The 123899-nt window shown below is 38.0% G+C and overlaps 2 protein-coding genes across 2 annotated transcripts; one reads left to right on the top strand and one right to left on the bottom strand.

The window, feature by feature from the left end:
* Positions 1-1811: 1811 nt before the first annotated feature.
* On the top strand, positions 1812-109234 carry veph1 (ventricular zone expressed PH domain-containing 1; the record flags this gene model as incomplete). The annotated part of the gene is made up of 13 exons (XM_081372552.1): positions 1812-1949; positions 16041-16256; positions 20877-21051; positions 45988-46151; positions 48755-48964; positions 64628-64845; positions 66533-66748; positions 72366-72712; positions 74976-75115; positions 78769-78903; positions 91242-91359; positions 105818-105954; positions 108509-109234. The coding sequence occupies 13 exons, from the start codon at positions 1812-1814 to the stop codon at positions 108743-108745; spliced, it is 2451 nt and encodes an 816-aa protein (XP_081228678.1). The 3' UTR covers positions 108746-109234.
* Positions 33922-38774, bottom strand: ptx3a (pentraxin 3, long a). The gene is made up of 3 exons (XM_081372553.1): positions 38498-38774; positions 36909-37493; positions 33922-35258 (listed from the first exon to the last, which is right to left on the bottom strand). The coding sequence occupies exons 1-3, from the start codon at positions 38646-38648 to the stop codon at positions 34627-34629; spliced, it is 1368 nt and encodes a 455-aa protein (XP_081228679.1). The 5' UTR covers positions 38649-38774; the 3' UTR covers positions 33922-34626.
* Positions 109235-123899: the final 14665 nt, after the last annotated feature.

Consider the following 123899-nt stretch of genomic DNA (forward strand, 5'->3'; position numbering starts at 1 on the left):
AACCATATTCGCATTAAACTATGTGGTGTTTGCCGATTTTAATCGCAATAAACAGGCATGTAAACACGTTAATCGCATTATTACCGCTCTGACCAAAGTGTGCAATACAATACAGATTGTTTCACACAGTAGTGTGCACTATGCAGTAGTGATAGCATGCACTTTCAACAATTGCTGAAAGAGAATTAATTCAACCAAAGTCAATGGCCAAGTGCCCAACTTAAGGGCTTCAACAACCTTTGTACATGTACCATATGAAAGAAATAAAGCCAAACTGGTTTGTAATAAGTGAATATGGTAATGCTGTTTTCGGAGTTGTTTTATCATCCTCTGGTGAGATATTGATTGTATTTGCAGTTGATTTAATCTAAGGCTGTGTGGCTGTAATTCAGTTGTAGTTGTTGTGTCCCTCTTGTCTTCAGTGATTCTGCTTGTTAAACCAGCAACCAGCATCCCATGCTGGGGACCAGCAGCATACAAAACATACCTTATGCTGGTGACCAGCAATGCTGGATTTTTCAGCAGGGTTACATTATGGTACTCAGAATAACTTGCAGTATAACTGAGATTATCTGGCTGATTATAATGACCGATCAAACTACTTCACTATTCAAAGGCTCTTCCTCAGACATGACCAAACTTATTATTTCTTGCAGTGATTTTTGTCTGCATGTTCAAGAGTTTGACTAAAAGTGTGACATTTTACACTTTAATGAATGATGGAGTCCTGCAGGTAGGTTTAACACATCACAGATTAACAGAGGTTTAGCTTCACTCCACATGAATTCCGAAGGCAACACTGGCAGAATTGTTTTCTGAAAGAAAAAAAAAAAAAAAAAAAAAAAAACCTAACAGGAAGCTTGACAGCCTGGAATTCCACCCAGGTTCACTTTAGACTGAGGAATAAGCCATTTTTTTACTCATGCAAAATATCTTGTGAAATAATGAATATTAAAATCCTGACTTTATTTATTTACCTTGATGTCTTGTCTATTCTGTAATATGCTGTTTTTCCCTGTGGAAAGCAAAAGGAGAAATTTCAAGGTGGCCTTCAAGGGGCCATATGGAGAATTCAGAAACCCTTGTTGTTAATGACACTGGTGGCCATTTAAGTGAACTGCAGCCAGCTAATTATTGCTCATGACGCGAGCCATCATCAACCAAAACAGTAATGCAATGTACAAGAGACTGAATGTGATGCACCGGCTTCATGATCATAATAACTAGCTTGACTTTTGAAAATGACTTGGTTAACATAGCATACTGATAGACACAGACACCTACACACTACCAGATTATACCAAGACAATTTTACAGTTGTTTACTATTGCACTATTGTATATTTTCCATGTCATATGTTGTACTACGACCGAGAAACCTTGGGAATCAAATACCCTTCCATATTTGACTCTAGTTCCCCCCCCCCCCCCCGATGTCGTTTTGCCAGATGGTATTCACTAGATAACTTTTTTTATTTTATTTTTGTGTTGGAATCTGTGTTGTGCTGGGAGCCAGCCGTATGTTGATGTGAGTTTAAATGCAATGGTGTCTTTTTCTTGTGTTGCCTCTCACTCCCTCTTTTCCTTCTTGTCTCCTTTTTCCCCCTTAATTTATCTTCCTCGTAGTTGACTTCTTTCTTTCTATCATTTTTCTTCTCTACAACTTTCCCTTTGTCTTCATTCTCAGGTTGTTGGTGTTGCTCTGATGCATATGCACTAGACGCTTCCCCTGACACTTCCAAGAGCATGTCAAGTCATTGTGGCAACACAGGGCAGCAGGGGCAGCTTGCCCAAGCTTGAGCCTGTCCTAGAATGCACCAGCTGTTCCGTCTAGTGTTGGGACAGAGAGACCTGTCCCGTGCAGGAGACCTCTTCTCTCTGGATGACAGCGAGATTGAAGACTGTCTGTCGCAAGCCCTGGAGGAAATCAAAGTCATATCCTGCTCTCCAGTGAGTACACTGACCTCAAATAGCAAATAGCCTTCTTAGATGTTTAAAATGGTCATATCATTTTTTTGTACCAAACATTTGAATTATTGTAGTTTGTTCATAATTGTTTTTATGTGATAATTGTCTATTTTGTTTTCCAAAGTTTACATTATATTGTTACAGGTTCCTGCTGTGCCACTCACATAGTTTTCCAGAAAATTATATATATGGAAACGATCACATATAGAAATTGCTTGGAAAAACAGTACTGAAAATAAGAAACATAAACCAAACAAGACAGAGAAGGGAAAAGCCATTATTTTAGAAGACATAAAAAGAAAAGAAAAAAAAAAACCTCCAAAGCCACTTAAACTCCAATTGGACCTTTGCAAAAAAAAAAAAAAAAAAAAAAAAAAATAATATATATATATATATATATATATATATATATATATATATATATATATATATATATATATATATATATATATATATATGTATATATGTATGTGTATATATGTATATATATTCGCAAGCACACGAGAAACTATTGCATGCTCATAAGAAACTATCACTATTACTGTGTGAGTCTGTCATGTTTTGTTTCGGGTTTTGGTTCACATTTGTTTTCATGTCTTTTATTTTGTAGTTTTCATAGTCATGGTTCCTGTTTGTTATGTGATTTCCTTTATCCCATCATGTGATCCTGTCTTGTGCTTCCCTAGTCTCTTGAGTCATATTCTTCCCTAGTCTCTTGGTTCCCTTGTCTGTGTGTCACGTTCTCATTAGTTCATTGTTCATTGCTTTCAGGTGTGTCTTGTTAAGTCATTAGTCTTTGGCTACATCCGAAATCGCATACTTCCCTACTATATAGTAGTGATGGCAATTTCAAAACACTGCTTCATGAAGCTTCGAAAACTTTACTAATCTTTTGTTTCAAATCAATGGAGCGGAGTGTGTATCAAACTGAGTCAGGTGATTTCAGTAAACAAGGCTTCATTACGTCTTAACTGTTTTGAAACGTTTCGAAACACTTCGAAATTTTAGTGGTTCACCGCTGGGGGCGGTGAGGAATCACTGAGAACCAATGAACAGTGGATTTTACCTGATCTCTGATCAGTTTTATACATTTATAGACGTTTTAATTAGACATTAATATAACATTAATATAATTAAAATGAATAAGGGTAGTTAATAGTCTCATATTGGCCTGTTTAGCTGAGCCATTTATAGAACAAACAAAACAAACCCTGACAATTGATAAAAGAACATATAGACATTTGATTAGATAATTGCATTTGAAAGATTTTACTTTTAATAAAAAATGCAATAGATTTGTAAAAGGGGATTGTTTATGTATGTTTGGCTCAGCTTTTTGTTGCATTTACACTGAAACATTTATAAATATTGTGTCGAGGCTTCGAAACAATCTGACTCAGTGTTCCACAAAGCCTCGATCTGCCCACCACTACCTATATAGTAGGCGAAAAACAAAAATATGTCTAAATTCACAGTACTCATAAAAGAGTAGGCAAAAGTATCGGATGAGCTACTTCTTCCTGCGAGATTCTGAAGTGTGCTGCGATGTACACTTTACTATCCCATGAGGCCATAAGAGAGGATTTATGAATGGCAGTAAAGTGATGCAGCTGACGCTGGTAGGTCACATGGTAATGACATCATGGCGAATGTAGTAGTCCAGATTGCATTCATGATACACACACTCATAGTGCCTTTCCAATACCCACAATTGCGGTCTTGGCCACTTGAGAGCGTGTGCACGCGACAGGAATTAAGTGCGCAAGACTGTCCCATGTTTAAAAAATTCCAAAGCGTAATGCCCTGAATACACACTAAACGTAGCCTGGCAAGCCAGACCTACATCAAGATGTTAGGTCTGGCAACTCACCACAGACACGGCTCAATCCGAGGGGCGGGATAAACGGCTGTCTTTCAAATTCCCTCTGCACGCAATAGGACAGCGCTTCAACCAACCAGAGCGTTTTCCCAACAGCGGAGCTAACATTAGTTGATAGATTCAACTTTTGAATTGGCCGGCAAAACTACGAACACATCTTCCTTTTTTAAGAATGACTTAAGTGCCGTTCTTTGCTCTTTTCTCTAAGAAAAACTTAACTCCAAGAAAAACTTAACTCCAAGAAAAACTTAACTCCAAGTCGCAGCCAAAGCCGATTTGAAAGACTGTTCTCCAGCAGCAGCAGCAGCCATTCTTTGTTTTCAAGTAGCAGGGAACCGTCGCAACTCTGTCGTCATTATGTTAAGCCCGCCCTGCCTACTCTATACACGATGTGATTGGCCTGACCCAATTTAGGTTTTTCAACTCCGAAAGTCAACGGAGAGTTGCTAGACTACCCTGGCTGCAAAATAAATTTTGCTGCCGCTAGGGTGCGTCTAGATTTCTAGGCTACACTAAACGTACACTATCTTAAATACCACATTGGAGCGGCATTCGAGGCTAAGCGTATCCCATCGTGCATTAGGTTCGGGAAATCGCGTGCCCCAAAATCGCGAGATAGCGAGGAAAACATTCCACTGTAACTTAAATTAATTCGATATTACATGTAATTTGGTAGTAAAACAATTTTTTAAAGTGTAATTTTATTGGTGCAAAGATGAGTAGGCTATGTGTATTTTGTGCAACATTTGCAACTGCTTTTTATCACTTAATTAGAAGCACCATAATTTTAAATTGAGTCTTCTGTTACATACTGACTGTCACGGATACATCAGCGTCAGCGTCAGCCCTCTACACTCTGCCCACTCGTTCAGCTTCCCCCGAGTTCTGATCACCTGCACCTGTCATCAACACCTGTCGCCAATCTCCTGTCACTTCACTCACTGTTTAAATACACCACCAGTTCCCTCATTCAGTTGTCAGGTCTCGTTGATTCAACATCGACATTCTGACTCACTCAAACTGAGACGAAGACATAACCACTTACCTGCTTCGTATACTCGCCTGCATCTTCGGATTGCTCAGCCTGTCCACCGGATCTTCAGTCTTCATCTGCCCACCTGCTTCAGCCCATCTGACTTCTTCCGTTCTACCTTCAACTAACCACCTGTAACAGATAAGAGACTTTGTCAGATCAACTTTCATCCATTGACTCATTACAATATTACCACTACTCGTCTACTTACTTGCCGTGACTGTTCCTCAGTGCTTAATAAACACCATTGCAAACTTTACCTGTTTGTGTTGTTCTGATTCCTGACACTGACCAGACATTTATAAGTTTATTTTAATATGCATTAAATATTTAAATGCATATAGCATATTATTGAAAATAAAATAAAAAGCAGTCTTTGTTTATTTTGTATTTTGTTCATGTTTTATTTGAAATTAACTGCACATGGGTTCTCACTTTAACTTGCCTTCAGTGGACATTCGTTTCACAGTCTTTTTTTATGGACCATTGAACTTGGCAAATAGGATAATGCACACAGCCATATTGCGCCATCAGCCTGTTTCACGGCGCAGTTTCTCGCCATCATAAAGGATGCGTTAAAGCGGACATAAGGCTGTGATAGAGATATACTGCCCTAACGAAAGGCAAATTAAAAAATATATATATTTTTTTTAATTCATGCACAACTCTCGTTTACTTCATAGTAAATTGGCTGTGGCGCACAGGGGAAATATTATATAGTTTATATAGTATATATAAACAGGAAATTATAACTCGTGAGCAAACATTACATTTCCTGTGCACACATGAAAAGTTTCTTATGTGCACGGAAAAAAGTTTCTCATCTGCACTGTATAGTCCATCCGAAAATCTGTAAAAAATGTTTTTTTTTTTTTTTGCAAAGGGCCGTTTAGGGGCTCCGTAATAAACCATCTGTTAATTTTGCGCACAAGATGAAAGCCTGGAATTAAAATATTAAAAAGGTAATTGAAGAAATATTTAGTTAAACTAAAATAAATTCATTTGTTGTTATTGTGAAAATAACTATAAAAGTACATTCACCTTTGAAAATTCATTTGACTGTAATGCAAAAAACTTACTTACTGTAATGATTCAATCTGGTCAAAGATAAAACAGCAAATTCTACCATGATGTACTGTACACTTACACAAGTGTACATTACGGTTAATTTAAATTATCCAAAATGAACACTCGACAAGCGTTTGTAATTTTACTATTCTTCTGTAAAATAAATTAGTAGTATTATTAAATACTCATTTTTAATTTATTTTTTTAATTATTTTACACTTCAATAGTATTTAAATGATGACGATGATACTATTACTACTATTATTTATTATTATTGTATTGTCATATTGACTGAGGGAAAAAACTGTTTTCCTTTGTTTTTGTCCTTAGCCGTTTACAGGGCCTGGTTGATGGTATGCTTTTAAAGTGAAGTTAGAGAGCATATGGCATGTTTTAGTTGATCACTGACCCTGTCAGCACTGCATATCTGAATAATTTGAATAAGGTGACCCCTCATTTCCTCAGTGTTTTTTAAAATTAAAATGAGTAAAAAGTAAAATGACTTCTAAAGGAATGTTAGTGTCAATAAGTGTGCTAAAGCCAGTTCTTCTTGCCTTATTGGGCTTCTGTGTTCTGGCTGGCTTTTGTAAACAGATTTGGGCTCATCCAGCGTCTCAGGGGTAGCCTTCTCTCGTTCTCTCTTCATCACATTCTCTCTTCTCTTGTATTTCTCTCTCCAGGGCCTACACTGTCCTCCTTTCCACAGTCACGTGCACAACATTATCATTCCAAACATGCCACACCACAAAGATCCAAACTTTCTTGCTTAATGATACCTTATGTTTTCAGAAATCTAAATATGATGCTGTTTGCATTTAAATACTGTTTCACACAATTAGTATACAAACTGTAGCTTAATAGTCAGTGCATGAATGTCAATCAAACCATAATGTTTTAAATATTACATAATAGAATAGATAGTGTCAGCGAGGGGTTGCAAAAAGGAGTAAGTTTTGTGATCCTATGAGCCTGGAAATGGTCTGATCACCTGCTCAGTCACATGATTGTCTGCTGTAAATAAAATGTCATATGCTTGAAATGATAAGAATAAATTCATATTTCATTTAATAATTGTCACAGATAAACAGGAGAAGGAACACAGGTATCGTTGAGCAGGAACTTTATTAAATGGGTTGAAGATCGAATGAACAGCAGACAATCAGGAGTAATTTGGAGACAGGTTGCAGATAGTCACACTTAACTCATGGATCTTTCTCTCTTTTGCAGGTTGATGATGAAGCACACGGATGAGTTGGGGAACTTCGTCCAGGGAAGCATGTAGCAGGAAGAAGGTGAGCAAGAAGGTAAGTAGGAGTCAGGCATAAGTGTTCTCAAGTGGAGATCGACTAGACAGGAGTGAGGGAGTGTGGCTGGTGAGTATGTGTAGAGGAGGTAATCAAGTGGTGACTTGTGTGACTGGTTAGAATTTGGGTGATTGGAGCTGAAGGACCTGGTGCTGAGGACATGTTGGTGGAATCCATGACAGAACCCCCCTCCACGAGCAGCTCCTGATAACCAGGCACGGCGGCGAGGACGGCCCCTGCCCCGAGGTGCTGGGTGTTCTGAATGGGCAGTGTCCAATTTGGTGAAAGAGTAGGATCCAGTATATCATCATGTGGGACCCATGTGGGAATCCTGAATGGAGTGGACGGTGTAAATGTGGTTGTCGTCTGCTTCTATGGGAGGAGGAGGTATTTCATCAGCACCAGGCCATGTGTAGGAAGGGAGAAGAGATGTATGTGAGGTTTAAGAAGTGACACATGGAAGGTAGGAGCAATCTTATATTCAGAAGGTAGGTTTAAATGATACGTGACGTCATTGGTTTGCCGGTGAAGGGTCCAATGAATCGGGGACAGCTTGCTGGAAGGCAGCCAGAGACAGATGTCCCTGGTAGAGAGCCAGACCTTCTGCCCTGGATGGTACATGGGTGTTGCTGCTCTTGCATCGGCCTGGCTCTTACGCATGTGTCCGTGCTGCCCTCTGAAGGTAGATGTGAGTTGAGTCCCACACCCTCTCGTTCTCCTGGAACCAGTAGTTCACAGCTGGAATGTCTGATGGCTCACCTGACGGGGGAAACGGGCAGTTGATAGCCGAGTATACACTGGAAGGGAGTAAGCCCGGTGGTGGTCTGACGAAGTGATTTCTGTGCATATTTGGCCCATGGTAGGAAACGGTTTTCAGCTGTGTTGGTGGTCGTGGCAGTATGACCGAAGGTAATATCCGATTTCCTGGATCATGCGCTCTGTTCGGCCATTTGTTTTAGGGTGATATCCTGAAGACAAGCTTACCGACACACCAAGAAGATGGAAGAAGGCTTTCCACACACATGAAGTAAACTGTTACCAACTAACCAACATGATGTCTTCTGGCAGTCCTTAGTTACGAAACACATGGTGAAATAATGCCTCTGCAGTCTCCAGAGCGGATGGTAAACCCTTAAATGGGATGAGCTTACAGGCCTTAAAGAAACGGTCAACTACAACCAGGATGCAGGTATTGGTGTCAGAAGGAGGAAGTCAGTGACGATGCCAAGGTGAGACCAGTGTCTATTGGGAATCGGAAATTGTTGCAGCTTGCCTTCTGGAAGGTGTCTCGTGGGTTCTGGAAACAGCGCATGTGGAACAGTCTCTGACCAATCGTTATGCATTCTGGGTCAGAGCGAGAGTGTTTGCTGGTAACCTGGATTCCCTGATCCCGGAGACGAGTCCATGAGGGTAACACGTAAAGTTGATGGTAGATACTTGCAGCCCTCAGGTGGCTGTAGCGAAAGGGGAAGTCAGGATCAGGATGTTTAAGGATGGGAGCGGTACAAAAGGCATTCTTCAGCTGTTGGAAGGCGCTGGTGGCCGCTGGATTCCAGTATAGAGACTTGGGCCAGTTTCGGAGAAGTGTGGTTAATGGTGCAGCGATTTGACTAAAATTGGCTACAAACTTTTAATAGATATGGACAAATCCTAGGAAGCTTTCAAATTCCTCAACGGTGGTGGGTTGTGGCCAGTCCTTAACGGCAGTGACTTTCCCCTGGTCCATCTGAATGTTTGATCCATCAATGATGTAACCAAGGAATTGGATGGACGGATGATGGAATTCACACTTTTCCAATTTCAGGTAAAGATGGTACTCCCTGAGTCGTTAAAGGACCTGCGCAACGTGTCTGCGGTGTTCAGCCAGATTCCGAGAGTACATTAGAATATTATTGATGTAGATGATAATGAATTGCTGGAGCATGTCTCGGAACAACTCATCCATGAAAGCCTGGAACACAGACGGTGAGTTAGCCAGCCTGTACGGCATAATTCGGAACTCATAGTGGCCTGACGGTGTTAAGAAGGCGGTCTTCCATCCATCATCTTTCCTAATTTGGATAAGATTATTGGCGCTGTGCAGGTCCAGCTTGGAAAAGATGCGGGCGCCTCTCAGTTGTTCCGGGGTTGAGTATAGCAGTACTTGATGATTGATCATTGAGAGCCTTGTAGTCAATGCATGGCCGCAAGCCTCCATTCTTTTTGGCCATGTAAAAGAAGCAGCTCAAAGTGGCAGGAGAGGTAGATGGTTGAAATAATCCTTGTTCCAGGGCTTATTTGATGTATTGATCCATGACCTTTTGCTCCGGGATCGACAGAGGATAGATTTTTCCTTTGGGCATGGTGGCTTTAGGTACCAGCTCGATTGCGATGAGTTGGAAGTTTAGTGGCCAGCTACTTGATGAAAACATCCTGGAACTCCCCATTGTCCTCTGGAAAACAAACCATGGTGGATACATCCAAGCTTTCGATGGTGATGGAATTCACGGAGATGGAGTCTTTGGAAGGTATGAACGGAGATCATTTTCTGCATTGTGGTTGCATCTCAAACTGAAGGGAATACTGTAGTCTTTCAGTTATGGTCTGGTCTTCTGTCACAGATAAACAGGAGAAGGAACACATGTATCGTTGAGCAGGAACTTTATTAAACAGGTAGAGGATTGAATGAACAGCAAACAGTCAGGTAAGCGAGACAGGTTGTAGACAATCAGATTTAGCTCACGGATCTTTCTCTCTTTTGCAGGTTATGATGGAGCACACAGATGGGGAACTTTGGTCCAGGGAAGTGTGCAGCTGGAAGAAGGTGAGCAAGCAGGTAAGTAGGAGTCAGGCATGAGCGTTCTCATGTGGAGATTGATAAGACCGGACAACAGGTGAGTGTGGCTGGTGAGTATTTGTAGGGGAGGTAATCAAGTGATGACAGGTGCGACTGGTTAGAATTCGTGTGAGAGCTGAAGGACCTGGTGCTGAGATGGAATCCATGACAATAATAGGAAAATAATGTATTATTATTATTATTATTATTATTATTATTATTATTATTATTATTATTATTATTATTTGATTATTTAAAATCTCCTGTTTAAAAATAGTAAGATAGATTATTATATCTGCCCTGCATTTGATCTCAAAATTAATATCATTTTTAATATATGTGGAAATTATTGGAAATAAGTTAATGCAGACTCTTAATTACATGAGGTAAACATAAGCTGTTCCAGCATTTCAGTAATAAAAGTGTACACCTTTAAAATGCATGCAAATAACCTGAAACGCAACAGTTATTGTAAAGAGAGATGTGGATTTGGACGCCAATTAAATGACCACACAACCTTAGTGTTTGTCAAAAAACAGTAGGTAATTTGGTCGAGGATTTCTACGCGGTGGGAGAAAAACACTGACATTCTGGATTCGGACGGCAATAAAATCACTGACTAGCCCCTATAAATGTTGAAAATACCTTACGTCCGAGTATCAACGAGTAGTTGATACTTCCTGTTGTCGAATGCGCATGCGTCGCGTCTGAACGCGTTGTTGTCTTTGGAGCTCTATCGATTTGATTTATAATTCTTGATTTTACTCTTTAAACTTACTTACAACAAACATTTTCTACTTTTCCTCACTGAGAAGCACTACTGCTCAAACCTCATAGTTACAACGCGGACTGTTGAGCAGACGTGTCTCAAGCCTGTTAGTGATTCTACGCTGGATACTCTTATAGGTTACTCCCGGGGATCACGGCTGAACGCGTCTTCTCAACACTCACTTACAAACATTTTTCACCTATCGTGCGTCTACTCTACACCGGTACCACTTAAAAGACGGATTATATCTAAGACGCCTGTCAGAAATTAGTATTAATTGATAGCATCACTGGTAGTGTCGTTGCTAACTTACTGTCCATCTGTTAAAATGGCGAATATATCAGATGCAAGTAGTCTACCTTTTGGTGCAGGTGAGGACACATTTGAGCTGCACGCGGTACAGTCTGAGCTGGAAGCTGTTGAGAAACAGATCCACGACCTTTTAGTGAGACAGGCCGAGCTGAGAGACCGGCGTTTAGCTCTTGAAACATCACGCGCTGATGCTCACAAATCAGAGATTAATGTTACTAACCGGCTGACTCCGACCTCGTCTACTCCGTGCGTTACTCGGCATCGGTTCCGAGCGCCAAGGTCGCGATCAGCCATGGTCTCGTTCACTCCGGCTCCAACACGCCACCACGAAGCCTGGATATTTCCGCAGTGGAAGACGCGAGTCAGGTCTAGACCAAGACCCTCTCCGACCCTCCCGGTTTTCGAGTTATCCACACAAAACCGCTTCTCCGCTCTTCGCGAAACAGAACGCGATGCTGTGATCATCGGTGATTCCATTGTTCGGCACGTCCATGCTATATCAGGTAAAAATAAGGTGCACAGTCACTGCTTTCCTGGTGCTCGTGTTTCTGAAATCGCTGCTCGCGTTCCCGAGATTCTGAACGATAACGAGTGCGTCGGAACTGTGGTCCTGCACGCGGGAGTGAACGATATCAGGCTGCGCCAGACGGAGGTTCTGAAGAAAGACTTCAGGAATCTGATCGATACGGTACGCAGCACATCGCCTGATATAACGATCATTGTGTCAGGACCGCTTCCCACGTACCGTCTAGGACATGACAAGTTTAGTAGATTATTCGCGCTAAATGAATGGTTAACGTCATGGTGCAATGAGCAGAAACTGCTCTTTGTAAATAATTGGAATCTGTTTTGGGAGCGTCCTAGGCTATACCGTGCTGATGGCTTACACCCAAACAGATTCGGATCGGATCTTCTGTCAGATAACATCTCCAAAACGTTAAATACCTTTTGACTAGTAACCAAAAGTCCAAATCATAGTCTCTGCTGCACCAAATTAACTGATATAAATACTAGTGTAGAACATTGCATAGAAACTGTGTCTATTCCTCGTTTAGTGCGATCAAATAATAAATCTACTGCAGGATCTAGGAAAAATCTAATTGTTATTAAAACAGAAAATGTTGCTATTAGTAAACAAAAACAATTTCTAAAGCTAGGTCTTTTAAACATTAGATCACTCACACCTAAGGCAGTTATTGTAAATGAAATAGTCACAGATAATAGCATAGATGTACTTTGCCTTACTGAAACCTGGCTTAAACCAAATGATTATTTCGGTCTAAATGAGTCTACTCCATCAGGATACTCCTATAAGCACGAGCCCCGTCTGATTGGTCGTGGCGGCGGTATTGCAACTATCTATAGAGATATTCTCAATGTTACTCAGAAAACGGGTTATAAGTTTATTTCATTTGAAGTACTTGTACTAAATGTTACGCTCTTAGATGATAGAAAAACATCCCTATTATCTTTAGCCTTGGCTACCGTATATAGACCACCAGGGCCTTACGCTGATTTCCTAAAAGAATTTGCAAATTTTCTCTCAGATCTATTGGTCAATGTCGATAAAATATTAATTGTTGGAGATTTTAACATACACGTAGATAATCAAAATGATACGTTAGGGGCTGCGTTTATAGACTTATTAAACTCCTTTGGGGTTAAGCAAAACGTTACCGGACCGACTCATCGTTTTAATCATACACTCGATTTAATTATATCACATGGAACCGATCCAACCGATATAGATATCATTCCGCAAAGTGATGATGTAACTGACCATTACATGGTAACTTGCATATTACGTACCCCGGTAATATATCATGCTGCGCCGCGCTATCGATTAGGCAGAACAATCCTTCCATCCACCATAGATAATTTTTCAAATTGCTTAACGGATCTGTCTCAGCTGCTGCCTGAACCTAAACAAACAGATGAACTAGACGAACTAACCAGCACTATGAGCACCGTTCTCTCTGGAAAATGGGATATTGTTGCACCTATGAGACTAAAAAAGGTCAGAGAGAAAATTAAAGCACCATGGTACAACAATACTACTCGTGTTCTAAAGAGAGAAACCCGTAATTTAGAGCGTAAATGGAAACAAACTAATTTAGAGGTTTTTAGAATCGCTTGGAAAGACAGTACGTCACGCTATAAAAAGGCCCTAAAAGCGGCCAGGGCTGAGCATCTCCGCAAACTAATAGAAAATAACCAAAACAATCCTAGGTTCTTATTTAACACCGTGGCTAGACTAACAAATAAACAAGCGTCACCTGAACAAAATATTCCGTTACAGTTTAGTAGTAATGATTTCATGAATTTTTTCACTGAGAAAATAGAAAACATCAGATCCACAATTGTAAACGTTCAATCTTCAATCGCGCCTTATAATTCAGCCTCGATTATCACCCCGCAAGAACAATTACAGTGCTTTACAACTATAGAACAAAAAGAGTTAAATAAATTTATCATTTCCTCTAAAACAACAACATGTTTATTAGATCCCATACCAACTAAACTATTGAAAGAAGTGTTACCTATAGTGGAAGAGCCTCTCCTCAATATTATTAACTCGTCTTTATCTTTAGGTCATGTTCCAAGAACATTTAAATTGGCAGTTATAAAACCACTAATTAAGAAACCACAATTAGACCCAAATAACCTAGCAAATTATAGACCCATTTCAAATCTTCCTTTTATGTCCAAAATATTAGAAAAAGTTGTGTCTGCCCAACTGGGCTCTTTCTTGCAAGAAAATGACACCTATGAAAAGTTTCAGTCTGGGTTCAGGCCGCATCATAGCACTGAAACTGCGCTCGTTAAAATCACAAATGATTTACTCTTAGCTTCTGACCAAGGCTGTATCTCAATACTAGTTTTACTTGATCTTAGTGCTGCGTTCGATACTATAGATCACACAATACTCTTAGATCGGCTACAAAACTATACCGGTGTTCAAGGACAAGCATTAAGCTGGTTCAGATCATACCTATCTGACCGCTACCATTTTGTCTATTTAAACGGAGAAAAATCGATCATAACTCCAGTAAACTATGGAGTGCCGCAAGGATCTGTGTTAGGCCCTCTATTATTCTCAATATATATGCTGCCACTTGGAAATATTATAAGGAAACATGGAATTAGTTTCCATTGTTATGCTGATGACACTCAACTATATATTTCATCACGGCCGGATGAAAACGCTAAATTATCCAAATTGACAGAGTGTGTTAAAGATATAAAAGATTGGATGACGCACAATTTTCTTTTATTAAATCCAGATAAGACAGAGGTAATACTTATCGGTTCAAAAAACCGCCCACAAAACCTCCTTCAATACAACTTTAACATAGTAGGGTGTCCTGTTACTTTATCCTCTACAGTAAAAGACCTGGGTGTTATATTAGATTGTAACTTGTCTTTTGAAAATCATATTTCATATGTTACAAAAACAGCCTTTTTTCACCTTAGAAATATTGCTAAATTACGTAACATGCTATCTGTTTCTGATGCAGAAAAGCTAGTTCATGCATTCATGACCTCGAGACTAGATTACTGTAATGCTTTATTAGCTGGTTGTCCTGCATCCTCAATAAACAAGCTACAGTTAGTCCAAAATGCCGCCGCTAGAGTTCTTACTAGATCAAGAAAGTTTGACCATATAACACCAATTTTATCATCACTACATTGGTTACCTATAAAGTTCCGTATTAATTACAAGGTATTGCTACTGACTTATAAAGCCCTAAACGGCTTAGCTCCAGTTTATTTAACGGATCTTCTATCGCCCTATAATCCATCGCGCTCTTTAAGATCACTAAATTTGAGGCTTCTGGTCATACCTAGGATATCCAGATCCACCAAAGGAGGGAGAGTATTTTCACATTTAGCACCAAAACTCTGGAATAGCCTTCCTGATACTGTTCGTTGCTCAGATTCGCTCTCCCAGTTTAAAACTAGATTAAAGACGCATCTCTTCAGCCAGGCATTCATATAATATTTTAATCTTACAGTTAAATCCGGTCTCTACTTCATAAACGCCAGAGGAGAACTGGCCCCCGACTGAGCCTGGGTTCTCCCAAGGTTTTTTTTCTCCATTAGGTCACCTAATGGAGTTTTTCGGTTCCTTGCCACTGTTGCCTTTGGCTTGCTCAGTTGGGGATACTTAATTTGATTAATCGATTCAACAGTGCTATTGATCTGCATTACCAAACGTGGATGTTTTACACCAGAACATACACTGATGTACTATTTTATTTAATACTGTGAAGCTGCTTTGATACAATCTGTATTGTGAAAAGCGCTATATAAATAAAGTTGACTTGACTTGACTTGACGTCCCTTTGAGAAACAATTACCGTGTGAATAGTGCTTAAGGACTAAATGAGATGATTAACAAGACACAGGTGTGACACATAATGGCAAATCAAAAACCATGGCAACAAAAGAGCATGAACAAAGAAAACACAGGAAACTGAACTGAGAACATTGCAAAACTAACTCAAAATCCAACTCAAGCAAAACAAAGACCAGACGTGTCAAGAAGACCTTTTCACTGGATTCTGAAATAAATCAAATACTTCAGAAATGGAGAAAACTTTTTATTTGATAATGTAAAAACTTTGATCTTATTGTGTATCGTAGCACTTGCTCCTTCAAATTCTTTCAAATGCTCCTTCGCATTTGAAAATGACGTACCACCTACACACTAAACTCTACCCTAACTAAACCTAACTGATAGTGGTAACAAAAGCAAACGTGAGATAAAAGCATACTTGCTGAAGCAACTAGGCAATTTTATCTTGATTCTACAAGTCTTTGAACTCTTTTTTTGGATGTAACAGAGCCTTAAATGCACACTCTTTCATTCAGTTATGTGATTTGTTGCAGGACTACCTGACCAATGACAATGACCAGGCGGTGGTGGAAATCTGCATTACTCGCATCACTACAGCGATCAGGGAGACAGGCTCGATTGAGAGGCATGGAGCAGCTCTTGTGTCCTTATGGGAGTCATGTCTTGAACATAACCTCCAGCCGCAGGGCAAAGATGAAGACACACCTCATGCCAAGATTGCCTCCGACATCACCAGCTGCATCTTGCAGGTGAGAGTAACGCTTAAGTGCTAAAACACACTAATGATTTCTGTACATTTATAAACATAACAGCATATTATTCTCAGCAATAGTAAACATTCTTCCAGTAACATTAATAGGGCCCTATTTTAATGATCTGAAACGCAAGTATCAAGCGCAAAACGCAAGTAACTTTGTGGGCGGATCTAAAATTGTTTGGTCTGAAGTAGCTTCATTATTCATAGGTGTGGTTTGGGTGTAACGTGAAATAAACCAATCAGAGCGACATCTCACATTCCCTTTAAGAGCAGGCACGCTTGTTCTATGGCGGATTTCTATTTGCATCAGTTACACAAATTTTGTCATGTTATGTTTAAATAAGTTTCATAGGAAAAAAGGTAATGCAGGGTCCAAAGATGAGACGGCAGGTTTTAAAGTTGAGACACTCACACACAGATATATAATGCATATTTTAAAAACTTTTTTGTATAAAATGTATATTTATTTGCAGCAGTTATGTTAACAACAATAATAAGAAATTTCTGTCGTAAAAACAGCTATACAGCTGATGGACACCATGCTGTGTTTTCATGGGAACATCCCAGGTGAAAATAATGAGGAAATTAAATTGTCTTCATCAATTGGTTCCAAACGGCTACATAATGGCCATAAGTCAGAAGTCCCCAATTCAAGTGCTCTGCCCTTCGAAGGGAGTAGGGCACAGGGATGCAGTAAGGATGTCCCAGCCGGGTTCGTCACTTATTGGGGTCCCCTGGAAACATTTGCGTTGTGTTCTGTGCTATTTGCAGCACGTTTCTGTATTTGGTTGTGTTGTGAGTATTTGGAGCACTCTTGTGTTGTAAAACTGATGAAGATGGCCACCGTATATGTAACTACCATGTAAGTTTCAAAACAGTCAATCTACAGACAAATGCACACAGCCTGCGTTGTTCAGTCGATGGATGTCAGGAAACTACATCATTGCACAGGCTTCCGAACAATATTAATATAAAAGACCAGTGGCTAATGCTTATTTATTTGGAAATACCACAGTAATTTAGTTCGACCTTAACAGTCTGTTCTGCACATTTCACAAGTGACTGCTTCGTCAATCAGGCACAGTTCAATGCCGGTTTTTCAAAGAAGCTACTCCTCAAAGATGCTGCAGTCCCTACATTGTTGGGTCCGACCTCAAATTCGCAACCCGTAAATAAACTTCTAACACATTTTATGCAACAGATATGCAACACTAAAATGTTGCTAAGTTGATGCTGGCATGTTGTTTTGTACAGTCTATGGTTGCCACAAGCTTTGATAGAATATCTGTTGGAAACAAGACAAAATACGTTGTCTGTAACTTAGGAAAACAAACATCAACTATAATTGTTGGTGTCTGTTGTTTTTATTGAGTTAAAGACGGTGAGATTGAGTTCACTCAGTACTTGCATGGGTAACGTTATTTCAAAAGTCTGAGTTTACCCTAGTTACCTGTGGTTCTCCTGGCCATGCGTCACTCAGAAAACAACAGGCCAATCAGAAGAGAGGCTCATGAATATTAATTAGACAGGCCAACATCGACCTGTTCTTAGCAGAGCTCCTGAGAAAAGGAGCTGTAAAAATATATTGAGATGGTTTTTGGTACTTATACCGCAAATTCTTAAGGATCAAAATCTAAAATAAAACTCCAGAAAGGTGTACAATATGGGACCTTTAAAGTGAAGTATTTACTCTCGCTGGATGCCACCATGGCTGAGTCAGAAAGCTGAAAAAGTTAAGTAGGCAACATCCAAATCCTTTGATCACATTTTGTCTCCTGAGATACCTTCGTCTGATCAATTTTTGAAGGCTGCATAGATGTATCCTTTGCTGCCTATGATTTTGCTCATTCCGTGTGTTTGATTCTTAGCTTTCAATCACACATCCGCATATATCGACAAAATCAGAGTTATGGATTTCATAGTTTCCATGTTCAAAATTTTAGGGATGTGCCTGAAGCCGAATTCTGAATTGAAAAAGGAAAAACATAAGGAGATAACAGATTCTACGGAGACCTTAAAGGGACATGGAAAAATATGAGATGAGAGGCAAAAATATATTTCAATGCTTTTGCGATCTCTCGCAATTATATAGTTGGGTAATTATATTGTATATAATTTTTGGGCATCATGGAGCTGGTATCAATAGGCGGCATATTGAAATTGTAACACTTTAGATTAGGGTCCAATTCTCACTATTAACTAACTATTAACTACAACTTTTGCCTCAATGAACTCCTAATTACTGCTTATTAATAGTTACTAATGTAGTTGTTAAGTTTAGGTATTTGGTAGGATTAAGGGATGTAGATTATGGTCATGAATAATAAGGCATTAATATGTGCATCTTTATAAGTACTAATAAACAGCCAATATCCTAGTAATATGCATGCTAATAAGCAACTAATTAATAGTGAGAATTGGACCCTAAACTAAAGTGTTACCTAAATTTCTTTTAAAAAAAGGCTTGCTTTTTACTTTCACTTTTGAATTTGCGTTCATGCATACTCTGTGTATAGGGAATGGCGGTAATGACCACACATTTTAAAAGATAAGATATTGTTCAGTGACGCTCAGAAAGCATTATTCATTTTCCATGCCTTTCCGAATTCGGAATTTGGCTTCAGACACATCCCTTATTCAAGTTCCATCACACTTCAGACTTTCCCAACTGATTGTAATGCAGTATGACAAAAGCTATAATTGCTTGCAGATTTTCTGCTTTGTTTGATATTTTGTAATCTGACCAATGTCATTCATAGATCAGATTCCCAATTTTTTTCTCTTCTATGGGTGTTACCGCTACACTGTGTTCCAAATTATTATGCAAGTTACATATCAGTAGGATATCAATACAATAAACATTTAGATTTTAGTTTTTCAAAGAAAGTGTTTTTGTCAATATATTTTTTTAGATAACTGAAATCGATCTAATCTATTATATTTAAAAAATAAATAAATAACAATAATCTACCTTTTTACACAATACTTTGTCTTATATTACCTTGGTATTGAATTAAAAAGAGCTAGTGCCACTAGGGTGTTTCTATTTCAGCTGCCGTAGGAATGATAATAAATTCATCATCATTCTCTCTTTTTTGGAAAGTTGTGGAAATGCTGCATTTTTTTCTTTGGCTATTGGAGCAAATGAAAACTCATTCACCACCATAGACGTTTACCCAACTATGATAAACTTCTGCTTCCGAGAACCCTGGAAATGTGAAAGGGTCCATATTTAAACCAGCTTTGTCAGTTATGAAGCAATAATAACATTCTCAGGGAGTCAAGTGGCATGTCTTAAAATGGAACTGACACGCCTGACAACAGCAATTAGCCTGCTAATTAATTAGCTGCTCCTTAATATTTGCTTCACTGTCTCATTCTCACATCCTCTCTCTCTCTCTCTCTCTCTCTCTCTCTCTCTCTCTCACACACACAACTTTCCCTCTTGTTTTTGTATTTGTCTCTTACACACACACACACACACACACACACACACACACACACACACACACACACACACACACATGCATGCATTCACTTACATAATGAGCCGCATATGAATCTTAGAGAAGGGCTTAGAGAGAGGCTGAGCTAGAGTGATGCATTCTGGGTAGTGGTAGAGATCAGTATTCATTAGAGAACTGCAGCTTGAACGGTCTTATGCCTGATTTCTTCAGAACTATTTGTGGAAAGGCTCTTTGATCTGAGCAGCAGTCACATATTCAAGTGGGTGTTTTATAATTAGCTTGGGTTCTTTGGAAGTTATTTGCCCTTTGTCATGCTTTTTAAAGTTTTATTTCCGATATTTAAGGACCTTTTCCCTTCAGGCAAGAAGATGAATGGCCATCTTTTTTACAGTGAAGGGGAAAAAAATCTCTTAATTTGCTCCAGAAGAAATTAAATTCATATTCATAGCATGCAGTAACTAGATGTTAAATTATGATACTAGATAAATTAAATAATTAACTAATTATAGCATTCAAACTAGTGAAATTTAAACATAATGAATCTTATTATTTTATTTTGACCAAATGTATCAAATTGTGGTGTGGTAGTGTAAAACTTAATCCTTCATAATAAAATAACTTCCCATTTCATTCGATGAATCACTTATCCATCAGATGTTTCATCTTTTTCAACCTGACCATGTTCACATCATCTTCTCTAGGGGGCAGCAGAACATTTAACATAACCTACTTTCTGTGGCAGGCTGCAGTTTGATCTTTTGAAATGTTTACTGCTGCCTTTCAAGCCTTATATAGTATCTCTTATTATTAAATTATTAGAATCTCTTATTTTTAAAGAGATACCTTATATAGTATCTTTTATTTATTTAATTAACTAAGCAGCCAGCTAACCCTTATGTGATAATTCTCTGAATCTATTAAAGTCTTTATTGATTGATCTTGGCATACGATATTTGGAATTAACACATGCTGATACATTGATTTTTACTTAATTAAATGAAGCGTCTAATTGAGCTTTTCAATACAGTCTGCGGTGTGGAACGTTCTTTAAAATGGGTTGTATAGGTCATAACTGGTAAACCGTATAAAATTAATCTGTGACCTGAGATTCAGGTCTAAATTTGAGTTGATTTTTTCCCCCCCAGAATTACAACAGGCCTCCAGTGATGGTGTTAGCGGTCCCTGTGGCGGTGCGGTTCTTGCAGCAAGGGAACCAAGAGCTGAGTAGAAACATGTCCAGCTACTTGTCATTGGCTGCCATTGCAAAAGCTGAACTCCTGGCCCAACACACTGAGGCCATCACCTGCAGCGTGCTGACAGGTAGGGGTCAGACACAGGGTCCTGGGGGTGGGAGGGTTCACGGTAGGGTCATGGTGAAGTTACCATGTGCCACATGATACTGGATCAACATCCCCGTTGGTCCTGGAACAACATTCTTAAAAAATCATTGAGATCCCTGTCCTCTTTACATGAGTTTAAATTTAAACTAAAGTTTTATCTTTTTGACCGGGCATTTCACTAAATCTCAATTATGGTTTTATTACATTATGTGTTAATGGTTTATTTTGCTCCTTTTTTCATGTTTCCTGGACTTTTACCTTGTAAATCACAATGGTCAACTTCTGTTGTGTTTATTTGTGCTATATAAATAAAAAAAAATAAAAATAAAAAAAAAAGGTTTTAGGCAGAGTACAAAGGAACTTAACAGTCACATTGTGTCCTAACCAGATACGGTGTGTGTTTGGGCATTTTCACACTGGCATATTTTCTTCATTAGTTCCATTAGTTTAGGCATATATAAACTCAGCATTCGCGCTTGAATCTGCGAAAAGGAAATCGGTCTGAGATCGCCTGATCGCGATAACAAACTCTTGAGCAGCTTGCTTGTAGTGAGAAAGCAATATGACATAATGGACCATCGAACCAGGCTGTATCACAATGTCAAGTAATTACATATGTTATGTGAAAAGCAGGTGTGTTTGGTTTGCTAATGCTTCTCAAAATGGTCGCACACCGGACGAAAAGCGCAGCGCCGCGTCTAGGACAACTCACAGGTATCACACACCGGACGCGCCCATTCTATTGTCAGCTTGTGGTCAACAATATTTTTATGTTTAAGGTGGTGCTGTCAAATCAGTTAATCGCAATTAATCGCATCTAACAATATATATACTGTATACTGTATATACAGTCGTGCCCAGAATTAATCATACCCCTGGTAAATATGATCAAAAATGGCTGTAAAAAATAAATCTGCATCGTTTATCCTTTTGATCTTTCATTCAAAATTTGGCAATATCCTAACCTTTCATTGAAGTAAAAGAATAGAAAGTGGGGGGGAAATCACATTATAAAATAAATGTTTTTCTCCAAAACATGTTGGCCACAATTATTCAAAACCCTTTTATTAAATACCTTTTTGCCATCTCCTTTTGCCGAGATACCAGCTCTGAGTCTTCTCCTATAATGCCTGATGAGTTTGGAGAATAACTGACAAGAGTTCAGAGACCATTCCTCTATGTAGAATCTCTCCAGATCCTTCAGATTCCCGGATCCATGTTGGTGCTTCTTCTCTTCAGTTCTGACCACTCAGCAGTTCAGGGGACTGGGACGGTCATGACAGAAGCTTCATTTTGTTCTCCCTAACACATTTTCTCCCAAACAATGCAGATTTATTTTTTTACAGCCATTTTTGACCATATTTACCAAGGGTATGATTAATTCTGGGCACAACTGTATATATATATACTGTGTATATATATATATACACACATACACATACACACACACACACACACACACACACACACACACACACACACATATATATTATATAATATTATTATGTAATAATAATAATAATAATAATTATTATTATTATATAATTATAAAAAAAATATATTATATAAACAAACATTTTAATTTTAACACGTTGATTTCTATTAGTGTACGCACACAACGATGCCAGTCAGCGTCTGTCAGTCGCACCCAGCTTGGACTCAGGGCGCTATTCAAAATCTTGCCACACCACTGAGTGCCACTAACAGTTTTCTATTAAATCACTAAATGTAAAGGAATTGTATTTGTCCCAATTCCTCATATATGTAGTACATACTGATACATTTAGTTTTAAATTCATAATTTTACAGCTTGAATAAAGTCTAAACATACGTAGGAAAAATGTATAGGCCTAATAAATGTAGCCCTTTCTAATCTTTCATTTTGCTCTGTTGTGCCATTTTTTTCCCATACACTAACCTGAGTGCGAAAGTATATATGTATGCCTGTCGTGATTACATTCAGTGTTGTGTGCCTTCACCTATTGGAGGTACAGGTCACAACACACTTTAGAGTTATTTCAATAGCATGATGTAGTGTAGCAATAACTAAAAGGACGACTAAAAACTCAATGAAGTAGGGCTATACCCTGAATTATATGCCATAAATCTGAGAATCTTTAAAGACAAAATACTGAAATCAGCGTGGAGGAAGATTGCTGATGTTACTGGATTTTCTCGTGAGATTCTCAATTATCGTACACCCTGAGGTAAAATGTTCAGTTAACTGATGATAGCAACGATGGTATTTATAATGTCCTTAAACGTAATATTGTTGACCACACACTGACAATAGAATGTGTGCGTCCGGTGTGCGATAGCTGTGAGTTGTCCTAGATGCGGCGCTGTGCTAATCGTCCAGTGTGCGACCGCCTTAAGACTGGAGTAATTAATTGTTAGGGTTATGGCCGTGTTTGTTTGACAAGAATATTGTTCCAGGACCAACAACAGATGTTGATCCAGGAACATGTCCTAGTTGGCAAAGTCATCGTCACCGTGTGCTGTTTTTGATTACGCAATAGAAAACAATGGTGAGTCATGGAAGGTATAAAACCATCATATCCCCCATGATTCAGTGCTTTCCAGGCCCTGCACCTCATGGCCTTTGTTTTAATTAGCGAAGCAGTCCCTTTTTGCCTTTAATAGAATATTCACACACACACAGACCAATGACTGTGTAGTTTCCACAGCACTAATGTGCCAACCACGACATCGGTGTAGTGTAGATGGCGTGTGGTCTTCCTGGCCCACAGTGTGTGGTTATGGTTTCTGGTCTCAAAACCACACAGTTTAATGGGTCATTTGAGACATCCACAATGAAGCAAACTTTATTACAATCATTGTTCTTCTAAATTGACATGTTATTTCAATGCTTTTTGAATTAAAGATTTGCATTTTTTTTTTTTTTTGAGTTGGTCCGTGAAATGAGGAATGGATGGTAAATTTGACCTAGTGTTTGTGCCAAAATACACTCACATCTCAGCTGTTCAAACATCCACTCACACAAATTGTTGTCCATCGAAGAAGATAAAGATCTGATTGGTGTGGGTCTACTGATTGTGTTGAAACACTGTCATTAAGGAAGGGTCAGTCTGGGAGATCTTTGGCCAGGGCCATCAGAGGCAAAGAACAAACATGGCTTCATTAGGGAATTACATTGACCTAAACTCATTGTCATATAATTTTCAGCCAAAGGACAACAGTATTGTAAATGCCTTCTAACTGAGCCACATAATAAATACTGAAAGATTTTAAAAAGTTATGTTTTGTTGGTATAGCTTGATCATGTTAGAGATAAGGATATAAACTGGATAAAAATTTAATGTTTTGTACATTACTTATGGTTGAATAATTAAAATTGCACTGTAGGACAGCTACAAGCTAAAGGCCCTCTAAAAAGAAACTTCAGGATGTAATTTTTTTGTTTTGGATGTAGTGGATAACATGGCACATTTGGCTATATTTGTCAGCTTCTTTTGGCCAGAAAATGCCCATTTAGACCTCCCAAACATTGGCTTAATTATTATTTTTTTCTTTCACATAAGCCTTCATATCAGCCTGGTAGCTTGTAACACACACTTTCAGATGTTGTGATAATTTTTTTGTGAGCATGGCATTGAAACCCATCCTGTCAGACTCTAGAGTAGGGAGTGACTCCCTCAGCATTTTTCCTTGACTTCCTGGTTCTGTCTCTTTACCCCACATTATGAAAACAGTTACCAAAGATCTCCGATATTTTTTTGTTTGACAAATGAAACATTATCCTTCCAGTGGATATCCACCCAGTCATGCCACAGTGGTTTATGGAGAGGTCCCTCATTCTACTTTCTACATTCTACTTTTAACATTCTGCTTCTTGCCAACACAAAAAAACATTGCCTCAGCTAAAGAAGGACCCTCTTGGGCTTTAATTTGTATTATTCAACTGTTGATGGGGGTTTGAGATCTAAATGAAGTGTATTGTCTTAAAACTGGGCTTGCTGCTTGACCATCATGTCTGTCCAAGAACTGGTTGCGTAACTCTCAATTGTGAAACTGTCATGACAATTCCCAGTCAACAGTTGCCCAAGTTTTTGAGCCTGAGGTATTGTCAAAAATTGACTGACCACTGCAGTGAGGCAGTTTGCATTGATATGCTTAGGTTTCCATATGCCCTATGCATTGTGTAAATTGTCAGGACTCAGGTGATTACATCTTGTACCATCGCAGCACTCTAGTGGGCTGAGTGGGAAGAGAAAGCCGATACACGAGTTAGCAGCACCTCTGGGTTGAATCCAACCTGCACGAGAGATAGAAAACAGAGCATTTACCTTACTCACCCTTTCTTTAAAGTAACATGACAGCACAGGACAACCTACATTTCTAGATTTCCTTGCCGTAATTTGACATGACTCATTATGATACTTGGTTTAACTTACATTAATAGTCAGTTATGGGTCTTCATTTCCAGTATAAGCATATTAAGTTTTGTGGTTTCTCCATGTGCCATGCATTATAGCAGAGCAACTACAGAGGCCCAGCTAACAGGATTATTAGAACTTAATAGCTCAGCATCGTCCTTCCTCAAGCCTCCCATTGGGGTCTGTCTCTTAATCAGTCTCCTTTCATTAACACCACCCTGGTCCTACTTGCCTCTGGTTCACAGAGAACCGATAACGTGCAACCTATTCCCAGTCCATGAAGCAGGAAGTGGGGTGAGGTAATAGGGTTCAGGTTAGGTTTTGTGGGGTACCTTTGAGGGGTTCTAAACGCTGAACACTGCAAAAGGGAGGGTAGAGCAATGATTCATAGAAACAACTACTTCATTGGTACAGCGATTAGATTACAATTTCATGGTCTGTTTAGTGCTCAGGCTGTGTCCGAAATCGCACACTCTCTTGAGTAGGTTCTTATTTTGAATAAGTAATTACTTCACGACCACTAAAAAAGTATGTTCTATATAGTATGTGTAGTATGACTGTTTTACATTTTGTATTACATTTGCCATGTTGGCCTTACCACGTGACCTACTAGCGTCATCAAATACACACTTCAGAATCTTGCCTGAAAGAAGTAGGTCATCTGGGTACTTTTTACTTACTCTTTGATGAGTACTTTGAATTCGGACATACTACTTTTGTTGCATACTGTTTTTCGCCTACTATATTGTAGGGAAGTATGCGATTATGGATGCAGCCAAACATTTAAAAGTAAAAGTAAGGAACACCATGACCAGCTTGACTTCAGCATTGACTTGTTGGCTACCATCATGAATTTCCACACTGATCAGGGCTGGTAATTACTTGGCTGTACTGGTGTACTAGTTTAGTCATGTGGTTCACAAGAAATACTTCTGTCGTCCTAATTGACCAAGGTAATGTTGCTATAGTTAAGCAAGTTTAGTAGGCTTGTTGTGGCATGCTGGTCTTTTCAGCAGGACAGGCAACTGCTTGTACAATCATTTAGTCTCTTTAAAAAAAATTTGATGAGCTGTGTAGATGTCTCACCGTGAGCTCTTGTGTTTCCTTATTATGTAGCTGCCTCAACACAGGGGTTTCATGTTAAAGTCATGTCGGAGGTACGATGTGAGTGTTTGTAGTGGTCTGGAGTGTGTTAGAGGCACAGCTCCCCTGGTGTGTACAGTCACTACAGGAGCAGGAAAGCCAGAGTTAGAAAAGAGCATCTTTAAAACATTAAAGGTTTTGAATGGCTCACAAATTCCCTCTAGCAATGCTCATTATTAGTAATATCCTTTCAAGAATGCATTCTCCCTACCACCATCTGGATCCACTAATCAGTCTGTGGCCTGAGTGTTTTTGCTAAGCCAATGATTTGTTCCTCTTTTACACTGACCCGTGACCAGTGTCATCCAGATCTTTGGTTATGTTGCGTGTTATAAATGTAAAATACCAGACACTCCGTGTGGCCCATGCTGTTTTCTCATGTTTTCAATTAACTGATTACTTGAATACTCTACACTTAATGTACATGACTCATGATCACAAAGGTTCATATTCATTATCAAAATGTATTTAATTGCTCTGTTTCTGAAATAACTTGCCTTTTTTGCCAATGTCGTAAAGGTTGTTGTGTGTCTGTGTGTTTTTCTTTTAATATAATGTTTATCTCAGTGTAGAAGTAAAATAGGTTTTGAATTTTATTTAAAGTTGACATTAACTAATACAGTCGCTTCTATTAGATTCTGTAAGTTTTTTACCTTAAAAAAATGAGGCAAACCACACAAGAGATATTGAAACGTATCGAGCAGATTCACTGGCCCTGTTTCAAATGCTGTGTTAAGGTGTGGTCACATTACCAAAATTTCAACAATATTTTGCTGGCAAAATATCCCCATTTTCGAATGTCAATAGTGTAGCGAACACAGTGCAGACATAAGTAACATTCAGGCGAAACAGTTGTTGTTGGTCAACGCAGGTCAATCCACGTGACCAACTTAAATCCATTGCATATTCTACGTATTGAAATCTTTCTTCAAGAATTTGAAATTTCAGACGACATGAATTCCTAATGAAATGTCTGGATTGCACCCACAAAAATTTGCCTAACAACAGTAAATGTGAATATACCTTTAAACTGTTGTGGTTCTTATCCAAGTCCCAATTTTAATTAAAGAATGATTCAGCAAATTGGATATGGGATGATAAAACATCGAGTCATGATATATGTATGACACTTTACAGTTAACCCAGCAAACAAAAATATGTTTTGCTAGCATTGTTTTTAGACAGCGCCCAAATACTACATTAAGTTCTCTTTCACTCTTCTAATTCACACAAAAGGATATTAAAATGGCGGTTATGTTTTAAATTAACATAAACAGATAAGAAATAAAACACGTGTACCAGTATATTGGATCCATGCATCTTTTAAAGTGAAAGCAGCCTAATATTCCTGCTGTGCTAATGTCTGTGTTTTAATGTTAATCAAACAGTAAGTGAAAAAAAATCGCTCGCTACTCTTGACTAAATAACTTTTGTAACTTTAATAAGGATTAATGTATGTATATACAGTGTATATATATATATATATATATAGAGAGAGAGAGAGAGAGAGAGAGAGAGAGAGAGAGAGAGAGAGAGAGAGAGAGAGAGAGAGAGAGATACATTTAAGAAATATGAAGATAAATTTTTAGCTCTGACTAAGTTTAGATCGTAATTTTGGCCACCCCTGAAATGGGTCATACCCTTAAGATTACCTGAGCAGTTGAATTAAAGGGGTGGTTGATTGCTATTTCACTTTTTTCATTTTAAATACTGTGTAATGTTGCTGTTGGTGCATGAACAGTATCTGCAAAGTTGCTGCGCTTAAAGTTCAACATAAGCGGAGATATTGTCTTTTAAAAATCAGGAAGTTTAATGCCTACAAAAACGTCTCGAATGGGACTACAACGAGATACTTCCCGGGTTTTATACGTAACTAACCCATACATTTACATCCACCCTCCCTCCGGAACATGTTCTGCTGTCGAAGAGGAGGAGTTATAGTGGAGAGCTGTAGCTGTCAGGTCTTCTGTGTTCAGGCTTCCTACAGACGCTGTAGTTCGTCAACAATGGTTAAAATTTAAGTTTGGTTATGTTCCTGACAATTACAATCGTAGTTTAGCTCTCTGTGCTGCACATTTTACGGAAGACAGCTTCCAGAATCTACACGAGTTCAATGCCGGATTCAACAAGAAACTATTACTACAACATGAAGCAGTTACAGCTTTAAAACCAGAGGCCACAACCTGCAAGTAAGGTTTAATCATTTTAAATGTATTTGCCTGTATAATTTAAGACGTAATGTTTTAGTTTTATCAAGGATGTAAAAAAATGCCAGCGCTGGCTTTAGTATATGACAAAGGCGTACAAACATTTTGGACCCGAATTTGTAATATGTACAAATTTTGTAAACGTATTTTCCATGTATACTTTATGACGTAATTTTTTGATTTGATCAAGAACGCAAACCAATGCCAAAGCTGTTTGTTTATAGTAGCTAGTTAGTTCGATGCTATTTTGTGTGTATAAGACAAACGTGTACAAACTTCAAAAAATTATCGCAACAGCAAACTTCAGCTGCTGTTATCACATGTACACCTAAAGAAAACGACAAACTGAGTAAACTAAGCTTTGTGAATAGTTAAACGGTTGTTCATTCTATCAATAAAACAATATCTTTAAAAAACGGTATTACTCAGTCATGTATTCAGTTATATTAAATGTTTAATCAGGGGGAAAGCGTATCTCAAAAGCTAACAAACAGCAGTAGCATTTTCAAGTAACAGCGTATGGGAATTCTTTGAGAGAATAATAATAAAATAAAATAAATTACCATTCAGAAACGTTTAGTAAGAGCCGTGTTTGCGGAGGTTCTGCTTGACTCTCTTCATCACCGCTCTCTGGGTCTGATTCTGGCTCAAACTGATGAGGCAATATTGACACCATTACATTTGACCGGGTCCGGAGCACATGCAACTGTCGCCCGTAAAGGTAATGGGCGTGAAGATTCCGGACGCAGTTTAGCCAATTACAACACACCGGCCGAACTAACCAATCTGAGCTCATTGCCTCTTTCTGAGGGAGTGGTTTCATAGACTCAGGAAGTCAACCGGTCGTTCAAATGACAGAGGAGGAAGCGGCTTACAATAAAGGTGAAATTTATGAAAAATAAGGCGTTTTTTAACAAACGAAACACGAAGACATGTTATATTGCAGCCCATAAACACAATCAAGCAAAGAAAAAAGGCAGTAAACCACCCCTTTAAATACACTATAAAACCACGCTCATTCAGGGACACGCATTTATTTCACAGACAAAGAACAGAATATGTTTAAAATGCCAGTTGTGCTGTAAGAGAAGAGGACGGTTTAGTTGATCACAGTTCAGCAAGCCCTCTTTAATGTTGTTAAACTGTAATTAAGCAAAGTTTCTGTCAATCAATTGCATGTGAAATTCGCTGTATTAGTAGGTGTGTTTGTGTGTGTATATAAATATGCTCATACCCCCCCTAACTCTCTGACTCACCTGAATGCCATTGTGTATTTTCCACTTGGCCTAGACCTACCTGAAAGGCACTGTTTATTATGACCGCCGCTAGCGTAGCTAGCGAAAGCGGTCATATAGGGATTGTCAAAGTTTTTTTTTTTTTTTTTTCCCGTCACCTTACTGAATTTTTCGTCAACGATACCAGGGACACCGAAACACCGGGGAACATGAAATTTGGTGAGCATGTAGCCCCACTAGACTTCTAAGGAAAAATTTCGTTTGGTCCCCGGGGGCCACTCCCCCCCCGCGCTGGGGCCCCTGTAAATTTTTCGTCAACGATACCAGGGACACCGAAGCACCGGGGAACATGAAATTTGGTGGGCATGTAGCCCCACTAGACTTCTAAGGAAAAATTTCGTTTGGTCCCCGGGGGCCACTCCCCCCCCGCGCTGGGCCCCCCCAAACCCAAAAAATGCAGTTTTTCCTAAATAACTACCTGAACCGTGGCACCGAGGATGAAGAAATTTTTATGGTATGTTGGTCTACTAGACTTTTACAGAAAAATTTCGTTTGGTCCCCGGGGGCCACTTCCCCCCCCCGCGCTGGGGCCCCCGTAAATTTTTCGTCAACGATACCAGGGACACCGAAGCACCGAGGAACATGAAATTTGGTGGGCATGTAGCCCCACTAGACTTCTAAGGAAAAATTTCGTTTGGTCCCCGGGGGCCACTCCCCCCCCGCGCTGGGCCCCCCCAAACCCAAAAAAATGCAGTTTTTCCTAAATAACTACCTGAACCGTGGCACCGAGGATGAAGAAATTTTTATGGTATGTTGGTCTACTAGACTTTTACAGAAAAATTTCGTTTGGTCCCCGGGGGCCGCTGGGGTCCCCGTAAATTTTTCGTCAACGATACCAGGGACACCGAAGCACCGGGGAACATGAAATTTGGTGGGCATGTAGCCCCACTAGACTTCTAAGGAAAAATTTAGTTTGGTCCCCGGGGGCCACTCCCCCCCCCCGCGCTGGGCCCCCCCAAACCCCAAAAAATGCAGTTTTTCCTAAATAACTACCTGAACCGTGGCACCGAGGATGAAGAAATTTTTATGGTATGTTGGTCTACTAGACTTTTACGGAAAAATTTCATTTGGTCCCCGGGGGCCACTTCCCCCCCCGCGCTGGGGCCCCCGTAAATTTTTCGTCAACGATACCAGGGACACCGAAGCACCGGGGAACATGAAATTTGGTGGGCATGTAGCCCCACTAGACTTCTAAGGAAAAATTTCGTTTGGTCCCCGGGGGCCACTCCCCCCCCCCCCGCGCTGGGCCCCCCCAAACCCAAAACAATGCAGTTTTTCCTAAATAACTACCTGAACCGTGGCACCGAGGATGAAGAAATTTTTATGGTATGTTGGTCTACTAGACTTTTACAGAAAAATTTCGTTTGGTCCCCGGGGGCCACTTCCCCCCCGCGCTGGGGCCCCCGTAAATTTTTCGTCAACGATACCAGGAACACCGAAGCACCGGGGAACATGAAATTTGGTGGGCATGTAGCCCCACTAGACTTCTAAGGAAAAATTTCGTTTGGTCCCCGGGGGCCACTCCCCCCCCGCGCTGGGCCCCCCCAAACCCAAAAAAATTCAGTTTTTCCTAAATAACTACCTGAACCGTGGCACCGAGGATGAAGAAATTTTTATGGTATGTTGGTCTACTAGACTTTTACAGAAAAATTTCGTTTGGTCCCCGGGGGCCACTTCCCCCCCCCCCCCCCCCCCCGCGCTGGGGCCCCCGTAAATTTTTCGTCAACGATACCAGGGACACCGAAGCACCGGGGAACATGAAATTTGGTGGGCATGTAGCCCCACTAGACTTCTAAGGAAAAATTTAGTTTGGTCCCCGGGGGCCACTCCCCCCCCCGCGCTGGGCCCCCCCAAACCCCAAAAAATGCAGTTTTTCCTAAATAACTACCTGAACCGTGGCACCGAGGATGAAGAAATTTTTATGGTATGTTGGTCTACTAGACTTTTACGGAAAAATTTCATTTGGTCCCCGGGGGCCACTTCCCCCCCCGCGCTGGGGCCCCCGTAAATTTTTCGTCAACGATACCAGGGACACCGAAGCACCGGGGAACATGAAATTTGGTGGGCATGTAGCCCCACTAGACTTCTAAGGAAAAATTTCGTTTGGTCCCCGGGGGCCACTTCCCCCCCCCGCGCTGGGGCCCCCGTAAATTTTTCGTCAACGATACCAGGGACACCGAAGCACCGGGGAACATGAAATTTGGTGGGCATTTAGCCCCACTAGACTTCTAAGGAAAAATTTCGTTTGGTCCCGGGGGCCACTCCCCCCCCGGGCTGGGCCCCCCAAACCCAGAAAAATGCAGTTTTTCCTAAATAACTACCTGAACCGTGGCACCGAGGATGAAGAAATTTTTATGGAATGTTGGTCTACTAGACTTTTAGGGAAAAATTTCGTTTGGTCCCCGGGGGCCACTTCCCCCCCCCCCGCGCTGGGGCCCCCGTAAATTTTTTGTCAACGATACCAGGGACACTGAAGCACCGGGGAACATGAAATTTGGTGGGCATGTAGCCCCACTAGACTTCTAAGGAAAAATTTCGTTTGGTCCCCGGGGGCCACTCCCCCCCCGCGCTGGGCCCCCCCAAACCCAAAAAAATGCAGTTTTTCCTAAATAACTACCTGAACCGTGGCAACGAGGATGAAGAAATTTTTATGGTATGTTGCTCTTAAGGGCCCACATCAACCTAGCCCATAATCACTCATTTGTGATTTGCGCCCCTCCCATAAAAAATGAAAATGCAATATTATTCTGCTTTAATCGCCCCTATCTTCAGTGGAGATGTTCAGAACTGCACCATATTTCATGTGTATGATTAACTTGACATCCTCTGGGGGTATCCTCTGCTAAGTTTTGTAGAATTTCATCCATGGGGGGGTATAAAATAAATTCATTTATGTGCACATTTAGTGACTGTACACTCATCGGCCTGTAGATGGTGCTGTTGAGCGAAGGGTTGCTGGTTTAGGATGATACTGTCACACACACACATGCAGGAATACAAAGAAACGCAAGCATGCACACACACTGACATCCACACGCACAGACACACACCCATACACACACATACAAATCCACATGCACAGACACACACACACAAACACACACGTGCACACATGTACGCACACATACATACACGCACAGACACACACACAGACACACACACACACACACAGACACACACATACACAAACACACACACACATACACACACACACACACACACACACACACACACACACACACAGACAGACATGCACATACTATTACTTTTTTTAGGTATATACATAAACACGCAATACAGCCAAATTACTCCACGTCATTTATTTTTGTGGAAAGCCAGTGCAGGCCTGAGCGGCGGTCATATTTTGTACCGCGATGCGGTACATCTAGTTTCATATGCATCTTTGTTCTGTTGTATTTATGTATTTATGTTGGCCTGTTGAATATTAAATGGATCTAATCTATGTTCAATAGAAATTATTTGATGATGCAGCAATCAACTTGCTAGTATACCTTTTAATGCATGCGTTTTTGAACTTTGCTTGATCAAAACACTATTTTAATAACAACAGTATAAAAAAGAAAGCAAATGACAAATATCAGTATCTGAATCGGCCAATAGTTGTTTGTTAAAATCGGTATCAGTATCAGCCAAAAAATAATATGTCAGTGCATCCCTAGTTCTGAGAATGTTCCATGTTAGCTGGGTATGTTCTATTAACCTTCTTTCATTCTTTCATTCACTTTCATTCACCTCTTGATCACTTTTTCATTCAACTGGTCCAAGATGACAATGTTTTTTTATTGTTGTCATTTTTAGTTTTGAATTTTTATTATGGTTTGTTTCTCCCGACCCTCAGAAAAATATTTATATACATTATACATTCAACTTTGCCTCTTAACAAAAAACAATTTACATTATAATACATTTAAGCACATCAGCAGAAACAAAAATTAAGTCACAATTTGTAAACATTTTCCACAGTTCCATCATCAAAACATAGCAACCACCTTGTGTTAAAACGACAAACCAAAGGCAAAAAAGTTATTCATTAGCAGAAATCATATAACAATGTTTCGAAATAGCCATATTTAACAGATTCTATAAAAAATGCATACGAAAAATAACAATGGACAGAAGGATTAAAAATTAAGTCAAATCTTAATGTAAACATTACCAATCAAGATAAATAGTTTGGTGATACATAATATATTTGTAAAAATTCCTTCCACTTTGTATTAATTGAAAACATTCTTTTAAAACAGAACATTTTTGTAAAAATATATAATCATAAGTGATGATGTCCCTCCAATGGCAGCAGTTTACCTATTTTAACTTGCTTGACTACAGCCTGTTCACCCTACAATTTCCCTATGAAGGAACATTTTCCACACATCTGAAAAGGAGGAAAATTACTGTTGTGTGTAGGTGTAGCGAAGCAGGTCTTAATATGTGATTGTAGGAGCTCAGCTGATTGGTATACAGGGCTCATGTGGTTAAGACAGTAGAGAAATTAGTATATTAGCTTGACACCCCCTTTTGGCTCAATGTCAGACACGCCCCATGCCACCACATTACCACGGATACCACAACCACTCCCATCCAGCCGTGCCTGCTGAGATATTTCCTTTGAATCCAAAACATGGTCCCACATGTTCACTCCGGTCATCTTCCCTGTGAAGGCTTGCTCAGCATCAAATGTGTCTGGCTTACTAAAATGCCTGAAGTGACGTCCATACTCTTGCCCCAATAGTATGCTTCCTTTGCTACGTAGCTCATGACCCTCAGCCACTCCGGGAGAGCTTGCAACTTGTTGACCATTCACCCACAACGTGGCCAAGCCCTGTTGTGAGCTCCAGACTGCACAAATGTGCACCCACTGACCCTCTTGTACTGCTCCTGAAGCTTCCACCAAATGGGCTTCACCATTGACTGTAAAAAAGACACTCTGTCCATTCAACACCAGCTGGAGTTCGTAGGCATTGCCAGTTGTGCTGTAAGTGAAGAGGACGGTTTTGTTGAGCACCTGAGTTGGCTTCACCCACAGGCAAATGGTGACGGCATTGGCCTGGAAGGTTTTCTTGGCTGATACTTCAACATGAGCTGTAGATGAACGTGTGGGGAAGAGCAGCCCAGTGTCACAGCCTGGAGAGAAAGAAGGATTAGTGTTAACAAAATGTAATCACCCCCTGTTGGAAAGAACATAATTAGTCTGTAGGGATGTCTGTCCCCCTATATTTCAGAGGGAGAACCATTGCACCACTCCACCCATCACTAGGTGCGTATGATTGCATTGTAGAAAACTTTAGTTTATTTTCTATGGATAACCTTCACATAGTCAAACTCTTTCAAGGAGGGTTCATCACAAAGTATGAACTTTTTTTAATTAAAAGGTCAGTATTTTGTGATGTAATCTTCAGTGCATTCTTTTTATTCTTATAGGGGTCCTCGGAGTAATGGTTTTTATTGTATTATTACAATTATTATTTTAACATTTAGTCATTGTGGATCCTGTCCAGTTTTTGCTCCCACTAACCCTTTCTCAAGAGAGCGACAGAGATCAAGAGACATATTCCTTATTCCTTGTGCTATTAATATTTATTCACTACTGAATGTGATGAGAATTGGTCTGGTAGAACCTAACTAGGATCTTCTTTGTGCAGTTGTGTTTTGTAAGCGTGTGTGAGTTTTATACGGATAGACAGTTGTGTGCACAATTAACTTGCATAACTATTAAGAGGATCTACAACTAGAAGAAGCTTAATTACAGTGGAAGGCTTGTAAAACAGTCATAAAAGAAATTGAAGGGTCTCTGGTTATGGGTTTGGTAATGAGATTTTCTCTGCTATGGGTGATTGCTTTGCTATGACAGGCTATGGCTCTCCTTTCCTACCGTAGCTTACAGTATTTTCATTACATTTGTCTTGGGTTTCCTGCTTTGGGAGGATGGAGGGAGGCTAAGTCATTCTCTGAAGTCTCATCTGGTTCTGTTTTCCCTCTTGGACACTTTGGTGTGGTCGCCCTGTGTAGCTGTTAATAATTATTCCTCCCTCTGTCTGCCATTTACTCTACCTCTACAAAGCTATTTAATGCAGAAGGCATGGGCATTCGCAGATTAAATCTTTTTTTGCTTAAGTTGACTAGAAACTGTATCCGGCTTACTGACAAGGTGAAAGCGGACTTGATGCGGTCAAAGCTTGTTTCTCAACTCTGTAGGAGCTTGGGGAAAGTCGTACGGGGTTAAACATTTATTAGATTTTGGGGGATATCAGCCTCCTACCTTAGGTCTGCTCAGGGGGTCGTATGAGTTGACGTGTTTTGTGTTTGTGTTAGTCAGCTAAGTTGGCTAGTGGTTTGAAAGTAGCATGTGGTTTGCATAAATCACAGATTTACAGCTCAAAATGTACAGCACCAAAGCAGAATTGTCACCTTGGCGGTCTGTTTTAGTCCTATCCAGACTGAGCTTAAAAGATTAACTCACATAAAGCAACATACTTCCAAAGGGGGTTGAAATTGGTGCATGATGTTTTGTTGTTCAAAACCTGTAACATAAATCTACATGTGCGTTTTACCCTTCCCTAACACAATGTGTTCTTTAATCTGAGCCATGGGATAGCATTTATTGCACATAGTTAAACACTTTGAGGCATCGTTTAAAGGACACATGTTTGAATCTGGTTTGGAGACATTTCTTTATCCCACTTTGCCTCTCATCTACCCATTTTTTGCTATACTTGCCTCTCAATAAAGTGGCAAATGGACTGCTTTTGCTTGTTACAACATAGACTGTCTCACCTGATGGAAGCATGTTTGCAAAGGTTGACCTGGTGTAAAGAGTCAGCTGTTCCCGGATGGTTTGCAGCTCGCTGGAGATAGTTGCCAGAGTCTTTTCCAGCCTACCTCCATATAATCCCTCTGTCTCTGTCACTTCTTGCATGAGATGTCGGGCATGGATGCTCTTGGCTTGCGAGGCCATACCTCCTCCCTCCCATTTCACGCAGCCGTTCTCCAGTCGCTCCAGCCGTGCAGCCTGGTTTACACTGCCAGCCAGTAGCTGCTGCAGGGCCGTATCATGCCGTGCGTACTGATCAGCTGAGACCTCTCGCACACGGTCCAGTGCATTCTGCAATCGCGTCTCTGTTTGAGTCCCAGCCCGTCGAACCAAGTTCTCAACTGCAGATGCACAAGAGCCGCCGTACTGGGCCACAAACTGTAACATCTCTCCTCTCAGACTCTGCAGCTCAACCTTGATGATATCATCTGTATACTGCAGGAGCATGTTCTCTTTCATTTGGGAATTTTCCAGCATTGTGAAGAGCTTATCCCACTTAGTAAAAGCTGGACCTTTGCAGGGTTCAGGGGAAGGTGTGGGGGTACCCTCTAAGAGAGAAATCAAGGGAAAGAGAGGAACGCAGAAAAATTGATCTTACATTACATGATTTTTATATGTACTCAAGGTGACACCATTTGTTGAGTTTGAAGGGTTAGCAGCGAAGAGTGCGACATGGTCCTGCTAACTCTGAGAATGTTAACTTTAGTAATGAAATGTTGCATCTAAAGCAGTCATAGTTGACTTAGCTACCTTTTTACTTAGTTCTGGAAAACTCAAAATAAAATAGTGCCAAAAGGGTATGACCCATATAGACAAATTATTAATTGAAACTCAACCAAAGAATATCTTTTCCATGTTCTACAACAATGGGATGAGCCTAACAAACAGCAATCCAAAATCTTCACATGAAATCGACACGTTTCTTCACATGATTAAAAATGATTGTGAAGGCACTAACACATTCATTTTCTTCAAAACATAGCAAACTTAAGAAAAATCCACAAACCTAAGAAAATGATCAGCTCTTTTGATTTAAATTTAACTTAATACGTATATCTAAATCTATACAGTATGTATATATGACTATCAAACATACACACATTTTTTGTTTCTCGGGTAAATCTGGTTAATAAATCAGCTTCTCTCTCTCTTTCTATGTTTTCTCTCTTTCTCTTTCCTCCATCGTTTGCTGTCGCCAGAGACAAAATAGTATACTCCAAAGACATACTAGTTGAAAACAACAATCAACACACAATCGTAGTATAACCTCTTCCACAAATAAAACTGTAATTTATATGATGTCATAACACAACACATGCATTCTGTTACGCTACCACAAATATTCCCACATTCACAAATGTCTAAACACATCCCAGTGAGTTTCTTTTTCCCTGCTAATAAAACTCCTTTTTGACATGTCCACACACTCACTCTGATAGTGGAACTCCTTTAATCCTGTTTATTTATCCTGTCAGCACGTACATGTCTCCTTAACTTACAGCTGATACTACTGATCACAGTGGAATATTTTTTATTTCTGTCAGTTACTCACCTTCCATTGGGTCCTCCTCAGTTATCTCGTTTAAATAATTGGGTCCAAAGCCCACATCGATTTCATCGTCATAATTCTCAGGTACTGCCATGGACAATGAAGCCACCAGACACATGGCCTGGAGGAATGTCCACATGGACATGCTAGCCATGTGAGAATAAGAACAAGACTTGGTGTTTGTGTATAATGTCTCTTCCTCTCTCTGTTGGTCCTTCTTGTTAGATGCTTAGCATTCGGTTGGCTGGACTCCTGCTTGTTTGGTGAACTGCAGCTGAAAGGCAACTGAGCCTGATAGAGGAGCTCTGTGGTCTATATAAACATTGTGCTCAGAGAGAGCGAGAAAGAGGGGTGGGGGAGAGAGAGAGAGAGTTGCGTAGCTTCAGTGAGAAATTCTTCGTTGGAGGTAGTATGGGAAGTCAAATTGTTGTACTGCTCCTGCAACTCAGGCAGAGAGAGAGAGAGAGAGAGTTTGGGGGAGGATGTTGGGTAATGAGGTATAAGTTGAGGCAAGTAAAGGAAACCTGGAAATACCAGTGAATTTTAGAAAAAGTGGCCTGGAAAGGTCATGGGGAATTTTTGTAATGAATGTACATTTTCTCCAGTAACACATATGTAACACCCTATTCCTTAATATAATTTTTCCTTAAAACCACTAACACTAATCTAACACAGTCTAAATCTTAAATCCAACCCTTAGCTTTAACCTTGACCCTTAACGTCTGTTATAAATACTGCCCGTGTTCCTTCATCTAACTTGGATCTTAACCCTCAGCCCTAACCCCTATTCATACACTCAGTCCCTAATTTAGTAGTAACTTTCATTTTCAGGTTTTCCATCAATTTTTCATTTTCAATGAGAGTGGTCAATTTATGGCAAAGTCAGGGCAGCCAGCATCAGAAACGCAACTAGTACAGTGACCAGGCGACCAGTGATTACACTGGTTACACTGGTACACGATTCTGCACTACTTCCGGATAACTGAAGTGCATTTAGTACAAAATTAGTTGTAGCAATTTAGCAGACTTTAAATATACCAATTTAGTATACTAAAAGTACAATTGCAGGGTATTTATATTAAGTGCATAAATATGTAAATGTATTTGTAGAATAATGTATTTCAAATACATTTTGGTATATTTATTTTTCACTAGGGTAAAATTGATGTAAATGTGATTTGATTCCAAGCTTCCACTCCTTTACCTAGTCCCAACTCCTTTTCTCCAGTCCAAAACAAAACTTGGATCCGGTTCTGAATTAGGATTTGCTGATTAGGATCCACTGTTCAGAAACCTAACTCCAAAATCTGATCCAAAAGTTGATTGGATTGTTTTTTCAAGTATATCTGCAAACCACATGATAAACCACAAAAAACATTTCCTTAATGCCCATGTTCTCTTATTTTATCTTATTACCGAATAATGTGCTTTACTTATTCAAATATTAATTATCTAATTCTGTTTGTACTGGGTAACTTCTGGGGCTGGTGCAGGATTTATATATTTAATGTGCAGGACATTATGGAAACAGAAGGGTCCCATGACATTCACCCTTTGGAAAGTTGACATTTAATATGTCTGCAACTCAAAATGCCAAACTCCAGCGGATGGATTTTTCTGCTTATGTCAGCTATGTTTATGACAGCATGAGCATGCCAACAAGTCTTTTCAGATTGTGAGCTTTACACAAGTCATCAGTCCATTTGCAGTCAGAATTATCTTAACACGTTCTCTGTTCAGCATAATTGTTTTAACTGATGAAGATCCCACCCCACAGTCTCCCAGAAAAGTAGCGTGTGTTCCCTGCTGAGGATGTATATTACTTGTTGCAAAAATTACAGAGGCGTATCTGAATGTGAACTCAGAGCAGGGTAACGGGACAGTACAAATGTGAATGACTGGTCTCGTTGTCTAAAGGGAACACAGTGGAAGGTCAGTCAGCCTTGGCTAATGTCGTCAATCTGCCACCTTGGAATGAAAAGTGCTGATGATGAAATTTCAGTAGCACCTACACCATAATTGACGGCAAAGCTCAGACAATGAGGTCCTCTTAACTAGATTTTAATTGTGCATTATATTGCATGACAACCTCACACCCAGGGCCGTGCACAGACATTTTAAGGGGCAGTGGCCTAAACCAAAAAAGGGGCACTATTTTTGGGGGGGTTGGCACACTACAAAGTGTAAAAAAAAAATCGGCCCTGGCATTTTGTTCCAGACTAGCCCACTATATGATCATAAACTCCAATTCCTTAAAACTACTAATGCCATGTTATGAGTCAGTATAGGAACGAGTGAGAGTTAACAGATGAAATAAGTAAAAATTTGACATTTATTAATACAGCGATGAATCCTAAAACAAGCAATAAGCTGCACTGGCATATAAATACCATTGTTTCTTACAGGATTTTTGGTAAAACTGCGGTGGGTGGACCTCGGGTCCTCTAGGGGGGTTGGGGGGCATGCCCCCCCGTAAGAAAATTTTGTGCATTTTAATGTTAAATTCATCAATCTGGTGCACTTTGAGAGTTCAAAATTAAAAGCTCCAACCCATATTCAATGTGCAATTTAAACGAAAATTTCAAAACTCTTTTAGTTACAGTGTCTATTTACATTACACCTATAATAGTTATAATATTAATCACATGACAGTAATAGCCATATTTTGTAAAACAATAAAGGAAACTTTCATAATTAGTTTTGTACCAATTTCTATACTTGGGCCTTTGATCTACGTGTTTCATGGACTGGTCTGTCAGAAGAAAAAAAAAAACCTAACGTTGACTTTTTCTGATGCATACACTGGCACAAACCCAGCACAGCCAATTAAGCAAAACAAAACGAATGGGCCGCCGATGTACAAATTTTATGGGCCGTGAAAAAGAAAAATAATGTATGAGTATGAGATGTATCGGCCCAAAAAGCACGTCGGCCCACCTGGAAAGTGTGCGGTATGTCCGATGGCCAGTCCAGCCCTGGTTGTACAAGTTGTTAGCACTCGTGAACTGTCGTATACTGTGAGTGATGCTGCGGAGCGAGCGGGAAAACCTGGAGCGGATTAGCGGAATCAGCGAAATGCTTTGAGCGGAGCGGTGGGGGGTGGGGAAGAGGGGCACCTCAGTCGATGAGGGCAGAGGGGCAGTGGCTCTAGCCACCGGGCCACCCCCCTGTGCACGGCCCTGCTCACACCTACACCCGAAGTGGGCTGAGCAGGAAGGAAATATTAAAATGAACACCTGGATATTTATTGAGTCCATCTGATTTAAATAGGGTGACCAGACATCTTTTTCCCTGGGACATTCCCATATTTCAGCTCCATTTTTAGTGTCCCGACTTATTATGAAAATATTATGTTTTGTCCCATATCTCTTCTTTCCTAAATTGTGTTTGCTTGGTGATCATAAAAGCGAGTATCAGTATCAGAGTGTAGACGAGATCAAGTCAGACGCGAGAATGTCAAAGAATTTAACGAAGACCTTCAAAATGAGTTTATCAATTATTATGCACAGTAAGTTGTGAGAAAAGAACTCAATGTGGTATCATGCTGAATGACACACACCAGAAGCGCTCTCTCAGACAGCGCGCAATCCTGAATTCAGTTCTCTTTGTGCCTAAATGACATTTGGTCTTAAAGTGACAGCAGCCTAAAATAACTGTCTGTGTCATTAATGTTAATCAAACAATGAAAGGTGTTAAATAAATGTATTCATATTCAATTAACCTACTATACCTGAAAAACGTCGTTTAATTTGTATCGCTATCGTATTTGTTCTATTGTTTGTAATGTTCTTCTTTCTTCTTCGTTTTTACATAACAAATGTAAAATAACTTTGATGTATATTGTTATCATGAAATACAGTTTCTCATATGAAATTTTTTTTTATCATATTGTCCACCCCTAGTGGATGCTGCTTAAGTGTGTTACACATAGTTTGATTGAATTTTTGGTTAAGCGAAGTTGTGATAGATACTTTCAGTGTGTGTGTGTGTGTGTGTGTGTGTGTGTGTGTGTGTGTGTGTGTGTGTGTGTGTGTGTGTGTGTTGGTAGGTGGGTGTCTGTCCATCCCATCCTGTATTCTACCATGAGAAATCTGGTCAACCAAGATTTAAAGGACTATTTCAGGCTAGATCAAATCTAAGTAATGCATTCAGGGCTCGACAGTAAGGACTGCCCGATGGAGCGTGAACGACTCCTGGGACAGTAGATGGAACTGTCACTTGCCTGAGTGCTGGTGGGCCAGTGCTGCATCGTCACAAAAGTTTATAATTTGCACGTGTTTATCATTTGCAAGCTTTGCCTATTGAAATATTTTAAAAAGTGCAAGAAGAAGCATTTGGTACTCGCTGTTTGAGAAGTTCTGTTTCACGTTTTCTTGCGCTTGAACGTCTTTTGCGTCTGTAGATTTCTCCTAAATTCAACTAAAGTTGGCGTTCTAAATCAACATGCTGCTCCACTCACTGTCTGCACCCTGTCATCACATAACCGTTGGAAAGCTCTCTCTCTCTCTCGCCTGTACAATGTTGTCGGATCCAAATATGGTAATTTCCTTTTTTATCAGCAACCAATTGTGAAAGTACAATGGGGCATTTAACTCTAAGAGCGAAATCTCATTGGCTGATGTCAATTTCCGACAACGTGATTCCGTTTGTGTGTGTTTTTGACTATTTTTGACTGAGGTTCTGTTCAGTTGAAGGCCATAAATGATGTGTTATAAGTTTTGATGTGTTTTAGGTGGTTTGCATTGTTGTTGCTAATGATTTGATAAGATATTGTGTCGGTAAATAGTTGTATCCACTAAAAAAGTATGAATTTTTACAATGCAAATTTTTAAAGGCCGTTTTCTCAAAATGTTTTTTTCCTCATACTCTGAGCCAGAAATCTCCACCTCAGCTGCACTTACATACACCAAACTTTCCAGTTGTATTCCTATCTATATTCTTAAAGATTTTACAGAGGGGTTTGTTCATATATCATTCAGATTCTTATTTATACATCATTTTATACCTAAAAACAGGGCGAAAATTGATTTTTTTATGGCTGTTGACAGTTTTTTCTGATTAATGGAGTGATAAAAAGAGATATCCTGAGATATCCCTTAAATATTCTAAAAACTTGTAATACAAAAGATATTTGTCTTAATGTCAGTAATCAACTGGGGAAGTTTCATGCTGATATCTATTAGTTTTATCAATGTTTTTTTCCTATTCACCTGGGGTGTCTCCCCTTAAGTGAACGTAAACAGTTGAGAAATAAAACGTGTGTGTAAGGACAGGTCCAAATGTGTTTTAAATAAACAACAAGACAAAGGGAAAAAAATCGCTTGTGGCTCTTGACTGAATAGCTTTTGTAACTTTAAAAATGATTAATCTATATTTAATTAATACAGTGAAGACTATGCAGTTTTATTTAACAGTTGTTTACTTTATTCAATATCAGTACCTGAAAACAATAGCTAGGCCAATCGAAAGCCCCTTGGTTTATTGTTAACATTGAATATAACTTTATTGAACCACTGAATGTAACTTAGCCTACACATGGTTGATAAACAATCATATTACTTCAGTCATATGCTAACACGTGTAGTGTTTGAAAATATTGGTTACACTTTCCAATTAGTTTCTTTTTAAAGAGTCTTTAAAATGTTTTATTTCTATGTAGGTAAATGTTGTTTAATGTTATGTATTGTTAGATTAGTGCTTTAAAATGAAAATTCTGGAACATGTGAAAGTCAAACTCAAAAATCTATTAAAAAAATATATCCTGTCACTGTTAGTGATAGTTCCAGTGATAGTTATGGAAATAAAACAAACCATGTTTGACTTTCTTATTATTTAATTTATATGCAATATTCCCATGCTGGTGACCAGCAATGCTGGATTTTTCAGAAGGGTATATATGCAACTAATTTAGGCAACATAGAAACTGTATTACTTGGGAACCCTAATGTTATTTCTATTTTGCCACAGAAATGACATTAGGGTTTTGCATGAGGGGGTTGAAATGTCTCCTAAAAATTTAAAGATACCTTCTGCCAAAGCACCTGGCAAAGATTAAATTACTTATCACATGTGGTCTTTGGAATTGAATGAAAGATTGTTAGTATTTCCTGTTAACTGTCTAAGGCCAATAACATTTCCCCACTTGTCTTATTATGGAATGTTATGTTTAACACTAATCCTTCATTAACACCACCCACTGTTTGTAGAAACAGGTGGGCAGGTCTTCTGCAAGCCTAAATGTCCTACCTGAGCCAGGGGAAACATCTCCTTTACAGAATTATGTCTGTTAACTTACCGCCCTGACTTAGATGGCTTGCCAGAGCTCAAACTTGAACTTAAAACTTGAAAGGTTTTTTTTTCTTCCACAGAAACAGTTACGTCAAAGTGATATCCTCATGGCCGATGCTCCGACATGTAGAACAGCTGCGCTTCAGGCGACCCGAGTTTGAGTTCCAGCTAATGCAATTTCCCGATCTTGTCCCCCCCATCTCTCTTTCACTTCGCTTCCTGTCTACCTTCTACTGTACTATATAATAAAGGAAGAAAAAAAGTTGCACATTTAGTTTTACTTAATAATTCCACTGCACACAAATCTTATTTGTTTTTCAAATTGAATTTTTAGTACTTACTGACTGTAGTGGTGAAATGTGTCACACGTTTGTCATAACTGCCATACTTCCGAGGTTACTAAGTGGTGCTTGAAACACGCAGCAGCATCAAATATCTAATTCAGTCATTAAACTCTAGATGTTGCAAGCTAATAATTACTTTATATGCAGTCTGCAAGCAATCATGCCAGTACCACTTGGCAAGCTGATTGACCTCTACTGATTCTGCAGCCAATGAGATTGCTTGCTCAACATTTAAATAGTCTGACTCAGTGTTTTCTGTAAACTAGTGTTAGTTCCTCTGAAACCCTCCACCTCCCCCAGCTCCACTTTCCTATATCTGTTTGTCTGTTCATGCTGCAGCAGCAAATCTCACATGCTCACAGCAAAGTGTCTTTCTGTCTAATGGAAGTAGCAAGTCCATACTTGCTCTGCAGCAGCATGTGTAGCAGATCTAGTCTGCCAAGAACAAATACATTAACATTGAAAAATATCAAGAGATTGATTACATTGGCATGTTAACGATTGATTCATTACAATGCCAAAAACTTCAGTTACAAATACTCAGAGAGAAAAACATTGTTAGATTTATGATGTTAACTGTGGAAACGTGCCATCACAGTCTGAAAACGCTCCAATAGTTCTTCAAGAAAAGGGCTCAGAAAATGAATCCACTCTCACTCATTTTGCATGAGAAATGTCATGTACATTTCCACAACAGTCCAATTTGTTCCTTAGTTGGAGGTTGTTCATCTTGGGTTTTTTTGTTGTTGTTTTTTTACATTTTTTGTGTGTACATAAGTGGCATTTTGGCATAGATTATGGCTACCATGGTAATTTTCATAAGGGAAGTGTGCTGTATTGATTGATTGTTGGTTTGAATAGGTAATGCCATGCTGTTGAGGGTGCTGCCATCCGTATATCCACAACGACCAGGGCCAATCCATCAACATATCCGTGAGCTGACGGCGATGATGTCCCAGCTGGACCAGGGCGGCAGACACCACCTGCTCAGACTACTGCAGATGATTTCTGACCTTCACCCCCTGGTAAGTGAGGAGAGGTTGATGAGTGAGTGAAATAATGAAAGTGGTATTTGGGGATGAATTCTGGTCAAGGCGATTTATTCTGAGTAACAGAAAAAAGAATTTAAAGGTCACCAAGGGAGTGGAGGGGTGGGTACACAAATGAGTACAGAGTGAGTTATTTAGCATTAATTTTAAAGCAGACAGCTGCAGCACAAGGTCAAACACTGTAAAACAGTTTGATGGTTGACGCATCTGCCGATACCATAGGAGCCGCCAAACGGATGGGGAAATATAAGAAAACGCATCATAACCCGATAACCCCCACGACTCTCAGTGAAGACACATTTTACAGGAAAAGAGGAAACCACAGTTTTGGCAGAAACAGAACAAGTCACATTTCACATTTTACATCTGGCAGATAGCAGATGTACGCAGTTAGAAGTAAAGAATGCAGTAGTCATGAGGTGTTCATTTTGCATTGGGTAACTAGCACATGCATATCAATCAGCTCATCAGTGGAAATACTCACATTAACACATTGTGTGCTTTCAATAGTGGTGAGATTAGGAAAGACTACAGTATGTGACAGTATCTTGTTATTGGTCATTCTTTTGTCATTTCCATTTGTGTTCATTTACAGAAACAGGAAATGGGAAATCAGTGGAAACTGGTTCTACAGTACTTTCAATTATTCATATTATCATTTCTCAAGCCCAAAGTCCAAAGTCCAGGGCCATAACCATCATAGACACTGAGGAAAAAGGTCAAGGTCAACCCAATATTAAGATTAGTTGTCAACAAAAATGTAATTTTCAATGGATGGTTAATAAACTTTTATCACTAATTAGAAGTATATGGTTACAGCCTTACGAAGAATCAAAATATATCTATTGTTACTAACCCTAAAACAGTTCATTAAACTTTGTGCCTGTACAATGATGAGGCTAGGAATGAATAATGAACTGCTGATAAAGGCTAGAACAATTATTGTTCACTTGGGGAAAAGCTTTCGCCTTTAATTCAAAAGGTTTTTGATATCATGAAAAACATGAATTCAGTCTAGTGTGTCTAAAGTTATGCATGTGATTCTCAGGAAGGGGTGCCGTTTGTTTCAAAGATGTACTATCTGCTTACTGAAGACTTATTCATATTTTGTAGTGAAATATAAGTTTGTGACATTGTAATGTTTAATCAAAATGTCATAACCAATCATTTAGTCTTCCTAAACCCTAGCCTTGCAAGCTCATGTTCATCTGCCATCAAAATCTAATCAACAACAGATTCATAGAACCAAGTCTCCATTCTACATTTTTCTTTGTTAATAATCCATTACACTCAGATGAATGTCACAATACTATATATCCAGGTATTCACTTTTACCATGACTATAGAAGTCTGCCAGCTGGAACAAGTACTTACCAGCATAGACTAGCATATAAATGTATAATAGTTTTTCTGTTTAAATTGATGGATAAAAAGCAAAAAAAAAAAACAGGTGTCAATAACTCAAAATCAATAACTTTCCATCTATTGTAAATCAGAAATCATTTCAAAGAGGGGTTTCCCCAGGCCCCAGACCACCAGAGTCCTGCAAGGGTCCTGTTTGGTAAACCCGCCCCCACCCCCGCTCCGTTCCTGCAGTACTTAACAGAACACCCGACCCGTTATCCGACAGCAGCACTAATTTGAGAGATAAGATTAGAACGTGCATCCGTCGTGTTAACAATACAAAACTTTCGGCCACTGCTGGTAGTTTATATAGAGATTTGGAAGCAAATAGGATTAATTAAGATTAGTCAGTGTTTTTTACATCCTGGCAGAGGCTGGGAATCCTGCTTCTCATAGGACGTCCTGTCTGCTGTCCTCCCTGTCCCACCAGATCCTCTTTATCTCCTCTCCACCACTGCCAGTTCAAAGGTTTCCTAAAGAACAATGAGAGGATTAAGCAAATCCTTGCTAAAAGGGTATCGTTAGATCAATTTCATTCTGGAGAAAAGAGCTCATGTGACTCATATGCCTCTGGTCATCACTACAGTTTGTAAGACATGACACAAGATGTCAACCAACACACAAGATTTTACTGATGATCTGTATTTCTTTTGTGAGTCACTTTTTAAAGGTCATCACTGCTTTGTTCTAACAGACGTTAATAAATCTTGAAAAACTCTCCATAGTGGGAGGATGATTACAAGTTTCCTTCTGCTCTACATTTTTTTTTTCTCTGTTACTATCTCCATCAATTTTTTTCCACAAGCTCATATAGGAACCAGGGACTCTGGTTAATGGGTGGGCGGCACTGAACTCAACCAACCAGAGTGTAGTGGTTCTTTGCGCTGCACGATTAGAACCATAAGGGACCTCTGATGAAAGAACTGTTCAGACCAAATGAGTGTGTTTGTGGTGAATTTACAATTTTTATTTTTTTTTACATCCCCACTGTGAAGGATCCAGATAGCCTGTCCCTGTGTGCTTCCAAGAACAGCAGAGAACAAACTTTTCCACCTTATGCTTCTCCTTCCGTCCTATTTCTTCGGCCCGTTGTCATGCTTTACGCTTTTTGTCGAATATAAAAAAGGTCTTACGCTTTAACCCTTCTGAATAATCTTGTCTTTTTGTCTCCTCAGGTTTTGTCATCTTTGGTACCATCGTTCATTGGTTACCTCAGTGACAATGATCTCAGCGACCCTGCCCTGGGTGTGTTGGTTAACGTGGCTCAGGCAAGCCCTGTCTCTCTCGCTCCCTACCTGTCTACACTGAGAAATGTGGGTCAGAAGAACCCTTGGTTGTTGGGACACATCGCTAAGATCCATGGGACAGTGGGTCTGACTAGTGAGGTGGGTATTTATGTGTTCATGCATTAAAAACTTGTTCTTCTGTCAGAATGCTCCTAGATTCCTAGACTGACTGAGTGTTTGAAAATTAGACATGCGTGACATTGACCTGCTGTGTCAAAAAGCATTTACATTTTTTTTGTATCAGGGCATTAAAAATTCAGTAGTTTTGATTTGTCATTCAGTAATTTAAAATATAAAAAAGGTCAATTTTTTAATTTTAATTTTAATTTGTCACTTAAAGCGCCATTCAGTAGTTCTTTAGCCAGCATTAGCATTGTTGTTATTTGTCTACTTTAAGTGCAGATACCACAATGGCGTCATCTCTGAGGTTTTTGTAAATCACACTTATAGTGGGCTACACCATGGGATTTAAATTTTTTAGATGCCATGGACCCCCTGAAATCAAGGGAGGGACCCCCATCCTGAAATTTATAAGGCAGTTATATAAGTTTAAAGACCCATTTAATATTCAGAATATTATTAGAACATTCAGAACAAGTCTTTGTGAATAACAATCAAGAAGCATATGCCAGTACATGTTATCTTTAAGCCTTTGAAATAATAGCTTCTTATATTCTCTTTATCTTACCTTTAAAATCAGAGGTGGAAAGTAACTAATTACAAATACTTTCGTTACAGTACTTGAGTAGGTTTTTCGATTTTTTCTACTTTCTTGAGTATAATTAAATAGAATAAAAATAAAGTATTCAACTTCGCTACATTTATTTTTCACCAAAAGTACAAAGTACTTTGACAAATGTGCCGATGGAGCAACAGGGCAAGCTTACATTTGACAGACACTTTTAAAACTACTGCGGTGGAGCCCTGCTCTTCAGCCAATCACAGACAGGTCTGATGCGCTTCAGCCAATAATAGGCTGGTCTGACTCGGGTGCAAAACCAATAAAAACTTCCAGTTCGGCTCGGGGGCGGGACTTCAAACCGCGCTTTGACATTCAATCACTGGCGCTCGTGTATTGAATCAGTATCGTTTCAATATTTTAGTGAATGTAAGTGAGATATTCTCATTTTCTGATTTAAATTTTTTTAATTACGCCAACTCCTGAAATGGGTCATCCCATTGATAATACCAGAGCACTGAGCAGTTGAAGTAAATGGCTCATAACATGGATGCAGTTATTGCATGGATGGAGCAAAAATAACACACAGTTCAATTGAATGGTAAAGCTCGCCCTCTTTAACAATACAAAACTAAATGTACAAAGCAAACTTTGTACAAAGCTAAAAAAAAAAACCTCAATAACAGTGAAATAAGATCGCATGATTTATCTGTCAATAAGCTGTAGGTAAAAGTGTAGTTCATAACTATAACTATAGCAGTAGTGGGCTCCCAGCACATTTTCGGTTGGACGAAAAAAAGAGCATTTCATTTAACAAGTTAACCGTACCCCACTTATTTTTTTTATTTTTATTTTTACTGGCACTTTTTTATTTATAATGTTGTAAATCTCTCTTTTTTTATCGGACCTCTCACTTAACCTTCTTTGCTTTCAATTATGAAATGATTCAAATGAAAACATTCAAATGATCTTACCTGGACTTACTTTTCAAAATTAGTAATAAAACAATTGATCTTGATAACAGGGAAAGCTAGTATGTTTGCTTAGCATACCGTCAAACACTACAGTTTATGAGTTTAATATGTTTTGCTCCAAAATCACAAAACTTGTCCGTCGTGTTTGAAATTACTTCTGTGGTTTCATGTTGCTTCTTAACACAGAGTGACAATATATTATTTTATTAAATTTTATCATACAGGCTATGTTGATTAGCATTGTATTAAAGGGTTAGTTCACCCAAAAATGAAAATTAGCCCATGATTTATTCACCCTCAAGTCCTCCTAGGTGTATATGACATTCTTCTTTCAGACGAATACAGTCAGAGTTATATTAAAAAATGCCCTGGCTCTTCCAAGCTTTATAATGGCAGTGAATGGCTGTAAAAAATTGAAAATCCCAAAAAGTGCATCCATTCAGGATAAAAAAAATACTCCATATGGCTCCAGTGGGTTAGTAAAGGCCTTTACTAACCCACGCGAAGCCATGGGTTTTTGTAAGAGAGATACCCATATTTATAACTTTATAATCTAAAATAACTAGCTTCCGGCAGACGACTGTACACATACTACGCAAATTGACCTGCGCCACAAGAGTAACCCGTGACACATGTATGACGTAGGATGTTGGAGTATCGTAAGACGCCTCTCGCAGTTTAAACAAATAGGGCTGTGCAACAAACTGAAGCTCCTCTTCTATTATATAGAAATCCTCCAACATTTCTCTTTAAAATTGCTAATTCACGACTAGGGTTTTGTTTTGCTCTTACTTCTGAGCTTCCACGTTTGTCATTACGTTGTGCGTCGGGTCAGGGGTTACTCTTCCACCGTAAATCGATGCGGACGGCCGTCTGAGAGAAGCTGGTGATTATAGTTTATAAAGTTTTAAACATGGGCGTTTTCCTTACACGAACGCATGGCTTCACTACAGAAGGCCTTTATTAACTGGAGTACTTTATTAACTTTGGAGTAAAAGTGGAGCACTTTTATCATGGATGGATGCACTTTTTTTGACTTAAAATTTTCTCCAGCCATTCACTGCCATTATAAAGCTTGGAAGAGCCAGGACATTTTGTAATATAACTCCGATTGTATTAATCTGAAAGAAGAATGTCATATACACCTAGGATGACTTGAGGGTGAATAAATCATGGGCTAATTTTCCTTTTTTGGTGAACTATCCCTTTAAAGACCTGAGATAGCTTGATGAACACAGATATCATCTGTCAAAACGTCTCTATTTGCATGTTATTATATCCATAAAAAGCATTTCCTGAAACGTCATAAGTTTAACACTCCTATGAATCTCACTTGTGGACTTTCTGCGCAAGGGATGACTCAGTACTGGGCTTCCAATATGAATGGAACAGATATGACATGAGTGTTTAGCGCTCCATATCGCTATCATCTCCCCATTTTGGGTAAAAGTAGAAAAATAATACTAAAGTACTTTGTAACGTAGTTACTTGAGCAGTTTTTAAGCAAACTACTTATTTACTCTTACTTGATTCATGTTATTTTTCAGTACTTCTACTTGTACTCAAGTAAATTATTTCTTAACTAGCAATATTAACAATACTTTTACTTAAGTAAAATTTATTTAGTACTCTTTCCACCACTGTTTAAAATGCACTGTTGCATATCACATACCACTGGTAGGACTTTTTCTTCTCACATAATAAAATGGTAATTACTGTGTGATTTATTGTTGAAGGCAGTGAATGTTACAGAAGTGGTGCTTTGATGTCTCTAATGTTGTTGATTTATGGGTGAATGTAGAAAAAGGGAGGAGTTGAAGCACGCTAAAACTGCTGCTAAAATCTTTATTAGACATTAGACACTTCACATTTCTCTTGGAGTTGAAACAGCCATGCTGCACATTTTCTCCTGTTTTTTTTTTTTTTTTATGGGGGATTCAGAGCAGATCTGGGCAGGATTATGGTTATTGTAGTAGGCGATGAAGAGTTAAGTTGGATGAGGAACGTGAGTTGTATCACTCATCGGCCGTGTCTGTGTGTGTGTATGTACATGTGTGGATCTCCGGTTTCTTTGTGTTAGTATATTGGCACCCTGGACTGTTTGTTCCAGCGTGTTTTGTATCATTATTAGAGGTATTCTATTATGTTAGGGAAATCAGGAGAGCGGAAAATGGTCTTTGCTCTTTTTGGTCCGTTGTTTTAGTACAAACACCCGTTTTCACTAGACTTCCTCTTTTATCTTTTTAGCTTTTATCTTTCTCTCTTTGATTCTGTCTGTTCGCCTCTCCCTCTAATTGTCTTTATTTCCACATTTTTCACAATAAATGTAATTAATAAAACATTTTGTTGTTGTTTTTGATTATAATATTTTAATACATCAACCTTTTATGGCTCATATACTGTAGTATGATATAGTGAGAATATGGAGCTCATTCTCAAGGAGGAAAAAAATACCTCACATTAATTCAGAGGCTCAAACTGAGCAAAACAGCAATTTGGTCCAGTTGTTGATATTTATATGGGCAAAAAATGTTGTCTATGAAAAAAAGTAAACCCAAGTTCCTTCAATCAGTAAGTGTTCATCTTGAAATCACCAGCACTCTGGCATTGTGTTGGTGACTTTTGCCAACTCACATTTTCTTCAAAACCTCTAAAACGTATTTCATCTTCTTTAGTTCTACAACACTTCTCCAACCCCCAACTTTGTCTTATGCTTTTGTTCTTCTTTCAGTAACTACAGTATTTGTTAGCAGTAATTTAGTCACTAATGGCTCTGCTCACTTTTTTGTGCCATCCTCTCTTTCGTGTTAATTGAGTAGAATGGAAGTGTTGACAAAGTTCTGGATGTGTCAGCATCACTAAGCTTAGCTCAGGTCCAGTTCCAGAATTAAATCACTCAAGGTGCTTCTGAAATTAGTGAGGATGCTCTAGTAAAGTGCAGATGTAATGTGTAAGCAACGGCTCCACCTCAACAAGAATAGCAATGTACAGTGAGATATTTACAATTACAAGTCATTACTTTTAGAAATAATTGGAATTAAAAAAAAAAAATATATGAAAATGTGAATATTTTTCTATAAAACTATTAACTGCATTTACATAGCTTAATGTGTCTCTATTTTGACATATTTTTGTCCTGTGCTGTGGTTATCATGATGTCAAACATTGCAATTTAGAGAGTGAGTCCAGCATTAATATGTAGATGTCACTTCCGAAACTTTGCAGCGGGTAATTGGCCGTCAGTCCCTTCCTACTCTTGGTGGGCCACTGTCCTTCAGAGTTCAGCTCCAACCCCAATTAAACACGCCTGATCCAGTTAATCAAGGTTTTAGGCATACTAGAATCTTCCAGGCAGGTGTGTTGAGTCAAGTTGGAGCTAAACTCAGCAGGACAGTGGCCATCCAAGACCGAGTTTGGACAACTTTTATTCAAACACTGAAAGAAAGCTTGCAAAGACCGCTCCCTTTATAATCACTGCAATCTGACAAAGTTCCATTATAATCAATGAAGTTGTCTACACTGCACAATGAATCTCTTACTTATATCGTGTCTACCCTTTGTGAATGAGAGGATTCGCAAGCATGCAGAACTTAGTGAACCAAAACTTCAGCGTTTTGACCAGTGAGTGGATTCTGACTAAATTAAACGCCTCTGATTGGCCATTGTGTTCAGGAGATCAATAAACATGTCCGTGATTGGCTACATTGCTCACCGCTGCAAAAACACTCCTGCTCTTGCTCAAGCACCGATGTAGAACCGGGCCTGGCTTAGCTCATCCTTGTGATGAAGTTCCAAACCTGCTTGCTGTACCGAGAGATAAGGAAACACATTTTAGCACTTTAGCACATCGCTAGTTCAGAGAGAGAGCGCTCTTGCATTCTTTCTTTCATTCTCTATCAGTTTGGTAAACCAATACCTGCAGCGTACTTGGTCGTTTCGCAATGTTACCCAATGTGTTTGCTTTGGAGGTGGACCACGGTGTGACCAGTTGTGATCAGGGCCATGTGGAGATGACATGGCACAAGCTGAAGGAGGTTTGATCCAGTTACTTTCTGAGTGGACCTACTCAGAGGTCCCATATGCCCTTGCAGCAAAACAATCAAGGAAATATGGCACTTTTACTTATGTACAACCATGATGTAGCTCTGAAAGTATGAAATAAACTTCCAAAACCAATCGTAAACCTTAGTTTAGTACCGTCTAAATATACCCATCACAGCATTTATAGCACAGCATTTATAGTCATCTATATAAGTATAGTTTTCTAGTTAGGTCTGTTGAGGAATTGACCAATGTTTTACTGAACTGGCTTCATGTGGCGGGCTTCCCTGTGTTCAGAAAGAGTGACAGTGTTGGCTTGTTAAAAAGTCACATGGATAAGTGCCAAATTGCTGAAAAAGTTTATTCCTTTCATATTTGTGGAGGGGCAATTAGGGGAGACAGAAAAAAATAGACAAAAAAAGGGTTTACCACGGTTTTAGAAAATTGTCACTGAAACATGAGCTACAGAACAAAAGCACGTGCACACACACGTGCTCAACCACCATAGAGGAGGTCAGACCATTGTTGGATGGTACATCTCAGATGATTGCCTAAAACTGTCCAAATTGCTCCTTTCCCCCCTGCGTAGCACCACATGCTGCTCCTAAACAGTACTGATAATGATTTTTTTATTTTTTTTTTGCACATTACTGTGGGCTGCCTGGAAATGGGGAATAATTATAGTGTCACAATACTAAAATAAATGTAATCATTCTGAAATATGCTTTATTTATTATGCATTTTTTCTTTTCTTTTCCTTTCAGGGTAAAATGTGACCCAGACATTGCTTGACTTTTTTTTTTTGTAAGATTCACCTAAACCCGACACCTATGGTATATTAATATGGTGGTCAGTGTGATATTGCCATCTGATACCAGCACTGTATCATGTACAGATACAGTACTTAAAGTAAGGGGCATTATGTACTTTATTTGTTGTTCTGAATACTTTCAAAACAACTTTTAAATACTTTTGAATACTTCCCCACCAAACATTTTTTTTAAGGATTAATTTAATCAGATTTCTTCCTGGCCCTCATTCTCATTTCCTTTTGTTGATGGGTGACACATCTTTTTAACCCACATAAATAACAGAAAACATGTAAGGATTGGCCCTGCGGCTACAAAATACATGTGTTGTTTTTTGAGGCAACTCATAATAAAATCCTTAACAAACTTTAGCGACAGGTTTAGCTGTTTACTTTTCAAAGTGTTGATTAATTGTAATGATGTAAACTATATTAAAGAATCATGATGCATATTTTGTCGTGGGGTGAATTATGAAAAAGTACAAAAAATTGCAATTAAAAAATGTAATATGTAAATATAAATATATAATAAACGTAATACAATAAATATGATAAATGATAAATATAATATAAGCAAGCTGGGACGCTGAAATTTGGTTGGTCATTTTAAATTAGAGAAAAAAAATTCTGGTAACATGACTGAATAATTCATATTGAAGAATGCTGTCAACAAATATATTTATGTCAATATTAAGAAACTGAAATTAAATTTAAAATTTAAAGTATTTATTTGACTTCCCAACATGCTGTGAAAATGCAGTAATGGGGTTGTAATTACGCAATTAATTGGATAACACTTTATTTTAATTTGTCCTTGTTGCACGTTACATGCATTTACTATAGTAAATTAGGCATAATTAGATGCAATTCACCCTAAACCAAACCCTAATCCTACCCTAACCCTAATGTATGTACATGTAGTTAATAAATATTACTCAGTACTAAAAATAAAGTGTAACCAAAATGAGTTGGGTATGGACAGCACTCTTATTCCATGAATGGTATGTGTCTTATATAACAGGTAAATTCTGTTGGAATAATTGGCAACTTTGTTACAATGGTGTGCGTGTCATTCTCTTGGTTCTGTATAAGGTCCAACTTGCAAGCTTGGCTCTTGTTCATGCTCTCAGCATAATCCTTTTGGGAATTTTCCTAGAACTGAGAGATGTTTACCCCAGTCTGAATGATGAAACTGGGCTGCTAGTCTGTGTGCGGACCACAGTGTGGGGCATCAAATGAATGTTTCTGAACAATGCATGATTTTGCCAGTGCCAGTAAATGGCACAATTGTCAGCTTTGATTTGGCTTTGCACGTTTTGCCCAACTGTGATATTTTTAACATCTGTTTACCTTCTAATGATTTAAGAACAAGTAGATTATTTGCAATCATGACTCAGGCATAGTCACCAAGAGTGTTTTTTAACGTGTTACTGCAGCTTCCAAAAACAGTTTGTCAGATAATTGTTTGGAATTTTTCCTAGAAGCTATTCAAACTGGAAAGCAGATTTAATGTTACAGAACATCTTATAAAGGTGATTTAAAACAAAAAAAGACAATAGGGGTGTAAAAGTTCTTGGTAAAAAAAAAATCTAACGTACATTTCTCCACCCATGGTTCGGCATGCTCTGCGCTCAATCTCAAATCTGACGGCGCATATATAATATGGTTTGTTGAAAATAACACGTAAAACAGACAGACAGAGTTCCGTTAATGTATGTTTCTGTCGATGGATACACATTCTGGCTTCCCAATGTTACAACAGCGATGATAAAAAAAAAATGTGGACAAAACTTTTCCACTTTGTTCAATGCAAGTGTTGTATGCTCGAATGTGACAGTCCGAATACGACAGTCATTTATGCTGTCATCACCCGGGTGTTGATAGCACGCGAGCGCAGGTGAGACCTGAATAGCACACGTTGCTATCTGTGTTTTAACTAAACTCATTTAAGCCTTGCCGATTTAAACATTAGAGAGCCAGAAGACTCGAATGAGACCTAAACCTGTGTCTCTGACAGCACCCAAATATTGAGTCCTCTTTCAAGTCTTACACTTCAACGTAAAAATTCACACAAAAATGATGTCAACATGCCCGTCTTGATGAGTATCCTAGCAAACATAGTTGGTTACATCTTAAGCGAACGTAAACGATCGAGAAAGACAACTCATGTGTACAGTACCAATATATTAGATCTGTGCATCAGGTCTTAAAGTGACAGTAGGCTAATATTCCTGCTGTCTGTGTTTTTAATGTTAGTCAAACAAAAAAGACAAGGCAATTACTCACTTCTCTTGACTTTTGTAACTTTAATAAGGTTTAATCTTTAATTTAGACATTCAAATATGCAATGTTATTTTACATTTGATTATTACATTTCTGTTCCTAAAACTAATGTTAGGCCTACCTGAGAAACCTAAAAAGCACAGTTTATTTTATTTATATCTTTTCTCTATTTTATTTATTTGTGCTGTTGCTTGTAGTTAGATTATTTGTTCTTATTTTCTTCATTTTTATTTGACAGTAGTTTTTTTTTCCTTGAACATAGCACATATCGAACCGTACCAATGCAGTAACACTAAAACCGTGATTCAAACCGAACCATGAGTAATTTGAACCGTTACACCCCTAATAGACACTATGAGTACTGTAACACCATGTCTGTTTTGGAGCTCGACAGCCCCAGTCCCTTTTTATTGTCATTATATAAAAAGGGTAGCACTTTATTTGACAGTCCTGTAAAATAAATGATGTACTTATTACAGTAATTACAATAAATGAGTAATATCTAGGTACCTAACCTAACTCCTAAACCTAACCTTAAACCCTGTAGTTACCTTAAATAACCCAGTTTCTCCTTAGGTAGGTACACTGTAAGTACACTGTAAGTACATTTACGTACACATACACGCCCCAGGTTGTTGTTCTAATTAGTTCAGTTTAGTTCAGCTGACTCTTAACTGAGTCAAACAGAGGAACAAATCAATCTCTGTAATTCACAATCTAAAAGCCTTAGTCTGGAAATTACAGAACAGTGCTGAGGCAGATCTCCTCGCCCTCCATCACTCACCCTGCCCTCCTTAGACAAGCATTATTTCCTGTTGTTTTAAAACAAAACTAGGTATGTTTACATCAAAGTCCTCTTCAGGCAAGTCATTTCACTTGCCATCATTGAAACGCCTCTCGGCAGCTATTTCAGTCGTGCAAGTGCAGCTCCTGTCTCTTTGAATGGGGAAACATTAAATTCTCCAAAACTGTTCTCTAAGCTTGCGATTAAATTTCATATTTGAAATCACCAATGAAATCTGACATCAACCGTCCCATAAATTTTGTTTAAAATGCTCAACTCATTACAAAAAAAACTGCATTCCGGCTGGAGCAGCCAAAGCTCATGCGCAGTCTTAAGCACACGTCTCAGAACACTGACTGTTTCTATAGCAAAAGTGACGCAATAACTTTATCAATTGGTGATTGGCTCTTTTACTTAGAAGGCGGGACTTATTCCACCATATTGCTCGTTGTACTTTCCCCCATTCATAGTAATACGAGTCTTTGGTTTACTTGCATTGATTTTCGTCAGTCAGAATTAGTCCAGTCCGATTTCAGACTTGAAATGCTATTTCATGCATACTGAGTTTTTTACACTGTTAAAGAGTTGGATTCCCATGTTAAACATGGACAAAGTTTCAAAAATTAAATTGTACGTTTGAAGGAGTATTTCTGTGGCAAAAATACTCCTTCCGGTTTGTCACAAGTTTCGGAAAGTTTTTTTTCGAGTATGGGCCTGTGTGACGTCAGATGGGGCGGAATTTCCTTATACGGGTCCTAAGGGCACTTCTCACTCGCGGGCGCGCGCGCACCCGTAGACCAGAGCGAGAGAGCGAAAGCAGTACGCCCAGCAAAGCGCTGTGCTCAGCTTTAGGGAAGTCAGTGTCACCAAAGAAGTGGGTTTTTGGTTGCCAGGGCAAGACAACCCTGCACAGATTCACAAAGAACCCAGCGTTAAGGGACCAGTGGATGGAGTTTGTTTTTCCAGAGCATCAACGGAGTTGTGCAAGTGTTCTTGTTTGTTCCCTGCATTTCGACGATGATTGTTTTATAAACAAGGCCCAGTTCAACGCCGGATTTGCAGATCGTCTAATGCTTAAGGATGGAGCAGTCCCAACGATAAAGGTTCACGGTCGTGCGTTGGAACCGCAGGTGGTGAGTAAAACTGCTTCAAATGTCTGTGTGTTGTTAGCTATCGGCGGCGCGTCAGCACAGCAAGTAAACAGTGAACAGCGCTCGTGATTCTTTAGCTCCGCCCACACGGCACGCCTCCAGCCACTCGTTTTTTTTTCCGGAAAGACTCGGTACAGCCTATCTTTCTTTGATAAATATAATAAAACTAAAGACTTTTTGGAGATATGAAGGATGCAATACTACTCTATAGGTACTCAAGATTAACATGAGATTGACTGAAACTGAGTGTTTCACCCCCCCTTTAATACTTCTACTTCTACTTTCCTTCTGATCTACGTTTTTAACAGCAAAAACGCATTCTGTGTGAACCAGCATAATACCCAGTTGGGGTGTCAAAAGTACTGCTTTGGTACCAAATCAATACTGCAATAAAAATGCAACATTATCAATCTTTCTATAGTATTATTAGTTGACCGACAGAAGGCTGTCTGTCTGGCAGTCGGCTGCTTTCAGATGCAGCATGCGTACTGTATTTGTGTACGTGAACTCACTAGGTTTTAGAACATAGCCATTAATTCTGTTTTGCTCAAATTTCAGTCCAGTTAAACTTAAAAGAGTGTGAGGTATTTTCACATGAAATTTGGCTAATGGCTTTAGCACAATAATTTTGAATGAAAGTGATCTCATTAGGCCAAACATAAATTTGTGGTGGTGGTAAGCAAAGATTACAGTAAAATGAAGTGTGTTGGCTTATTGAGTCAGAGCTCAGCCCGATGTCTACGGGACAGAATTGGCTGGCCAAGGCTTTTCTTGGCACTCTTGACTTGATCTCTGGTCCAAAGCTCGTATCAGATTTAAACACAACCAGATGTTTGCGTATGCACTCAACCTGTAAAATTCGCATGCGTATGCCAAAAATCGGAATCCCTCATTCTGTTTGAATAGAAACTGCACCTCATCATTTACTTCCTTTTTATTGTTACAGGCTAAATCTTGTCTGTCTGTGTTTTCTCTGTCCTAATATCATAACTTTACTGTTGAAATTGTAAATTTTGTGTTTGAGTTTAGGATACTAGAAGGATTTTTAAAGGCCCTATGTAAAGATAATGTAAAGAATGACCAAGAATATATTTTTGAAGATGTGCCTCTAAGGCTGCGTTCAGACAGCAGGCAAATGTGGCCCAAGTCTTATTTTTGTTTTTGTTCATATGTGTTTTTTGCCATGACAGTGTGAACGGCACAAACCACATGGAATCTGATCTTTTAGGGCCACTTTCATATGTGGTCCTAAATCTGATTCAGGTCAGATGTTTTGTAATACGACCTCTGTCTGAACGGTCAGAATTCATGTGACTTTTATGTCACATTTATGTCACATTTTTAGTTAAATGTTCTCCGTGTTTACTTCCTTGTGACAGCGTGTGGACTGATGTCCTTTTATCGTTCTTTTGCGCATGTGCACATGATCGGTTCACACTGGAATCTTATATTGGCCACATTTAAAACAACAATGTGAACAGCTATTCAAAACAAAACGGATCTGAGCAATAAATTGCACGCGGTGTGAACATAGCCTATAGATTCAATGAAAAGGTCCCTTTTGCATGTAAAATGAGTAACAGCGATTAAAGGAATTAAAGCAAAATTGTACTTCTGATTAAATGACCACAACACACCATTAAAACAGCACTGTTTTATTGTGGAGAGCTCATACACTACAATCAACACCTAATGTTTTTCCGGTTACACTGTTTTTGTTTTGTATGTAAATGCCTTTATTGGCACGTTGGCTTATTATTATAGTTAGACAGCCACTATCACATAACAGCAGGCCAACTTGCGTCATACTGATAATTATTTAAGTGACTCAAGAGCAAGCATATAGGCGTGCTTTGGTTTTCCATTGATATAGCAGCCAACATGAATAATAAATAATTACCACTGTCTTACCTAATTCAGCAAAATCCAACTCTCGAACCTGACATCATACAGTACGGTCATATACTGTACTGTAGTCACCACCACCAGAGCGGCAGGGATATTATCTAGTGGAGAGAATTGTGCAGGGGAATTGTTTGGTTTGCTGGTTTTATTTTGACCAAGTCAAGTTCACTGCAGACTAGTTTAGAGTTGATTGAGATTGACACACAAGTCAATGATGTGACAATTTTTTGTCTGTTTTATTCAGGGTCATTATAGTTAACTTAAAAAAAATCATTATCTGAAATAAAATAAACATTAATTGAAATAAAAGATAAAAAACTATTATTTATTTATTTATTTATTTTAATAATCATATTTTAATGTATTTTAATTTACTAAAATAACTAAAACAAAAATGAATAAAAACTATATGGGAGTAATTAAAAACAACATATTGTAAATGACAAAAGCACAAAATTACTAAAAATTAAAAATTAAAAAAATTAAAATAAAAAAATAAATAAAACAGCCAGGCTGTCACGTTTAGTTGTGGGTTTTGTTTCATGTTCATGTCTTTTATTTTGAAGTTTTGTTCCTGGTTTCTTGTCATGTGACTTCTTTGCCCTCATGTGATCATGTTCTGTGCTTCCCCAGTCTTATGCGTCAGGTTCTGATTGGTTCCCTTGTTTCATGATCTTATTGGTTCTTTGTTTAAGGTCTAGCTTTCTATAACAAACTCACTGAAGGCGAGTATAAAGATCCCATGTGCAGTTTATTTAAATCCTATTGTGAACAGATACAAAATGACTTAGCTTTACTTGATAAACTAAACTTGAACATGAACATGAAACATAAAACTCACCAACAGAGGTTACAGGGAACAAAGCTAGACAAGAGACAATGGAAACGTATACGGTGGCAGAGAGAGCTCAACGCGCTGTGACTGAAGAAAACACATGCAAATAGAAAAAACACCCACGAATGAAGAAAACATCTTCATCAGTTTTACGACACACGTGTGCTCCAAATATTCACAACACAACCAAATACAGAAACGCGCTGCAAATAGCACAGACCACAACGGAAATGTTTCCAGGGGACCCCAATAAGTGACGAACCCGGCTGGGACGTGCTTATTGCTCAGTGTATACTTTTTATTTTATTTATTTTTTTACGCAAAACATACAGAGATGACATGTTTATGACATACAACTTTGTATACAATATAAAAAATGTATTAGAGTTATCAAAGTACTGAAAACTAAAAAGTATGGTTATGTTGTGAACTTTTGCAGCGCGTTTCTATTTGCATGTGTTATACACATGGACTAAACAACAAGAATAACCTGAACCCAGTGAAACAATAAAAACATGACACATGAAACAAATAAGACTAGGGAAGCACAATACATGATTACATGAGTGCAAGGAAGTCCCATGACAAGAAACCAGGAACAAAAACTTCAAAATAAAAGACATGAAACTTACAGGCGCAGCGAATCTATAAGCGGCGTAACTCGTAACAAAACAAAAGAGTGAGAAATAAAACATAAGAAATAAATGAAACAGTGTTTACAATACACAACCAACAATGAACAGACAGAACTGAGGGCAATGCATACAAAGCAAACTAATGAACTAAACAAGGAACAGGTGAATGAAATCAATGAAACAATAAGTAACCATGACAACAAATGAAAACATGCTTAGTAACCAAGACAACGAAAAGGGAACATGTGAATAATGAGAAACAAACTTAAAGTCCATGAAAACTAAACAAAAAACAAAACTGAACGTGACAGACATAGTATCTCTGTGATACTAAAAAAAAAAAAACCCACTGGTTTTATTTATTTATTCGTTCATTTTTGGTTGCCCGATCTTTATCTGTCGTCACATTCAGTACAGAATTAATTCAGAATTTGTTGTGCTTGTTCATGCCCAATGAGCTAAAAAAAATCATTTATTTTCCCATGGCACTGTACATTTAAGAGCATTTTATTACAGTGTAGACAAATGCAGATGTTCAAAAACTGTTAATGGGTCCAAACATAATGTTTAATGATTTGTTTACCCTTATGTGTAATGGACAAACTGTTTCTTAAGACCCACTGTTCTGTCATAATGGAGCTAGATCAGTCTGTATATTAATATCAGAAGCTGTTTTTGACTTTTCACATCCTGATTCTGACACATTCGTACTACATCATTATATACAAATCTTTTGTTTTCAAATGGGAATTCAATTGCTGATGCCAATGACAATTTATTGTCTCCCCCTTTCAGTTTGATTTAGTTTTTGCTTTGAGTCACATGTTCTGAATCAGATCCACATATTAGTTTAAAATAGGAATGAAAAATAGTGTTTAGATGTGCTTACAGCCACAGCCAGACTCACACCCATTGTGCAAGACGTAATGTAGTCCCTGTTGTGCACGTTTCTTAAAAATCCATCATCATGATGGTATTTTACTCTATTTCTGAACCTTTCTTGATATTTTAAAATATTGTTTATTGCGCTACATGTCCTGTATTGTGGCCAATCGTTTTGTCACAGTTTTCTTGTTTTATATGCAACTTTTTATCTGTTGTTTATCTCAAATGTACAATGGTGGATGGTATACTTTGTACCTGGTAATCATTCAGTATGATCTCTGTATCATTTTACTATAGTACGTTTTTGAAATGGTTAAAAATAATCTTCATTATATCATCAATAAGTGATCAACATCGGCAACAATAAGATAACAGCTTACTAGTTAATGTCCATAGTTTAAAATGAATGGTCATTGAGAAGTCATTATAATTTGCTGATTCTGTGCTCAATAGTTCTTATTTTTACTATTCTTCTATTATTATTCATCTTATTATAAATGTTTTATATCTGTTGTGCTGCTACATTTATTTTTCTTCTCAGGATTCATTCTCAGGATTCAACAGCATTTGTTTGAAATCTTTTGTAACATTATAAATGTCTTTACTGTCAGTTTTGATGCATTCTGGTTAAATTAAAGTAAAAAAAAAAAAAAAAACTTTTGAACAGTATCTTACACATTCATATATTATTATTTGTCTTATTGAACACTGTTTGGTTGCCACTCAACTTGGATTTTTGATTTTAAATTACAATCCGTTTTACATGTACTTCTCATGTACAGGTCCAGGCCCGCGGGGCGCTGCAGTATCTGGTGTCTCTGTTAGCGAGTATGGAGCACAGCGCCCATCACACACTACTGCTGGAAATCCGCTGCCTGACCGATCGCTACACCTCCATCCTGGGCGGCGGAGGAAAAGACATCTACCGCATGAGCAACAGTTTCACCGCCATCGCTCGACTGCTGGGACGCAAGCTGGAGGCTGATAGTAAACTGAGCAGGTACACACACACACACACACTTGCTTTGATTTCCTGAATAGCCTTGACATGTTCCAGAATTCGTTTTTGAAACCACACGGCTGATTCGTTTTATTGCTGTAATTGACATTTTATTATGATGGAGTAACTTCTGTTTTAAAGCTCCTTAATCCACAGACCTTTGTCTGCTTGTCAACACTCGCCATTGCAAAATTCTTCAGATAATCAGCGTTTTGGCAGTTTCACTGCTTAAAGAACGATGAGGTAAAGAGTTGTACTTCAGATTGAAGCATTTTGTCCATTTCTCTTTTTCATATCTGCTCTCTTGAGGAAAAATTAGCTGCGAAAGATTAATGACCGAGAAAGATACATTTACAGAATGAAATATGGCATAAAGGTATTTTGTAAATAAAATGGACAGGATAGAAAATCCTTTCTCTACTTTTCCTAGTCTTTCTCCCTGTGTTCTTGCTTATCTACTTTTTGAAAGGATTTTAAAATCTTGATTTATCTGAAAATTACCTTTAGAACTAGAACTATAGAAGTAGTTTTTATTGCATATACTGTATGTGTCTTTCCAGTCTAGTTTAACTAGTTATACCTACCTATCAATTTAAGTGTGTTCTGATTGTTCAATGACGTAAGTCTGCAGTTCGATATTTTTGTTTAATGACACTAAACTGCATTCACTCAGTGTTTAGACTACATTAAATTGAAAAATGTAATCTAGCAAGAAAAGTCAATAAGAGGTCTCTATTTAGATTCAGACTCAAACACAGTCTGTTGTGGCTTGTTTATCAGACTGAGCTGTGTTAAAGTAAATATAATGTACACCAGTTCACATTTGGTCACATTTTTTAAGGGCTATATTTCTAAGTAACTTCTTTCTGAGATTGTTTGTGTACATTTTTTGCTGTATGTTTAAAATACCAGGATGATGTGCGTTTTTGTTACAATAGAGTATACTGTATCCCCTTTCACACAGAGCGTTGATCCCAGAAAATTGCCATAGAATTGCTAGAGTGCCTTCTGAGTGAACACAAACACGTCCCACGTCAATCTTGAGATGGGGACCTAGTAACATTGCTGGGATCAGCCCCGGAACACACCCTGTGTGAGCAAAAGGCAGTACCAATGCCGTAAGGGGTGTATTGTCACAATGATGTAGTTTCGTGGGACCCTTTGACCGGGGGTTTTAAATGTAGATTAACGTTCAGGTTGCACCTTAAAAAGAGGAACGTTTGTTCGTCAAGGACGAAAAAATGTCTGCAAAAACGTCACATCCTGATGGCATGTGTCTTTATAGGATCTTTACAGGATGTGTGTGAACGCACAAACAGATTCCAGAAAATCACTGGCAGTGTGAATGAACCAAAATCAAATGATCCCGGGACAAATCCTGGGACACATTATCAGTGTATTTTCTGGGATCTCTGTGTGAAAGGGGCTTGTGTGAGATTCCGTTTCCAATATAATGAGCCATAGCTTCATCTTCAAAGGAACTGACTGCATATCGACTGCAATTTGTCTTTCTTATTTTTTAAAGTTTAGGCATTTTACACGATATTGAGTAAAAAGGTCATTTTTACATTATTGTAATGTACCTTGCGAATGAGCATGTGACGACAATCTAATTTTTAAGTATACTGTACATGCTGTGCAGTATACAGTAAGCAGTGCAGTAGTGTTCTTTATCTTTGTGCATCAGAGGGGAGGAGAAGGTGCAGGATTTGTCCAGGCCGTGTGAAGCCAAGTCTAGTTCTGAGAACCAGCGTCTGCAGGTGAAGATCCAGGCTTTTGATCAGAAGATGGGAGATGAGGAGGAGGTGGAGTCTGAGAGAGAGGACGCGTCTCCTGGTCCTCAGAGATGCCACAGTCTGGGTCAGGCAGCGCGAGACGAGCGCAGAGAGATAAGGTTCAACAGGTGGGCAATACAATGAAAATATAAGTTCAAAATGATTGAAATTTATATTATTACAGTTTCATTCTGCTTTCTTAAGATGGGTTTAAAGTCATGAGCTTAATTACATTTTATGCTATTGACAGTCATGGTTTTATTTTTCTCTTCAGTTTTATACATCTAACTATAAATGTGGGTAGAAAAAAATAGTGTCAGCTTAATAAAAGTAAATATTTCCCAGATATTGTTTTACATATTGCACCTATACTGTATAGACGTGTATTTTATACATGAGAATGTATTGTTGACTTGGGGGATGATAATACTGTATTTGGGGGCCCGTGGCATCAAAAAAGTTTGAAAACCCCTGTGTGTGAACAACACTCGTTTACAAATTAATTATTATAATATCAGATCCTTTATATATAAAAGTTTTAGGGTGTGTTAGGGACCAAATGAACCAAGTGAACCAAACTACAAGTGTGAAAACACACCCTTAAAGTTAATCAGAATCAAAATTGGTCATATTTACTTTCTTAATTGAATTCTTGCAGTGTTTTCATTTCAAATAAATCAAATTTAACAACTTGTTTTCCCTTTGAATCAGCTTTCCTTTTTTGCTGATGTCACAAATCCCTCTTGCTTTTCAATACCTCCCTTCTAACCACTTCTTGTATGCCTCTTTTCAGGATCAGATCAGTTCCAGATGGATAAAAAAAAAATTATTTAATGTTGACAGGTACAGAAGAACAAGCAAACAATTTAATTAAATTATAAAAGCTATGGAAAAGGCAGGAAAATGGTCATGAAAAACTTATTTAAGCTGTGTTTACAATTGGCAGGTTTGGTTTGATTAAGACAAACTCTGGTATGATTGCTCTTTCAGTGCGGTTCATTTGAATAAGTGTGAACGCTGCCATTCGAAACCCTGGTATGCACCAAACAGGCGGGCCGAGAACCACCTCTTCAGGGGTCTCAGTACTCTTCCAAACAATTTCTGGTGCGATTCAACTAAAATATGAATGCAGCACGGACTAACTATCTAAACGAACTAAAAACAGGACGTGATGTCACAAGATGCGACCCTTAAAAGGAGAGAATGCTCAAACACAGCTGGTTCTTCCCTTCATAGGAGTTACGTTGCCCATCACAGTTTGGTACAGGCGTCTGAACTATTGTCTCCTTGCTGCAGATCTTTGTTTTTATTCAATTCAATTCAATTCAATTCAAATTTATTTGTATAGCGCTTTTCACAATACATATTGTTTCAAAGCAGCTTTACAGAAAGTGCATTTCAGAAATGTACATAGAAAAATACAGTTAGTTAATCACGTATTGATTTAGGGCATAAACATATCACCAGCGTCGAGTCGTCTCTTCACAGGCGCCGAGTCGTCTCTGCACGGGTGTTGAAGAATCTGTAGTTTCCATGAGAGGCTGGATACAAACTGGAGCTGACGATCTGTATTTACCTCGGGACTAGCGTCCCGAGATAATAACAGAAAAGCATATGGGAAATAATTAGCGTAGCTGCTGTTCGCAATATTAATGCATTCAATCTGATTCAACTGTAGTATAAAAGGTAAGTATTATGTGAATGCTTGGCTAAAGAGATGCGTCTTTAATCTAGTTTTAAACTGGGACAGCGAGTCTGAGCCTCGAACAATATCAGGAAGGCCATTCCAGAGTTTAGGAGCTAAATGTGAAAACGACCTCCCTCCTTTAGTGGACTTAGATATCCTAGGAATGACCAGAAGCCTCGAATTTAGTGATCTTAAAGAGCGCAATGGATTGTAGGGCGATAGAAGATCCGTTAAATACACGGGAGCTAAACCATTTAGGGCTTTATAAGTCAGTAGCAGTACCTTGTAATTAATACGGAACTTTATAGGTAACCAATGTAGAGACGACAGAATTGGTGTTATATGATCATATTTTCTTGATCTAGTAAGAACTCTAGCGGCTGCATTTTGAGCTAACTGTAGCTTGTTTATTGAGGATGCAGGACAACCAGCTAATAAAGCATTACAGTAATCTAGTCTCGAGGTCATGAATGCATGAACTAACTTTTCAGCATCAGAAACAGATAGCATGTTACGTAGCTTAGCAATGTTTCTAAGGTGGAAAAGGGCTGTTCTTGTAACATATGAAATATGATTTTCAAAAGACAAGTTGCGGTCTAATATAACACCCAGGTCTTTTACTGTAGAGGATAAAGTAACAGGACACCCTTCTAAATTAAAGTTGTATTGTAAGAGATTTTGTGGGCAGTTTTTTGGACTAATAAGTAATACCTCCGTTTTATCTGAATTTAATAGCAGAAAATTACATGTCATCCAGTATTTTATATCTTTAACACACTCTGTTAATTTAGATAATTTATTGTTTTCATCTGGTCGTGATGAAATATATAATTGAGTGTCATCAGCATAACAGTGGAAATTAATTCCATGTTTTCTTATAATATTACCAAGTGGTAGCATATATATTGAGAATAGCAGAGGGCCTAGCACAGATCCTTGCGGTACACCATAGTTTACTGACGTTATCTTCGATTTTTCACCATTTACGCAGACAAAATGGTAACGGTCTGATAAGTACGATCTAAACCAGTTTAATGCCTGTCCCTGAACACCAGTGTAGTTTTGTAGTCGGTCTAAGAGTATTTTGTGATCTATAGTGTCGAACGCAGCACTAAGATCAAGTAAAACTAGTATTGAGATAAAGCCTTGGTCAGAAGCTAAAAGTAAATCATTTGTAATTTTAACGAGCGCAGTTTCTGTGCTATGGTGTGGCCTGAATCCAGACTGAAACTTTTCATAGATATCATTTTCTTGCAAGAAAGAGCACAGTTGAGCGGACACAACTTTTTCTAGTATTTTAGACATAAAAGGTAGATTTGAAATGGGTCTATAATTTGCTAGATTATTATGATCTAATTGTGGTTTCTTAATGAGAGGTTTTATAACTTGTAACTCCTCCTTTCTTTGAAAGATGTTACTCTGAGGAGGTTCAACAGAATTCTGACATGTACTGATAAAAATCACTCTTCACAAACCAAATGATCATTTGCTTATATTATTTTATTCACCAGTGCTTAATAAATGTGTCAAAAAAGACAATAGAAACAAAGTCAGAGATCTTGGAGGTCTTTGTCTCCTCAACAAAGAGTCAATGAGATGAAGAAAACTTATCTCTTGGCATGTCTTGTCTTGGATAAGGTGTGTGACGATGATGAAGTGCTGAAGATGTAATGAGTTTCAGATCCCCAAAGTTATTTGAGAGCGATGCAAAGATTGAGTGCGATGCAATGATAGCAATCCTATAATCCTCCATACGAGAAAAGATCGTTTGAAATGCAGATGCTTAGTGCATAGCTGTCCTCAGTGCCACATAGCTGACCATGTGCAAAGCCATTCACAAAAGCACATGTGGTAAATGAAAAGTCCTTTCTAGAAAGAAATCAAATAACTAATATCAGTGATCTCAAACAAACACAACATCAAAAATAAACCAAACCATACTCACAGTTGAGCAGAAACTCAAAGAGTTCTCAACACAGGACTTAGGATGAGAAAGAAGGTAGCACAAGATCAATCCTGAGATTTCCCTCTACCAAACGAACTGTCTTACTCTATGGTGTCAGTGTTTATATACCCAGTTACCTCCAGGCAATAGCGCCCTCTAACTGTTCCTGTTGTTACTGCCCGTGACTCCAATACATTACAACCAGGTCTTAACAAAAATACTTGAACAAAAATACAAAAAGTACAGAATTACAAAAAGTAACGTTTGTCCGTTACAAACTGCCAACTTGAATATTCTTGGAACATAACCTAAGGATATAGACGAGTTAATAATATTGAGGAGAGGCTCTTCCACTACAGGTAACACTTGTTTCAGTAGTTTAGTTGGTACTGGATCTAATAAACACGTTGTTGGTTTAGATGCAATGATAAGTTTATTTAGCTCTTCCTTTCCTATAGTTGCAAAGCGCTGTAATTGTTCTTGCGGGGTGATAATTGAGGCTGAATCATAAGACACCATTAAAGATTGTACATTTACAATTGTGTTTCTGATGCTTTCTATTTTCTCAGTGAAGAAATTCATAAAATCATTACTACTAAACTTTAACTGAATATTTTGCTCCGGTAATGTCTGTTTATTTGTTAGTCTAGCGACGGTGTTAAATAAAAACCTAGGATTATTTTGGTTGTTTTCTATTAGTTTGCGGAGATGCTCAGCCCTGGCCACTTTTAGGGCCTTTTTATAACGTGACATACTGTCTTTCCATGCGATTCTAAAGACCTCTAAGTTGGTTTGTTTCCATTTACGCTCTAAATTACGAGTTTCTCTCTTTAGAACATGCGTAGCACTGTTGTACCATGGTGCTTTACTTTTCTCTCTAACCTTTTTTAATCTAATTGGTGCAACGATGTCTAATGTACTAGAGAAAATGATGCTCATAGTGCTAGTCATTTCCTCTAGTTCATCTGTTTGTTTGGGTTCACTGAGCAGCTGAGATAGATCAGGTAAGCTATTTGAGAAATTATCTATAGTTGTTGGAAGGATTGTTCTGCCTGGTCGATAACGTGGCGCAACATGACAAATCTCAGCGGTACGTAATATGCAAGTGACCATGTAATGGTCAGTGACTTCATCACTTTGCGGTATAATATCTATATCGGTTGGATTGGTTCCATGTGATATAATTAAATCGAGTGTATGATTAAGACGATGAGTGGGACCAGTTACGTTTTGCTTGACCCCAAAGGAGTTTAATAAATCTGTAAACGCAGTCCCTAACGCATCATTTGAATTATCTACGTGTATGTTAAAATCTCCAACAATTAATGCTTTATCGACATTGACCAAAAGATCTGAGAGAAAGTCTGCAAACTCTTTTAGGAAATCAGCGTAAGGCCCAGGCGGTCTCTATACAGTAGCCAAGGCTAAAGATAATAGGGATTTCTTTCTTACATCTAAGAGAGTAACATTTAGTACAAGTACTTCAAACAAATTAAACCTGTGACCTGTTTTCTGAGTAACAGTAAGAATATCTTTATAGATTATAGCAACACCGCCGCCACGACCAATCAGACGGGGTTCATGCTTATAGGAGTATCCTGATGGAGTAGACTCATTAAGTAGACTCATAAAAATTAATTTTCTCTTTTTATGTGCAAAAGAGAAATACCTGGCACTGTTTAGACCCCTTAACACTTTGAAGGGTTCTCATATGGTAAAAATACCATCATATGTACACACATACAACAAGCACATTTAGCCCAGCACACAACATTGTTTTGGATGTTCGGTAAGTTCCGTCACAAAATATACATAATAAAAGCTGTTTTAAAAAAAATGTATATTTGGTGTTAAAAATGACAGTGTGGATGCTAAGCGAACCAGGACTAAATGTGTTTTCTTTTTTGGTCTGGACCAAAAGAACCAAGAGAACCAAAATACAAGTGTAAGCACACCCTAAGACATAAGTGGGCTTCAGGGAAATACTATAAAACTGCAAAAAAAATATATGTTCTTCATAGTCTATTATAGTATGGTCCTTTTTAACTCACAAAAAAAAGTGAAGTGACTCTGAGTTTTTGTATTTTGAGTTGTGCTGTTCTCTCATGTTCAGGTCAAAGAGTCTGGCTCTTCACGCTGTACGCACACAATCCGTTAACTCTGACAGCAGTCCAGAGGGAGAGGGGTTGGTGGATCTGAGCACAGAACTCAATGTCTGTGAGGCCAGTCCCAGCCCAGAGACTGGTCCTGTCCCCTCAACCCTGCAGGAGAACCACAAAGATCCCACAAAAAATCAACCTGACACCTCTCCAAACAGTGAGGGGCAAAAGGTGGAGGTTGGAGACCCCCGGGAGGGAGATCGACTCTGGGTCCACCTGAGAGACAACATGAAGGAAATCAAAACCTTCTGTGCCGAAATGATCAAACTAATCCCCATACCTGAGCACTGTGTCATTGAAGGTAAACCGTCATATCTAAGAACTATCCACACAGAAACATGTTCAAAAATACCTCACATTCAAGTGTAATGCAGCAGGACAACTCTCTTCTACAACTCACTCTCTTTTAGAAATTACTTATTATTGGAGGCAAAATAGATGTGAATGATTATTCAAGATTGAATTTCATGTCAGCTGCTAATTCTTGTTTTTTGCTGGTTTAGCAACATGAAGAGAACACTTTCCTTGCATATTTTTAGATATGTTAGAAATGTAAACACCAATTACACACTGGGATTGCATGCTGAGTGGTCTAACCTCTTTAGTCAGTTCCCCACTGTTATGGTTATGTTAGCACCAGATACTGCTCTTCACATGCCCAGAAATTTTGTTTGAAATACACATTATCCACATATGAGCTAATTTTTTTCATTAGATTGCAGAGTTTAGTACATGATATTGTTTTTGTACCCTATATTTATATTTGGATGCCAAATTGCACTAAAATTAGCATAAATTGCTCGATAGAAGCTGTTCCATTGTTTGAGTCAATGGCCAAAACATGATTTATAATATTAGCTATGACATTGGCTATTGACCATAATGTAGAACTAACATTTTCTGTAGAGAAAGTTGTCCTTGCCTTGGCAAAACTCTCTGCCACAATAGTTAAGCAATATCACATGAGCAAGAGTGCTGTTTTTTCCGAGCACGATTCCAAATGTGATATTGATTTTATTACACAGGTTAATATTAAATTGGTTCAATTTTAGACACGCTTTTGTCTGTTTTGATATGTTTTGCCAAAGAAAATAGTTCCAAACAAAACTGAATCTGCGTTTTTGAATGAATCGTATGAGTGAAGGATTAATGAATCAGCTGTTTGACTCAATGACTCACTCATTAAGACAGTGACTTACCGCCACTTAATTTCATAACAATCCCGTCAGGAATTCATAAGTCCAGTTGCTTTACAAGCACACCTCTCCTCAATAAGCTGATTTGATGTATCATCTTCACTAGCACATTGCTTGATGAGTTATGCGCTGAAGTTAAGTTAATTAGGTTCAATTCTTTGTTCAAATCCATGAGTATGAACAATAGTAATAGTGATGCTTGCCTTTTCAAACACCACTAATCATCAGCTATCTGTTCATTAAGTGTAATACGCTACAATTAAGCTGTGGGTGGCAGACCCCACAAGCAAAGGGTTGCTTGGCAAAGCGATTTTAACATCTCCCCTGCACTCCCCGGGTCTCTGCCTCACCTTCACATTACTCAACAGCTCTCCCACTGAGAAACAGTAAGATAATGGATCAGTCGGAGACCTGCTGAACTTGCGGGATACACGTGAGTTCGTTTATGTGTGTCAGTTTGAGGGATTCAGTGCAGTCATACTTAACAGATCATGGAAAATAGCTAATGTCAGAAAGTGATTTTGTGAAAGATTTGTTGAGCAGTGTCCTATTATTGGCAGACATCACTAGATAGATCTCTTGTTTTTTACTCTAGTCCTTTTAGCAATTAGTCTCCCTTTTGAAGCGCACAACTATAGCATTCGAATTTGACAGTGAAGAAGCATTTCATTGGTTGGACCCACTGAACAAACATGCCTCTTCGCTACATGAGAAGGTTTTTTGAGTCTTAAGCAGAAGAATGAGAATATATCAAGATGATATACATTTTAGCATCATTATTTTCTGTAAAGCTGCTTTGAAGAAAATTGTGTATTATGAAAAGTGCTATACACATACATTTTACGGGACATAAAGACGTTATTGAAACTTTACTTTAAGCACAATTTATTCATTATTAATGAAGTATTTTTGGCCTTTTTATATAGTTTGACAAGTTATGCTTTAGATCTGCTTTATTGTGGATAAAATGCTTATGATGATTGAACAAAACTGTTGAGTGAAGAATTCAGTGACTTAATCATAAGACGACATTCACTGGTTGCCACCTACTGGTATAGTAATGTTTGAGTCAATAAGAGGAATTAACATCACCACCATATAGCCCAAAATATAGTTTTTATTTTATAAAAATATTGGTGCTTGAGCCATGTCAAAAAAGACAATGTGAACTAAAGCAGTTATTCTGAAAGAGCTGTTTCAGAAACACATCTGGAGAATCAAGGGACTTTAATACCAAACACTATTGTATTACAAGATGGAGCAGTTTATTTTAGGATATTATGTGGTTTTGGGAAGTAGGTCACATTTTTGATGAAGGAATTCATAAGCAATTCATGCTCCTGTGCTTATGTGTGTGTTATACTCCAGACTCCCATCGTGGCTGTGTGGCTAAGCTGTCATTCTCCTGTCCACTGAAAGGACACTACTGCCTCTATGGAAAGTCCTGTTTCTCCCTGTGTAGCTGCCAGCCACACCTCTGGATCCAAATCATGCTTCTGGCACTGCAGGTAACAGTCAGACATGTTGTTTTTGTGGCAAGATGTGTGGGGATGTGTGAGTGTGTTTATCTATATTTGTGAGGGCCAGATGTTCTCACTTAGATAATGAAATATCATGACAACCATTTTATGTGTCCTCACTTCATTAAAAGGCTGATAAATAGGCCAAATCGGGTTCATATTAAAATCTAGTGATCTGCAGAGGTTTCTGTGAGGGTTCTGTTTAAGGGTAGGGGTTAGGTTTGAAAATTATCACTAACCTGATATGAAAACAATGGAAGTCTATGAGATGTTTAGACTAATATAAACAAATGTGTTTGTGTATGTGTCAATGTATCATTGAGGGGAATAAATAACAGTTGTAAATATTATTTGTGGTAGTTGGTAGGCAATTGCTGAGCGGTTAGCAACAGTAAGTCAGCTTTGAAAGCATGAGATCCCACCCTCCCTTCAGAGCGTCTCCAAAGCAACACCCCCTTTAAAACATGAATGCACACAGCAGAGTCTGCAAAGCATCACGAGAGACAAAGTTAAATTACCTCATGTCTCAAACCATATAACATTACAATAATAATCAACGTAAACAACTTACAGAGCTCTTACTTGTACCACCTGACTGCTGCAGATTAATTTCTGCATTGATAGTGTTGTCATAGAAACGCATAAATTGTAGTCTGAGGACGTGAACAGCTCTGGGTAGAACGTCACGGGTTACAACATAGTGTGAAGCAGCATAAGCTTGTTGTTTTGGTTTAGGAGTTTCTGTAAAAGGCTGCTGCTGTTTATTTGCGGCGCTCGGTAACTGTCTGTCTACAACTAAGCATAGCTTTAACGTGCTGATGACGTGTGATTTCGGCGCGAGCAGGGTGTGCGGAAGTATGGAAATGCATATGTTGACAGGCAGGTAGGACATCGTATCATTGCATTTGGACCGAATTTAAATATGTAGACTAGGCTGGGAAAACCCAGACAACTTCCGGCAAATTTAGATTTGCTCTGCAAGTAGTCTGGCAAAGAGCTCATTCAAGCCGATTTCTAATCCGTCAAAATCGCGGCACCAATCAGAAACGTTGAGGCGGGCTTTACACAATGACGATCGCTCTGATTGGTTTTAGGTCTATCCAATTGCGCCCAGAGGCATTTGAGCGACGGCCGTTGGTGAAGCCACCAACTTTTAAATGCTTTATTATATTCAAATTGCAAACACATGAGGACAGTCTCCATGAAAGACCCACTGGCAGATGAACATGCTACTACATTTCTCTCCGAAACGGTAGGAAATTAGATTTAATAGAGGATTTTAACTGTGACAAGATGATTGACGGGGCAGTTTACGTGACAGGATGCACGCGACAGATCCGTCTGATAAAGATGACGAAGTAGTATGTCCCAAAGCTTGCCTACTTTTTTCCTACACATTCAAAAGTAAATACCTTTTCTTCACAAAAAGAGTACATACTTTGATGGCGTAGTGTAAGTTAGGCGAATTGGGACGCAGCATATGGCTTTACACGATGACGATCGCTCTGATTGGTTTTAGGTCTGTCCAATTGCGCCCAGAGGCATTTGAGCGACGTCCGTTGGTGACGCCCCTTTGGAAATGAGTTATTAATGAAGCTTTGCCAGACCATAACTACTGAGAATGGTCTGGTTTTAACCAGGCTATATGTAGACCACTTCTATTATTGATTGCTATTAGGATGTGAAGAGAGATTCAACCAGTATAACAAAAAGTGTTAATAAAACGAATTGCCGACCCTACCTCTAAACTGCATTGATTGACGTTGCAACCATAGCAATGGACAGGGCAAAACAGATCTGTAAGTTGATATACAGTAGAGTGACTATAGTTTAACTACTTTCAAATTAAACTATTTTTGTAAATTTACAAAATGAGCCTGCTATTTACCAGGGTGTTGCTGTGCGGTTGTTTCTAGGTGGTTTCTAGGCAGTTGGTTGAGGGTTATTCAATTTAAAGGGCACCTATTATGCCCCTTTTTACAAGATGTAATATTGGTCTTGGGTGTCCCCAGAATGTATTTGTGAAGTTTCAGCACAAAATTCCCCGCAGTTAATTTATTATAACCATTTGAAAATGTCATTTTTGGGGCCTGTTTTAAAAAGAACTGTTTTGGTGTGTACCACCTTAAATGTAAATGAGCTGCATATCCCCGCCCTGCTGCTGGACCCAGATGATGAAGAGAGTCCGGCACAGAATAAACACGAATGAGAATGGAGTAAACGTCTCGGAATGGTTATATGATACATTTATGTACTTGTAGAGTTTTAATCGCGTCCCCTTTGCAATTATGGATGTGCAACACACACACGAATTGTGATAACTTTCGCGCAGTTTTTTTAAACTAACTTACACACACGCTTATGTGGCAAATATGAGAAGATGGCTAACGTTACAGAACCAGAAAACAAATGCTGCAACGAGATAGACGTTTATATACTGTCTATGGAGATAGAGGTATTCATTTTACATTTGTTATTGCTGCAAAAAATAATATATGTGACATAAAACTGTCTGACGTTGTTTGTTGAGACATCCTATGACGATGACAATAAATAGCTTTAGATGCATTTGTTGTTGAACTGGCTGACATCGATTGAAATGACTATTTGCTCAAAAATAATAAAATACACTTACTTCTTCTGGAGGTGACGTTGGATCGCGAACAGTAGGCAACGATCCACACTTGAGGAACTTGACCTTTGACCCACACTTGACCTTAACTTTGACCCTCGTTCACTAAACAGTCAGTCAGAAAATGATTCTTGTATTTAGGAAGTTTAAGTGGCGCCTTTTCTAAATAAATAAAATCCATCCGCTGCGTTTTCAGTGGCTCTGATGTAAGTTAAGACTAGTATGTCCATTCTTACATCCCACAACAGAACACCTACACTTCTTAGGAGACATTACCGGCTGTCGTTGAAACAATGGCGATGGTGTACAGAACAGATCACCGAGGGCGGGGTCTATGCCAAAACCAGACTGTCAATCAAACACGTTGGTGGGGCTTAGCGCAATTCTACGTCACAGTGAGAGCAATCTTAGAACAGGGCGTTCTGAGACAGTGCTTGTGATTTATTGAGATTGTAAAAAAACTACTGGGTGGATTTTTATCATTCTAGGGTGGTTTTGCTCACACACTGCCAACACACATTTATGTTCAAACACCATGTAAAAGTGAATTTTGCATAATAGGTGCCCTTTAATTCACATTTATTTGTATAGCGCTTTTCACAATACACATCATTTCAAAGCAGCTATACAGAAAATGCATGAGTCGATCAATTTAGAGCGATCTGTTTTCAGAGGTAACTGTCTAAGTTATGTATTTCAGAAATGTACATATACAAAATCACAGTTAGCGTATTAATTTAAACAATGTAATAATTTAATGCAGAAAAAAATTAGCTTGTTTACTTGTTTGTTAACAAATGATTATGACATTTTATGATGGATGTTATGATGGATTCTAGGGTGTTCTTGGTGTGGGACAAGTTACATATGTAGATGTTTAATACTTTGGCTTAGAGGTTAATCTTATCTTACCATAAGCAGCAGCAAATGTAATGCTTGCCTTTACAAACCTCTAATTATGAGTAGCGTGAATCTTGGCAAGCTAGCAGTGTCTCTTGTCTGTGTGCAGAGTAAAGTGAGCGAGGCGTTGTGCTGTCAGGACGAGTGTGTACAGCAGCTGAGGAAACTCTGGGAGAAAACACAGCTGACGGGAGCACACAGCTTTGAGCTGGCCATGACCCAGACAACTGTTCCTCACAAGAAGGTAAAGTCTCTACCGTGTCTCTTTCTCTGTCTGTCTGTCATTCACACAAACACACACTCATATGAACCAACATGTATCCACTCAGTCAGCACCTCCCTCTACCTGAGAAATGAAGCTAGATTTGACTTCACACTCCAGCCCATCTGCTTTTAACCCACCCATGATGTTTCAAGGGGATTGTTCACTTCAAAAAAAGACAAAATGGTACCATCAAAGTGGTCCACACAACTCATGTGCTATATTCCAAGTATGGATGTCAATTTACATAAATTCCCATAATCGATCGCTGTTTAAATAAACAATCAATTAATCGATTAATTGTTAACCTTAACCTCTTAAATCCGAAGCAGGGGTGCTACTAAGTTATTATGTTACTTAAAGCTACACTGCGTAGGATTTTCTCCCATCTAGCGGTGAAATTGTTTATGACTACCAACCGAATATTACTTTCTAGCCCCTCCCATTCCGAGGGCGTTTTAACTCCTACGGTGGCCGTATTATTTGAAATCTGCCGGCAGTCGCGAGTAATCTCCCCCTCGCATTCGTCACAATGCCACTGAGTGTAAAAACGCGAAAGGCGAAGCTTGAATTTCCAGGTATGTCCCTCTTTGGCTAATGTATTTTCAAGATGGAGGCGCAACATGGCTTCCGCCATTCGAGCGACTCGCTCCTATGTATTCTAAATGGCAGATTCTACGCTTACGAGAATACTTGATTAGTTGGTAGAAGTAATTACACATTAATGAGCACATATCATTTTGAAAGAACAAAGTGTTTTTTGCTAAGAATCAGCTTAAAAAATTACGCAGTGTAGCTTTAAAAACCACAGCCCTGAATGTCTGCAGAGATCCTGTCAACTAGACAATCCACTGTGACGACCTCATCGACACGACAGCCAGCGGCACAGATCCTCAGCAAAGACCTCAAGAACCACACAAGTCCTCTGCACAGACCTATGACTAGCTTCGTCCCCATACTGGCGTGATGAATCTGATCTTCAAGCAAAAGGAACTGGATGAAATATTGGAATGCTACAGATCCACAATCTGATTTCTGACTTGTGATGCAGCCTGAATCATAAACACACCGTGTTCGTTCATTGGCCAGAGAAGAACAAGATCTATAGATGTAATTTTAAAGCTTAGAAGTTTGGCTTTACAGTGAATATAGGGAATATGAACATCACTAAACAAGTGCTTTTAAATTTGCTGACATAATTAGAAGTGCTCTAGTTTCATAACGTGAAAAATAGAACTGTTTTACATTTAAATGTGATCTGTAAAATCAAAGTAGCCTACATAACAATTAGACTTGTCATATATCGTTTAAAAGTTCTCAACTAGCAGAAAAAGCATATTTGTTTCAGTTAGAGATCAAACTTTTTTTTTTGTATGAAAAATCACCACTGATGCATGTGTAAACAGTTTACACTCGTTGCTTTTGCGCCACGTTTAGTTTGTAACTTCGAAGCACTGCCATTGCATGGCTTGAAGACATTAATACACTTACAATTACAATATGTAACAATGGCACGCTGGCTTCATTTTTCTTTGTGTTTCTGCTGCATGTTTAGCGCATGAGTCGCATTCACCTCAAAACTACGGACTTAAATGATGACCTTGTTTAATGGATCATCGATAAGTTTTATCGATTACATTTTTATCGACAATTCTTCTGAAGGTATGCAATCACAGTCATGCAAATGGCACATGTTTTGCGTGTCACATGGCTAATTGCATTGTGCATATAGAGTAATGAAATTAAGATTTGAGAGCAACAACAAGGGTTATCAGTGAAAACTTAAATTTTGGTCTGTTACTCACAAAGCTATTGTATGTTTTCAGAAGATTTGGAAAATGGCACACAAGCTATTTGGACTACTTTTATGGTTCTTTTATAGTGCTGTTTTGACTTTCTCAGAACTTTTTGCGACATTCCACTAAACAGAAAGTACTATTCATAAAAATGCTAAATTTGGTATTACATCAGGGGTGGATTTGAATAGGCTCGACCTTGGTCCTGGTCCGTTGCACAGGGAAATGATAACAGAACAAAAATGTTCATGATTCTGCTTGGCTGAAAATATAGAATTTGTGTTAGACACATGCTCTGTTACTGGTTAGATTACATATTGTACATTTTAAAAAGTGTAGACCCTATTTTAATTTACTGGTAAAATCAGAGACTGTAACGTTGTGTACAACGTTGCACAGTACAAACGAGGAAGAATTCAACAAGAACAATTTTTAACCACTATTTAAGAACACTTAGGAAACCACATAAACCAAAACAAGTCCGAAAACTGAACAGAGAAAACTAGGTGCTTAAATTGGAGTTATTAACAGAACTAAGAATAGGTGTGGACCTAATGAGTAACTATGGAAACTAACAATGACCGGGAACACAGGCCAAACGAGAACGGGGTAAATGAAGCCAAAACACAATGAAACTAAACAGAACTAAACTTAACTCTGATAGACACTTGATAATGGTAATGTAATTCACTCATTGTTTTTTCATACATCCTATTTAGAATTATATATAAAGTTTACACCCTATATTTACATGCTTTTTTTTTTTTTGTCATTTTAATATGTTGATTTGGTGCTCAATTACTTATAATGGTTCTTATTATTATCAGTGTTGAAAATGCTGCCTAATTCGTTTTTGTGTGTGTGGAAATCAAGATTCGATTATTTAAAAAAAACTTAAAAAGAACAGAAGTTATTTGAAAATAGATTTTTTTGTTGTTGTTGTTGTAATATGTCAGTACTGTTACTTTTGACAATTTAATACACGCTTGCTGATTAAACGTTTTTTTTATCTTTCCACAAAATCAAAACAAAACAGCAAAACACATGGATAAGTATAACATTTTATAAAGTTATTGCTTATAAGACATTGATAATAAGACAAATAATAAGAAAAATAATTGAATAATAATAAGAAAAATTATTGTGCACCAAATCAGCATATTAAAATGAGTTCTGAAGGATCATGTGACACTGAAGACTGGAGAAATGGCAGCTTTGCCATCACAGGAATAAATTACATAAATATACAGTATTTAAATAGAAAACAGTTCTTTGGAATTGTAATAGTATTTCACAATATGACTGTTTTTACTGTGTTTTCTGATCAAATAAATACAGCCTTGGTGAGCATAATATACATAGACAGTGAAGTAAATTATTATTATATTGCTTTCTGCTGAGAATCCCCAACTGTAGGTTAGATTATATAAGCAGGAACAATCAGTCATCCTGCCGCTTCCTCTTTGCAGGACACATTTAAGGAAGAAGTGGCCCAGCAGGGTACGAAAACTCTGTCTGATCCGTATCAAGACTTACATTTATACCTTTGGGGAGAATGTATAGATTTCTAAAATGTGTATATGACAGCAACCCTGCTGTACAAATCAAACTTCTCTGTGGAGATCAATGAAGAAAGTAGATATTTTACATCACAGAGCTCCATATACTCCCTCCGTTATAGTGGAAAATGGCCACGTCATGCAAACGGTGAGAGGTCAGAGGTCGTGATAGCTCCTGAGACTGGGATGTTTACCTTAGGTAATTTCCTCTTCATGGTGCCATGTAAATCTGAGTGCTAGGTTGATCTTTTCAAACATCGTAAATGTCACGTCTGGAATAATTACATGGGACAGCTGGTGTCTTTTGTGTCTTTATGCTGTCTTCCTTTTCTTCCTCCCTTTGCCTAAACGTGGGGTCATTTAACTTCTAGCAAAGAACTTTGTGTGCACTACACATATGGAATCTGTTTGCGTTGGCAGATGCAAAAATATGAGGCAGGACACTAGCAAATCCATCTTGAATGCACTCATAAACATCCCCTAACTGATGCCGTAACCCCTAACATGTCCTTTGATTTGTTCTCTGGCCTACACTAAAAACTCTCATTAGAAACTGCACTGCAAAAACTTGTTCAGAAATGATTTAGTGTTCATTAACATTTCCATTCATCTTAAAGGTAGTCGTCTGGCTTCTGCATGAATGTACAAAATGTAGATGGCGCCATCTTTGCTTCATGGGCACACTTTTTTTGAGTCGATGGACCCTCACATTTCCAGGGTTCTCAGCAGAAGTCGTCAAAGTTGAGTAAACTTCTATAGTGGTGAATGGGAAATAACATCAAATATCATTTTAGTATTACCATTTGCTCCAATAGCAGAAGAAAACAAATGTGATTTTTTCCAAAAAGAGGGAAAAATATCTAGAGATTGATTACAGCAGTCAGAAAAGAGAATGATGTGAAATTTGCCTCGCAACAGCTTTAAGGGGAGACACGGCAGGCAAAAACATCGCTTTTTGTTTTTTTCCACTGGTCTATTTTGAGATTTTGGGATATTTGTCTTCAATAACATGTCTTCTTTCAGACTTGTGGTGATAAAAAGTCCGAAATACACATTTAGGTCTTTATTTTACTACACTTTGTCTGTTTGCATCTGTAGAAAAGTCGTTTGCAACTTCCGGTTCACGCGGACTTTAAAGCCTGTTTTCTCAAAATGACTTTTCTCTCATACTCCAAGTCTGAAATCTCCACTTCAGTAGCACCTATATACACCAAACTTTCCAGTTTTGTACCTAGTTATGTTATGAAGACATTTACAGAGGGATTTATATTATTGCTAGCCTGATTTATATAACATTTTATTCCAAAAAACTTGGCAAAAATCTAAATTTTAAGGCTATTGACAGTATATTCTGATTTACAGGATAACAAAAGTAGATATCCATAAATCCCTCTGTAATTTTTTTCCCCATCTAATATGTGAACACTATGAAAAATTAATTTTGAACCTGATTTTGTTTTTTAAATATATATGCAAATTAGCGCATATTTAATTAGAGAATGCCTAATTTGAATATTTAAACATTAAATTACAGAAAACTTGTAATGCATTTTTTTCTCATCATAATGTAATCAACTGGGAAAGTTTCATGGTGATATCTGCTAAAATGTTACCCTATTCATTGTGCCTCGCCTTAATTTGTTTTTCATTTTTTTCATTTACTGCCAAGGTAATTTAACACAAAGTAGCATTATAAATGTGTATTATTATTTAAATGAAAATATGAAAAACTCTACTGTTATGTTTATAACTGTGGAAACACATCATCACAGTCTGTGAAAAGGGTCCATAGCAGTTATTCAAGATGTTCTACAGGTTCCTTTGTGACATCTGACCCTATATAGTGAGATAAATGTCCATGATCATCGCAAAAGATTTTTTTTCCTGTGCAATAAGTTGAAAATGTTAAATAAGTTTCAATGTTCAAAAATTGTGTGTGTGAACCTGTTTTAGTAGATCAGAGTGGACAGTGGAAATTTAAATGTAAAAAGGTCATACGCCACATGCTTGAGAGAGAGACAGAGACAGAGAAAGAAACTTGTTTTGCTGAGAGAGTTAAATTTGCCAGTAAAATGCCTTTGTAATTATTCTTTTTTTTCTCTCTCTACTCAGAAAAAAAAATGAAGTAGACAGAAAAATAAAAATTGCAGGAGGTCTTAGAGGAATTTCCACCACATAACATCTTGAAGCCATTATAAGTGTGTCATATTGCTAATGATAGATCACACCGAAATAATAGTAAAAAAAATGAATCTGTTTAGAGAATATAGAAAGTTTCCTTTGCCTGCATATCAATATGCATTTTATTGATTGTGGATGGTTTCCCATTACCATCTCGGTGCATATGTGCTTGTGTTGCGTGTTTGGGAGACTGAGGCTCTATAAAAGGACACTGGGAAGAGTGTTGCAATAGTATCCATTACAAACAGAAGGACCTCTCTTACTTTTCCGGTCTCCACAGGATAATGATGACATGTTAGCTAGCATGTAGTAGTCCCTGTGGTAATGTGGTTCTCCCCTGACGCTTTGGCACATCTGGGGCTTAGCGTTTACAGTGAACATGTACACTGGGGCTTTTGAGAGTCAAGGTTGGTGTTGACGTCTTTTTTTGACATACTAGAATAGCGTAGTCCCATTGTTCAGTTCTGTTTCCCAACACTGGCAGGCTGCCAACCCGAATTGCCCAACATTTTGAATCAGAAAAAGAGTGAAAATGGTCTTCCGGGAATGTTAAATGCTGTTGGAGACCTTTGTTAATTATTCATCAACCATCAATGAGTCGTTTCTTTCTGTGATTCACTGAACTGACTGACTCATCTTTTGCTGTGCTTCACACTCATCATCTTGTGTCATTTTGAGTCATCTGTTTATAGATTCAGTTTTGAAAAGAGTGAAAACATGAAACACTCTCATGCACATTATGATAGACATGGCATCAAACACACATCAGTCAACAGCAATGCACAGTAAAGGCTTTTACATCCAGGAACAATAAACTGAAACAAATACTAATAAATAGCAACGACCATTTGTTTTGGACAACGCTCTTTCTCCATGCTTAAAACATACAAATAAACAATTATAACAATTTTAACGCACTTCTTATTAATTGAAATTTATAAAAATAAAAAAAAGAGTATGCCATTAGACTTATTTCATAAACCTTGTTTGTCTCATGATAGTTAAAGGGATAGTTCACCCAAAAAGGACAATTCTGTAATTAATTACTCGTTTATATTCTGAACACAGATGAAGGTATTTTAATGAAACCTGGGGAGACACAATTGCTTTATTTGATGAACAATTTAGACTTTTATTCACATATAAACATTGACCAACATGCATGCATCGAGCACATCATATAAACAGGACATGTGAGAACAAACTTCATTGGTTCTATCATACATTTGAGCTCCTATTCTTTATAAGCTTTTTGAAGCATTAAAAAATATAGATTTTTGGGTGAACTAAGCCTTTAAGACAGATGGTTTAATATGATCTCTCTTTTTTCTTTTTCTTTTTTTTTCAAATAATAGTGATTTGGTAAATCTGATTCATTCATTTTCATGAATTAGTTAAAATAGTTAATTTCAGTGAATCTATTCAAAACTCTGATGCACTGATTCATTTGCGGCATTCTTCTAAAGTTACTTTTTTATGTATTAATTTGTTTTAGTAAAACTATAAGTAAATAATAGTTTCTTTGTTGTTGTTTTTTTTTTTGTTAAATTGATGCATATCATTGAATATTTACATATTTACATTGAATATGTTAATTTAGTGAAAACAGTATGCTAAATTTGATGATATAAAATATTAATCGATTTTCTTGCATTGAATATTTTCATTTAATTAATTGGTCATTGCTCTCATTGACACCTTTTAAATATTAAGGTATAAACCAAATATTTTCAACAAAAATGAATCAAGATATTGGGTCCATGACAACTTGTTGTGGGTCACATGGCTTCAGTTGCTTTTCTTCTAAACTGTGTCCATTTGGTATGGTAGTCTGTAATGTCTAATATATTTGAAATTGTGATATGATATGTGGAAATAAAGTGTTTTGAGCTCACAAAGTATTTTATAAGTGAACCACACACTCTCCAGCTGGCCATCTGAATGCAGTTGCTGCATGGTGTCATTTATATAAGCAGTCACGCTATTGGTGGAGCCAGAAGTTGACATATTGGGCCGCTCAAATAAATAGAGCAATGTTTTGATAGCGCCACAGAGACATAGTGTTTACACTCTTCTGGGAAATCAACCTAAGAAATGGCTACTTAAAGTTGTCTCTGTGCATTAAACTGAGATAGGAGAAAGTATTTTACCATCCAAAAAATGACACACATCAGCTTTAACTACCATTTACAATCAGTTTGTCAAGTGTTCTGCTGAGATTTTGAGAGATTTAAAAGTCTACATGTGCAAATGCGTCACCAGCACATGGCCTGTCTACAACTTAATATATATTTATACTGATACAGATGTCTGTACCTGCTGTTAACATCTCTGTAAATAGCCTTCATCCAACCATGACAAACAGCCGTGGCTGATATTTTGCCTTAGACCAGTGTTCAACCAGACTGATTTATTGTACAAAGGAAACAAAAAGTCCTCAAAATGTATTTATATTAACATTAGTTGGGGATAGGCCCAACAACAATATGCAGAATTATTAGCAAGGCATAGTCATAATGTCAAAACGCATTAACAACAGCAGAAGTGTGAAGTAGCAACAGATCAAACAAACACTAGGCCAAATATTATATCGTTATAATATTATATAATCCTAAGAATGTATTATTTATATAGCTAGTTACATTTTATTTTTTACATTTACCATAGTTTTCCCCAGCTATTCACAACCTATTCAAAAGAGACCTACAACCTAATTTTGGTTTTCAGGACACTATATTAGAGTGAATGATTTGGGCAAATCCTCTTCAGCTCAGATTTCTTTGAGCCTTGCTTTTAATAAGGAACATAAACCACAGCACAAATATCCCCTACTGGACTCAAGCATGTGCGAATATAAACTATTGCCCATGCACACACATGGTCCTTGTTTAGATCTATGTACTCGACTCATCTGTAAAACATACATTTTAACATTTGTACTTTTGAAAGGTTTTATACGGCACAAATAATCAAATGCACATTACATTTCTTGCTCAATTCTTACACTGATTTAGTTGGCGTGAAATAAGTCATGGCAGAGCACTAGTAAGATGACTCGACTGTTCTTCGCCAGAAAGGCTGTCTGCGGGGGTTCGACAATGACCTGCATCAATCTATAAGAAAGCATGAAGACAAATTTAAACATAAGATGTGTGATTGATGGTCTTTCATCTCCCTTTGTTCTGAACTCAGAGAAAGAAAAGCTCTAAAATGCCAAGCCTGTGCTATTCACTCACAGGAAAGGTGAAAATTAAAGTCTGGTCTACCCCTTGTGTCAGATTTCTATAGGGTCTGAACAACTTGTGTCATGTGGTTGTAATGGAAGCTTTAGTTGTCTGTTAAGAACTGACCAGCCAACAGAAATGTGAAACAGGCTCCTTGAAGCAATTTCTTCTCTTAAAAGTTGAAAACAAATTTAGTATTGGTCTATTGGAAAAGGCGGCTTTACAGTGTCACTTACCTTTTATCTAAGTAATGCGCTGCCATGCTGAAGGAGATGGTGAAAACCCTTGCCATTCATCTCTCTGAGCCTCAGGTCTGAGAAGGCTGGAATGACTGATGACCTGGCTTTATTCGCCTTAGAGGAAACTGTGTGTAATGCAGGAAGTAGACAATCAGACCCTCTTAAAGGAATAGCTTTTAAGGCCATATGGAATATATGGCTATTTCTGTCATAGGAATAATAATATAAAATTAATTTTATTAAATTCGAATTGTTTGGCTTTTTTTTGGTTCAATTTACTCACTGAACATGGGTTGGAGCTTTAAATTGAACTCTCAAAGTGCACCAGATTGATGAATTTAAATTTAAAATGTACAAACTTTTCTTATGGGGGATATATTTTCTTATAGGGATTCTTTCACAGAAGAATTTTATGGATAGCTTTGTGTGACTTAAGTGGTTAATCACTAAAAATCATGGCAACTACTTGGTATGTTCATGAAAAAATGACTAATGCTGGATTGGTCAACAAATCTTTCTTCATATCAGAATTCTTCTGAATGATTCATTCACAAATCTCAAGGCTGCCGTTGTAAACAGCCCACTGGAGAAGACTATCAATGAATAATGCCATAAATTTCAGTCTGTTCCTCACACAGAGCTATTATGTGGATTCAAAAGACAGTGTGCAAGTCATATGGACAACTTATGATAATTTAATGGTGTTTTGTCATTTTGAAGCTTGACGACATCAGTCCTCATTCACTTCCATTGTATAGAAATAAGTGATCAACACAAGTTGTGTTTTTTATTTTTGGTTAACTATTCCTTTAAAAGATAGAGCACTAGTAAGATGACTCGACTATTCTTCGCCAGGCGAAAAACGAAAATTCTGTCATCAGTTGCTCACCCTCATGCTGTTCCAAACTCTTAAGACTTTCATTCATCTTTGGAACACAAATGAAGAAATTTTTAATGAAACCTATGAATTTCTTCCCCCTCCTTTTAAAAAAAGTCCAGTCCACCAAAACATTTACACTACAAAATATTCATAGCGACATCGAAAAATGAGTCAATCCTCACGGTCAATAATAAACAAATGTAATTTTTTTGGTTCTAAGAACGGTAAGGAACATTTCAAATAATATTTCCACTTGAGCTTGGTTCGACACGGCCATTTACAAAGCGTTCTCAGCCCGGAATTCTTGTGTAGTGACTCATTCAGGATTGGTCACTTGTCTGTTGCCTGTCCAATCGTTTGAGTGAACACAATTTAATAATAGAAATATCTGATCATTCTCCATAATGCGGTCACACATCTCATAAACTGTAAACTCTGGATTACCAAGGCAATACTGCCGCATTTTTTATTGCATTCCAAAAAGCTCTGTTATCAGCCCCACAGTGGAAAATGAAACCATATCCATACTGGCTGGGCCAGATCAGCATTGAATGGAAAGGTTTAGCAATAAGAACGGTTTGGCCTGACAATGAAAAAGCGGCTATATGAACATTGATCAGCACACATACATGAAACTCATCAAATATGTTCAGTGGCAGTTCAAATGTTCTTGCTTGATGCACCAGAACAAACTGGATTAAACTACTTGACTCATATTTATTACGTCTTTCTAAAAAAATTATGCAAGTTGTGGTGGAATGGACTTTAAGTGGAGGGACAAAAATCTCTCAGGTTTCATTAAAAATATCTTAATTTGTGTTTTGAATAGGATCGAAAGTCTTAAAAGTTTGGAACGACATAAGGGTGATGATTGATGACAGAATTTTCATTTATGGGTGAACTAACCCTTTAAAGGTGGAGCCAATGCACAAACCAGTGATTGTAATTTCTTGGAAAGGACTTCCGAAAAAATCCTTGTTTTTCTCCCAACTCTTCTGTGTGATGTTTGCAATCGTCCTTTTTCCAGAATACCTCAGCTTAGTATAATAGTCACTTCACTGGCTTTGATATCTGTAAAAACAAATAATTTTCTAATATCATTGGTTGTCTTCATTTTGGCAGATTCCTCTTTCTAAAGGCCACACACCCTCACATCCATTGGAATTTCTAGCCAATAAGCACGTGTAGATGCCAGCTCTCATTGTTCATTGGTGTCTAGCTGTGCTGTTGACTCTCTAATACGTAAAGTAAATCCCATATTGTCATTACGCAACTGTTTCAGTCCATTGACGGCTTTTCATAAAGACTTTAGAGACAAATTCTAGGATAACTGGATCAATGTGAAGATTCTTCAAAAGGCTGTCCTGTTTTAAGACTATTGAGACTCTTATACACACTCTGTTAATCTTGAGAACTGGTAGCCAGGAGCGGCTAACCACAACTTCTCACGACTAAGAAAGCTAGCTTGTAGTTTACTGCTTCCCTGGAGTCAAGAAATACTGCACAATGTAAATCTTCGCATTAAAATCAATGTAGTTACATCTTAACCCTGTTAAACCTAGCAAGCTGCCTTGCTGTCCACTATACACATTCACAAGAAAGCTTGCTTCAGCTAGACTTTGCTTTTTAGCAAAGTTTTGCCCTCTAAAGCTATCTCAGCAAAATGGTACACTCAGTGGCTGAGAGACAGAGATGACCTCAAATTCTTTTAATTAGCAAAGCAGTAGTGTCCAGCTGTCTTTCTTTCTTTTTTTTTTCATCATTGGCATTTATAGAATCTGAAGTTATAACAGAGAGAGCTTTGATGTCTCAAGACACATTTCAACAATATCGGTGCTATTCCATAGAAAATGTGCTCAAGAAATGTGACTTGCTTGTAGTTCATTCCTATAGTTTGGCAGTAGCATGTTGTTAAGCTAACGATATAAGCCATATATCCGTTTGTTAATGCCATATCCAGGTCCAGGCCTCCACTATTTTCAATTAAGAATACTATCTCCACAGCCATTTATGAGCACTATTAATTCATAGTTATATTTAAAGGCAATTATGCTTAGGCAATTATGCTATGAGGCTAACAATATTACACATTTATGGCAAGCTTTTATAAACTCATGGTGTATATACTACAGTCTCTGGACTCACTGCGTCCAATACAAAACCAATACTTTAACGATTAAAAAAAGATGAATTGCTGTCGTTTTGACCCGGAAACAGTGATGTCAGTTTTAATGAGCGGATAGGACATACAACTATTGGGTGAAATGGTAAACGAGAATATTATAATCGACTCAACATTTTGCCATCTTGGATCATTTATTCCACCAACCTTGTTGCAATGCATTCTAGCATTCATTTTAGAACTCTTTCCCTGTGTGTCGTCTTTTGAATAGCTTCATCTGCTAAAGTTCATCTCTCCCTCTCTCTGTATTCACTCTCAGGATGTGGACAGTTTGCAGATGTATCTGGAGGAGGTTCGTTTCTTTGACCTGTTCAGCTACAGTGAAGAGGAGGGTGGCTGGCTCTGTTTCATGTGCAGTAACCCAGAAAAAGCCACAGGTAAATAAGATTTGCTTCTTTTTGGCTAATGTACAAACATATATGCACACAATAAATGAGTCACTCAAACCTCTGGCAATATACAGGGCTCCAGACTAACATTTGAGAGCAGTAGCACCGGTGCCACTAAATTCTACAGATGGTGGCACAAGCACCTAATTTGGTTGTGCTGGGGAGATTTTTTATCATAAAGGTAATTTAGTCATAAAATGAATAATAATAAAAAGTTTTATTTATAAAACGACTTTCCCAAGCTCAAGGTCGCTGTACAAGAAGATAACAAAAACACAGCATCAAGCATTAGTATGCATCAAATAGAACATATACAGTACATATACAAATATACAGTAACAAAACAGCAGAACACTAAACAGAGGAGGGTTGGAAATACTGTAAGAAAAGATTTTTAGTTGAGATTTGAATGAGGATATACTAGAAGTGTCATGAAGAGTTAGAGGAAGAGAATTCCAGAGTTTCGGAGCCACAGCACTGAATGATCTACCACCCATTGTTGAAAGACGAAAACGAAAATGACTATTGTTTTACATTAGTAAGTGCAGAAACTAACCATATTACTTTTATTTCTTGGAAATGCACATTTGACAGTAAAACACTGAGCTTGAGTTGAGATGCAGATAAAATTAACTTTTATTAACAACAGTAACATAAAAAACAATTTTTTTTAAAGAAAACCACATTAAAAAACACATTTAAAGGCCCACTGAAGTGCCTTGAAACGTGCAGCTTTGTATGATGCGTTGACGTAATTTCCACTGAAACAGGAAGCTAATGTGGAACATATTGAATGGCTCCTCCGCCTTTTCAAATAGCCAATAGCGTTTAGTTTACCTCACAGACTGCGAGTCATACTTGACAGCACCATGGAAACGAATCCGAGCACTAATACGTTGGATTCAATAGTAACATTAGAGGTGTGAATAAATTCTAGCCATTTCATTCTGAAATAAACGGAATAAAACTCGAGCATTTGAGCAACCGCACACACATCTCCAACCCATATTGCTCCGTGACGTGACAACGGTAGTGATGTCCGGTTCATGAACGAATACCGGATACTTTTGAGTTTTGAACCAGTCGATCCAGTTCACCAAATCGAACTGAATCGTTCAAAACAGAGTCAGTGCTGATCCAGTTTTCTAAAGTTATTCACTTTCGGACGTGCCTGACAGTCACTCCGACAGTGGAAATGATGAGAACGAGCAGTTGACACTGAGCATACGTTTACTACCGAACATACAGTCAGGTACAGCCATGGTCGCTAAGGGGCGGGACGCTTCAGGTTCTAGAGAGCATTTGATTGGACAGAAGATGTGATGAGAAGGTGAAGTCTGCGGTGACGTCATAAAAATCCATGATCCATTTTAGCGGAAGTGAGAGACTGTAAGTTTTGAAAGCTTATATCTCCTAAATGTGGATTTTGTCATAGTTTTGGAACATACTAGCTTATTTAACATTAGGCTAATATTCATCCTAAGAGCTAAAAAAAAAATTATTTCAGGGGGCCTTTAAGTTAAGTGCTGGAAAAAGTGTGAAGCACTTTAAAGTCCTTGAAAAGTACTTCTATTTCACTCTCAAAGGCTGCACGAACTCTGAAATAAATTATGTTCAAACATTTGACTATTTCTGCCACAAAAACATCTACAAATGTACCATGTACAGCTGAGGGGAGGCTCGAGTAGAAACAGTCTCCTATTGCTGTTGTCGGTATGAGGAGCCCGACGTAAAGGGCTGGGGCTGCCCCCTGGCAGCAGCCCCTTTGGACCTGTGGCGAACGAGGGATGAACCTCTGAAACGCTGCTGAGACACAAATATTGTTTCTTTTGCCTCCTGGAATCTCTCAATGACCAAGCTTACAGTATCACCAAAGAGACCAGGAGGCGACAGCAAGGCATCAAGAAGGAATGTTTTGTCCTTCTCCTTGATGCCTGAGAGATTCAGCAAAAGGCGCCTCTCTGTAGCCACCATAGCTGCCATAGAGCGGCCGATGGCGCGGGCCGTCTCCTTGGTGGCACGGAGAGGTAAATCAGTGGCCTGACGCAGTTTTTTTTTAATGGCGTCGGACCCCACGCCTTCGCCCTCGTCCAGATCCCTGAGCAGGTCGGCCTGGCACGCTTGCAAGATGGCCATTGTGTGTAAGCAAGCGCCTGCCTCGCCATATACGTGTTGCCCACCAGCGAAGATGTTGAATGGCATGGCTTGGTGGGCAATGTCGGGGCTTTAAGGGATGATGCAGCATCAGGGGGAGAGATAAGCTGCTAATGTCTCTTCTACTCTGGGAATCATCCCATAGCCGTTCTCTTTGAACCACATGATAGAAGCGTAATTATGCAACTGTGGGACTCGATAGTCGAAAAGCGAACAGCTTTTTCCAGGATCTCCACAACACAATGTGGAGATCCGGAAAGAATGGCAAGCCTCAATGTGGAGGATGTGCTTTTGACTGCAGGAAGCACTCATCGAGTTACTTTTTCTTTGCACTTCCCACTTCTCGTCCGGCCAATCGATATTTAGCTTCGCACACGGCACAAGTTATAACCTCCATGAGCTTCAGGGCCGACAAGTCACCCAAAATCACCTGCTTTGATGCTGAGAACATACAACTCCTCAGAGCTAGACAGTCCTAACATCCAGCCTTCACTCTGGGTGGAAGAAGCCGAAGAGCGGGCTTCTGTCTCCCAAGTTTGGGTGCAGGAGTTAGCAGTTGAGAGCTGAGAAAGGGCCTAAGCCGTCTCAAACTGCCCCACTAGCCTCCACCAGCCTCGGCATCTGCGGGACCCAAACCGTGGGGAGCGCAAACCTGGCCGCTCTCATTAAACAAAGCCAGGCGGGAGTGTCCTCAAAAGAAGCCGTTCACAGTGCACACAGTCAGCCCCTTCGAGAGCTGATCGTGCATGCTCCGCTCCCAAGCAGTTCACACAAAAGTTGTGTGTATCACAAACAAACACCAAATAAGACTTACACACATAGGCTACGTCAGTCCAAATCCGATTATTTGTGTATCCGATTGGAATCTGATCTAAAATTATTGATAACTGTCCAGATCCGATTTGTGTCCATGCAGCTCTTTTGTTTTCTGGAATATCTGCATTGGTTTCTATGGCAATGATGTTGCGTTGGTAGGCATATGCTAAAAACAACAACAGCAACATGGAGGGGTTTGCAATACAGATGGTCGCTTATTTAAATTTTACAACATGGAAATGTGCAGCCGTGCACTGGACTATGCGTCTTCTGAGGCAGCGGCTGAATCGGAGGCTGCTATGCACAGTTTTTTTCCGCACTGTCGTCTCTGCCGGTTTCAAAATATGTCTCTGATATATTGTCATTTTCTGGCGCTGTCACGCTGAAGGCGTTCCCCAAAGTGTCGTCATACGACGCAGCACGAGTTCCCTCGAAAGGGAATTATTACAAAGATAGCATAGATTTCATTATTTTTTTTAAAGTGAATTTGGTGGAATTCGGTTGTAAATAACCAAACTCTTCAGAGAATTATTTTGAGTCTTTTTAATGAATCAGTCGATGTGGTTCACAAAACTGGTCTGAATGATTCATTTACAAATTGGGCTGATCTGGTTTTCGAGTTCAACTAGCTGACTCAATGATCTGGTCGCAGCTGTTAACAGCTCACTTGAGGGCAAGATTATCAGTGAATAAAAACCATCATTTTAAGAGAGTTTCTGTTAATCCTTCTCTGAAGTTAATGATTAGCGACTACATAATTTTGCAAAAGCACGTCAGGACTCCAGATGTCGTATAAAGCTTCAGTCTTCTGTGATGATTGCTAAAATCTGCTTTCCATGAAGAGAAGAAAGAAACAAAAACTAGAGGAAAAGGTGGTTCCTCTCATTTCTGTGGCTGATATACATTTACATCAGTCCAGCATTAGGATGTTCAGACAAAGAGGCTTCTGATCCCATTCAAGTGCATCCAGAATTGTTGTTGCTTTGTTTTAAATCTTCTCCAGATGTGCTTTTTGGTAGGATTTTTCCACAAGAACCAATTAGATACAACAGAGAAGGTTTTTGCCTCTGGCCTGAACATTTTACCAAAAACAATGAAACATATTGTAAATCGCTGCATATGGAACATGTCTATTTCATCTGAGATCATTTATAGGCATTTGAAACACTAAAAAATAAAGTAAATGCAAATCATTTAAAGTTTAATTAAAATTAGCTAATGCAACACAATTCTTTAACATTGTTTCGCACTGTAATTTTATTGCATGCAGTCAATTCAAGATTATAAAATGGAAGTTTACTTAATCCATTTGGATCGGTCATAACCAGTATCCAGATCGAGACCAACACTGTGTATTTTGTAATTACTTAACTCACTGCTTAACCATTGTAGCATTGTTGGAAAAATTAACGAGCTAGTCAGAAATGTTTCCTGAAATCGGAGTAACATGGTCGCACCATCGTTTAAACCACATTGGTTCAAAAATATATGACTGTCATTATTGATGTCACGCACAGGTGGTGGAGTAATACCATTTGAAAATAGGATTAATTTTGCTAATTACTCAATTCAAGATCACAATTATAGAAAGCCTTTTTTTAATAATGTACTACATATTCAACTTTACTCCTGTATATATGGTTCAATCAGTCAACAGCGTTCTCTACAACATTTCTCTGAGATGCTGCTGTAACAAACATGGCATCCGATTACTACTTATTTTTGTTCACAGTTGCTCGATTAATCTCAGGTTCCTTCTTATGTCATTACGCATTTATAGTAATGTGCACTCTTCAATAACGGAGTTGATTATTGACACACTAAAATATATAGAAAGAAATTGATTTAAAATGTACTCCATGTAATGTTAGCTTGCTTACTGCATTTGATATATTGAAGTCCACGTCATAGTAACAAGAAATGCTTTTAACCAAAGGTCTAGAGCTGCCACACAAGTGAGCAACCCAGAAGTGACCATAGTTAGCTAACGATGCTTTTGAGAAATACACCTCAGGTTGGGAATTGTTGCAAGCATTATTTTAGTAGTTAGTAGGTTATTCCTTCCTGTAGCCTTCCTGTAGCTCAAACAGTAGAGAATTGGCGCTTGTTACGTCATGTATTCAATTCACAGGGAAAGCAAGTACTGATAAGAATGTAAAATGTGTATTTTGAAATGCAATGTAAGTCACTTTGGATAAAAGCGTCTGCCAAATGAATAAATGGAAATGGAAATCCCCCCCCCCCCCAAATAAAAATAGAGTAAATTTGGTCTAACCAAATTATGTTTAGTTTAAAAGGCTTCATTAAAGTAATAGTTCACCCAAAAAAGAAAATTGTCCTATAATTTACTAACCCTCAAGCAATCCTAGGTGTATATGACAATATATAAATATCCTGGCTCTTCCTAGCTTTGTAATGACATTGAATAGAGCCAGAGTTTTTGAAGCTCCAAAAAGCGCATCCATCCATCATAAAAGTAATCCATATGACACCAGTGGGTTAATAAATGCCTTCTGAAGCAAAGCGATGGGTTTTTGGAAGAAAAATATCCATATTTAAAACTTTATAAACTATAATCACTGGCTTCTGGCAATGGCCGTACACATGTTCACAAGAGAGTCGAGAGTCGTATGACGTAGGCATAGTGTAACCTAAGGTGATAATAGATCTAGAATGGCTTGAGGGCAAATTAGAGTAAATTATGGAAAAATTTTCATTTATCAGTGAACTATTCCTTTGCTTTGGCTGAAAAGTTTACATCAATTTAATTAAGATCATACATTTTTATAAATTTACATTTTTTGATTGTGTGCCTAAGATGACCCTATACCTGTGGTAAAATGAATGGCGTATAGCTTTATCAAACAAAAGCAGCTTTTGCACATTAAACTCGCTAAATTACTGTAAAGTTGCCATATCGACTTTTCGGGTAAATACATCATATATGCTGTTCACACAAGCAATGTTTTTTTCCCATTACCATTCACATATTAGCCCCAAAATATTGGAAAACTGTGATGCCAAGCTTTGTGGCAATTATGAAGTTCTGATGGAAATAACGCACAATAACACTGTGCTGTTTACAGTAACATCATACAATAGCATCATGTTTACAATAGCATCAAACGGTAATTTACTGGCAATGTTACAACTTCTCATCCCAGAAAATTGACAGAACTGATTCACCAGTATTTGTTCATATTTTATTTTATTTTATTTTATGCTCAATATACAGTATTTCTAGGCTTTGAGTCTTTCTTTGTTTAGTACAACAACAAAAAATCAACATTCTGAAAAAATGTGGTTGTTAATCTTCATGTTTTTCTACTTTGAATATTTTACACCTTCAGAGATTGATATTAAAATTGTTCACTGCTGCTTTTGGTGGAGTATTGGATTGCAACGGTACATGAAATATTAATGGCGTCACTTTACCTCAGAAATCAAATTTTTTTCCCCATGAAGAGACAGTTTAATGAGACAGGAAATGTTTTTACATACCACCATCCAGCAGCCAAGGTGGGAATAAAGACTCTTTGAAACCTCAATAGCAAGTGCCGCTCATTAAACGAGTGTTTGTAGCACACATTCTATCTCCTTTCTCCTTGTTTGGAGTGTGGGACAGTTTCCATTAGCAGAGAGCTGTAATGATTTTTAATAGAGCGAGTGAATGTTTGCAGAAATAAGGACTTGGGGAAGCAAAGCTTGGACAGGCAGCACCTACCTTGGCAATGTTATGGTCTGACTGAAGTCTTGTGTGTCGTCAGCTCATGAAGCACGGTAGTGTTTGAAAGCATTCCATCGCTTGGAGTTTGGTTCAGACATTAATGAGGGAATTTTAGCAAGGAGACAGAGACGCAGTGCTACAGTTTTAAAACTACCATGTTGCTTTTCTCACTGCTGAGATTTCATGTGGTGCATCCCAGCTGTTGGCTGCTTTTCTCGCTTTTTAAGCATTTAAGCATAAAAAGAATGAATGATTTTAAAAAAAATATTCAAGCAGGTAGCGTCGTTGCTAACTTACTGTCCATCTGTTAAAATGGCGAATATATCAGATGCAAGTAGTCTACCTTTTGGTGCAGGTGAGGACACATTTGAGCTGCACGCATTGCAGTCCGAGCTGGAAGCTGTTAAGAAACAGATCCACAACCTTTTAGTGAGACAAGCCGAGCTAAGAGACCGGCGGTTAGCTCTTGAAACATCACGCACCGATGCACACAAATCAGAGATTAACGTTACTAACCCGCTGACTCCGACCTCATCTACTCCGTGCGTTACTCAGCATCGGTCCCGAGCGCCGAGGTCGCAATCAGCCATGGTCTCGTTCACTCCGGCTCCAACACGCCACCACGAAGCCTGGATGGTTCTGCAGCGGAAGACGCGAGTCAGGTCTAGACCAAGACTCTCTCCGACCCTCCCGGTTTTCGAGTTATCCACACAAAAACGCTTCTCCGCTCTTCGCGAAACAGAACGCGATGCTATGATCATCGGCGATTCCATCGTTCAACACGTACACGCTACATTAGGTAAAAGTAAGGTGCACAGTCACTGCTTTCCTGGTGCTCGTGTTTCTGAAATCGCCGCTCGCGTTCCCGAGATTCTGAACAGTAACGAGCGCGTCGGAACTGTGGTTCTGCACGCGGGAGTGAACGACATCAGGCTGCGCCAGACGGAGGTTCTGAAGAAAGACTTCAGGAATCTGATCGATACGGTACGCAGCACATCGCCCGAAACAACGATTATTGTGTCAGGACCGCTTTCCACGTACCGACTAGGACATGAAAAGTTTAGTAGACTATTCGTGCTAAATGAATGGTTAATGTCATGGTGCAATGAACAGAAACTGCTCTTTGTAAACAATTGGAATCTGTTTTGGGAGCGTCCTAGGCTTTTCCATGCCGATGGCTTACACCCAAACAGATTCGGAGTGGATCTTCTGTCGGTTAACATCTCCAAAATGTTAAATACCGTTACTAGTTACCAAAAGTCCAAATCATAGTCTCTGCTGCACCGATTTAACTGATATAAATACTAGTGTAGAACATTGCAAAGAAACTGTGTCTATTCCTCGTTTAGTGAGATCAAATAATAAATCTACTGCAGGATCTAGGAAAAATCTAATTGTTATTAAAACAGAAAATGTTGCTATTAGTAAACAAATTCAATTTCTAAAACTAGGTCTTCTAAACATTAGATCACTCACACCTAAGGCAGTTATTGTAAATGAAATAGTCACAGATAATAGCTTCGATGTACTTTGCCTTACTGAAACCTGGCTTAAACCAAATGATTATTTCGGTCTAAATGAGTCTACTCCATCTGGATAGTCCTATAAAGCATGAGCCCCGTCTGATTGGTCGTGGCGGCGGTGTTGCAACAATCTATAGAGATATTCTCAATGTTACTCAGAAAACGGGTTATAAGTTTATTTCGTTTGAAGTACTTGTACTAAATGTTACGCTCTTAGATGTTAGAAAAAAATCCCTATTATCTCTAGCCTTGGCTACCGTATATAGACCGCCTGGGCCTTACGCTGATTTCCTAAAAGAGTTTGCAGATTTTCTCTCAGATCTATTGGTCAATGTCGATAAAGCATTAATTGTTGGAGATTTTAACGTACACGTAGATAATCCAAATGATGCGTTAGGGACTGCGTTTACAGATTTATTAAATTCATTTGGGGTCAAGCAAAACGTCACCGGACCAACTCATCGTCTTAATCATACACTCGATTTAATTATATCATATGGAACCGATCCAACCGATATAGATATCATTCCACAAAGTGATGATGTCACTGACCATTATATGGTAACTTGCATATTACGTACTGCTGTAATATGTCATGCGGCGCCGCGTTATCGACCAGGCAGAACAATCCTTCCATCCACCATAAATAATTTCTCAAATTGCTTATCTAATCTGTCTCAGCTGCTGCCTGAACCCAAACAAACAGATGAATTAGAAGAACTAACTAGCACTATGAGCTCCATTCTCTCGGGAACACTGGATATTGTTGCACCAATTAGATTAAAAAAGGTCAGAGAGAAAATTAAAGCACCATGGTACAACAATACTACGCGTGTTCTAAAGAGAGAAACCCGTAATTTAGAGCGTAAATGGAAACAAACTAATTTAGAGGTCTTTAGAATCGCATGGAAAGACAGTCACGTTATAAAAAGGCCCTAAAAGCGGCCAGGGCTGAGCATCTCCGCAAACTAATAGAAAATAACCAAAATAATTCAAGGTTTTTATTTAACACCGTGGCTAGACTAACAAATAAACAGACATCACCCGAACAAAATATCCCGTTACAGTTTAGTAGTAATGATTTCATGAACTTCTTCACTGAGAAAATAGAAAACATCAGAACCACAATTGTAAACGTTCAATCTTCAATCGCGCCTTATTATTCAGCCTCAATTATCACCCCGCAAGAACAATTACAGTGCTTTACAACTATAGAACAAAAAGAGTTAAATAAACTTATCATTTCATCTAAAACAACAACATGTTTATTAGATCCTATACCAACTTAACTATTGAAAGAAGTGTTACCTGTAGTGGAAGAGCCTCTCCTCAATATTATTAACTCGTCTTTATCTTTAGGTTATGTTCCAAGAACATTTAAACTGGCAGTTATAAAACCTCTCATTAAGAAACCACAATTAGATCATAATAATCTAGCAAATTATAGACCCATTTCAAATCTTCCATTTATGTCTAAAATACTAGAAAAAGTTGTGTCCACTCAACTGGGCTCTTTCTTGCAAGAAAATGACATCTATGAAAAGTTTCAGTCTGGATTCAGGCCGCATCATAGCACTGAAACTGCGCTCGTTAAAATCACAAATGATTTACTTTTAGCTTCTGACCAAGGCTGTATCTCAATACTAGTTTTACTTGATCTTAGTGCTGCGTTCGATACTATAGATCACACAATACTCTTAGATCGACTACAAAATTATACTGGTGTTCAAGGACAAGCATTAAGCTGGTTCAGATCATACTTATCTGACCGCTACCATTTTGTCTATTTAAATGGAGAAAAATCGATCATAACTTCAGTAAACTATGGAGTGCCGCAGGGATCTGTGTTGGGCCCTCTATTATTCTCAATATATATGCTGCCACTTGGAAATATTATAAGGAAACATGGAATTAGTCTCCATTGTTATGCTGATGACACTCAAATCTATATTTCATCACGGCCGGATGAAAACGCTAAATTATCCAAATTGACAGAGTGTGTTAAAGATATAAAAGATTGGATGACGCGTAATTTTCTTTTATTAAATCCAGACAAGACAGAGGTAATTCTTATCGGTTAAAAAAACCGCCCACAAAACCTCTTACAATACAACTTTAACATCGTAGGATGTCCTGTTACTTTATCCTCTACAGTAAAAGACCTGGGTGTTATACTCGACTGTAACCTGTCTTTTGAAAATCATATTTCATATGTTACAAAAACAGCCTTTTTCCACCTTAGAAACATTGCTAAGCTATGTAATATCCTATCAGTTTCTGATGCAGAAAAGCTAGTTCATGCATTCATGACCTCGAGACTAGATTACTGTAATGCTTTATTAGCTGGTTGTCCTGCATCCTCAATAAACAAGCTACAGTTAGTCCAAAATGCAGCCGCTAGAGTTCTTACTAGATCAAGAAAATATGATCATATAACACCGATTTTATCATCACTGCATTGGTTACCTATAAAGTTACGTATTATTTACAAGGTATTGCTACTGACTTATAAAGCCCTAAACGGCTTAGCTCCAGTCTATTTAACCGATCTTCTATCGCCCTATAATCCATCGCGCTCTTTAAGATCAATAAATTCGAGGCTTTTGGTCATACCTAGGATATCCAGATCAACCAAAGGAGGGAGAGCATTTTCACATTTAGCTCCAAAACTCTGGAATAGCCTTCCTGATACTGTTCGTTGCTCAGACTCGCTCTCCCAGTTTAAAACTAGATTAAAGACGCATCTTTTCGACCAGGCATTCATATAATATTTGTAATCTTACAGTTCAAACTACAATCCGGCCTCTAGTTCATAAATGCCAGAGGAGAACTGGCCCCCGACTGAGCCTGGGTTCTCCCAAGGTTTTTTTTTTCTCCATTAGGTCACCTGATGGAGTTTCAGCTCACCATTAGGTCACTTGATGGAGTTTTTCGGTTCCTTGCCACTGTTGCCTTTGGCTTGCTCAGTTGGGGATATTTAATTTTATTTTATCAATCAATAAATTCCACTAGAAACAAACCTTGTTGTATTATTTTAATTTAATACTGTGAAGCTGCTTTGATACAATCTGTATTGTGAAAAGCGCTATACAAATATACTTGACTTGACTTGACCATATTCTACTTCCCTTAATCCTACCCAATACCTAAACGTAACAACTACCTTACTAACTATTAATAAGCAGTAATTAGTAGTTCATAAATATTAATAGTGAGAATTGAACCCTAATCTAAAGTGTGTAATCCAAAATATTTTATATTTTTTTCTATAACTATTATTAACTTTGGAACTAAGGAAAATGCATTGGTACTTAATGATATACAAAGCAATTTGTTTTTTTTTTACCTCCTTATCTCTGTTGTTTGATCCAACAAAAAGCAGTTGGTAACTATTTATTGTGTTCACAATCTCTATGTACCTCCTGCTAGAACTAATCCAGGTAAAACTGACTTTAAATATGCTGCCCCTTCAGACTGGAACCCTCTTCAAATGAAATTGAGGCTAAATCGTTTGGTGTCTTTTAGTAATTTTAAAACGCGTATGGATGCACTAGAAAAAGATTTAGTGATTTGCTAATGCTTCGAAGGCTGTGCTTTTAATGATATTTTATTATGTGTTGTTGTTTGTTTTATGTGTATTTGTATATTTGGGCCGTCTATCTTGGCCAGGACACTCCTGTAAACGAGATTTTTAATCTCAGTGAGGTTCTCTCCTGGTTAAATAAAGGATAATGAACATGAAACGTATAGTGACATTCACCTTTTAAAAACCCAAATAAACTCCTAAACCTTTATTCTATGTTTTATTTGAACATACTCCAACTTTGCAAAATATGTGAAAACTGCCCTGTAAATTCTATAGAAGTGAATCCACACTCTCAGCAGGGGTTGCTGGAATCTTGTCTGACTATCAGAGAGACTCTAAATCAATATAAGAGCACAGCGTTGGCCAAAGCCCAGCAACAAAAATCTATAACATACACCAACCAGGAGAAAAATAAACACGGACCTTTCTTTCCCCACAGAGACTAGCAATATCCTCATTGCATGAATTTACAGTTGTAGCAGAATTGGAATAAACAATTCTTACCTCAAAATATTTTATTGATGTGTTGGTAACAGCACTCAAAATGTCTTCCATTGGCTTTTGTTGCTTTCTGTACTACCAACCTGTTCATTGGGACTGCCATAATCCAGATTTTCAAAGATGGGCTGCATCAAGATTAGTATAATAGACTATTTACTACAGGTTTGTACTTCGCTTATGATGGGAGAGCACATATGATGTGCGTCTCAAAAGGCTACTATGATTTAGGATATTGCGTAACTTTAGAAAGATCAAAATCTTTTTAAACAATTATAGTCTGTCTGACTGTGGGCTTGCTGAGCATCGGTTTTGGCCTCTGCTCTTATCATTAGTGTGTTTCACTTTTATGACCACAAACTCATTTTCAAAGACAGTATCAAATACACAATAAAATCAACAGAACAGAAATCAATTTAGGCAAACAAATGTCATGCAGAATGGAGCACAGATGCTTTTAATGTTCTGGGATTTACAAAACATACATTTTATATTTGTTTTGCTCATGCACTCACACACACATTCTAGTGCTTTGATTCATGCATTTGAGAAAAGTAGAGAGAGTATGAAAGCAAATAAAATTAAAAATAATTCATAATAGAGAATTATTATGTTGCTCATGGGATAAACACACACAAATTCAATTATCAACATTTACCAGCATTGTAATACAGACACATCTGCTAAAGGTTTTGGGTTGAAACAACCAGAACAAGCACTATCTCTTCCAAAGCTTTTCAATTGTTCTGCCAGTTTTTTGTTCTTTTACATTTTTTTATGTGGTTGACCAGAAATACCGACGTGAAAACATTTGAAATGTTTTAGCACTTTCCTAAAATAAAGTACATCGGTGTCAACGTAATTTATTGTTTTACTGCATTGAAGGTATAATTCCATCCCATTCCATCAAAACTACGATTTATATTAATGAAAAAACAAACAAACAATAGCTTGTCAATAAAAGTAGCTAATTTTAGTATCAAATTCCTGTTTAACCTTTTTGAAATTATGATTTCAGGCTGTCCCACCTTAGAGATCTTGAACTTCTCAAATCCATTTTTTTTTTTTTTTTTTACTGATTTAACTGATATATTTATGCAGCACAGTCACAGTATGTTTTTTATAGCAGGTCATATAAAATGTAGTTTAACTTCCTTGAGGTAAACAATCAACATTTTCTGAGAGTTAAACTCCTCCTTTCACTAACCATTTGTTGAAAAAAGAGTTTCAGGCCTTATTTTGTGCCTTATTCATGGAAAGTGCATTTAATATCCCAGAATGAAATTATTATACTAACCAAATAAACAAATGACGTTGGTCGCGCCATTTTTTGTTTTCTGGGAAATTGCGGCAGGTCAAGGGCTGTGTTTTTTACCTCAATGTAAATCATTACTTCAGTGTTCTCTCTAATACACCATGAGCGCAACTTCTGCCATTTGGGATTATAGTTTGGTGATTATCAGATATCAATCTTGCTTAATCTGAAGCGGGCTATCAAAGCGCTGCAGACTCTCATCTGTTTTCCTTGCTGAAAAAAGGAAAACTCAGACAATGGGCTGCTTTGTACCATCCTGGAAGGGCTATAACACAGCTTCCTGTTTAACTCAAATAGACCCATGAGAGAGATCTGTGAAACGCTTTGTGTAGTTCAGACAGACCTAGCAAACACAGGCAGGGGACACAATATTCACCACGTCTGAAACCACACCAGATATTGCAATGTGGTGATAAACACTGAGCAGTGCTCCTTTGTTCGTCTAATGAGAAAAATGTTCCCATTATAAATAGTTTAGCATGGCGTATGTCCAGAAGAGGATGGCTCTGTGAGTGAAGAGTATTGTTTGGTGTTGCATTCAAAGTGACTATGGGCTGACATGGCGCTAGTTCACCAAAATAATGAATTCATTTTTTACTCACCCTCATGTCTTTTTAAATCTATTTTGACTGACTTTTTTCCGTAGAGCACAAAAGAAGATATTTTGAAGAGTGTATATGGTGCTCTTTTCCATATACAATGAAAGCAGGCTGTATAAGGGCTGACAAAAAGCATCATAAAAGCACCATTATAGTAGTCCATACAACCTTCTCATGAAATCTTTCTCATGATGCATTCTCTTTTTCATTTTGACTCTTTCTGCTCAGTCGTTAACCAGGATGGCCAGCCACTCATTGAAGGGAAGCTGAAGGAGAAACAGGTACGCTGGAAGTTCATCAAAAGGTGGAAAACACGTTATTTCACGCTTGCTGGCAACCAGCTTCTTTTCAGAAGAGGAAAATCAGTAAGTGTCCCATTCACAAGACATATAATTTATGCATTTCTTACCATCAAGACTCTCTAAAAGGAACTGATCATACAAAAATGAAATAATCATTTACTCAGCCTCATATCGTCCGACCTCATATTATTTACTGTAGTTTCTTCTGTGGAATACAAAATAAGATGTTAGGCAGCTTTTGTTTTCCATAAAAGGAAAGCTGATGATTTATACTGTCATGCTTGAAGGACAAAAGATCACAAACATACTCCACACAATTTTTGCGGTATGTTCCAGATCTTCAAAAGTCAAATGATAACCCTATGTGAGGCAAGGCAAAATTTAAGTTGTTAGCGCTGTCTGTTTTCATTTCATCTTTAGATGTTTCATCAAGACCAACATCATTGATGCCAAATGCTGTTTCTTCTCGTGTCATGTGACTATGCAGCAAAGCAGCAAATTTGAAAAACATTACAACTAAAAGCAATGCCAATTAACTCTTTCCCCGTCTTTGACGGAAATTTCCATCATTAATGAGAAAACGCTTCCCTGTCATTGAAGGAATTTTCCGGCTTTCCGTGTTTTCACTATTATACGCTAGGGGGGCGCTATTACGCATCTTCTGAAAGAGTATTGAATCTCCTGATCAAAACTCTTGAGAAGAAGCAGAAACAAGCGATAGCATATGTAAGCAGATGCATATGTAAAATAATGCGTCAACATTAAACAGCATATAAATCAAAACTGCCTGAAGTTACTGAATGAAATCCAGGACGAGGTAGGCTATAGGACTGTGATGCACTCGATCTACTCCATCTATGTTTTGATGATCATTCTAAATACGATCCGGACATAGTCTTAGCCAAAAAGACGATTTTCTCAGCTTTTTTCTCCAAATATTTTTCTTATGAAACTCACCCACATTCAAGTGAAGTGAAGCTAGAATAAAAAGTTTTTTTATTTTATTTTATATTTTTCATCAGAGGCTCTGTTCTCTCTTTTTCTTTTTTGATATATTGCATGTTCAGATATTCATTGCTCTGGGGGCCATGAAACTTTTGTGAAATTTATCAAAAATGCTGTCGCTGGCTGGTAAATTTTCAAATACGTTGACGGGTAGAGTTACCTGAACCTAAATTTACCTTGTGAACTAAATTTATGTCTTTTTGTTTTACATTTATTACTCACACAAAGCCATTGTATTGCTTCAAAAGACTTAGAATATCTGCAATCTGCAAAGTTGCATGGACTACTAAACGTGAACGTGATCAACAGTGTTCCTGAACAACCATTTATATCGAGCGATTCTGTAATCTAGCAACTAAAAAGTATTTTAAATGGCAAATTTTTGGAGCCAATGGCTACCAAGTATTTTATTAGTCTAGAGCCCTGCTTTCTGGAAGATGATCATTATCTTTTAAAAGCCCATGACTTCACCAAAGCTTTTCCTGAAGGGAATTACATTAACTAAATAAAACTAAAATGGCTTTTCAGAATCTCACTATTACATTTAAAAAAGGAAAGACCCAATTTACTATGCGCCCATATAACCTGGAGCCATATTTAAGATTGTGCAAAGGAGAATTCATAACCAAAGTCATGACAAACAGTGACTACAAAACTAAGATCAGTAAAAAGCCAGCAAAAGCTTTTTAGTAAAAATGAATTAATTTGTCAGACCTGTAAGCACATTAAATCTTGATTCATTGTAAATTTTACTCTGGAAAAGTGGGATGCATTGCTACAGTCATTTCATTTTGCTAAGTCTTGACAAATCTTTGGTTTATCAGGCATTGCACAAATGCTTTCAATATGATTTTGAGGAACATTTGGCCTTTTGTCCCAGTATCTTGTTTTTATTATGCCTTAAATTTGCTTGCAATTCTGCAGTTTTTCTTTCATTTTAATGGTGCTCATTCTAATCCATGTACACAAACAACAAGCTTCATTTTTGGCAAACTTTGTGCAGCGACTCTTAAAAACTTAATGGAAGTTAAGTTTCCAATTTTTCTTAATGGAAACTTAAAAGAAAAATAGAGCAGGAGAATTGGGACCATGCATGCTGTGAGCCTCCAACCAAGATTGTGTCTTATCTAAACCCAGAATTTATGAAAAAGAAGTATGCTAAACTGTATTGGATGTGTACTTGTAGTGTACTTGAAATATAAATAACACACTTATAACACTTTGTAATAATGTCTAATTAAAAGTTGTACTTCAAAAACTCATTTTAAGCACGTTTTTTTCATTCTTTAAACTCCGAATGAAATTTAATGATGTCGAGGCTGTAATGTGATTGGTTATCTAGGCACATGTGATCCAAGTTAGCCGTTACGCTTTTTCCAATGGTAGAGCTGCAGACCCTCATATCACTCAATAATAAGACCATCTCAGTCTCCATGAACCAAGCTGAGCGTGTCAGATAAGAGAGACATACAAAATGTTTGCAGAGCGGTCCCCAGGACCAGGATTGAAAACCACTGAGACCACTGGCTGTGTTCCATTCAGACCTATCTGAACATTAGAGTGGAAAGCATTAGCTCTGATTGACGGCACTTTTTCCCTCTTGTACTCACAGAAGGACGAGCTGGACGACAGCACAATTGAACTTAGCAAAGTGCAAAGCGTTAAGGTGGTTGCTAAGAAGAGGCGCGACCGCGGGCTGCCCAGAGCCTTCGAGATCTTCACCGACAGCAAAACCTACGTGCTGAAAGCTCAAGATGAGAAGCATGCGGAAGAATGGCTGCAGTGCATCAATGTGGCTGTGGCCCAGGCCAAAGAACGCGAGAACCGCGAGGCCACCACATACCTGTGACGCCTGTTCTGCCGAGGATGCTGTCATACAAACTGGCATATCAAGCCACATGGGTACGTCTTATTACCACATGAGTACGTCTTATTACGTATTATTGCTACGTTATCTCATTACAATGGTTTAACAACATCAACGACAAAGGCCTTGTCTCAAAAGCCACCTTCAGCTGCTGTAGCCTTCCTCCACCTAAATTCTTGCAATAGTAGGTCACAGAGACCGTCGGTTAGTACTTCGTAGGGTGGGCTTGGCAATGGGCGTTTAGGGCCTTCTGAATCATCAAATGATCAATGGGACTTCTCGGACAAACGATAGGAAAGGGCACGAGGCTAGAAGTCAACAACATGTGCGTCATTTGGGGCATGACCAAAGAAAAGAGTGACATCCAATGAAGCTGAGAAACATCTGTTCCACACTTCGCACTGACAGTCGTTGTGTGGGTCATATCGTATGTTTTGAGAAACAAAAATGATGATTTATTACATCTTTGTCTTCCAGAAAAGTATAGAATAGTCAGAGTTAGCTATCACTTACACTTAGGGCTGTTGTGGTAAACATGTTAACGCATACAATAAATAAGTTTAACACTTTTAATTGTTAAACCCTAGAATGCATAACCCTACAAATCGCATACACGAATGCATAAAGGGGGTCAAAGTGATTCGAAATGGAATGAATGTTTTTGTTTAGAAAATGAAGTGTCCTATTAATAAAATAATAATTTTAATACATCAAACATGTTTATTTGTCCACATTCCTTATATATGCATTACAAAAGATGGAATTTATTCTTTTTTAAAATGCACTTGTACTCTTTCTAAACAAACTTAACTCAAATTTAGATCTACTTTAGAGTATATTCAAGTTTGAACCTTTACTCCCTACATTTCTCACGGACCATTTGAAAATGATCTTTGCAGGCAGAGCATAGCACCTTTCTAAGCATAACTTTTGGGTAGAGTTTGCACTTCTTTCTTTGTTTGGGCCTTTAGCTATCCTTTACTGTGCCCTTTCTCTACTCATCTACTGCATCTAAAATCACATACTGAGTAGGTTCTTCATTTGAGAACTCCATGACTGTTAAAAAAGTATGCATATGTATAGTATGAATAATGTATCATCAAGCTTGAATGTGTGTAGTGTGAGTGCAATCTGAATGTACTACTCCACTTTATGCATTCTTCGGGTAATGATAAAAATAAATAATAAAAAAACATCCTAAAACCAAGAAATATGAAAATTACATTGATGAGGATCAGAAAAAATTTTTTTTGAAGGATTAATTAAATATTCATGGATAATTTTTTTATTTTTTTAATCACAGCATGCTGGGTCAATTTGACCCCCCTTTATGCACCATTACCACATTTATTCAATTTTAATGTTATATACTATGTTTGGTGTCATTTTTTTATTCTTGTTTTGTTCTTTCCTTTAAAAGGAACTGAATTCGTTAACATGTTAACTACAATTATGTACCGAAATTATAATTTTTACCAAAACACCGAAACCAAAATGAACATTTTCGTGACATTTGCTCAAGCATACATTAAATAATGAAGAAAACAGGTTAAGTAAACATATAATGTATATGTAATATAGTGCATATTTAATAAAACATTTTCTAGCTGTCTATCAAGCTCTGAACAATGAATAGCTTTCCTTAGGTAAATGTAGCATTGTGTGACATTGTTTACAAGCTGTTTTATTGACATCTTTCTGCGGTTGAAACACTGATTGAGCGATTACATGAGAGTAAGCTGCAGTTGTTTCTTTCAACATTCCTTCTAATTTTCATTCATGTTTATTTTGTGCTATAACTAGTAGTAAAGTGGAAGAGAGTGATCTGTCACGCCACATTAAAGAGCATCAAAACCAAATTTATTGTTTGAATTTTGTTATAAAACTGCCAGCATTCGAAAGCTCAGACTTTGTTTCATATCAAAAGTAACAAAGCACCAGGCTTTGTTATGCATAATCGCATTAATAATCGCTCACTGCGATTATTGGATGGTAGGTGTGGTTGGATGGTACAAATAATTTTTAATGAAGTTTGTTCACGCATTAACTGAAAACAGCATAGACTAGAAGATCTCAGTTCAATAAAAAAGATTAAATAAAAACGGGAAATCGATAAAGCCAACCACTCCCTAGCATATACACAGCTGATGTTTACTTCTATCTGATCAGCCATTGGAGAATCGCTAATTAATCGTCACCTTTTCGGTTGCCGAAATTTCGCTGCATCACTAACTACAACTAAATACAACCATAAATGGTTTAATTAATTGACAGCCCTACTTACAGTAAGCATGAAGTCTTCATAATCTTGAATTTTACTGCCAGCTCCTCTGTGTTCCCAGAATCCAGCAAGGGCCACCTTGACAGTAATAATATTATTCTGCCATTAACCACTCAGTTGTCAAACCATGTGGACAGTTACAACATACAGCAATAAAAGAATTAAGCTGGATTGTGTTTTTACCAAAAAAGGACCAAAAGTATCAAGAAGTGCCTCTAATAATCAGCGCATGGAAGCGTTGACCGCTGGGGATACGAATGTGTAAACGGAGTGGCAAAACAGATCTTTGTACACAGTGTTCTTTGGCTACAGGATCTTGCGTGTCTGTAATGTTGATCAATGTCTTCTTGAATAACACAGAGGACCTCTCCAAAGTTCGAGGGAACCGTATAACAGTGGTGGTGAAAAATTCGTTCCACTGGTGTCTGTTTCCGTGCTGTGTTTTGTGCGCTAATGTGGGCATTTATGTCTCCAGGCTTGTTTGCTGGCAATAGTTTGTCCCTTTTTCTCTACAATTTTTATCCATGGATGAATACTAATTATGTTGTATAATAATAGTGATTCAAATAGAAGCCTTTTATTTATTTATAGTAATAACTATTTTTGTTGTGCAAAGGCAAATTAGTTGTAAATGAGTGGCATCGGGTCTCTTACACTGTATTCTGTGATATGTGATTGAATGGTTTGGCTCTATTAGGTTTAGATTCAGATTCAAATCAATCAAAATGTAATAATTTTTCTGCTTCAGTGAGGGTGTAGTTTCTGCATTTTTTTATTAATATTATTTTTATCTCAACACGCTAATCATTTTTAAAAAATGCAGTGGAGGGAATTAATAAACAAGTTTTTTTGCAAGTGTTATTTTGGTGCCCGGTTTAATAAAGGAATTAAATTAGGTAATAGCTCAAACATACCCATAAAGTTTGTGCTGAACACAATGTGTATGGTGCATTGCCCCACTGTGCAGTTCGATTCTGACTGCTGGGTTGTGGAGAATCTATAATAAACCTAATTTACTTTGAATGGGGTGGTTTTGTGTATAAAATAATGACAAAGACATAATTGAAATATTCACAGCGCATCATTTAGGTTAAACTGGAATAAGAATCAAGTTTTGTGCTGAAAATATGCATACCATGCATTGTGAAATAGCTTCTTATATTTCCAACCTGGTCTCATTGTTTATACGTATTAGTATGTACATTTATGTAGCGTTTTTGTACATTTGCATAGATGTTGAAATATGGACATGGATACTATATATACTGTATATATATGTATGTGGACTATATATATATATATATATATATATATATATATATATATATATATATATATATATATATATATATATATAATATATTGTATCCATGTCCATATGTATGTTGACTATATGTTGACTATATATATATATATATATATGGACAATATATATCCATAAATACGGATACAATATGGACATATTGACAACGTAAACATTACATATTTACAGCTAAAGATATATCATAAAGATATTTGTATAGTTGCATTTTTACAGATTACACATTTTATAAATAGATTTATGATCCCTTATCCCTAACTGTTACCCCCAAACCTAAACATAACCATTTTACAGAGAATATTAAAAGAATATATAAAACGTAATGGACACAAATATGTAGACCTACAATGACAATTTAGTAACAATATAGAATAAAAAGTACATTTTGAGTAGCTATTCCCACACCTGCCTCTAAACCTAACCATAACCATAACCATTTCTTAAAAATATGTACAGTTATAAAGAAAAACATAACAGACAAGTGTAATCACAATCATTTATTTACTGCAAAAGTGTAAGACAAAGTCATTTACTCTGTGATAAACTGACCACTATCATTGTTCATTTGGGCCTTTTCCTAATTGTTTTATTTTATTTGTATTTTTTTTTTTTTTTCTTTTTTTTTGGCGGTTGCATGAATATTTATGATTGGTTGTCTGCTGCTTATGTTGCTAAACTGCATTTCATTGTGTCACACTAAATATAGCAAAAGTGTTTCTTAACCCAGGGTTAAATGTAGCTTTAACCCAGGGCTAAAAAGATGTTAACTCAAGGTCAAGCATGAAAAGCCCTGATGTAGTTGAAATTTTCAGCGTCCAAAAACACAGATGTTTCTTGTTTTCCTTCACAGTGTTGAGTTACTCTGTTTGTTTACTTGGGTTGACAACATAATCCAGCCAGGATGCATATCAACATCTTGTAGCATTTATTTAGATTTCACACCCCTAATGGCCCATATCAGATGAGTTTTCAGCTCAGCAAGGTGCTTCAAGGCCCCAGGATGTGTGAAGATCCAAACTGTCTTATGAGACACACATTTTCATCTCCATAGTTTGTTACAAAGTAATTTACCAACTATTAACTTTCTTCCGGTCATCTGATAAGACCACTTTTTTCCATATGTTGGGGTCTCTGAGCCAAAATCCTGTTTATTTTGAAACCAAATTGGTTTGTTTTTGGTTCATCTGATTTCAAATGAACTTTCAGGCAGCTGTATAAATATCTGTCCAATAACACGCTAAATGAAGGTGTGCATATGTGCACATGACCTCTGTGACCCGAGCAAGGCTTTTGTTTGTGTTGTTTCTCTTGAGGGACGAATGTCTATTTTCTCTGTATTGAATGCTGTACTATGTGTTCTCTATTTTAAAATAATGGAATGTACAATGAAGGAACTACTGACTGCGAGCTCCAATGTTTCAAAGAAGGTGTTATATATATATATATATATATATATATATATATATATATATATATATATATATATATATATATATATATATATATATTGTATTAGTCAACCTAAAATTTACCCTAATTACTCTCTTAAAATTTGTTCTTGTTCTTGTTGTGATAGACTCATTTAAATATCTTATTCCAAAGAATTTTGATATCCAATTAGCTATGTGAGCTAATGGATAATGTTAGTAGCCATATCTATTTAAGCATTGACTTATCAAAAACAATTCACATTCTGACTTCATTCTGTTATGAAACGCCCACTTTTCCTGATCATGATTCCCAGTAGATAAAATCAAATCCACACAGAAATATGTCAAATCCTCCTTCACTTTTAGAATTTTAGTAATGATTGTGAACATGAAGAGCACATTGGTAAAATCAAATGTATTTGTTAGTTATTGTAATTCATGTTTTAATCCATTTGGTTACACTTTATTTCAATGATCCACTTTAGACATTCTAAATACTACAAGTAACTTGTCAACTACATGTCAACTAACTCTTATTAGAGTATTATTAGACTGTAGTAAACTATTAGTAGAGACTGTTAGATTAGGCTTAAAGGGATAGTTCACTTTGAAATTAAATTTTGGTATGTTTTAGCTTACCTCAAGGGCATCCAAGATGTAGGTGTCTTTTTTTCCGCAGTAGTTTCAATTTTGATATTTTTAGGTCAAACCGTTCTTGTCTGTCAGTCATATAATGCAGGTATACGGTCACTGTCTCAAAGAGCATGCACAGAGTCCAAATTAAAACAATTCCCCATCGTCCAAATTAAACAATTCCCCATCGTAAGTACACATTGATGGCCTAAGACACGAAACGAGCGGTTTGTGTGAGAAAACGAACAGTATTTATATCGTTGTTACCTCTTGAACACAGCCGCGTCCAAGTGATCTGAGGGCGCGGGCGGGTATAGATATACACTAGATGTCGCCTTGGCTACTGCAGTTCATTGGAACGAAACCGTAGCCAGGGCGACATCTAGTGTATATATCTATACCCGCCCGCGCCCTCAGATCACTTGGACGCGGCTGTGTTCAAGAGGTAACAACGATATAAATACTGTTCGTTTTCTCACACAAACTGCTTGTTTCGTGTCTTAGGCCATCAATGTGTACTTACGATGGGGAATTGTTTAATTTGGACGATGGGGAATTGTTTAAACTACTGCGGAAAAAAAGACACCTACATCTTGGATGCCCTTGAGGTAAGCTAAAACATACCAAAATTGAATTTCAAAGTGAACTATCCCTTTAAGGGTAGTAGAATAAATTGGCGTACTTACAGAGTTACTTATAGTCAGCAGAATGTCTGTTGGGGAGCATCAAAATAAAGAATTAGCAGATATTAAGCAGAGAGTCTACTAATACTCTAATGAGTGCTAGTTTACATGTAGTTGCAAAGTTACTTATAGTCATTAGAATGTCTAAGATGGAAAATCAAAACAGTGTTACCATTCATTTTTATTTCTTTTGATTTGTATGTATTTCAAGTGTTTTTAACTATTTGAATAAACACAAAATTAATATCAATTTGTTTCAGATTAATGTTACTTGACATTTATCCAAAGCTGAAATAGTTTCCTTTAATATAGAGGTGAGCAGATTCACTAAATCTACCCATTTATTGTCTAATTTAATGAAAAGAAAAAAATATATATTTTGTGCATGTTATATGATGCCATAAAAACTGATTTATTTGTTTCCATAAATAAAGCATTAGCGTTATTATTATGGCAACATTTACTTTAATGAAAACTCTAGGATGAGTTACATTTTAAAGTGCCACTGTTATGCTATTTTAAAGGTTCCTAATTTTGTTTTGGATGTCTCCTACAATAGGTTTACATGCATCCAACCTCAAAAAACACTTTAATTTTCTCATAATACACATTGCAGCATCACTTATTTTCTTACAGTGTCTGAAACGGTTCGATAAAGGATTCAGACCCTCTAAACCCCTCCTTTCCGAGAGACTGCTAGGCTCTGATTGGTCAAATGATCCAGTTTGTTCTGATTGGTCAACCACTTAACGCGTGTGATGGAAACTAAATGCCCATTACCATATCTGAAATTCAGCTCTAGATCTTCCTCATCACTAGATACACAGCGATATTAACAGTAACGATGGTGTCGGTTTTACAGTATCAGTTGGAACCCGAGTCCTCATGCTTTTGAAGTGCTTGCAAAGTGGCAAAGTTGCTTTCGCAGCACAGAAAACAGCATCTTCTAGACATGTTGATAACACAAACCAAACTCTTCCAGGCCTCAGCTACAACTACAGTGTTCGAGGCAGCCAATGAAGATCGGCTGGCAGTTTACACTTTATTTTGATGGTCCACTTTAGACTTTCTACTAACTATAAGTTACTAGTCAACTACAGTCTGTTAACTCTCATTAGATTATTAGTAGACTGTATGACTGTTGGGTTAGGTGTTTGGGTTTGTAGAATAAGTGTATTTGCATGTATTTGCAAAGTTACTAATAAGTAGAATTAACAGATATTAAGCAGACAGTCTACTAATACTCGCAAGTTGACATGTGGTTGCAAAGTTACTTATAGTCAGTAGAATGTCTAAAGTGAACCATCGAAATAAAGTGTTACCAGCTGGCTTTATGCAAATTTGTTACAAACCTAAGTAGGTTCGTGCTGAAAATAAGACTGGAATTACTGACGACTCGTTTCAGGCAGTTCAGAATCAGTTCTTTCTTTTACGAGAGAATTACTTCAGTTATCAAGCACTTTAGTCTTTGAAACTTTTTTTTAGAGCTTTTCATTCACAAACAGCTATATTACACACTAAATGAAAGGTAATATCCAAATAAGCATAACAGGGGCACTTTAAAAACAAATTGTCTTGGTTTTGGGATTTTGAAAACCCTCAAGTTTAAACTATGTTAGCTTTGTGAAGTTGACCTTTTCCTACTTACTTTAGTAGTTTTTCATGTTCTTCACACATCAGACAGATTGTACATATGGGTTGAACATTAATTTTCCACTGTGTGCCTGAACAGCAGTCACTAGGCCTACTGAACACAGAGGAATACACAATATGACAAGTGTTTAAACATGATATGACGGCACTTCAGAACCCTTAAGTACACACAGCAACTTTTCAAAATGCATCCATGTTTAATCCCACCCAACAGACCAGAGAGACACTGGAAAGATCGTGGACCTGCTCCAACATGTGCATGTGTGCAAGCAAATTACACCGTTCCTAAAGCCAACTTGAGTTGGGAAAACATGAATAAGACCCTTGGGAGAATAGTGTTCTGTCTGAAATCTTCTCTTTGAGTTAACTTGGCAAATAGTTTTCTGTTAGGCCTCCCCCACTCAGCATATAGAGATCCGACTGACACCGTGACCTGAACAAACGTGATGCGGTAAGTTTCCAGTGACAACCAATTTATCTGTCCACACCGAACGCAAAACAGCTGTGCAACGTGACACAATCACAGCCAATCAGAATATATTTGATATTTAATGTACACTGATCAGGAGCAGATCTTTGGAGGGAAAACATTTATTTTTCATCCCATTGGTGCATAGACCTGTATTGCACAATGAGTTATGAAAAGGTCCTCATATTTCAGCACTAGGCGAAGAGACGCCATCCAGATGCCATCACGTAGAAATTAAATATACAAATATGCAGATCATCATCCCTTTTCATAACTCACAGAGCAGTGTTTTGGACGAGTGTGACTTCACAGTGGACAGGACAAGCATGACAGCCAGGGATTGACAATATGTCCTGTCACTTGTTGCATGGTTATAGAGTTGAAAACGTCTACATTCTGACGATTTGGAACAGAACAGTTTGTCCCAGGAACTTTTTTCCCCCAAACCTGTTGCTTTCTGCATTTCCATCAGCGCATAAGTCCCACCCCCCCGAAAGTTCCCGAACTTGGAAAAAGTACCACATCGCAAGCAGGGACTTTCTGAGGGGGAATTTTTTTACCCGGAACTTCATTTAGACCCTGGTTCCTGCGGTCGAAACATACCGAGTCACCCCAAAGTTCTAGTTCCTGGGGAACTGTGGCTTTTGACAAATTATAAAGAATTACCAATTAAGTACTTATCACAACATTATTGTGTGTCTGAGACGTAATCAATCATCTTTTTTACTCTGAAGTGAAGTGACGTGAAGGCCAAGTAAGGTAACCCATACTCAGTTTTTCCTCTGCATTTAACCCATCCAAATTAGTGCACACACATTAGGAGCAGTGAGTAGTGAACACACACACACACACACTGCAAACCGTGGATACACACACCCGGAGCAGTGGGCAGGCATTCGCTGTGACCCTGGGGAGCGATTGGGGGTTAGGTGCCTTGCTCAAGGGCACCTCAGTCATTTCCTGCTGGTATTGAGATTTGGTCCCGCGACCTTCAGGTTACAAGTCTGACTCTCCAACCATTAGGCCACGACTTTCCCCAAACTGAATATAGTCATAAAATGCATCACTAATTACTCAAGTGTTATCACTCTGCAGGAACTACTAGGGATCTGGACCATTATTTTAAAGTGAAAAACAGATGAGGTGCTGACTAGATGTCAAAGGGTTACGGTTACAATCGCTTTTGAAAATATCACCTTGAGGACAAAAGAAAGCACAAGTAAAGGTCATCTTGTAATGTAAATAAATACACTTCCAAAGGAAATGACAGTGAGAGGTTGGAAGAAATGGAAGCTTTAGCGTAAGTTCTGCCAGGAAGACTCACTTATTACTTTCTCATCTAACCAATCGTGTTCTAATACTCGTAGTATAAAAGATCGGTACTTACACATGTCTGAGTTCGCAGATGCTGATGCCAACATTCACCTCCATCCTCCCCACCACCACCAGGCTGGTCCCTTCCAATACCTCCCGGGGGGTCGGCTGCGCCCCTGCCTTCGTCTTCAGGCAGGAAATGCAGAATCCGTTACCCTCGGATTGCGAGTTACGGACGGGGCCTACGGCAAAAAACTTTATATCACAACACTTGCTTGCTGGGCCGTCATTTTGCCTCCCGAGTCTTTCTGGTAGAACTGCATCTGTGGTAGTTGAGGAAGAGTTTTTGGTTTGTGACAGCTCAGTTAAAGAGTTAGTTCACCCAAAAATGAAAATTCTGTCATTAATTGCCGTAGTGTAAACTTCAGAATGTCGGCTCATTATTGGTCAGCGCTGGTCAGCATCACATGCATCATACACATGACCAGCGTCGGCCAATAGTGACAAAAAGTATTCTCATCACTTCATAATTTTAAGGTTGAACCACTGTAGTTACATGGACTATTTTAACAATGTTTTTACTACCTTTCTGGGCCTTGAAAGTTGCAATGACGTAGCTGTCAATGGAGGGCCAGAAAGCTCTCAGATTTCATCAAAAAGATCTTCATTTGTGGTCCGAAGATGAACGAAGGTCTTACGGGTTTGGAACGACATGAGGGTGAGTAATTAATGAATTAATTTGGGTGAACTAACCCTTTAAACCTCAAGCAGCATAGCATTACTAACTTTCATCCAAGCTGGATGAATTCTTAATCCTTTATGTTTCAGTAACAAATTCAGTTGACTTTCAGTCGGTAATAATTTATTAAATTGATGCATAAAGCGAAAGTGCCAAAGTTTGTCGCAAAACAATTCATAATGCAAACATGTTGTAATAAATATTACGCTACAGTGGGCAATAGTGTAAACTTTATTTTACTATACTGTAATTTTTCCTCTTACAGATCAACTAACTTAAACTAACAGTTTAAGTGAGTTAAAGTTAAACTGTAGACATGACCGGAATATGTCTTGTTTTATGAGCACATCTGAAACCACTTTCTTTTTCTGTCCTTCTATTTTTCTGTCTCTTCTTTTTAACCACCCAGCTCCATTCTGGTATGGAAACCTGCTTTTTCACAATTCAGACAGGACCTGTTGGATGAAATCATTACATTAATGCATATGGAAGATTCAAGGTTTACATAATCAGTTCATGTATTCCCTGGGAATGAAACCCATGACCTTGTCTTTGCCAGGGCCATGTTGTTTAAACTACAGCAAAATCACATCTGACCTTATTTTTTTTTTTTTTTTTTCGTAGAATATCCTTTTTCACTAAAAAATTCCATCAGATTAGGGAAGTAAAATAGGTTGTGGAAGTCGTTTCCTGTTGACTTTGTATGTATGTACAACGGGACAATGCTTATATGTACTTGCATACAGATGTTTCTAGCCTAAGATATATATTTGTACATGCTGTTTTTCATGGGCGCTCTTCTAATCTAACATGACAAAGGTGGCACAGAAGCACTTCTGAAGTGGCAAATTAGGTGTTTAATACTGCTCAGACTGACTGTTTAGTCATATGGAGTGGTGTAGGTATATCATCAGAACCGGGAAGTCTAATGGTTGGTTCCTTTGAGATTTTCCTATGGGTTTTTGATTTATGTGTAAAATAAAGTCTGTGGTAACTTCGACATTTTTTTTCTACAACATAAATTACACACACCCATAGCAAAAACACGAATTTTGAAGCAGTCATGTTAATTTTTGAAAACATAAATTTTTAAAAAGTAACTAGATAAGTGTACGTTGTAGAACAAAACGTCAAGGTATCTACAAGTTATGTTTACCACAGGATTTATTTTACTCATACATCGAAGAACCCCATTGTGAGACCCCATAGGAAAATCTCAAAGGAAACAGTGGCAAATTAGACTTGGGTTTTGACATCATACCTGCGCCACTCTATACATGACTGACTCACGGGTAGTATAAATGCATTTATTTTCTATAAATGCAAAGGGATTTCACATACAAGCTGCTATAGAGCCATCTGAAAAGAAAACAATATCTTAAATGTGATCCTCTTCTTTTGAGATGTTTCATCACTTGCACAGTGTTGTACTCTTCAAAGCTTAACACAGTGTATTAATACAAATTTGCTATTGAATTCCAGATATTTTCTCTCCCTTAGAGACACATGCCCCACTCTGTGAGGGGTTGTTTTTGGACATCTGTGGTGCCAAGACACATCCTGGACGTGTGAATTGAAATCAGTCGTTTGCAGAAAATCTTCTCTCCAAGGATGATACATCTTTGTTTGTTTAAGTCAGTTATGCACCTCATTAAATCCCAGAATCGACTGTTGTTCAGAGGTTCCCTGAAGACTGAAGGGGAAGAATAAAGAAACAAAACACTTAATAATAAAATGTAAACGCTTTGGAAGTTGCATTAGAAACAAATCAAATGTAAAAATCCTTGAGTGGGACAAAAGTGAAGTCGACGTACTCTAAGAGAGGCAGCATGTGTTTTCAATTGGGTCCTCTGGCTGTGATTTGCTTAGAGGCCCTGTGGGGTCCCGCATGTGTCTTAATTACCTCAAATGTTGCTTTAATAAGCCTTTCTGTAGAGCTTTGCCTCTACCTGATTTGACTTCTGGCTCCAGAGAGGCTGATTTGTGACGACGACGTTTGCACCATCAAGCGTTTCAAATAAATGACAACAAGCCGAAACATACTGGTTTAACTCTGCAAACTACATCACTGTACTGCACACATTGATTTTTCTACAATAGAAATGCTTATTTAGCATATACTTAGCTATGTATAGTGGCAATATCTAGACAATCTTAGCTTATCATTTATTTATATTTTTACCCACTGTTTTTCTTTGAACTATTGCCTTTGACTTATTTTTCTCTGACTGATTGAAAGACAAACCAAAGAGCATTTTCTGTGACTTTCTACAACAACAGAACTAGAGCATCGCAACAAAGTTTCTTCAAACACAGATATAATATTAAAGATGTTGTCTGCCGGTGTGAGCATCTCATTTTTTATTAAATGAGCCATTGGTTAGCACACAAGCCCCAAAAAAACATAATGCAACCTTTCTTTTACGAGGTTGTGATTGTGTATAAATTCATACAATGTGAATTATATGAAACGTATGATAATTAACAAAAAAAAGAGCATTAAAATGTCCACTCCTAACCCCAACCCTTTAAACAACCATCATTAGACTAGCAGATCGTAAGAAAAACCATACGAATTAGATCATACGAATTCGTACAAATGCGCCACCATTTTGCCAAAATGTAAAATAGTTCAAAATTGACATGAGATTTATCACTTTATGGTGAATAACACATCATTTTGTTTAAAAAGTTTTAAGGAGGACTTATATGGGGAAGTAAAATCCCTAACCCTATAACCCTAGCCCTAAATGTTCTGTTTCTAAAGTCAACATCCTTGAAAGCTATTGTGTAATTCCCACACTTCCCATTAGCATCATAAACAACATCATCGCTGCACATTTGTCTTTTGATTTATGAAAGTCACACATTCTTCTCTAAACCATGCGTTTACGTTTTCTTTACACATGTCCGTTCAGTAACCTGAATGCTCTGTACTTTTGTAATATGATGTTTGAATTATTATCCAGCCATTGACTCCCTCCATCTGTTAGGGCTCTTAATGGGAAGTGCTGTGTCAGCAGACCGGATAACGTGATAGCTCTGTGAGAGCTAAACATTATGTGAGAGCTCTGGCAGATTATATGAGCAAAACCCCTGCATACCAACAGGCTGGCCAGTTTCAGAGTTTGGTTTATGAGCCATTCTAACATGGATTATGGTATCCCATATTAAACCACAAAGATTTCGAGAAAGCCTTGCTCAATGACTTGGATGGTTTGTATCTGCTTCTAATGGATGTCATAATCACTGAGTGGGGAATCTGGGAGTTGTGTACAGCCATATAGACTAACCTTTTATATGCTTGCAGTGAAGTAATGAATAACTGATAAATGAACAAATATTGCAGTCGCTTATAACCATGGGAGTTAAAATGTGTTCTCATACTGTTTCATGGAGTTTTCTCTTTTTAAAGCATGCTGTTTTTTATTTATTCAGAAGTTTTATATCTGGTTTGGTAACACTCTATTTTGATGGTCCCTTTTGAACATTCTGTTGACTATAATTAACTGCAACTAACTCTCATTAGAGTATTAGTAGACTATCTGCTTAAAGGAGAACTCCGGTCAATTTTAACATTGAGCTCATTTTTTTGTCAATTTGGAGTGCTGTCAATACAGAGAACAACGACAAAAATCGGTGTTGCCTACACCGTGTTGAAAGTAGTCGATTGCCGAGTTCACGCGAGTGATCATAGGTAACTAAACCTATGCGGGTGAACTCGGCAATCGATTACTTTGGACTTCAACCGAAAACAGGATGTAAACACAGGTATTTGCTCTGGCTTAAATAACATAATTTTTATACATATCTTTCACATCTACTGCAGTCAGATTCACCCGTGATCACTCTGAAGGAATCACTCACAGTGCACTTGTAATGACACATCAAGGATGTTAAGAGGCTAAAAGCAGGTTTAAAACTTGCCCCATTGAAGTCAACAGGGTGCAAATTTTAAAAAGAGGATAACATGGTGTAGGCAACACCGATTTTTGTCGTTGTTCTCTGTATTGACAGCACTCCAAATTGACAAAAAAATGAGCTCAATGTTAAAATTGACCGGAGTTCTCCTTTAATATCTGATAACTCTTTATTGTGATGGTTCTCGAACAGACTTTCTGCTGACTATAACTTTGCAACTACATATCAATTTATTCTAACCCTACCAGTCTCCTAATACTCTATTAATAATCTAATGAGAGTTAGTTGACATGTTGTTGCAACGCTACTTACAGTCAACAGAATGTATTAAAGGAACCATTGAAATAAAGTAAAACCTCAGTTTTAAGCTAACTGCAAAGTAAATCTCTTGTTTCTTTTAAGCAAATGCCATGTTTGAATATGCGGAAACACAAATGAGATACAGTGGATTCAAAGATTCCCAGAAAATAGTAACTTAAATTAAATGAATGATACTTTAATAGTATTTTTCATACTTTTTGGAGTTTTCTTTTGTTGCTAAAATGACAGCGTGGACATTCTTCAGAATATCTTCTTTTGTGCTCCACAGCAAAAAGAAAGGCATGCGGATTTTGAATCATGCGAGTAAATGATGACAGAGTTTACTTATCTTTTTTTAGTGTTCAAACTATTTGTCCGGAAAGATTTAGTTA

This window comes from Scardinius erythrophthalmus (assembly GCF_964197995.2).
Source record: "Scardinius erythrophthalmus genome assembly, chromosome: 8".
Taxonomy (NCBI): Eukaryota; Metazoa; Chordata; class Actinopteri; order Cypriniformes; family Leuciscidae; genus Scardinius; species Scardinius erythrophthalmus.

What these genes read in the sequence shown, in the direction of transcription:
- ptx3a (XM_081372553.1), bottom strand. Translation starts at nt 38,648, where the DNA reads ATGGCTAGCATGTCCATGTGGACATTCCTCCAGGCCATGTGTCTGGTG. An exon ending in TGAGGAGGACCCAATGGAAG is followed by an intron (nt 37,494 to 38,497) that starts GTGAGTAACTGA and finishes TTTCTCTCTTAG; the next exon opens with AGGGTACCCCCACACCTTCC. An exon ending in TGCAAACATGCTTCCATCAG is followed by an intron (nt 35,259 to 36,908) that starts GTGAGACAGTCT and finishes CTTTCTCTCCAG; the next exon opens with GCTGTGACACTGGGCTGCTC.